General features: G+C 52.9%; 3 protein-coding genes and 2 pseudogenes across 3 annotated transcripts; 4 read left to right on the top strand and 1 right to left on the bottom strand.

Annotated features, from left to right (window-relative positions):
• The first annotated feature begins 791 nt into the window (after positions 1 to 791).
• On the top strand, positions 792 to 10,912 carry GLTP (glycolipid transfer protein). The gene is made up of 5 exons (XM_066609863.1): positions 792 to 957; positions 7,346 to 7,407; positions 8,077 to 8,210; positions 8,884 to 9,034; positions 9,975 to 10,912. Exons 1-5 carry the CDS (start codon positions 855 to 857, stop codon positions 10,155 to 10,157), a joined length of 633 nt encoding a protein of 210 aa, XP_066465960.1. The 5' UTR covers positions 792 to 854; the 3' UTR covers positions 10,158 to 10,912.
• Positions 10,913 to 23,034: 12,122 nt separating this feature from the next.
• Positions 23,035 to 39,141, top strand: TRPV4 (transient receptor potential cation channel subfamily V member 4). The gene is made up of 15 exons (XM_066609541.1): positions 23,035 to 23,411; positions 24,148 to 24,320; positions 24,484 to 24,636; positions 25,391 to 25,531; positions 26,267 to 26,565; positions 33,953 to 34,132; positions 34,220 to 34,378; positions 34,462 to 34,554; positions 34,827 to 34,900; positions 35,362 to 35,527; positions 35,870 to 35,936; positions 37,077 to 37,393; positions 37,506 to 37,633; positions 38,034 to 38,155; positions 38,441 to 39,141. Exons 1-15 carry the CDS (start codon positions 23,035 to 23,037, stop codon positions 38,596 to 38,598), a joined length of 2,607 nt encoding a protein of 868 aa, XP_066465638.1. The 3' UTR covers positions 38,599 to 39,141.
• Positions 39,142 to 51,417: 12,276 nt separating this feature from the next.
• On the bottom strand, positions 51,418 to 115,053 carry FAM222A (family with sequence similarity 222 member A). The gene is made up of 3 exons (XM_066609798.1): positions 114,348 to 115,053; positions 75,617 to 75,744; positions 51,418 to 54,550 (listed from the first exon to the last, which is right to left on the bottom strand). Exons 2-3 carry the CDS (start codon positions 75,696 to 75,698, stop codon positions 53,289 to 53,291), a joined length of 1,344 nt encoding a protein of 447 aa, XP_066465895.1. The 5' UTR covers positions 75,699 to 75,744; positions 114,348 to 115,053; the 3' UTR covers positions 51,418 to 53,288.
• On the top strand, positions 79,247 to 79,368 carry LOC136634609 (5S ribosomal RNA; annotated as a pseudogene).
• Positions 79,613 to 79,732, top strand: LOC136634559 (5S ribosomal RNA; annotated as a pseudogene).
• Positions 115,054 to 141,159: the final 26,106 nt, after the last annotated feature.

Here is a 141,159-nt window from a genome sequence, read left to right on the forward strand (position 1 = left end):
GGCAAGACATTTTCCATGCATGCAGAGAGGCATTTATTCTATGCCAATTATTGTCACCTGGCTTGACAGCTAATGATGCATCTCTCTCAAAAAAACCCACTTTACTTTTTCTTCCTGAAATTTGGGGGAGTTTGGGTCTTTGCTGTTTCTCCAGACTTATCCTTTCATTTGCCCACCAGTAGAGATACCCGACATCATTGCCTCCCTTGAAAAAAGTCGCCCCCCCACCTCTAGAATCCTGGCTGCGGGCTTGTGTCTAGCCTGGATTTACTTCCCCGTAGTAGGGAGGACAGGCTGCATTGTAGGAGGCTACACTGTAGACTCTTCAGCCCCTACAGTCTCCAGACCGCTCCGATACAATGTAGTTCCCTTCGCTGCGACTGGCTCAGCAGGGGCAGCCCCGGTGCCTGCCCCGAGGGGTCTGCAAACCCCAATCTCTTGGTCTTGTCTGAAGAGCCGCGCTTCCTCCGAAGCCCCATGCTCAAGCCTACCCACGCTTTCCAGGGAGTAAGCTCCATTGACTCTAACGGGACTTACTTCTGAGTAGACCTGCCTGGGATTGGACTTTCCTGGGCGCAAGCCCCACTGAACGTCATGGGACTTCCTCTGGAGTAGACCCTCTTGGGACTGGGCTGCGAGCGCCGCTGCTCAGGCACGTCTCCTCCCTTGCTGGGCGCTCTGCACATGCTCGGCGGAGGCGCTGCCCGCTGGCTGCGGGGCGGGCGAGCTCCGCCCGGCTGCCCGCCTCCGGGGGCGGCGATGGGGCGAGCCCCGCCCCGGGAAGCGACTCGGTTCCGCAGCCCCGCCGGCTCCGGCTGCTGCTCCTGCCCGCCCGCCCGCCCGCCCGGCCGGCCATGGCGCTGCTGCTGGAGACCGAGTTCAAGGCGCTGCCGGCCGACAAGCAGATCGAGACGGAGCCCTTCCTGGACACGGTGGCCCACCTGCCGCCCTTCTTCGGTGAGCCGCGGGGTCGCCTGCCTGGCTCGCTCCGGGGGCCCTGCAAGCTTCCCCAGCCTCCTCGGGAGTAAGGGCCGCTTCACTGCGGAGCAGTGCCCCTCTGCATGGGGAGACTTGCACAGCACTGGGCTTTGAGGCTGCCAGTCTGTCCGCACTCACCCGGGAGTAAGCCCCATTGACTACCGTGGGACTTGCTTCTGAGCAGACACGCGCAGGATTGGGCCCTAAGAGCGACTCCTGCCTTGCATGGCAAGACCTGGTCGGAATCCCTACAACAGCCCTGCAAGGCAGGCGATGTTGTCACTGGCACCTTGCAGGAGGGGGTGGGATTGGAGGCGGAGGGAGAACGACTCGTTTAAGGCCCCCCCCAAGGCATCTGTGGCAGAAGAAGTGAAAGATCGGTGGGGGGGCTTCTGATTCCCCCCCCCTTCACTCCTGTGTGGGACAAGCAGGGTGGGAGGCAAAAGCCTGCCCCGGAAAATGGGTTGCTGGGGCTTAAAGACTTCTAGTGGAACTTCCCTGTTTCAAGGCAGTCTGCCTTTGAAGATGGATAGGTGAGGGGGCACCTGCTTGGCCACTGCTGAGAAGGGGGGGGAGCTCTCCCCCCCCCCCCGCACCCTCATAACTTCTCTAGTTCGTGTTAGGGATTGCATGAACGAAGAGTGGAAGGTGGGACCAATTCCCACAGCCTCCCGTGCGGGGAAGAGGATCAGGGGTTTGGAGACAGTGAGGAGAGCTCTGGCACCCTTGGCCCAGCAGTTCCTGGACTTTTCCCAGGGTGAGGAGTTGCAGCCCTGCCTTGACGTGTCTCCGGCTGCAGGCAGGAGATCCCTACAGGAAGACAGGCCCTCAGCTGGGTTGACCAACCACCAGCCTAGCCCTTCCCCCAGGAAGGTGTGCTCTTGGGACGGGTGCAGCTTTCCTCCCAAACTGGAAGTGCATATCTAGCTCCTCAATGCTGCGTGGACCAGGAGTCCCAGCCTCTTATTTTACCAAACAGAAAAACAACTGGAGGAGTGCAGCGGTGAAATCCTGCTGTGTTTCTTGATCTCCCAGTTGGGGAGGGGCTGTATTTCCTTGGAAACATGGCATTCCCTGTAACCCGGGGACAGAGGGTATCTCCTGCAGCCTGAATCGCCTCATGTGACCCCACCAACGCTTTCCCTCTTAGAGGTTTAAATCTTCTGCCGCTCCTTAAGGGACTGTATTGGCCTTCGGGAGATGCCAAAGTCCTTTGATGGCTGTTTGTCTAAGGAAAATGCCCGTGGCCCAGACCTGCAGTAAGCTGAGACTTTGAGCAAATGTTTGCCAAGGAAGGAGCCGGTCCTTTGTCCTGCCCGGCTATATTTCTTGCGACGAGCGATTGAAATACAGTATATAAGAAACGAGATCGCTGTTTTGTTAAATAAGGAGCCTGCTTTTTATAATGGATGTAACTGAAGCTCTGTTCTCTCCTGGGCTGATTATGTTTATGCCCTGCCTTCGCACTGTGCCAGCCTTGGGGGGCATCTGAGAAGCCGCACTGTCTAGCTGTCTTTTCCCCCCCTCTCTTTCTTACAGAATAAATTTGAAAATGTATCTGTAAGTTATTGGGAACCAAAACCAATACTCTTTTAGTTGGACTTCAGTTAACCAGCGATCCATGTTGAGAGGCTTCGTGCAAAGGGGGAAGGCTGTTCGCTGGGGATGCCTGGTTGGCTGTGGTAGCAAACAGACTAGATGCTGTGATTCAACACTGTGTAAAAGCATTAGATAAATCATTTCATGGTGGAGAGGTCTCTGCACCTATTAGCCAAGTTGGAAAAGAGTAGAACCTCCATGTATAGGTGCAGTGCACACTGAAAACCAGGTGCTGTGGACAGCCAGAGGAGCCGCATTTGCCTTCATGCCCTCTTTGCGAGCTTCCTGAAGGTATCTGGCTGTCCCCTGGCAAAAACAGGATGCTGGGCTAGATAAGACCTTGATTTCTCCGAACAAGGCAATTTTCCTGTCAACTTTTCTCGTTCTCGGGGCTGGGATGTCTGTCTGCATCTTGTCGAGCTGTGATCAAGGGCAAGAGTCTGGAGTGTGAAGCTGTCATCTTTGACCCCCTCCCCCTCACACCTTTAGTGGTGGATCTGCTTTGGTGGGCTTGGTCCCCTGGGCTGCCAGCACTGACTGGTGGCAACTCTTCAAGTTGAAGGGAGCTTTAGCTCCTCTGCCTGAACCTGGGAAGTGCTCTTCCCCAGCTAGGGCCTGTCCTGGCTCAAACCTAGGTGTGGCCCAGGGAGTCCTCTTCCTTAATAGGCAAGAGTGTCTGCAGTCCTGCTGCACCTCTGAAAATGAGAGGCGCATCTGTTTGCTTCCTGGCTGCTCAGCCGCTGAGTGGGCTTGTTCCCTTGGAACCCTGTCAGAACCTGAACTGCTTCCCCAGGTTGAGATTAAGGCCTGTCCGTTTTGGCTACATTCGTATTGCTACGCTTGCTTCTGGATGCGTGATCTGTGCAGTAACCCTGAGAGGTAGGAAAGTCCCATTTATATAGACGGAGAACTTAAACTGGACTTAAAAGCCATTTCTGCCCAACCTTGCATATATGCTACAGGGACCAAATGTGTACACCTGGGCAAAAATGGGTGAACTAGAGGAGGCCCTCTGGCGTGCTCAACTGTTGTGTCCATAGAAACATGAGTTGCTGGCAGTCGGGACTTAGACCAGATATTTCCACGCTGTTTGCACTCTGCCCTGGTGCTGAAAGGGGGGCACCTTCTCCCTTTTCCCCCATAAAAAGGATTATGTTCATTCACATGATGTGAAGCTGCTCTGCTTGCAGTGAAGAAACTCTAAATAGATGCAAAGTAAAATTTTATATGTGCATTTGAATCCCTAGTTTGTAAAGAGCAAAAATCTGCAGCAATTTAAGGCATAAACTCCAAGGGAGTGTGGTGTTCTGAGGTCCCAGGAAAAGGTGAAAAGGGACCCTCTGAACTCTGCTCCCCACGGAGTCGAGCTGGGACTTTCTGCACATGCTCACGCCAGTGCCATTCCTAGTGGGCTGCTCTCCTCCGCCACAGCCCTGTGCCTCTCAACAATGGGGAACGTGGAATAATTGGGCAGGCCCAGCTTGTTCCATTAGATCAGTTTGTCCCCTTGGGTGACTCCTCTGGCAAGAGGCTGGGTTGCCTCACTCCAGTGATTTAATCAGCTGGAGGTTAAATCAGTCCCGCCAGCTTGACAGACGAGCTGTTCGGATCCAGGCCTGTTTCCGACACGTTTGCATCTGTGGGCGGAACTTGGCCAGCCAAGTTCAGGTCTGGGACGTTCCCGTTGGCCCAACTGGCTGGCGGCTGATGCATTTGCCTGCTTCCTGAGTGGCATCGAATGTGATCTGCTGCTCGAGACAGTGAAGGCTGCAGTCCTGTGCACGCTTACCTGGGGATGAGAACTGGGTCAGGGACTTGCTTCGGAGTCACTGTGCCTAGGAGTGTGCTGTTGTCTCTGCAAGTGTCTCTTTATATGCGTGGCTCACTGGTTTGGATTGTAGCCATCATTGCTGTTGCGTGGCTGGCCCTCCGTCACCTCCAGTTGCCATAGTCTTTCTGTGGGGCCTGTAATGGATCTCCTTACACCTGCCACTGTTAACACAATGTTAGCTCTCTGGTCTCTCTGCCAGTTCACCCTTAAAGCCCCCAACACTTTAGCCCGGTAGCCCTGTGGAGAAGGCACCCCATGCCAGCCTTTTTTGCACCAGAGAAGATGCCTAAAGTAGGACTTCCTGGCTGAGCACTTCTTCAGGCTGGAGCAGTCCCCCCACCTGTTGCATCACCCAGGAAGTGAAACAGGCTGACTTTGACCCCTGCAGTCCCTGGCTGCTGTGGGACGGGATGTGTCACCCTTTTACTTCTGCGTGTGGAGAGGACAGGTGTCCTTGCTTGGCATGTGCATACTGGAGCAGGCCAAGCTGGTGGAATGGAGGGGGAGGCCCCAACCACCCCTGGCCAACTTTCAGACCTGCTTCAGACCTTGTGCGGCTTGACGGGGGAGACCATGAGTTGCAACCAACCAGCCTGGACTAGAAAAACAGGAATGTGTGGTTTCTTCTGGCATCTGGCTGGGGGAATGTGTCCATTGGGAAAGCAGCTTCAGAAAGTGGAAGGCTGTGCCTCCTTGTTAGTCTCACCTGCTGTTGGCGTCTCCACTTGGTTCTTGGAGTGACAGAAGCAGCACCAGCCTTTCCCTGCAGCAACAGACCTGTGAATCAGCTGCTCTTTAAATTATTCCCGTTTTACAGGTACAGGAACCAAGCCTGAAAGGCAGGTCTGAGTTCAGGTATGCTGGATCTTACTGGGACAAGATCCCAGAGATCTACTAACCAAAGCCAGGTGCAAAATAGTGGCTGGGGGCAGAATGAGATGCAAACTATCAGCTCAGTGGCCTCCTGCAGCCCCCGTATGGTTTTTATGTTTAAATAAAAACAGATGCAGTGGAAATGACGTTAATTATACCGCTGAAAAGTCAAATGGTTCAACCCCCGGTGATGGTTGTCAAAGACCGTGAACATTTTTCAATACACCTGACAGTTTGCTCCTTGAAATAACGTTTCTGGAAGTGTGTCTGTTTTGTTGACAAAGCAAATATCCCTGATCTCTTTGAACCAGCCTTTTTATTGGTGGCACAATCAATTTTTTTTTTTGCCACCATGTTCTCAGGGACATTTAGCTGCTGAGAAAAGGATGCAGTACTAGGCTAAATCAATACCTTCCTCTCTCAAGTTAAATAGCAGGAGTGCAGGGCTCCTAAGGACTGTTATATCCAATCACCTATTTAAGAAACAAGCCCAACTTGCAGATAAGACAGGACCAGAAAATGCAAAAAAATGCATTAAGGCTGTTGCATCTTCAACAGATGCTGTGTTAGAACACCTTTTATGCAGCTTGCAGGGAGTTGCACCAGGACGCAGGTTGTGTCTGTTGTCTTGTGTGCTCCCTGGGGCATTTGGTGGGCCACTGTGAGATACAGGAAGCTGGACTAGATGGGCCTTTGGCCTGATCCAGTGGGGCTGTTCTTATGTTCTTAAACTACAATTCCCAGAATGCCTTGCAGGTCTCTTGTTATCTGGTGTGCTCCCTGGGGCATTTGGTGGGCCACTGTGAGATACAGGAAGCTGGACTAGATGGGCCTTTGGCCTGATCCAGTGCGGCTGTTCTTATGTTCTTAAACTACAATTCCCAGAATGCCTTGCAGGTCTCTTGTTATCTGGTGTGCTCCCTGGGGCATTTGGTGGGCCACTGTGAGATACAGGAAGCTGGACTAGATGGGCCTTTGGCCTGATCCAGCGGGGCTTTGCTTATGTTCTTATGAGTTGAGCATCACTGGTGAAATTTTGTGTGTTTAAAAATCCCTCCCTCTTAAATGAGTGGAGATTAATCTGGTTACAATATGAACACCCACCGCTGCTCTTCTGCAGCCACAGCAGTTTGCAGATGTTGGGATGTTGGTTGAGGAATGGATGTCCCATTTGGTGCCCTCCCCCACTTCAGTTCTCCATCCCTTGTGCTGCTTGGAGAGACATCCCTCTCTGACCCAGGGCCGCTTGTGGCAGACAATAGCCAGGCTGTTCTGCTCCAGCCCTCACAATATCAGCTGTTGTGTTAGGAATTGCAGGATAAAGGCTCTCTTTCCCCACCTCAACTCCTGCCCCAAGCCACCGTCGCAGGGATGATACAAAGGGTTGCTTTGAAAACCTAGAGTAGGACTGCTTCTTGTGAGTGAGCCTGCAAGCTGGTGGCATTCTCACAACACGTTTCTCTTTAAAGCTATTCTGGAAGTACCTGACATTTGCTGCAGCACTGCAGAGGAGACTTGGGGATGAGGAACTGTGGAATTTGCAACTGGAGACTTGCCAAAGTCCAAGCTGAAGCATTTTCCTGAAGCGCCAGGGTCATCCCTTTGGGCCCAGCATTGACTTGAACAAGTGTAGAGAGATTTTTGGGGGGTATGCAGTACAGATACTTTGATCACCCAGCATCACCTTGCATTTCAAATATTTATCCTGTTTGTATCACTGAACACAGATGTCTGAGACGGAGCTGCAAGTCCTGAGTTTCCTGGCTCTGGTCTCCACTCTACCAGGAATTCTCACTAGGTGGCCTCAGGCAAGCCATTTCCTCTCCTTCCCTTCTCCCTCATCTGCAAAATGAGGATAATAATACTGACTCCTCTTACAGTGTTTTGCAAGGATAGCATTGCAATAATTTATGGGGTTCCGTACCAGCCCTCACGTCTCCCCTCCCAGGGAGACTCTTCCATAGAAATGGTTCAGTCCATCCCTGCAGAGCTTTAACAGGGAAGCAGATATTTTCCTTGAGGTCAGCTCAGGCCATACTGATTGGTCTTCTTTTTTTCCCCTAGATTGCCTGGGGGCAGCCATTGTATATGCACCAATCAAAGCCGATCTAACTGGGAACATCAAGGTAAGGGTTCTCCATTCTGCACACACAGGATGGGCTGTAATGTTGTCACAGAGAATTTGCATAGTGCTCAGTTCTCTCAGGATCCCATGTGCAGTCTTTGGCATCTCCAGATAGCAGGTGGCAATTTGATATCCTGGTTTGTGGGGAGCTCTCAGACCACAGTTTCCCAATTCAGATAGCATGGGATAGCTGTGGTTGTACAAACCATGTTTCCCATTTAGCTGGACGAGAGGGGAGGAAGGGAGGAGCATTCAGGCTTGCTTGGTCCAGCAAACAGTGGTTTAGTGGATTGTCTGAACTGAGCCATTATAAGAATATGCGAAAACAGAAATAGCAATTAATTGTGTACATACCAAGACAATAAAAAATGTTGAATGGATTTATAGGCATCTTAAAAAAAATTATTAGCAGTTATGTATATGGGATGGACAACTGTGGTTTTTTAATTACTACAGTACATTGTCATTTTGATTATTTAAAAAATTGCAGCAAAGAGACCAAGTGAGATGGAAACAGAAGATGGTTGTAGTGGAGAAGAAAGGAACTTGGAGCAGATCCTTCTAGAGTAGAGCTTTCTGAAGGCTTTTGTCCTACATTATGTTGGCCAGATCTGTTAGCGTCTAACAAATTGATCTAGACCAGACTCTCTCTTAACTGTTCCCATTTCAGAAGATACGAGCCGTTTACGAATCCAACCCAACCAAGTTCAAAACGCTGCAGAACATCTTGGAGGTGGAGAAGGAGATGCATGGGTCAGCTTGGCCCAAAATCGGGGCCACTTTGGCCCTTATGTGGCTGAAAAGGTGGGGAGAAATCTGGGTTTGTCTTTTTCTGTGGGATGGTGGTGGTTTTGAGTTGTCCTGGATGACTTTGGGATACCAGCCAGTAGATACAATGCTGGATCACTGGGGAGGTTCCTGGGGGACAAGTCAGCCCGATGGAAACAGTCAGGGCCTCTATGCAGTCTTGGAATGGAGTGCGCGTCTGTCCACTTAAAGAGAAAGGAGGTGCCCAACGAGAGTCAATGATGTGTGTTTTATCTGCCTTGTGCTGTCTTTGCTGCACCTGTAACGCTCTCAGGATCCAGGTTTCTCTAGAGGTGGTAAAATGTGTTGTGAGAATAATAATTATGGCTCAAGAACTGCATCAACCCCCACACAGCGCAGACAATTATCCCTGTTTAGCGTTCCTCACATACATGGCACTTGACAAGAATGAGGGGACCAGCTCCGCCCTGAGGCGCTCTCAGTGCAGATGTTGACACAGGGGGAGGCAGGATCCTACTTCTGTTCCGCTCCCCCATGTTTTCCTAGCATAAGGGAGCCCTGAGAGGAGCTAGACTCAGGAGGACAAGGCGAGAGAGCTGCATGCCTGGCACTGGGGCAGGTTCTCTCAATGCCTGCAACTGCCCAGCTTGGTTTTCTCAACGGCTGGTGCTCTTTTCTTCTTCTCGCTAACCTGCCGCCTTTCCTGCAGGGGCCTGAAGTTCATACAAGTCCTCCTGCAGAGCCTTTGTGATGGAGAGAGGGACGAGGAGAACCCAAACCTCATCCGGGTCAACGCCGCCAAAGCCTATGAGATAGCTCTGAAGAAGTACCACGGCTGGGTGCTTCAGAAGCTTTTCCTGGTGAGCACAAACTCCTTGAGATCCGCCACACTGAGTCAGACCAAGCTGGTCCACCAAGTGCAGTGCCTCCTGAGAGCCAGCTGGCTGGCCGGGCTGTGCCCCTCCCTTAGCTGACCTGCCTCGGTCTTTGGAATTCTGTGTTCAGCTCTGGCTGCCTTGTCTCAAAAAGGACACCATAGGGCTGGAAAAGGTGCAGGACAGGGCAACCAAAATGATTGGGGAGGGGGCCGGAGGGACTTCCCTGCAAGGAAAGGCCGAAGCATTTGAGACCTTTTATGCAGCAAAGTGACAATAGCAGTTTCTGTTATCATGCATGATTTGAAAAGAGAGAGCATTTTTCACCCTCTTGTACGACAGCTTGGGGTGATTTGTGGTCTTTGCATCCATGAGGGCTAGAAACTTGTTAGTATTTAAAAAAATACTCAGATTTTCAGAGTGCTGCATCGTATGCCACTGTTAATTTATGTGCAGTTGCAGGTAAGCATGTGACCCACTTCAGTGGCAGTGAGTTCCACAGGTTTACTGAAGTAGTAATTCTCTCTCCCATACACAATTAAGACTCTGCCTGCTAGTTTCAGTGGATGATAATCAAGAATAAGCCAGCGTTCTCTGTCACAGTCCACCGCCGCCACCCCGCCAACCTGCCATGCAGTGCTTTTAGACAAAGTATCTGTATGAAGTTCTGTAGCATCTTCCAGGGTCTGACCCTGTGTGGGCACATTCACAAGACCATTTTTTCTAGGTGAAGTGAGGGCAGCACCGTGAGTCGGCCTTCAGAAAGAACAAACTGGGGGCCTTGTTAGTGACGCCGAAGTAACCCGATCCTAACGATGTGAAACCAGAGACTGATTAGTTGTGCTCAGCTTTAGTCAGGAGTGAGAGAGGCACAGTGTTGTGTGCGTGGCACACGGGCCCCTAACCAGCTTTCCTCTCCAACCAGGGCTCCGGCTACGCTCTCCCATACAGATCGGATCTGTTCAGAGCCCTCGAAAAGGGCCAGGAGGTGAAAGAGGAGGAGACGCTGGAAAAGATCCACCAGTTCCTAGTGAAAGCCACCCCGATCCTGGACGCCATTTATGAAATGTACATAAAAATGAACGCCGAACTCAACTACAAAGCTTGACCAACCTCCTCCCCACAGCACCCCCACCTTCCTTCAGTAAGAAACCCCATCACTGTGAGCCCTGCAGCTGTGCTGGAATCTCTCGGGGCTGCCGAGATCTCGGAGGGCTTTTCTACCAAAGTGAAAGCAATATTGCATCCACGCCGCCTCCCCGTGGCTTCGTGGAACTCTTGTCCTGCTGTTCCTTCAAGAGCTGGGGCTTTAAAAACTCCTTTTCATGACCTTCCCTTGGTGGATTTATTTCAACCTGGGCTCAGGAAGCGAGGGGTGAATGGCTGCAGTGCTTAGCTAACTGGGAAAAGTGTTCTTAATATTTATTTCTGGGACGGATGCGTCTTCCTTTAACTTCTGTATATCTTGGATTGCCTATATAGTTAGACGCCAGGAAGCAACAGGTACATCCTGGTGGTACGTGGTTGCCACCTTGGGTGCGCAGCTGGTGAGCGAGTGGCCTTCTCTCCACGTTGAGCACAGCAGAGTGTGTGTATTTTGTACAAAGCTACAGCCTTCAGTGACCTTACCTGAGTTATGTTTTTAACCTCGTGGGACTCAAACTGATCTCTTCAGGGATAACTGACTCCGACTTAGAACTGCTGCCCGTCGTGTTGACCTCTTGTTCTTGTTTTGAAGATGTGCTGGTTTCTGATACACAGAGTCACCTTAGGCCTTAAGCAGTTTACTGCACATCCAAGCCTTCTTGTGGTCTCTCTCTCTCACACACACACAGACAGGAAAACCAAAAAATAAAGTCTGATTTAGGAGAGACGCATGGCTGTGTCCTGGTATTTCTTTGGACTCCATGTCTGTCTTGCAGTCACCGGAGGGAGGGGGCTTGCACATTCCTGCGCTACGTACAATTATGGCAAAAGGAAGGATTTCTTTGCATAGCATACTGTTAACTGTTGGGACTCATCCCCACAAGATATAGCGATTACTTGAAAAGGGGATTAGATAAGATAATTTCATGGATGATGGGTCTACTAATGGCTACGTGCTACCCCCAGGAGCAGAGGCACCGACCCTTTGAATACCGGTGGTGGGGGGAGAGAGACCTTTCTCTCCTACTCATGGGTAACCCAGAGGCAACTTGTGGGCCCCTGTAGGTAGCAGGAGGTGAGATTTGGATGGGCCTCATGCAGCAGGGTGGTTCTTTTGTTCTATATTGCACCCTGCAAAATACGCTTCTGCATCCCAGTCTCGTTTTTCTGGAAGGCTATGTTATGCTGCAATTCTGTGGGGGCAGAGAAAAGTGGCAGAATGTGGTCTTGGGTGCAGAATCTTGGCTTTAAGATCAGGTTGAGCAACTGGTAGTGCTGGAATTGAATCTGCCTTTCCCCTCGCGGTGCCATCTGGCTTCCCAAAGGCCAGCCCTGGGAGTAAAAGAGTTTGCAGCACCGAAAGCACCTCTCTTACAACATTAGGACTTGAGATCACCTGAAGGACCAACAAGGAGCAGATTCAGGATGGGCCCGAGAAGCCGTCTTCTTTGTGCAACACGTATTTAACTTGTGGAACTCACTGTCCCGAGATGTGATGGCTTTTGAAAGGATTCACGAATATTGCCTGTGATGGCTAAAAGTGGAAGCCACGTGTCCAGGGACAGTCTGCCTCTGAATGTCAGTTGTGTGGGGAATAATAGGAGGGCCATTGCCTCCATACGCTTTGTGGGTTTCCCAGGAGGCATCTGACTGTGGGCCTCCATGCTGGTTTTGCTGGGTGGAGCCAGCAGGGCTGTTCTGGTGTGTGTGTTTGTATCTGGTGCCGTTGGTGTATATATTACGCTTTTACATCGGGTGAGGAGATTGGTCTCTTCCCCGAAGGGTTTGCCATCCAGATATTGACCCAAGGCTGAAAACAGAGGAGGAAAGGGATGGACGAGCAGGTTGGTGGCAGAGGGGCATTAATGGTGGAAGGAAGGGGGAGAATGGGACCTGGGCTCTTTGCTCCCCACTTCCTTCGTAAAGAGTTACCTTTACGGAGCCTGAATTTCCTGCGTTCCACCAGCAGGTGTCGCTGCCTGCCACATGCACAAGTTCTTTCCCTCTCTAAATTACCTTTTCTGCTTCTGGGGTTTGTGTGTTTCAATCATGTATTTTCAGTCTCTTTCTTGCTTTGCCAGAGATTAGCGCTTGGCGTGACAAGGCCACGCGCCAGCTTAATCGCCTCGCCTTTGCGGTTCTGTCCTATTTCTGCTGGTAGCTTTAGCAGGGTCCTGCTTGGGGCTGCATGCCAGAGCCTCAGTGCAATTCTGGGGTGTTTGGGTCTGCTTATTCTACAGCCAGAGGGCTTTTCTGCTCCAAAGCTACTGCCTGTCTCTCCTTTGCATGTTCTCACTGGCTGGGCTTACTCTGAGCCAGGACTTGGAAAGACTTGGCTGTGCCACCATTTATTCTGGAGATGTTGGAAGGGGTGTCTTCTGAGCATGTGCAAAGCACCTACTGCTGGCTCACATGCACCAGGGATTAGGGGGCAATGAGGGCATCGCTTCCTGCAGTCATATGACTCTGTCTCTCTCCTTGTAACAATGTGGTTGTGAATTTGGTTGTGTTTTCACATTTAGCTCCTTTCTACCCCCCACCCCCTCATGCTGTGGTTTTCTTTAATTGAGAAGTGATGTACATAAATAAAAATAAATTCAAGTGGGTGCTGGGGGATGAAAAGCATCCCTGATCTCCAGTCAACCAGTGGCCACAATCCAGCACATTGAGTCATGCTTCCTTCCCCTAGATTTCAACAGCCTTTTTAAGTGTGCCCCGCACTCCAGCTGCAAATATCTCTCCTGTATTTGGGGTTCTGTCATTTGTTGTGTTTACTGTACCACGGTCAGTGTGCAGGGTCCTTCAGAGGTCAAGAGGACAGGTCCCCTGACTGTCCCAAGAGGCTGAGAAAATGACATGAGTTTGCATTGTGGCATACGGCAGGTATTTGCAGCTGGCCAGTTTCAAGCTGTTGTCCTACACTTGGAAACCCTGTCCAGCTCCTACCTGCGGAGCTGCCCGCCGCGAAGGCTCAGATATAGTCAAAATCACAGCTGCTGAGCTGTGGAACCAGCTTGGAGAAGAGCTGATCTCTGCCGCTGCCTGAATATTCAGTGCGAGGCCAGGTGAAACACAGACTCCCACCCTGAACTTTCTTGGGGAGGGGGCAGGAGAAGGCTCATTCCTGAAAACCTGTTGCACAAGATTCATTGCTGCCCTCCAGGCTCCCTTCAGCCAGGCTCTGCAAGCAGAAACCTCGCACCAAGGCACTCTGTGGGACGGCTAAATCTATGCAGCCGCCAAAGATTAAAATAGTTTGACCTCATGCACACAGACGTTTGTCCAAGCCACTGCAGCAGAAACGTTCTTAAACCAAAGTTTATGTTTTTATTTAGAAGTTACCAAGTGTTCAAAAACCAAGAAGAATTTCCCAAAGTGGTTGCTTCTTGGCCATTTCTTCAGAGATCTGTCTGAAATGTAGCCGGAATGGGGCACTCTACATGCTACATGCTAAGCAGCTGGCACTTTGGACACACTGGTCTGGATTTGAGCCTTCGGGCCCTTCAAGGCTTGTCATGGCGGAGTGATAGGCAACCCCCCCTTGCAGAAGTTGCAGCAATTAGTGTTTTTGGTGAGTGAATTAGCGCCTGTTCAAAGGAGCAGCAAGATAACAGGGCTAGGGGCTGCACTGTCCTGTTTACCACCATCACTAAAGTGCTGCTCTGGCAGCAAATGGGAAAAAAAAAATCTCCTGCATCAGCTGATGACTGGAAGAAAAGCCCTGCCTGAGCAGGCAGGAGGGGCCCACCAGACCCACAAGCTCTTCTCTTGCCCTGTTGCTCGTCCGCAGCTGGTGTCTGGAGGCAGCCCGTGGCTGATCCCGGAGGCAGCGCAGGGCCAGATCCAGCCTAGTGCCCACAGATTGGCAGCTGGCCCTCCAGATTCTGTTGGGCTGCTTTGACGTGCCCCCTCGGTGGAGGGCCTTGGACTTGAATCCACCAGCAGTCAGCCGCGTCAGGTAGGCCCAACAGGCGCAGAGACGATTTGCAGAGCTTTGCCCCTGAGGCTGGGCGAAAGGCGCGTTGGTCTCGGTAGGAGATGGTGGCTTCTGCTGCAGGGCAAGGGGTGGGCAGGTCTTGGGCAGGTTCCTGCTCTGGTGGGCCAAGGTTGGCCTCCTAGAGGCAGAAGGGCCTCCTGTGCTGTCCCTGAGATCAGTAGGTGTGACTCATCCACACACACACACAGGCGGGGGCTTTTCCTAGCCATGGGTCCTGTGTGGGGCTTTCCGGAGCTGGGATTGCTTAGGAGGGCATGTGGGGCATGTCCACATGCCCTCAGACTTGGGCTGCTTTTCTCGGACTTGGCAGTGTGAATCCAAGCTGTCCCCCAAGAAGTGGTTGTTGAGGTCTAAGCAGATGTGCATAGGCAGTGGTGGGGGGCCCGGGGTGGAATGGCACAGACCACTCCTCGATTCTGGCTCCCCCACCTTCCGCTGCCGTCCGGCCTCCTCTCTGGCCCCAGCCTAGCCAGGCCTCGCTGCATTCCTGGGGGATTAACTCCCTGCCTTTTGCTCTCTGTAAGCAGGGAGGGGGCAGGGAGAGGCGACTCTGGCAGTGCGCAGCAGGGGCCTGCCTCGGAAGGGCAGTGGGGCTGCGCAAAAGGCAACACCATGGTTGCGACTGGGGGCTTCTTGTATGGAGCACCTTACTACAGGGGTCTGATCTGCACCCAGCTGGGCTCCAGGCCCAGTTCAAGGGGGCAGGAACCGCCTTGCAGACCCCACACAGCTTGGGGCCAGGAGGGCCGAAGAGCCTTCTGGTCCCTTTTGGCATCAGCGCTGCAGTTCAGCCAGCAGGTGCATGGAGCAGGGCCTCCTCTGCAGCTGCCCCTCCAGGAAGCCTGGGTGCCCTCGTCCCTGGTGCCCTTCTCCAAAGCAGCTGCACCCTTTTCTAGTGCCCCAGGCAGCTGTTTTATGGTGAGGGAGCCCTCCCTGAATGTTCTGCGTGATGCTCTGCCTGAGAAGTGACAGAGGGAGGCCCTGGAGGCGTGAGGCTGGGTCTGCTCGGTGTGGGCACCCAGGTGGAGTCGGCTCTTGTTCCCATAGCCCCCCAAGCGTGGCTGTGGCAGGCTTGCTCCCCACTTGTGGGGCAGGCCTACACCGCCAGCGTGGCACAGGGGTGAGGAGAAGCTGAGGCCAGGCGGGAGAGCCCAGTGCGCGTCTGGGCCAGCTCCCCCCTCGCCCTCCTCTGTTGGTGGTGGGGAGAGCAAGGGGGGCCGTGCCCCACAAGCCCGAAACGAATGCCAATCGTGCGCCCCAATGCCGCGGCCACGATCCGGCCCTGGCCACAGCACGAGCCCCCTTCCTTGCAGCTCGGGAGCCCCTTCTGCAGTGGGCGCGATCCTGGCATTCTTGGGGTGCTTTTCTGCCCCGCTGACCGTGGCTCTGCTGGGGGGGGGGGAGGCTGGTCCTGCACCGGGGGGGACGACGCTCCACAGCCCAGGCGTCCTGCGCCCCCCCCCCCGCGAGCCGGCTGGGCGCGGAGGAGGGGCTGCCTGTCCCGGGCCCTCCTCCACGCGTGGGGGCGGCGCCGGGGGGACGGGCTGGCCTGCCGGCCGCCGGGGAGCAGGCTGGAGGCGGCCGGGCTTCCAGGCTGCAGCAGGTACGGGCGGAGAGTTGGCGGGGCGTCTCCGGGGAGGGGAGGGGAGGAGAGGGAGGTCCCCCTGCTCGGCTGGGCTGCACTCTCTGCATGCTCAGAGGCACTGCTGCTGGCAAGGGAAGCCCCCGGACACTGGCGCGGCATCGGCGCCCCGGGGCTGGGGGCCTTGGAAGGGCGTCGGACGGGTGGGGGGATCCCGCCGACCACGCTGCCGGCCGGAGCCTGTGCTGGGCTGCAGCCCGGGGACTCTCAGCCCCATCCTAGGCATGTCTACGCAGAAGCAAGTCCCACTACAGTCCATGGGGCTTACTCCCATTGTAGCCTCAGGCCGCCTTCCTATCCACACTTTTCTGGGAGTAAACCCATTGACTAGAATGGGACTAACTTCTGGGTAGACATGCCTAGGATTGGGCTGGGGAGGGGATCGGAGGGACTGAGGGCCCGATCCTGGCCCACCTTCCAGCGCTGATGCAGCCCTGCCAATGGGGCACCGCCTGTCCCCTGAGCAGCTGCATTGGTGCTGGGAAGTGGGCCGGGATCGGGCCCCAAGTGACCCAAGAGAGAAGGTTCTAGGGTTAAAAATTAACACCTGGCTGGCCCCAGGCAGAGGATCCCCTCCCCCCCCCACCTGCAAGGAGTCAGATGCCACATTTCAGCTCTTGGCCCTCCAATACACAGCAGCCCCCCCCCCCCAGGAGCAGCTCCGCTTTGCTCCCACCGCCTGGAATGGCTCCCTGCAAAACTTAGTGCTCTGCCCCCCTCTAGCTACGCCACTGGCCCTACTGCTTTGGGAGGTGTCATGAGCCAGAGGGACGCCCTGCCCACCTCTCAGGGACCTCCCAAGTGTGGGTGGGAATCCTTGTGTCCTGGCTGTCACTGAGTCTGTCTGCGTGCTCTCACCTTTGCAGGTGGACCGCCATCTCCCACAAGTGGCTGCAGTGCGATTTAGGGAGCCTGGACCCTTCTGTTCCCTGGCACTTGTGTCTGGAGGACCTTTGATCCAGCAGTGCAGAGGAGTTAGCGGGAGGCTGGCCTGGCTGGTCGAGGAGTTGGCCTCATCCGTGAGGCACTTGGGGAAACTGAGGCCAAGCTGGCAATAGGCTTGGAGGAAAAATCTTGGTGGCATCTCCACCCGTTCTGAGGATGGACTTCAGGCCCTCAGGTGAGCCCAAGCGGCCTTCCTTGTGTCACGGCTGGGAGGACAGAGGAGTGCTGAGGTTTGGGGGGGGGCACCCAAGATTAAGTGCTGCCAGTCGAGTGTGCTTGTTGTGGAGCCTGGAGTGGGGTCAGGCGCATAGTTTGCATGCCAGAAGCCTCTGAGCTGGTCCAGGATCCTTACCTGTGGAATCCCAAGAAGCAGAGTGCAGGGGGAGCTGCATTCGAGTGTTCCTGCTCCTTCTTCAGTGACTTGACACACATGGACACTTCGGAGACTGGGCACAGCACGGCTCATTCACCACACAGTTCTCTCCTGTGCCAGGCTGCTGAACCTTTTGGCCTCTGATGTAGGTGTTGCCTTGGCATCCCTGGCAGAGCCTGTCTCTAATAGCCGGCTCCCGTTTCGCCGGGGGAGGCCCACCTTGTTTCCCTTGGTCTTCCAATTGCTGTCTCGGTCTGGAGAACAGAGGACACCTCTGTGTGGAGTCCTGGCTGGGCTTCAGGCTGTCCGTTGCCCCGTGAGCAGCTCTACTCCCCAGACCTGTGAAATTCTGCAAACTCCTTAAGAAAACAGGATGGCCAGTGGGGGGGGGGAGGCACTAAAGACACAGCCAAAAGCGAGTCAGTTGGCCACACGTCATCTCACCCGGCTGGCCCTTTTGCCTATAGGCTTCTGTCTGGGATGCTGCACTGATTGCAGGTCCTACCCCCCACTGACCAGACCCATGGGCGCATTGGTTGCTTCACCACGACGCTGCTTGCTGCCCTGTCCCGCCACTTACCTCACCAGTGGGATGAAAGAGGCTGGTGAGCTCAGCCTGGCTAGGACGGGGGAGTGAACACCCAGGCTCTGTGGGGCAGACATCACATCAGATCAGCTCAGCGGGTGAGTTCGGGAGTCGTCCCCCCCCCCCCAGAATGCATTGGTGACCTCTGTCAATCCACTGTTCTCACTGCTTCCCATCTACAACTTGGGGATAGCACAACCAGCCCATCTTGCAGGTTTGTTGTGAAGACTGTACAGATGGCATGCAAGCACATAACTTCTGGGCAGCTTCAGAATTATGAGCTGGGGCCCCGTCAGCCTGGAAACACGGGGAGTTTGGGCTTTGGCTGTGAAATGAATTTATCTGTGCTAGAAAAACGCAAGTTCCTTGCGAGGCAGAGGCTGACTGAGGAATGGTGGAGAGTCGTGGGGTGTCTGTGTTCTGGAAGTGAAAGTCCAAGCGTGTGCTCCGTAGAAAAGACACTTGAACAGGGTGCTCCTTTTCCATTTTTTATTTCCTCCCATATGTTTAATGGCAGTGTGACAGGCAGGGATTCAACTGGTGCAGCTTCTTCATTGGTGTAGCTCCATGCCAGGAAGAATGCCCTGCCTGTTGAATTTCTGCCTGCCGTGGAACTCATAAAGCAGGCTTGAAAACGGTCACTCGCCTTTGGAAAGCAATAAAAATAGCCTCCCGGTGAAGGAGTATGGTTTGCTTTTCTTAAACTGGTGGAGGTCGGTTTGGAGTTGAGATGACCTATCTGGATGTATTTGGAATTTGATGGAAGCTGAGAGTTTCAGGCTTGTTGGAGGCACTCCAGCAGAGGTCTTAGCACCAGTGTTGCCTGATGGGCTGGCGTGAGTTTTCTGAGCTTGGTCCTGACTGTTGACAAGAGAGCATAAGCCCTCTGGGCAGAGTCTGTGGAACAGGGACTCCCCAGCCCACAGATTGTGCCACTGTCGCTTCTGATCAGGTGACTGAGGGCTACACACCACAACACTTGCTCTGCTCTTTGTTGTAGCGCTTCTGGGACTCCGCACGCGGCTTTGGGCCCTGCGAGAGGGCGCTTCCTCTGTGCTGTTCTCACCCGTGTGCCTCCTACAACTTCTGGAGCAAGACTTGTGCCTTTCCCTTTCACAGGCCAGGTCCCGGCTTGCGATCACATACTGTGTTTGCCACATACATAGTGATTTACAGGGTAACTTCAGCAAAAGACGAACTTTTAGAAAGGATAATAGGTCTCTGCATCAAGGAGTCTTGACCGAGAGACTGCCATGAACTAGGGATGAGCCTGACCCAATGCATTTGTCAAATGGAGATGCCAGACTTTGTTTCCTTGTTTAAGGTGTTTGTTGAGGGTTTGCAGCACAATTTTCCAGTTGTGGGTCTGAGAGTTCTGCCCTGCCCTGCTTTTTAGCTGGTAGGGGGCTTTTGTACCTGCTGCAGTTCTAACTGAGCACAGGCCGCAGGAACACAGAGTAACGTGGCCACGGAAGCTCTGCTGTTTGCAACTGAGCCTCCACCCCGTGTTCCTGCAAAAAGCCGGCAAGAAACAGAGACAGATTGGAGGCGACTCCCTCCATCTGTGCTCAGCAGGGCAGACCCCCCCCCCTGACTGGGAGCAGTGAGGACCACATCAGAGGCAGACCAGTGGAGCCCTGTGGTCTGTACTGGCAGCGGATGCCTGCAGAGGGCCCAGCTCCATTTATTTGCAGCCTGGCACCGACCCAGCAGAGCTCCAGAAATTGCGGGGTTGAGCCACAGCAGAGGAAATCGCGCTCTGGGCTGCCTGGGAGGATTCTCTGCAGGCAGAATTGGCTGTCCCCAGCCTGGGGGAGAGTCAAGGTTTTGTAGGAAGCGAAAGAACTGATAAGGAAAGGGGGAAGTATTTGCAAGAGCTCCTGCCCCAGACGTGTCCCTCCACGCAACTTGTAACAACTGGGCTGGGAAGGAACTACTCATCTGCTGTCTTGGGAGAGAGGGGAGAGGCTGTGGAACCCTCAGCTCCTCAAAAACGTGGAATGTCTCTTTGCAGAGTGTCTGGCCCAACCTGGCTCCAGCCTTTGCTCTGTGCTCTGCCCCACAAAGCTCGGAAAGAGCCGTGGGAACTGTCTAAAGAAGACCCCTGCTGTAGCAGACTGACAGGGGTCCCTCTGACCCCATGGGGTCAGTTGGCAGAGCAGGGAGGCAGAGGGCCTCCTCCCTGGTTTGCAGCCGGTGTGGAGAGATGGACTGCCTCTGCGCACAGCCTGACAGGCCTCCCTTCCTCCTTCCCTGTGGTTGTGTCCGGTCCCTGCTGGAAGCCGTCTCAGCTTGTGGGGTTGTTGCCACATCTACAGCGTGGCCCTGTGGGAGGCAGTGCTGCTGGCTGCCCGGCCACAGCTTCCTCGGAGAAACTCTGCCAATGTGTTACAAGTAGCTGGTCCACAAGGAGTTCTTCTCGTCCTTCCAGGCTGCCTTTCAGCCTGAAAATACAAAAGACCCTCCTATGGTTCTTCGCTAGTGTGATGGGAAAGATGCTTCTCCACCAAGACCCGGCAGGGGAGCCAGTACTGGGGAGGCCTACCTGACTGCGGGGGGGGGGGGAGCTCTGTGTGTCCAGCCCCCTTTTGAGGCTCTTCTCTGCAGGCAGCGTGACTCATCCCAGAAGAGGCAGGGACAAGCCCGAGCAGGAACTTCCCACTACTCCGGGTCAGGGGACCGGTTCCTGATTCCCGTAACCTTTCCTGCCTCGCCAGGTTTCAAGTGCGGCTTCCTTGTTTTGCTGAAAGCCTTGACTGCTGCCCCCCCCACTGTTCCTTCTTGCCAACACCCTCAGGAGCTGGGACTGGGGCCTTGGGGCTGGGTCATTTTGGGAGGGTAGCTGGCAGGGCGTCACATCTCCGAGTAACAACGGGGGTGGCCAGAACACAAAGGGAACCCCCTCAGGGACCAATCTTCGGCCTCCCTCCCTGTCCTGCCTTTGTGTCTGAGCAGACAGGGGCTCCCTGGGGTGGTGACCCTGGGCGACCAGAACTGGCTGCTCCCCGGCAAAGTTTGAGATAGGCAGCCCCCCCCCACAACTCCACCAGGGCCTGCTTGTCTGGAGAACCTCCTGGTGGACCAGGGCACCGTTAATACGCCTGCTGTCTCCGTAGGAGGTTTTCCAATTGGGCCCCAAAGGACTGTGAGCTTGAGGTGGCGGGCAGGGCACAGAGTTTGGAGCCTGGTTTGCCCCGGGGGCTATTGGGTGTCAGTCTCCGTTCTCCCCCCCCCCCCGCCCCGAGTCCGCTTGTTCTGCTGCTTGTCTACAGCAGTGATGAGACTGCTTGGGCAGGGCAGAATGGCCTCCTCCTGTGCAGGCTGGAGAGCGCCACCTTCTTGCAGGCCCTCAACTAAACAACTCAGCTCCTGCTGTTGAATGAGCCGGGCGGCCTGGCTGCAGGGCATCCTGCCACCTCCGGCCCAGGCCTCTTCCAGTCAAGCCTGGCCAAACAGTGATGGGAAGGGAAATGACTGGTCATGTCAGGTGTGTCCGAGAGGCCCAGTGGACATCTCCTCCCGGAGGTTGTTGCCAGCAGGCCAGGGGGCAGCGGGGCCTGCAACAAGCCAGTCTCTGTGTGTATCCAGGCTGAGCTCACTGCCGCGTCCCTCCCTCGATTCCTGGGGTTGTGGTGGGCGCCTTCGTTGCATTGGGGAGTAAGAACAAGGCGCCTGTGATGCTTTTTTCAGTCGCAGTGAGAGAGAGAGAGAGAACTCCTCAAAGGTGCAGCTTCTCCTGCCGTTGTAGAGCTGTGAGGGGAGAAGCTGCACCTGCCTAAAGTTCTCTCCTGCAAAACGCTGGCGAGGCGGAAGGAAAGATCAGGGGTCTTTCCAGCCCCTCCTGGGTCAGGGATGGGGGTGCGGAAAGACCACAGTGCTGCTACCCACCCCACATGGCGCATTCCTTGCTCTGGCTTGGCCTGCTGCAGCTTCTCCTAATGACAGGCTCTTTGATTAGAGGCCCTGGAACCAGCCCTGTGGTCAGGCCGGGCCCACGCAGGGGCTTGCTGAACAAGGCCGTCGCCAAGTAGGACATGAGCAGGTTTCCCCAGCAATCACTGCTGCCCCGCCAGCTTCTCGCTTGCTGAGAGCCTGCGGGCGCGAACGAGAAAGAAGCCTCGTGCGCATGTGCAGAGCGTTCCCCCTTTGCCACCCTTGCCCCGACTGACTCTCCTTTCCGACACACAGACCACGTTCCTTTGGGGCTCAGCTGGGCCTCTCTCTCCATGGAGGGAACGGGGTTTTGGGTGGGGTTTTGGAAACGGGTGTTTCCAGGAGCAGTGAAAGCCAGGCTTGTTCCTGGCCCTGCAGCAACCACAGCTGGGTGTGAGGCAGGCCGGTCGCCAGGCTCCCCGTCCTCCTGAAAGGCGCTCTGTCAGGCAGCAGGGCGGGCAGGAGCTGCAGACCAGCCGGTGACACCAAAGGAAACCGTCTTGCTGCTCCCCCTCCCAGGCACTCTCCTGGACAGCACCGTCTGGGAGTTCTTGGCCCGAACCGCTCTACGCCTGGGAGACCGAGCGAGGCCAGTGCTCAGCCCACCTAACAGCAGAGGTGGGTGGTGTTTGGGGACGGGGGGGTCTGCGGTCCTGGGATGGCTGGCCACCTGCTCCACCTTCCAGACCCTTTCTGTGCCGTTGTGTTTCAAGCAAACCAGCCCAGTGCAGCAAGTCACTGGGGCTGGAGAGGTGAGGGGTGCCGGCTGAGACCGGCAGGCCGTGGTCCACACCTGTGGCTCAGTGAGCACTGAAGCCGCTCCTGACTTTCATTGTCTTGGCCACCGAGCGTGCAGGTTTAGGGTGGTGGACAAGCCTTTGGCGCTTTTGAAAATATTCCTTGAATGAAATGCTGTTCAGCTGTGGCAGCATTTTTTTAATAGTAGAGAAATAAAACTTGCCTTTTGCCTGCGACTGTTTTGGGTTGAGAGCCTCCCCACCCTTAGAACTTCAGCACAAACGATGCCAGGCTTTTGGGGCTGAACAGTTAACCCCACCCACGCAGTGGTGTGCCAGAACCTGCCCCCTAAGGTGGGGGGGCTCCCCTTGCCATTCTCCTTTCTACACCACCACATTTCTGGCCTATCTGGGACCAGCCAGTAAGGAGATTTAAAAATGGTGTTGAGGGGAGTCCCTGAGCATGTGCAGAGCCTCTCTCCTTAACCAGCCGGTCTCCACAATTAGCCCCCAGGCGCTTGGAGCCTTTCGGCCCCCTCAATCCCAGCACTTCTCTCTTGCCAATGAAACCCTCTGCTCGCTTCCTTTTTTCTCCGCCAGACTAGCTGCGACCCGCCACCGCTGCAATGGCGGACCCCGAGGAAACGCCTCACCCCAGCCCCGGGGAAGCCAGCGAGGGCCCCGGCGACGATGCCTCCCCCCAGAACGATGCCTTCCCGCTCTCATCGCTGGCCAACCTCTTTGAGAACGAGGACGGCTCCTCCCCGGCGGAGGCCCAGCGCAGCCTGCCGGGCGCAGGTGACGGCAAGCAGAACCTGAGGATGAAGTTCCAGGGGGCCTTTCGGAAGGGCGTCCCTAACCCCATGGACCTGCTGGAGTCCACCATCTACGAGTCGTCTGTTGTGCCAGGGCCCAAGAAGGCCCCCATGGACTCCCTCTTTGACTACGGCACCTACCGCCATCACCCGACCGACAACAAGCGCCGGCGCAAGAAGGTCCCAGAGTGAGTGTGGAGGCAGGGAGGAGAGGCTGTGAGGACCAGCAGCTCGGGGTGTCCCAGGCCCGTCCTGTCCTGGCAGACCAAGCGTCTGAAGACTCTTTTGGCCGTGTGAAAAACCCTTTCAGGGGATCTGACAAGAAGGGCTTTCGTCCCCTCCTGACGCTGAAAGTCCACTCTCTGTTGTGACTGGCAACGGAGCTCAACACAGTTTGCTTTCAGTATTGCTGCCGCCCGTACAATATGCTGGGGTGCGCTTGAGCATGTGAAGAGTGCCCTTCTGTTGCCTCCGACCTCCTGTGTCTGCTTCCTGGAGCAGAGGCTGTGATGTGCAAGTTCTGCTCTGTGAATCAGGCCTGGGCTCACCGTGACCGAAGGGTCATGGCCACCCGCTCCACTTAAGGAGAAGGCCTCGTACTGGCGTGCTGGGCTGGTGCCAGACTCTTTCACCCTCACGCCCCTTCAAAAGAGCTCCTTGTCTTGTCATCCTGTCCTGGCCCTTGACTCAGAGGCTGGCTGGCTGGGCTCCTGGGGGTTGGGAGAAGGAGGTGTGTGCACAGGAATGAATGGGCTGCTTGAGGAATGTTCCCAGTTGTGGCGGGAAGTTCTGATGGGCGCAAAACCCTCCACTTCCATGTGGGGGATCAGACCCCTCCCAACCCAGGACGCAGACTGAGCAGGCTTGGTCCTCTTGTCCCAGGTGGTCTCTGGAGCTTCTCAGCCATGTTTTTCTTCTCCCCAGTAAGAAGCGGCCCAGCACGAAGGGTCCTGCCCCCAACCCGCCCCCCATTCTCAAGGTGTTCAACCGGCCCATCCTCTTTGATATTGTCTCCCGGGGCTCCACCAGCGACCTGGACGGGCTCCTCCCTTTCCTTCTGACCCACAAGAAGCGCCTGACAGATGAGGAGTTTCGAGGTGGGTGATGGGAGTGCTTGTGTCCCCAGATGGTGCCGGAACTCAGGGTCCTGCCTCAGAACAAGGGGGTGCCAGTGGAGGAGGGCTGCCCTGGGCAGAGGGGTGTGTGTCTCGCTGCCCTCCTCTTCTACTGGGCTCTGACCTCCCCTCTCCTGCCCCACAGAGCCCTCCACTGGAAAGACCTGCCTCCCTAAGGCTCTGCTGAACCTCAGCAATGGCAGGAACGACACCATCCCACTCTTGCTGGACATTGCCGAGAAGACGGGCAACATGCGCGAGTTCATCAACTCGCCCTTCCGGGACGTCTACTATAGAGGTAGGAGGAAGGCTTTGGCTGGCTGGGGGCTCACCTGGTTCCAAGGCAAAGTGGACTGGGGCTGGGGCAAAGTGGATCGCCTACTCCCGTATAATCCGGCCCATCCTCTTAGGTCATCAGAGAAGACCTTTTTGCAAGTGCCGCCGCCTAGGGAGGTACGTGGGGCGGCGGCAAGAAACAGGGCCTTCTCAGTAGTGGCACCAACGCTATGGAACTCCCTTCCCCTTGACTTAAGAATGGCTCCCTCTCTTGAGACTTTTCGGCGAGGCCTGAAGACCCTTCTGTTTAAACAGGCCTTCTGAGTTCTCAGCCTTTTTAACATCTTTTAATATTTTTTACAGGCCTGATTCTTTTATGATTTGCTGCTGCTCTATGCTCTTTTTACCTGACTATTTTTTATCTGACTGCTGTTTTTATGATATGTGTTGTTTTTATGATACATATTGTTTTTTTATTTGTTTTAAATTATGTTTTTAATCTGTTTTAACCAGTTGTAAGCCGCCCTGAGTCCCTTCGGGGAGAAAGGCGGGGTAAAATTATTATTATTGCACATATATACACATACATATATGTGTGTGTGTGTGTGTGTGTGTGTATAAGTACATATGTGTGAGTGTATATATACACCCACAAGGGACCAGTCCCAAAGAAACATGCTGGGGCAGAGAGCCTGGCAGCCGCTGGGCATGGTGGAGACGTGAGAGGGTGGCTGGGGCAGAGTGTCACGGCTGGTGTGGCCTCTGTGCCCCTGCAGGCCAGACTGCGCTACACATTGCCATTGAGAGACGCTGCAAGCACTACGTGGAGCTGCTGGTGGAGAAGGGGGCCGACGTCCATGCCCAAGCACGGGGCCGCTTCTTCCAGCCCAAGGACGAGGGCGGCTACTTCTACTTCGGTGAGTGCAGGTCGTACGCCGGTGGTCACAGCCCTCCCAGCTGTGCAGTCACAATGAGTGTCACAACCTGTGGAGCACCTTTAATTTCGCTGCATCTCAAAAAAGACATAGTGGAAATGGAAAAGGTGCAAAAGAGAGCGACTGAGATGATTATGGGGCTGGGGCACCTTCCTTATGAGGAAAGGCTACGGCGTTTGGGCCTCTTCAGCCTAGAAAAGAGACGCCTGAGGGGGGACATAATTGAGACATACAAAATTATGCAGGGGATGGAGAGTGGATAGGGAGATGCTCTTTACACTCTCACATAACACCAGAACCAGGGGACATCCACTAAAATTGAGTGTTGGGCGGGTTAGGACAGACAAAAGAAAATATTTCTTTACTCAGCGTGTGGTCGGTCTGTGGAACTCTTTGCCACAGGATGTGGTGATGGCGACTGGCCTGGACGCCTTTAAAAGGGGATTGGACAAGTTTCTGGAGGAAAAATCCCTTACGGGGTACAAATCATGATGCGTATGCGCAATCTCCTGATTTTAGAAATGGGCTATGTCAGAAGGCCAGATGCAGGGGAGGGCACCAGGATGAGGTCTCTTGTTACCAGGTGTGCTCCCTGGGGCATTTGGTGGGTTGCTGTGAGATGCAGGAAGCTGGACTAGATGGGCCTGTGGCCTGATCCAGTGGGGCTGTTCTTATGTTCTTATCCCTGGTCCTTCCTTCCCTCCCTCCCCTGTCCAGGTGAGCTGCCCCTCTCTCTGGCAGCCTGCACCAACCAACCACACATCGTCCACTACCTGACAGAGAATGCGCACAAGCAGGCTGACCTGCGGCGCCAGGACTCCCGCGGCAACACAGTGCTCCACGCCCTGGTGGCCATCGCCGACAACACCCGTGAGAACACCAAGTTTGTCACCAAGATGTACGACCTGCTACTCATCAAGTGTGCCAAGCTCTTCCCCAGCACCAACCTGGAAGCCCTGCTCAACAATGATGGCCTCTCGCCCCTCATGATGGCTGCCAAGACGGGCAAGATTGGGGTGAGAACTGGCTCCTGGGAGCAGGGGGGCAAGGCAGGTTGTGGTTCAGAGAAACAGCAGCTGCCCCTTGGGGTGGGGCTTGCTCCGTGGTGTGCCTGGTGGCTCCCAGTCCAACACTGACCCAAGGGAGAAATGGGGAAGGGAGAGGAAGCATCTCATAGGAGTCTCTGCAGGGATTTCCAGCCTGTGGCTCCGGGCACTGACACCTCCCTGAAGCTTGGAGGAGGGATGCTGGTGACAGAGGAGATGTAGTGGGAGGACTGCAGGTCTCAAACTACAAGGACCCAGGTTCAGATTCTTGATCAGGCTGACCTTGGACCTGCCTTCCGGAGTGGTTGTGATAACAAGAGGGGGACTCAGTTGGCTGCCCTGAGCTCCTGGAGCAGGGCAGTGAAAAGGAAGGGTGGATAAGAAAAACTGATAGAAGGTCTCCACCTGGTGGTCACTGGTGGATCCCAGCAGCTGTCTTCCTTGTCTGGTGCACTGGCCAAGGTCTTTTGGGGCGGGTCTGCTGCAGGCCCATAGCCAGGATTCTAGAGGTGGGGGGGGGCGACTATTTTTTCAAGGGGGGCAATAATGTCGGGTATCTCTACTGGTGGCCAAAATGAAAGGATAAGTCTGGAGAAACATCAAAGACCCCAAATTTCAGGAAGAGAAAATAATGTGGGTTTTTTTTTTAGAGAGAGCCATTAGCTGTCAAGCCAGGTGACAATAATTTGCATAGAATAAATGCATCTCTGCATGCATGGAAAATGTATTGCCTACATAGAAACAATATGCAACATATCCTTCCATTTACACACCAGTGCAATACACAGGCCTGCAACCCTGCAAAAGTAAAACATAGCACTGTGATGCAGGTAGTATCTACTTGTATTGAAAGTGCCTATTTAACACCTATATAGCACCTATCTAGCACCTTTCTAGCACCCATATAGCACCTATATAACACCTATATAGGTGCTATAGAGGTATTAAACGGGCTAGATAGGCGCTATATAGGCGTTGTATAGGTGCTATATGGGTGCTAGAAAGGTGCAGATACACCTAGAAAGTTAGACAACTTTTGGCTGGTCTCGAATATGCCGTTTCTGGGCAAGGTGACTGAGCGGGTGGTGTCATCCCAGCTTCAGAGGGTACTGGAGGAAACGGATTATCTGGACCCATTCCAATCTGGCTTCACGCCGGGGTTCGGGATGGAGACTGCCTTGGTCGCCTTGGTGGATGACCTTCGCCGGGGAATGGACAGGGGGAGTGCGTCCCTGTTGGTCCTGCTGGACCTCCCAGCGGCCTTCGACACCATCGACCATGGTGTCCTTCTGGGCCGGCTGGCCGAGTTGGGGCTTGGAGGCACTGTTTTGAAGTGGTTCCACTCCTTCCTGGCTGGTAGATCCCAGAAGGTGGTGCTGGGGGACACCTGTTCAGCACTCCGACCTCTTAGGTTTGGGGTGCCGCAGGGTTCCATCTTATCCCCCATGCTTTTTAACATCTACATGAAGCCGCTGGGAGAGGTCATCCTGGGGTTTGGAGCGGGTTGCCATCAGTATGCTGATGACACCCAGCTTTATCTCTCCTTTCCCCCTGATTCTGAGGAGGCGGTTGGGGTCCTGGATCGCTGTCTGGAGGCGGTTAGGGGCTGGATGTGGGCGAACAAGCTGAAATTAAATCCGGATAAGACAGAGGTGCTCCTGGTTCGGAAATCCACAGCTCGGGTGCTGGACTATCGTCCTGCTCTGAATGGGGTTGCACTCCCTCTGAAGGAGCAGGTCTGCAGCTTGGGGGTTCTCCTGGATCCACAGCTGCTCCTGGAGTCCCAGGTGGCAGCAGTGGCCAGGGGAGCCTTTGCTCAGCTTTGGCTGATTCGCCAGCTGCGACCGTACATGAGCTGCGCAGATCTGGCCACATTAACCCATGCCCTAGTGACATCTAGATTAGATTATTGCAATGCGCTCTACGTGGGGCTGCCTTTGAAGACAGTCCGGAAATTACAACTAGTACAGAACGCGGCTGCTCGTGTGGTTGCTGGGGCACGTCAGTTTGACTCTGTTGAGCCATTGCTCTGGCGGCTACACTGGCTGCCGGTTCTGTTCCGGGCCGAATTCAAGGTGCTAGTTTTGACTTTTAAAGCCCTTTACGGCTCGGGTCCGGGGTATTTGAGGGACCGCCTCCTTCCTTACAATCCTGCCCGGGCTCTTAGATCATCTGGGGGGGGCCCTTTTGACTGTGCTGCCACCAAGAGAGGTGAGAGGGGCGGCGGGCAGGAAGAGGGCCTTCTCGGTGGTGGCCCCTGAACTTTGGAATACCCTCCCCTTAGAATTGAGAACTGCTCCCTCTTTGCTAACATTTCGGCGTGGACTGAAGACGTTTTTATTTCAAAAAGCTTTTAATTGTTGACAGGCTGGCTGGCTTTCTTGCTTTTTATATGAGGATCCACGGGGTTTGTTGTTTAGCTTTTTAATTATTGCTAAATTGTTTTAATTATTGTTTTTAATGTTGTATTTTTAATTGTTGTAAGCCGCCTTGTGTGCCCTTTGGGCATAAAGACGGAATATAAATTAATAAAATAATAATAATAGATAGGTGCTAGAAAGGCTCTGTAGCTAAGTGCTAGACAGGCGCTAGATAGGTGTTAGATAGGCACTATATAGATGCTAGATAGATGTTGCATAGGCACTAGATAGGTGTTATATAGGTGTTAGATTGGCATTATATAGGTGCTATAAAGGCGCTAGGCACTAGATAGTTAGATAGGTGCTAAATAGGCATTAGATAGGTGTTAGATAGGTGCTATATAGGTGCTAGACATATTGCATAGGTGCTAGATAGGTGTTAGATAGGTGCAAGATTGGCATTAGACAGGTGATAGGTGCTATATAAGTGCTAGATAGATGTTGCATATGCACTAAATAGGCGCTATATAGGCGATAGGTGGTAGGTAGGTATTAGACAGGTGGTAGATAGGTGTTAGATAGATGCTGCATAGGCAATAGGTAGGTGCTACATGGGTGTTATATAGATATTAGGCGCTATATAGATGCAAGATAGATATTGCAGCTGCAGTAGATAGGCGTTATATAGGCATTTGGTGCTAGATAGGCACTAGATAGGTGCTAGGAAGATAGGCGCTATATAGGTGCTAGATGTTGCATGTGCACTAGATAGGTGTTATATAGGTGCTACATAGGCGCTAGATAGGCAGTAGGTAGGCGCTAGATAGGTGCTAGGTAGATGGTAGGTAGATGCTAGATAGGCGCTAGATAAATGGTAGATAGGTGTTAGGCGGTAGGTTGACGTTTGATAGGCGGTATATAGGTGCTAAGTAGGTGCTAGATAGGCGGTATGTAGGTGCTTAGGCGCTAGATAGGCGGTAAGTAGGCGCTAGATAGGCGGTGAGTAGGCGCTAGATAGGCGGTAAGTAGGCACTAAGTAGGTGCTAGATAGGCAGTAAGTAGGTGCTAGATAGGCAGTATGTAGGTGCTAAGTAGGCGCTAGATAGGTGCTAAGTAGGCGCTAGATAGGCAGTATGTAGGTGCTAAGTAGGTGCTAGATAGGCAGTAAGTAGGCGCTAGATAGGCGCTAAGTAGGCACTGAGTAGGCGCTAGATAGGTAGTATGTAGGTGCTAAGTAGGCGCTAGATAGGCAGTCAGTAGGTGCTAAGTAGGTGCTAGATAGGCGGTATGTGGGTGCTAAGTAGGCGCTAGGTAGGCGGTATGTGGGTGCTAAGTAGGCGCTAGGTAGGCGGTAAGTAGGCGCTAGCTAGGCGGTAAGTAGGTGCTAAGTAGGCGCTAGATAGGCTTTAGATAGGCGGTATGTAGGCGCTAGATAGGCGATAGGCGGTATGTAGGTGCTAAGTAGGCGCTAGATAGGCTTTAGATAGGCGGTATGTAGGCGCTAGATAGGCGATAGGTGGTATGTAGGTGCTAAGTAGGCGCTAGATAGGCAATAGATAGGTGGTATGTAGGTGCTAAATAGGCAGTAGGTAGGCGCTAGCTAGATGCTGCATATGTACTAGATAGATGCTAGATAGGCAGTAGGTAGGTGGTAGATAGGTACTAGATATGTGCTAGAATGATGTAGCTGATGCACTAGATGTTATATAGGTACTATATGTGTTATATAGGTGCTAGATAGGCAGTATGTAGGTGCTAAGTAGGCGCTAGATAGGCGGTATGCAGGAGCTTAGGCGCTAAGTAGGTGCTAGATAGGCGGTATGTAGGTGCTAAGTAGGCGCTAGATAGGCGGTATGTAGGTGCTAAGCAGGCGCTAGATAGGCGCTAAGTAGGTGCTGAGTAGGCGCTAGATAGGCAGTATGTAGATGCTAAGTAGGCACTAGATAGGCGGTAAGTAGGTGCTAAGTAGGCGCTAGATAGGCGGTAAGTAGGCGCTAGATAGGCAGTATGTAGGTGCTAAGTAGGCACTAGATAGGCGGAAAGTAGGCGCTAAGTACGCGCTAGATAGGCAGTAAGTAGGTGCTAAGTAGGTGCTAGATAAGCGGTAAGTAGGTGCTAAGTAGTTGCTAGATAGGCGGTATGCAGGTGCTTAGGCGCTAAGTAGGTGCTAGATAGGCAGTATGTAGGTGCTAAGTAGGCGCTAGATAGGCGGTATGTAGGTGCTAAGCAGGTGCTAGATAGGCGCCAAGTAGGTGCTGAGTAGGCGCTGGATAGGCAGTATGTAGGTGCTAAGTAGGCGCTAGATAGGCGGTAAGTAGGCACTAAGTAGGCGCTAGATACGGGGTAAGTAGGCGCTAAGTAGGCGCTAGATAGGCGGTAAGTAGGCGCTAGATAGGCGCTGAGTAGGCGCTGGATAGGCAGTATGTAGGTGCTAAGTAGGCGCTAGATAGGCAGTAAGTAGGTGCTAAGCAGGCGCTAGATAGGCGGTAAGTAGGTGCTAAGTTGACGCTAGATAGGCGGTAGATAGGCAGTATGTAGGTGCTAAGTAGGAGCTAGATAGGCGGTATGTAGGTGCTAAGTAGGCGCTAGATAGGCAGTCAGTAGGTGCTAAGTAGGCGCTAGATAGGTGGTAAGTAGGTGCTAGATAGGTGGTATGTAGGTGCTAAGTAGGCACTAGATAGGCAGTAAGTAGGCGCTAGATAGGCGCTGAGTTGGCGCTAGATTGGCAGTAAGTAGGCGCTAGATAGGCGGTAAGTAGGCGCTAAGTAGGTGCTAGATAGGTGGTAAGTAGGTGCTAAGTAGGTGCTAGATAGGCGGTATGTAGGTGCTTAGGCGCTAGATAGGTGGTATGGAGGTGCTAAGTAGGCGCTAGATAGGCGGTAGGTAGGTGATAAGTAGGCGCTAGATAGGCGGTATGTAGGTGCTAAGTAGGCGCTAGATAGGCAGTAAGTAGGCGCTAGATAGGTGCTAAGTAGGCACTGAGTAGGCGCTAGATAGGTAGTATGTAGGTGCTAAGTAAGCGCTAGATAGGCAGTCAGTAGGTGCTAAGTAGGTGCTAGATAGGCGGTATGTAGCTGCTAAGTAGGCAGTAAGTAGGCGCTAGATAGGCGCTAAGTAGGCGCTGAGTAGGTGCTAGATAGGCAGTATGTAGGTTCTAAGTAGGCGCTAGATAGGCGGTATGTAAGTGCTAAGTAGGCACAAGATAGGCGGTATGTAGGTGCTAAGTAGGTGCTAGATCGGCGTTAAGTAGGTGCTAAGTAGGCGCTAGATTGGCATTAAGTAGGTGCTAAGTAGGTGTTAGATAGGCAATATATTGGCGTTAAGTAGGTGCTAAGTAGGCGCTAGAAAGGCAATAGATAGGCGGTATGTAGGTGCTAATTAGGCGCTAGATAGGCAATAGATAGGTGGTATGTAGGTGCTAAATAGGCAGTAGGTAGGCGCTAGCTAGATGTTGCATATGCACTAGATAGATGCTAGATAGGCAGTAGGTAGGTGGTAGATAGGCACTAGATATGCGCTAGAATGATGTAGCAGATGCACTAGATGTTATATAGATACTATAAGTGTTATATAGGTGCTAGATAGGCAGTATGTAGGTGCTAAGTAGGTGCTAGATAGGCGGTATGTAGGTGCTAAGTAGGTGCTATATAGGCGGTAAGTAGGCGCTAGATAGGCACTAAGTAGGCGCTAGATAGGCAGTATGTAGGTGCTAAGTAGGTGCTAGATAGGTGGTATGTAAGTGCTAAGTAGGCACAACATAGGCGGTATGTAGGTGCTAAGTAGGTGCAAGATAGGGGGTAAGTAGGTGCTAAGTAGGTGCTAGATAGGCGGTATGTAGGTGCTAAGTAGGCGCTAGATAGGCGGTAAGTAGGCGCTAGATAGGCGGAGTAGGCGCTAGATAGGCGGTAAGTAGGTGCTAAGTAGGTGCTAGATAGGCAGTATGTAGGTTCTAAGTAGGCGCTAGGTAGGCAGTAAGTAGGCGCTAGATAGGCGCTAAGTAGGCGCTGAGTAGGCACTAGATAGGTAGTATGTAGGTGCTAAGTAGGCGATAGATAGGCAATCAGTAGGTGCTAGATAGGCGGTATGTAGGTGCTAAGTAGGTGCTAGATAGGCAGTAAGTAGGCACTAGATAGGCGCTAAGTAGCCACTGAGTAGGCGCTAGATAGGCAGTATGTAGGTGCTAAGTAGGCGCTAGATAGGTGCTAGGCAGTATGTAGGTGCTAGGTAGGCACTAGATAGGCGGTATGTAAGTGCTAAGTAGGCACAAGATAGGCGGTATGTAGGTGCTAAGTAGGCGGTAGATAGGTGGTAAGTAGGTGCTAAGTAGGCGCTAGATAGGCGGTATGTAGGTGCTAAGTAGGCGCTAGATAGGCGTTAGATAGGCGGTGTGTAGGTGCTAAGTAGGCGCTAGATAGGCGTTAGATAGGCGGTGTGTAGGTGCTAAGTAGGCGCTAGATAGGCAGTAAATAGGTGGTATATATGTACTAAGTAGGCAGTAGGTGTGTGCTAGGTAGGGGCTGGATAGGTGGTAGATAGGCATTAGCTAGATGCTGGATATGCACTAAATTGGTGCTGTATAGGTGGTTGGTAGGCTCTAGATAGGCGGTAGGTAGGTGCTAGATAGGCGGTATGTAGGTGCTAAGTAGGCGGTAGATAGGTGCTAGATAGGTGGTAGGTAGGCGCTAGGTAGGCACTAGAATAATGCATGTGCACTAGATAGGTGTTATATAGGTGCTATAGAGGCACTAGCTAGGCAGTAGGTAGGCGCTAGATAATGTTGCATATGCCCTAGATAGGTGTTATATAGGTGCTATATAGGCAGTTGGTAGGCAGTAGGTAGGTACTAGATAGGCACTAGGTAGGCGGTAGATATTTGCATATCTCTCTGGCTCCTCCCTTTGGGCTGTCCTCCAGTCTCTTCCCACCACATCTTGTCCTTGGGGCTGGTCCCCCGTGCTGCGGCCTTCCTGATGCCCTTGTCCTTCCCTCCCTGGCAGATCTTCCAGCACATCATCCGTCGGGAGATCAAGGACGAGGACGCCCGCCACCTCTCCCGCAAGTTCAAGGACTGGGCCTATGGCCCCGTCTACTCCTCCCTGTATGACCTTTCCTCCCTGGACACGTGTGGCGAGGAAGTGTCTGTGCTGGAGATCCTTGTTTACAACAGCAAGATTGAGGTGAGGGTTGGGGGGGAGGCCGTGGTGAGCAGGAGTGCCTCCTGCCAGTCAGGTGGACTCCTGCAGTATCCTTGTCCTGCTCCCCAGAACCGCCACGAGATGCTGGCTGTGGAGCCCATCAACGAACTGCTGCGGGACAAGTGGCGGAAATTTGGTGCAGTCTCCTTCTACATCAGCGTCGTCTCCTACCTCTGCGCAATGGTCATCTTCACCCTGGTGGCCTACTACCGCCCCCTGCAGGGCATCGTGAGTACTGCGGCTCTCGGCTCTTTTCTGCCAGCCAGACTTCCCATGGGGCGGCTTCACAGCGCTGTCTCTCTCCCCTCCAGCCCCCGCACCCCTACACCACCACCACGGACTACCTGCGCCTGGCTGGGGAGATCATCACGCTGTTCACGGGGGTCCTCTTCTTCTTCACCAACGTAAGTGGGGCTCTGCTTGCACTGGGTTCCCCCTTTGCACCTGGGCTGTCTGCTGCACAGAGGCTTCCCTTCCTCTCCCCAACAAGCAATAAACTGTCCTCCCTGCCCTTCACAGGCAGAGCTGCTTTGCCTCTGGAGACACTGCAAACCTGCAGCCTGGAAGTGCCCGTTCTGAGAGAAGCTTCCAGGGTTTGGACTCTGGCCTGGAGTCTCTTGCAGGGCTGCTTTGCCATCGTCCCAGCCTTGACTTTGCACTCCCTTCTCCTCCCCAGATCAAAGACCTGTTTATGAAGAAGTGTCCGGGCGTGAACTCCTTCTTCATAGACGGCTCCTTTCAGCTACTCTAGTGAGTAAAGGGGATCCCCGGGCAGCTCCTTGGTGGGTGCTGCAGAGTCAGACCCCCCACAGGCTTGAGGACTGGTTGGCAGGCATGGTGCAGCTGCAGCTTTTGTGGGCGGTTCCAGGCTGTTGGGTGGAAACTTGGATCACTCCAACCAGCCTGGTGCTCAGATCTTGCAGTATTGTCTAACGATATCTCCCGATCTAACGATCTATCTCCCGATCTCGTCTGATCTCGGAAGCTAAGCAGGGTCAGGCCTGGTTAGTACTTGGATGGGAGACCACCTGGGAATACCGGGTGCTGTAGGCTTATACCACAGTCTTTTGAGACTGAAGGTTGCCAACCAACCATTTCTCAGTGTGAGGTAGCAGAGCAGCTCTGCTTGGAAACTGTGCTGGGTGTGAGGGACCTTTTGGCTGCAGCCAACCCTGACAGCGCCCTGCTCTCTTGGCCTACCTGTTCTCCAGCTTCATCTACTCAGTCCTGGTGCTGGTAGCCGCAGCCTTGTACCTGGCAGGCATCGAAGCCTACCTGGCCGTCATGGTCTTTGCACTGGTGCTGGGCTGGATGAACGCGCTCTACTTCACCCGCGGCCTCAAGCTGACAGGGACCTACAGCATCATGATCCAGAAGGTGAGGGGGCCCAGGGAGAAAGGAGGCACCGCTGTGTCCCCAAACAGATAGCTAGTGGGGCCCACAACTTCCTTAAAGCCACTGTGACTGAGGTGGCAGACTTTCCCCAGAGAAAGCACTCTGCACATGCTTTTTTATTAGTGGTCAACATTGCTAGGCCCCAGGAGGCTGTGTAAGGTCGCACCTAGAAGTGATGGTGGGGGCCCAGCCTGGGGAGTGCAGGTGTGGTTTGTCTCGCTAGGCAGGGAGGCTCCCCCCCCCAGAAGCAGCTGCCTTTCCAAGTGGCTCCATGACTTCCCCGAACAAGGGCTCTGACTCGCCCTCCCTCTCCCCACTTTACAGATTCTCTTCAAAGATCTTTTCCGGTTCCTGCTTGTCTACGTGCTTTTCATGATTGGCTACGCCTCAGGTGAGACCAGTGGTGGGAGGGGGGCAGGCAGAGCCTTCCAGTTCGGCCGACCAAGATTCATGCAGCCCCTGCATTCCCTTAATTCTGTTCCCTGTGCAAATAATCGCAACAGCCTGTTTTCAAATATACATATTTTGAGGTTTTAAAAAAAAACATCCAGGCTATGAAATATTGAATCCAGCAGTTCCCGCATCATGTTATCGCTTCTGAACGATGATCAACAAGGCTTAAAATGAAGCCACACAGTGACAGAAACATTAAAACAGCTCCATCTGAGAAATTAAAACCTCTCCATCTGTGGGTCAGGACCCACTGGGTGGTCTCACAGCATCTAGCTCCGCCACCACTGAAAACGCAGAACTGAAAATGCAGGGCACAGAGCTGGTGGGCTCCCGGTGGGAGAGAGGCCTGGTTCTTTGCCCTGAGTAGGTGAGAAGGTGGGTCAGGACCCACTGGGTGGTCTCACAGCATCTAGCTCAGCTGCCACTGAAAATGCAGGGCACAGAGCCAGTGGGCTCCCGGTGGGAGAGGGGCCTGGTTCTTTGCCCTGAGTAGGTGAGAAGATGGGATGTTGGAAAGGGGGAGGGCTGTGTAGAGAAGGGCCGAAGTCTGCTTTGACTTCCAGGCTGGAATGTTTGGCTTCCAAGCTCTGCAAAGTTACCAGTAGGAGCACACTGCGTGACCCATGAGCGCAACGGGACCTCCGGCTGCTCCCAGCTGAGGCTTGAAGCCTAAACTGATGACATCACTTACCCATTAATGACACCCCTTCCGGCAGGTTCCCAACACATCCTAACTCTAAAACTGGGGTCCCAGCACTCCAGAGCAGATCCTGCTCCCTGTCAGTGTTGCCTCCAAAAAGGGGGGGGGGAGAGCCGTGACAGAGGGGCCATGACCCAACGTTAATTTTTAGAGTCCTAATTAGTTGCATTTTTGAAAGATAAACATCTTGCAGTGATAATGCGATGCAGGAACTTGCTGGGTTCCATATTTTAACCTCTTTCCGAAGACGTCTAAATCCAGTGGCCTGTCAGGAGAACGGCTGCTTGCAGTTTAGGAGGGTGAGGCCTTGAGGAAGGAAAAGGGCAGCCTTGCTCATTGTAGAGCTTCATGGTCCTGCCCCCCCATTCTGCTTTGCAGCTCTGGTCTCCCTGCTGAACCCCTGCCCCAGCACAGGGTCCTGCAGCGAGGACGGCTCCAACTGCACGGCCCCCGCCTACCCGTCCTGCCGCAACAGCGCCACTTTCAGCACGTTCCTCCTGGACCTCTTCAAGCTGACCATCGGCATGGGGGACCTGGAGATGATCGAGAACGCCAAGTACCCTGGGGTCTTCGTCATCCTCCTCGTCACCTACATCATCCTCACCTTCGTCCTCCTGCTGAACATGTTGATTGCCCTCATGGGAGAGACGGTGGGCCAGGTCTCCAAGAAGAGCAAGCAGATCTGGAAGCTGCAGGTGCGTGCAACACACACAACCGCCCTGCTAGGCAGACTTTGGGAAGGCTTTCTTCAGAGATGTCACGCGTGCGCCTGGGTGTTGACCTCTCCCTTGCCTCCTTCCCCGACAGTGGGCGACCACCATCCTGGACATCGAGAGGTCCTTCCCTGTCTTTGTGCGGAAAGCCTTCCGTTCAGGAGAGATGGTCACTGTTGGAAGGTCCTTGGATGGGACGCCTGACCGGCGGTGGTGCTTCAGGTAAGTCTGCACAGACTGTGCTGGTGGGGAAGGAGGGGCTGGCAAAAGCTGCGGTTTGGGGAGTAGGCCTGGAGCTAGTGACCTGCCGGAAATCAGGAAAGTGAAATTCTGGAGCCTGAATACAATTAAGCTCATTTTTAAAAAAATGAGCTTGTATAAACTGGCTGGTTCTGCAAGTCTCCCCCTCATTGGAGGAAGTGCCTCTTCTATCCTTAAGCTCGGGGCAGGTGAGTTTGGTTTTAAAGGAGTCTTTGAAGCTCCTGCACGACCCCTTCAAGGGGAAGAAGCAGCAGTTTCCCCTTTAATACAGGATGCGGCCATGTGAACGGTTGCCCTTCTGCTTCTCCAGGGGAACCCAAGTTTCCTCTCCACTGCCACTTCTCTGTTTCTTTCTTTGCAGGGTGGATGAGGTGAACTGGTCTCACTGGAACCAGAACCTGGGCATCATTAATGAGGATCCTGGCAAAAATGAGACCTACCAGTACTACGGTTTCTCCCACACAGTGGGCCGACTGCGAAGGGGTGAGTAGCCAGACCCACTCAAGATAAGAGGGCACACGTGCCCTGGGAGCTGACTCTGTGTGTGTGTGAGAGAGAGAGAGCGAGAGAGAGAGCGTTTGCGCACAAAGCAGGGAGCTGAGCCTTTACAGAGCCTTATGCTTGGCTACAACACATCGTGAGGATTAAAGTATATGTGGCAGGGGGGAAACTAAGCAGCAGATATGCAGGACTGGGTGGGGGGGGGCTGATTTTCCCTCTGTCTGAACAACCAGAATATTTTCTCCGCGTTGCTGTCTCTGAGTGCAGATCGCTGGTCAACGGTGGTGCCGCGGGTGGTGGAGCTGAACAAGAATTCCCACCCCGAGGAGGTGGTGGTCCCACTTGACAGCATGGACTCCTCTGCGGTGAATGAGCGCAAGCTGAGCTACCCCCAGAACTGGAGAAAGGAGGACTCCCATATCTAGGTGCTGGGAAGGACTGTTGCTGGGCCAGTCTCCAGCCTAGGAATGCTCAGTGCCTTACTGCAGCCAGGTCTCTCCTGCCCCCGGCCTCGGACAACAGTAGCCCTTGGATCAACTATGGATGGTGCTTCCTGTACTTCTTACACCTGGGAGGAGCTCTAACCTGCCCAAAGCCAACATGCAGGGGACAAGCAAGTTCCAGGCTTTCAAGTGGACCAGAACCTGCCTGTTTTCCAGCTTTCCTGCATAGCCTTTAGGGCTAGAAACTTGCTTTAAGAGCAAAACACTACAGTTCTCAGAATGCCAAATTCTGTACCAAAGCACAAATGTCCAGAAGCCATAAAAAAAACTTTGCCCTGCGAGAGTGGGATGCGAGGCCAGGATGTTGCCACAGTGGGTGCTGCCAAACCAAGAAGCTGCTCCCCTCTCCGCTCTCTCAGGCTTTGTCTTTTCAGAAAAGGGTGCTCCAAATTCTGAGTGCATTTATGGAGTGGTGTGCCAGGGACCGAGGGGCGTTAGAAGTCCATTCTGCCAAGGGTTGCGGCCTCTTATGACACACGGTTTTTATTTTGCACAAAAGGTTTTCTCCAAATCTATTTATTTAGTAATAAAAGCAAGCGCACCTCACCTGTCTCCTGTCCTGTCTTCAGCATGTGAGATCAGCTGCTTGAGGTCCTGTGGGGAATGCCTGGCTTGGGAGTGTTGCTCAGTTCATCTCCATCAGCACGGCAGGCTTAGAGCTTAGCTTTCTAACGAGAAACCTGCAGTCCGTTGCTGAACGGTGGCATCGGGTACAGAGCCAATTGGTCTGTGGAACTCCTTGCCACAGGATGTGGTGACGGCATCTGGCCTGGACCCCTTTAAAAGGGGATTGGACAAGTTTCTGGAGGAAAAATCCATTACGGGCTACAAGCCATGATGTGTATGTGCAACCTCCTGATTTTAGAAATGGGCTACGTCAGATGCTAGGGTGGGCACCAGGATGCAGGTCTCTTGTTATCTGGTGTGCTCCCTGGGGCGTTTGGTGGGCTGCTGTGAGATACAGGAAGCTGGACTAGATGGGTCTATGGCCTGATCCAGTGGGGCTGTTCTTATGTTCTTAACTACAATTCCCAGGAAGCCTTGCAGGTCTCTTGTTATCTGGTGTGCTCCCTGGGGCATTTGGTGGGCCGCTGTGAGATACAGGAAGCTGGACTAGATGGGCCTATGGCCTGATCCAGTCGGGCTGTTCTTACGTTCTTAAACACCTCCTGAGCCCCCAAGCCAGATACTGGAGGAACCTGCAGATACAAACACACACAGTAGAGTCATTGGCTGGGAAAGTTACACAAAGATCTGGACCCAGGCAGAGGTGTCACTAGGGTTTGACTCACCTGGTGGGAGAGCTCATCCCATCACCCCCCCCCCCCACAGTGGACCACTTCCTGTACCAGACCCTATAGAATAAATTACAGTCTCATACACACAGCCTAAATGCACTGGCTTCACCAGGGTTGGTGTCAACCCCACTCACTTATACATCGCCCAACAAATCAGTAACCAACCATACTCCAGTGGCCGACCTGGCGACACACAAGTTCTAGTATTAGCTCTGATACAAGGGAATGAGAGCTGACTCCTACCAACACCTTATTGGTTCACTGCTATCTCACAACACCACCTCATTTGCTCTCAGAGCAATCAGTCTCACAGGTCGGTTTTATGTTAAGAAAACCCCCTTTTTTGTTGCGTAAGGCAGTTGTTGTGTTTCTGGTTATTTGGCTATGTATAAGCTGGAGGGGGCTGTTGGAATAGGGGGCGGTATACTGGTTAGTTTATACCATGCCGACACTTTCACACAGCGAAGTGTCACATTCCTGCTGTGCGCGGGGAAACAGGACTTACTCACCACAAGAGGGCAGCCCAGACCAGAGGGTGATGCAAAGGCCGGCTCTCCGGGGCTGAAAGGGCAGCAGACAACTGATGTCTTCCTTGTTTCTGAACCTCCACTGTCACATCATCTGGTGCTGTGCAAAGTACACAGCTCTGCCCCGAGGAGCTTCCAGTCGACCAGCAGCCACAGGAGAGGTAGAGAAGGAAGAGGCAGCAGGGGCTAGAGACGCAACTGCCTCAGTGGCACGGCCTTGGGCTCAGTTGCCCCAAGTCGAGTTTGGAGGAAGAACCAGAGGCAGTAAGAGAGGTGGCACCACACATGTGTTTTCAGAGAGAGTTTCAGGCCGGAAGGGCAGCAGGGGAAGAGGGTGAAGGCGTTTGAGGGAGCTCCTTTGTAGCCAGGCATCGCCTAACCGTGCCACAGACAGGGCTGGCTTCCTCCCACCAAGAGACCAGCGCAATTAAGAGGAGTAACTGGGGAATCATTCAGGTGCATGCCCTAAAAAAACAACCCTTCTGCGCACATGCAGTACACCTTTCCCTTCCAGCAACAGAAGGACCACCTGCCCCTGACTGCACACCCTGTGACTCCTGCCTGATTAAAAAAGGAAGACGCAGAGACCATCCTGGCTTCCAGGGTGCTGTTCTGGGCACAGGACTGGAGGAAGACAGTCTGGCCAGGGTGCTCCCCTAGCCCCGGACAGGGGACTGTTCCTCCTGGGTGCAAGCAAACAGTGGGTGACGAAGGTGGGGAGGAGGGAACCACCTCCCTTGGGCTGCCCAGTCGCTTTCTACGGCAGGGAAAGTCAATTACAGCAGGGGTCATTATAGTGCTTTGTCACACTGAAGCATGACAGGCGCATGGGCGATGATGGAGCACAGCATAAATTGCATGCGTCACCGGAGTCTGCTGGCAAAGGCTAAGCAAGCGATGTGAAATTGCAGAGTAAATATTCCAAGGAAGTCTCTCTCCCCCACCCCCACAGGCACTTAACCAGCCCACAGTAAAGCAGAGGGAAAACTCCAGGCCTGCATCTATCACTCAGGGATTACTCTAATTTTTGACTCTGGTGAGGCCTTTTCCCCACTGCTCCCTGCAAGAACATGTCCATCTCTTTCTACAGAAGCCACGACACAGCTTGCATGTGGCAGGTACGTGGACAGTGACCCTGACATGAGCGACAAAGGCAGAGTCCTCCTGCGGGCTGACATATCCTTGCACATCCCTCTACCGACCCAGGTGCTGCAATAAGCACGTGCCACACACTTGCTTGCACACTCACCTTCTCCCACCCCTGCCCTGGGTCAGCTTCTGCTCTTGCAGAATAGAAATGGCTTAAAAGCATCTGAGCTGGTGGCCATCCACATTATATCTTGTGGCAATAAGTTCCATGAGCTAATGATGCATCATATAAGAGGCCTCCACGTGGAGAGCGCTCAGGTGTGACCTCAAGGTGGGTTCCAGCTCACTTGCTACAAATAAAACCTGGAGTGGGAGAGATTCAAGGACTGGACCTCGACTGCTTCTCCCAGAACCAGAGGCTTCTACCTCTACAGACCTTCTAGCCAACGGCCTTTAAAAACCTAATTCTTATTTAAAGCAAGCAAGGCACCTATAAATCTCCATTTAAGCCAGGGAGATTTACTGCTCAGGGGGAGAAAATCTAATAGGATCCTCCTGCTAAGGAAGGTCATCGGGGGTCGTGTGCTGCTTTGCTATGGATTTAGCATCTCTGACTTGTCTCTCGCAAGCACCCTCCTCCCTGGGCCACTCTCTGCCACAGGGGGCTGCTGCTCCTTCCCACCTCCCCGTCTGAGCCCAAATTAGCCGGCATGCAACAGAACCGGATAGGAGCCATGCCCCAGGCTGGGGGGGGGGGGGAAAGTTCTAGTGGGACCAATGGCAAATTGTCATGATTCTCCCTGGCCGCCGCCACAGCCATGTCACTTCTCAGCCCAAGACAGCAAAGTATATAAAACTAAATAGCAGCCACCAACTTTAAATATTTCCCTTCTCCCATCACCTCTTCCTACTCTGAAAACTGTATTCCGTTTAAAGATCTAACTTGCTAGATCAAAAACTCTTGGAGTGGGTTAGAAGAAATGCACTATATTGTAAAAACTGAGTTTAAAAAATATTGCAAATAAATGTTGAGGGAATAGAGCAGGAGCTGCTGCACATTGACTCAGAGTCCGGTTCCTCAGGCCGCACTTGAGGTGCCTGGACACGCCCAGGTTGATGCAAACGGAGCACTTCACAGTCTCTCAGACAGTCCTCGGGAAAGACAAGGGTCTGCTCTAGAAATTGACACAAGCTCCTAGGCGTAGACCTGCCCAGTCCGTGCCCCTTCGGGGTGAGAAGCTGCCAGGTGTCACACATGCACAGCGTAGGACTGCAGCCCAGGAGGCTGCGCTCATGTGTCTGGGGGACCCCCACTGGCAGCATTTTCAACCCCTGAGCATCTCTGGTGGGTGATGGTGTCCATTATCTGCAAACTGGGGAGGGGGTTACCAGCAAACAGAGCGGACTGCATTTGGGAGAGGCTTTTTTTTTTTTTTAAATTGATTTTCTGGCACTCATCTTAAAACAATAACAGCTGACAATGAGCGTGGCGCTAATGAACTCTTCAGGAGGAGAGGTAATTGTTCAATTAAGATTAACACATTACCCAGCCGCCCGACTCCCTCTCCTGCTCTCCCCCCCTCAGCTCTTCTCTGAAGGCAAAATGGTTTCAAAAGGGGGAGTTGACACCCCCCCACCCCTTCCCTGCCAAGGCTCCAACACAATTCTGAAAGATCTTCCTCCAAATACATCTCCCTGCCCAGCATTACTAAGCAAGGAGAGGCGCGGATCCAGGGAGGCAGAAGGGGGAAGAAGGGGGGGGTTCTTAATTCCCTTGCCCCTGCTCTTTTGCCCCTTCACAAATACCAGCAGACCGGGGAGCAGAGAAGACACCGTGTGTCCCGGGGCTGCAGCATAGGGGCCGAGGGCGAAACTCGCCTCCCGCAGCCCTATAGCTGCAAAATGCATTGGATCCTTCATGGTTGTTTTTGGTCAAAGGGGAAGAAACCAAACAAACATTTGGCGCCATTCACTCCCAGGAAAAAAGACTGGTTAAAATGGGGAGGAGGGTAAGAGTCATTAAGGCACTAATTTATACTTTGAACAAGCTGCAGTACATCAGCGACCCCTTGAATTGCAGAGCAAAGCACTCTCAGAAGGTGGAGAACTGCGCTCTGTGCATGTTCAGCCACCTTGTTCCTATTTAGCCCAGTAATTACCTCACACGTGATCAGAGTCCTTGAACTGGGCACTAAAATGGAGTTTGAGGGCTAAGCCCCACAGTCCACACTGGTGCATGTGGACCAAGGCCTGGCCCGGCCTGGAGGTTTGGTAGGCAGGGGACGCGTGGCTTGGTGGCAGCCATCTTGGAGACAGCACCCCCAGGGCTGCCGCAGTGACACCGTGGCTCACGATGGCTTGTCGAGGCCTCCGTCCCCGTTTCTGCCAAGTGAAAGGAGCGCTGCCCTCTGCGAAAAGCCCTTTCCAGCCAGCAGTCAATATTACGTCCATTACCCCTGAAGCCAGAAGCGCAGCGTGACACTAACAGTTTCGGGGCGTGAACAAGTATTGACATCTTTTACGGGCAGTGCTGAAGCAAAAGGACCTCTGCTGCTCCCGTGGGCTGAAACAAAGCAAAATACACGGCGTGGATGCAGAAGCCAAATGCGAAGCCGCTGGCCTCCTGCCTCTGAACGTGCAAAATGGGAGCGAACCACTGCCCCCGCCTATGTTCTCTCCCATACACATATCATGCGCAACCTCCTGATTTTAGAAATGGGCTACGTCAGAATGCCAGATGCAAGGGAGGGCACCAGGATGAGGTCTCCGGTGTGCTCCCTGGGGCATTTGGTGGGCTGCTGTGAGATGCAGGGAGCTGGACTCGATGGGCCTATGGCCTGATCCAGTGGGGCTGTTCTTATGTTCTAATGCTACAGATGTGCCAACTCCATCAGAACATCCCTGCCGGATCAGGGCCCGCTAGTCAAGCACCCTGTCACTGGCTCGCAACTGCTGGTTCAATGCCTCCAGGGAGCAAGTCTGCAGAGTGACAGACATCCTCTGTTGCTTCTGTCCAGGGTTCAGAGGTAGGCCGCGCCTGCACAGTCTCTCTAGCCACATCTCATGGCTGATTTGACACAGGCAGACCAAGCCACCAACGAATGGGTCTCTGCTCTTTCTAGTGCCATCCACATGCCACAGATCAGCATTTTTAAAAGGGTCTCTCGGCTGTGCCAGGACTCCAGTGGGGCCGTTTTAGCTGCAAGAAAAAACACCAAGAGGGGGCTGCAGTTCTTGCTGACTTCCTGCGCACCTCAGTACAGAGGGCCAGCAGCGCACCAGCACAGCCTCCAGGCTCTCCCACGGGCACCACCAATCACCTGGGGTCCCTTTCCCAGCCCCTGTTGGTCCTGCCCTCTGCAACCCATCTTAAAGACCTGCAAAGAACCCCAGCCAAACAGACCTGCCTCCCCCCAAACCAAGAAGAGCGAGCAAATTTGTGCAGCGAACGCCAGGCTCAGCGGCAAATGTATTTTTAGATAAATCTGAAGGTTAATTTTGGAAGCGAACGTTCAATCAAAGTGAAGGATCAGCTGAGAGTTTCTTCAAGCCGTCTTTTCTGAGCCGCAAAGCTGCCTCTTCACAGCCCACCAGCATTTAATATCCTCACCAGGTGCTCTTTCCCTCCACATTATCTTCAGTATGCCTGTATTTTAATCAGGCAGGCTTGGCAGGACAAAAATGCTATTTATCCCCTGCCCCACAGCTCAGTTTTAAGCCACACAGCCTGCCTGCTGGTCAGGGACCACTTCCAATAGAGGGGTGCTGGGGGTCAACTCTTTCAACCCAAAACATGGCGGCCAGATGGGTCACTACATGGGGAGAGGCAACCCTTGTGGCAGTCCAGCGCTCACCACCCCACTTAAGTGCCAGCCAGCTAGTCACAGAACACGGTTGTGGCTGCTATTGCTGCAATGCACCTGTTGGACTTCGGCCTGCTGGGCAGCTTTTAAAGCATAGCTCCCCTAGAAAGATACAGAGCAAAAGCCTGGGATTCAGCACTCTGCTGCCTTGCTGGGGTCTGAGCAGGACAAGGGCAATGGCTAGGAGAGAGTTCTCCCCTGGCAGGGGCAGCCCCTCCGCTGAGCTGCTCCAAGAAGTAGGGCAGCTGCCGGCAAAGTTCACCCGAGTCAGCAAATCCAGGCAGGAAAAGGCCTAATGCAGCTAATGAGATTTCTGGGCATGCAACAGAGCCTCAAGGCCTGCGACCGGCAGAGAAGCCAACCCCGATGCATAAGCACAGAGCAGAGTTCCCAACACAGGTGTCCCCACGGCCAGGAGCAAGGGCAGAGCTCCTGCACCACTGACAACCGGAGTAGCAGCACCTGGGGAGAGCTCCAACACCACATGGCAACAGCCCCAAAGATCACCCATAGTCTTATCCTGTGATTTGGGGCTGCCGTCCAAAGACGCAGGACCATCTCAGGGCTTGGGCTGAGCTGCCCCACAGGGAAGGGACCTCAGATCGGCCACCTGAGCCAGTTCCACTCTCCTAATGGGATTTGCAGCATAATGTGCTTAGAGAGGAGAGTTTGCTTGCTTGACTTGGAGGGAATGAATAACCCACTTCTTTGATGGAAAATGCGCGCCTGGGAGGTTTCGACATCTGCAGGACACCTGCAAACCCCCACCCCTTACAAAATGACTGCCTATACATATCGGAGAGATGCGCTAAGCTGGGGCTTCAGCACCCATCTCAGGTCCATGTGCTGTCCAGATTCACTGGCTGTCACTCCTACAGAGCAGGGGTGGGACCCCTGAGCTCAACCACAGAAACATCTCATCTTCTCCTGAAACTGCAGTTTGTGGGAGAAGCTGCTGATCGGGTCACCGCACCCTGCCACCCTACCTGGGATCCCTCATCTGTCGCCTTGCAGGCTCCTAGTATTAGGGCCTCTCACCTCCCCTCCCAGCCTCCACTGCCGAAGCATTATATCCCTCTCCCCCTCATGCTCCTCTGCCCCTGGAGGGCACGGCAAACCCCACACCAGCCCTTTTTCGTGCAACAGCCACTCTGTTCACTCACTTTTGACAGTGCGTCCCGATGACATCATCAGATTGTTGCAGCCCAGCGACTTCTGCATCCTTCTCCTGTGTTTTTTTTTTCAGACCTGCTTGGGGGCAAATTCTCTCTAGGGGATGGGGAAACAAGAGTTAACTGCAGCTCCAGCCTCTCCAGTATGGACCAAGCAGGATGACATCATTTCAGGGTTACTGCGCCTTTAAACAACCACACAGCCCGCAGTTCTGTTCTTCACCACCGCACTAATTTGGCACTGGGTTACGCACCTTGTGTGAGGAACCTGTGTTTTAATTCCACTTCCAGATGGTGCAGAGAACCAACGAACTGCAGCCCCACAGCACTCGGGCATGCATCATGCAGACACGTCCGGCATGTTTCAAAACAGATCTCCATTCTCATTCACCTTTATGAGCGATACACTTGATCGGTGAGGTTTAAGCCCATATTTGCCCACAAGTGTACGCAAGCAACGTACAGTTGCCGCCTGTAGGACATGTGGGCAGAAATGGGTTAAAAACCAGACACCCAAAACTTGTTTTATTTTAAAGGCAAATAGAGGGTGACGGGTGATGGGTGGCCGGTGACAGCCTGGAAGCAGGTGACGCTGCTTCTGCAGACTGACACACAGTCCGAGGGCAAGACCTTATGCGGATGCTCAGGTTTCCCACCATCCAGCCACAGCCGCCCGATCAAGGCCTGGGCTCCCTTAACTGGCTCATTAACTCAACTTCGCTGGGTGGCTGAAGCACAGCACCAGCTGGATGGATCGGGTCAGCGGAGAGCTTCATCATACCTGAGCTGCTCCATGAGAGAGATTCATTACGCCGTCGTCCTCCTCCTGCCCCCAGGGTGCCCTTCGGGAGCGAGTCCGGAGAAGCCAGGGGAAGTGACCTGGCTGGGATGCTGCTGCCCCAGTAAATCAGGTGTCACCTTGCAAGTAATTGGAGAAAACTGTTTGCTTCTGTCTCTTTCCCACAACGCTTGGCAGGGGACGCTGAAAGGCTGGTCTTTCCTCCGCTGGGAGGTCTGCCTTCCACCTGCCAAAGGACACAGGCCACCACAACAGGAAGCTGGCTTAGTCCAGAGCCCAGCAAACCACAAGCTACTTGCCTGGCTTCTCTCTTTGAGCAGACAGCAGAACGGGACATTCTGCTCTGGCTATGAGTACAGGTGGCCAAGATCAACCAGTCTGACACTTGCACATGCTTGCCCCTTCCCTCACCACGGTCCCCTGAAATGCAGCAGAGAGCGTGACGCAACACTTCTGCAATCTGGAGCACTGCGTCCAGTTCTGGTCACCACATCTCACAAAGGACATAGAGGAACTGGAGAAGGTGCAGAAGAAAGGGACCAGAATCATTACTGGGCCGGGGCAACTCCCTTATGAGGAAAGGCTAGCGTTTGGGGCTCTTCAGTCTAGAACAGGGCTGTCCAAAGTTTTTGGCAGGAGGGCCACATCATCTCTCTGACACTGTGTTGGGGGCCGGGTGGGGGGAAGAATTAATTTACATTTAAAATTTGAATAAAATTACATAAGTTTACATAAATGAGTAAAGATGAACTTATATGAATGAATGAAGGTCTTGCAATAGCTCAAGGCCAATAAAAGGCCTTGCACAAAGCAAGGCTGGCCTTTCCTTTGCTGCTGCTACTGCATCACAGACGTGAAACAACAAGCAGTGGAGGGAGCCCTCATCCCACAGCTAACGTGAGAGGTCAAACAGTTGCCCTCACTCTGAGAGCAGTTGCGTCAGGCCAGTGTGGGCTCCGACGAAGTTCCAGAGACTCATTGGAGACTGGGGGCTCTCTGAGGGCCGCATTGAGAGGCCTTGAGGGCCGCAAGTGGCCCCAGGGCCAGGGTTTGGGCACCCCTGGTCTAGAAAGAACGCATCTGAGAGGGGACATGATTTGGACATATAAAGTTATGCAGGGGATGGATAGAGGGATGGCAATAAATCTGTGGAACTCCTCACCATAGGATGTGGTGATGGCACCTGAAGGCTCTGATGTCTTTGAAAGGGGTTTGGACAGATTGGTAAAGAAAAAGTCCATCTCAGGTTACAAACGGGCCAGACTGGGTACAGATGCAACCTCCTGGTTATAGAAGTAGCCTATCTGAGCATGTCAGCTGCAAGGGCATGGAAACAGGATGCAGGTATCTTGTTGTCCTGTGTCCTCAACTGGTGGGCCCCTGTGAGATGCTGGAGGCTCACTAGGTGGGCCTTTGGCCTGAACCTGCAGGGCTCTTATATTCTTAACAGCGAAACCGTCTTTATAGCAGAGCAGCTGCATTTCCCCCCTTGCTTCCTCCGCACCACGTGGCGCCTTCATCATTTCTTCCCCCCTCTTCTCTCTCTCTCTCTTTTTGATTAACAAAGGTCTAAGCAAATATTTTCCCTGCAGACAATTTAATTTGCGTGTGCCACAAGGCAGCCAGGTCTCTGGAGCAGATTTCTCTCCCCCTCCTCCTTCCCTCAAAGTAGTATTAGCCTCTGTGAAATTCTCCTTTTGTGCCAATTCCTCTGTGTTCCCTTGATGGGCTGTCATTGCGGCTACACAGCGCCAGCGAGTGACTGAGGGCTCCCCTCCTTGCGCGCCATAAATATCCAGACATACAGGACTGGAGTCACAGGCGCAAGCGACGCCACAGATCTGCCTTACCCTTCACGACGGACCTGGAGCCTCCCATGTCCTGCCAGCGCAGCCTGTTGGATTCTGGCCCTTCTCCCTGCCAGCACATCTGATGCTCTCCTCCTGACCTTCTCCTGAAAACCCAGCACTGCACCCCATCAATCAAGAGGCACAGCAGAGACCTCTGGAAACGTCCAACTGGGGAATCGCACACAAAACATTCCCAGTTCCTTCACATGCCATGTCACCTGCAGCAGCGGCGCTGGATCCTTCAACTCTGCACATGCACAGAGACATCATTGAGTTTCTGTGTTGGCTGCAGAACTCCTGCAAAATTAAGTTGTTGTTTCATTTGATGGATTAGCAAGACTCTAAAGCTTATGGACAGGTGCAAGGGCTGTTGGTAGCTCAGAAGCCAAAGAAGTGATTCTGGAAGGCTTCCAGCAGCCGGGGGAAGAAGGGCGGTCGATGCTCTACGCAGGCTCATTTCCCCTCCCAAAGACGAACAGAAAAATGCAGATTACAGGGGTAAAAATGGCAGCTCAATCACATAATGGCCACAGAATTGCTTGCCATGGTGCAGAATTTTTTAACTTACATTTTTAACCATGGACTAATTTGTTCATTTAACCCGAGATGCTCATCACACCCTTCTTCCAAGGAATTCAGTGTAGCGTATGCACTCCCCCCCCCCACAACAACTTTATGAGGTAGGCCAGGCCAGAAGAGAGTCACCCTGGACATCACTGGTCTGGCCCAATACTCTCTAACCAAACCTTGCCCTGTGGGAAGCTGCCAAAGATTAAGGTTATCTGGATGCAGAATGCCCAGACTAGGAAAAGCCTTCCATCAGCAGACAAGGCAGTTGACCCCTCAGGCTGGTTTTTTCATATGATGCTGCCTTTTGCCAGGCCAGACCTTTGACATGCCTGGCTCAGTACAGTCTGGACACTGAAAGGCAGCGTCTTCCCAGGGTTTCAGGCAGAGAAGAGGAACCTCTCTGGGGATGCCACTAGAGACTGAGCCCTTCAGCACGCAAAGCACTAATTCTGCCACTGAGCTTTTCCTAGAGTTCCTCACGCTAAGCATTTAACAAGCAAAAACCAACAGGACAGGAGCTCCAGTGAGTGAAACCAGCTCCATGACGACCCCCCGTCCCCCGTCCCAAGCGAGCCAGCCTGGCAGACTGGGGGGAGCAGGAGCAATGCACGCAGGCCGGCCCGGTGACCATGGAGAAAACAGCCTCTTCCTCTTGCGTGCTGTCTCCTAACCAGTAGGGTGGTGTTTCTCAGTCGGTCATGAGCCAATTTCAGGTGGGTCCCCATTCATTTCAATGTGTATTTTAGTTTTTAGTAGATTAGTCTTGATATGCGACTGCATTTGGGGAAATGTTATAGATCTGTACTTTTAACAGGCTACTCAGTATGTGCTTTTAACGACAGTTAAAGGATCTTACTCCCAGGTAAGTGTGGATAGGAGTGCAGCCTTTGGGATGCTGGGCGCAATGGGGGCAAGGCGGCAGCGAAAAAGAAGCCGCTTGGCCTCCTCAAGTGTTGCGGGATGGGGGAAAGGGGAACATTTGCTCTGCTGCCGAGAAGGTGCACCAGTGGCCAGAGCCTCCCCAGTAAGGTGGACTGTCTTCCCCGGCATCTAAGGCATGATGCTAGAGACCTCTGCTCCAGCAGGAGGGGAAGAAACACCACCGGGGGGCTTCTCAGTGGCAGCCCCTGCGCCAAGCAACCTCGTGGGGTCCACCTGGCCCCTCATTTTGTCCAGCATCTCCATCTCCCGCCCCTGTCCTCCCTCCCCTGTTTCAAGTGTTTGTGCTCAACTGTGCAAACTGGCTTCAGGTTTGCGTTTCTCTCCTGTGGTGCAGGTGGCTGTTTGCCGGTCAGCTGCCCTAGACAAACCTGGAGGGCTGATCAGGTAGGGTCTTATTTCCCAGAAGCACAAAAGACAGTGTGGCACAGCCATGGAGCTCCTGCACCCCCCACTTAACCAGCAGAAGAGACTTCATGGGTAGGGTGACTCTTCGAGGTCCCTGGAACTCGAGGGTGCCTCTCAGGCAGGGACAGGGCAGGCAGAAAGCAACAGGCAAGTCCCAAACCAGACAGTCCCGGAAGACCCAAGAGGAGGGGAAGAAAAAAAGACAGATAACAGCCAGAGACACCATTTGCTTTTTTTTTCTCCTCTTTTTTGCTTTTCTCTCATTTTTAAAACAATATAGTGCAGCCCGCACTTCTCACAGTAGAATATAATGGTCGCTTTTTTCATATAAAAAAACACATTCTCAGATTTGTAAATGCACTTAGTGCTGGAACACAGTAAGGTTAAGGACACAGTACCTCTAGACGCTGAGCACCAGGGCTCAGAGGCGGGGTGGCTCGCAGTTCCTGGGTTGTGTTTTTAAACAGCAGGGAGAACACAAAATCTTTTTTTGTCCTTTCTGCAACGCAGACACCCCTTGAAGAAAACCTATGACACGTGTAGTAAGAGATCACATCTGTTGGACGACGGGGAGGAAGGAGTACCTTTTGGAGTGGAATTATTGTTGGTTTGGAAAGAGCAAGAAATAGGCAAATTTTAGATCTGGGGACGGGACCTAAATGCATCCAAGGGGACTCAACGCACCTCACCTTTCTCTAGAGTTGGACAGACACACAACGGACAGCAAAATTCACTTCTGTGTCAAGGACCCCGAATGAGCCCCTGTGACTTGATCCAGGAAGATGAGATGGGGAGGCATGATGGACAACTGATAGCTAGACAGTGCTCATCCCCTCCTCACCTCCTGGTCATTTTTTTTTACAAGATCTCCTTAGCTCCAGATCCTTTTCCAGGTGTTTGACCCGAATTGCATCTGGGCCCAGCCAAATGTGAAGCATTACCAGTCACAAACAGAAGCCTGTGTGTGTGTGGGGAGGGACAGGTGGGAGGAAAATCTAAGATAGGATGGGGGGGTGTCAATGGGTGGGAACAGGCCCGACTCCAAAGGGGACAGGCTTCTGCTTAGGACACCTCAGAGGTAACTGGGTGCTCTCCCTCGCTCTCTGTCTGACCTCTCAACACCAGTCATCCACTTAGCCAGGTGGCACAAAGATGGACTCAGAGGGGGAAAAGACCATGAGAAAAAAAACAGGAGGGGCAACACAAATGGGGGGACGACGACAACTCCTTCCAAGACAGCCTTGGCCGTTTGCTCTCTCGCTCTCAAGCAGAACTCCTCTCCGGCTTCCTTGCTGAACACACACTGGCCCCGAGACACACACACAGGCAATGGAACATCGCCTCTTAAAATAATAATAATAATAATAATAGCAATAATAATTATTAATAATAAAATGTAAGTCTCTTTAAAAATTCAAAAAACGACGACAGCAACCTAGGACTAGGCCGGCGCAGGGAGGGGGGAACGGGAAACCCGTCGGTAGCAGCCAAACGCAGAAAAAACGTACCGCGGAGTCCGCAATAGCGTCAAGTCTTCGAGGGCCTCCTTGTCCTCCTTCACAAGCCTCCAGACCTCCCCACCCCAACGCTCCCAACTACCAGCCTTCATTGGAAACAGTGCAAGTTACAGACTTCAACCAGAAAGGAAGGGGGGGTTGCGCTGCCAAGCCCGTGGGAGGCCGCCTCGGGGGGGTGGGGGCTGCGGTGCATTTTCAGAACTCCCACCTAAGCAGCACAGGACAGAGAACCTCTTTCTGGAAGAAGGAAGGCCCCCTCCCCACAGACACATGCAGATCCAACCAGTCGCGCACCCACGCACCCCGTCCTCACACACACACACACACCCCCCCCCACCCCGACCAAAGCCTCCTCTCCCTGGATTAGCAGCAACATTGGACAGAACCCCCCTCTTCACATTCTTAGACAGAACCGCCACTTCTGAGTCGCACAGACAAGGGCTTCCTCCGTCCCGGGACCGCCAGTTGCGGGGCCTGAGTTCTGAAACGCCAGTGTCTCTCCGACGGTGCCGGAGACGGTCAGGGGCGAGGGGGCCAGCAGTCGAGGCGATCTGCCCCCCAGTCCCGCGTCCAGCAGCCCTTATCTGTAGACGGGGAGGCGGATGTGGGCGTGCTGGTGGTCCAGGAGCCGCGGCACCGAGACGGTCTCGTACCCCTTGCCCAGCATCTGCTCTTTGATACAAGGTGGGTGGATGTCGTTGATGAGATACTCCAGCGACTGGAGGCTGCTGCTGAGGATGGAGGCGTTGCAAAGGGTTTTGCTGGGCAAGCTGGGGAGCCCGTCCGAGGGGTGCACGCCCAGCTCGCGGTGCCCGTTTGCCAGCTCCGGGGGGTTGTAGCAGTCGCTGTTCGGGGTGACCAGGATGCTGTTCCAGGGGGGCGCAAAGTACTGCCCCACTGAGAAGTTCCCGTGCATGCCCACGCAGTTCAAGGGCGAAGAGCTCACCTTGTCGGCAGCGCCCGTCACGGGGTAGGCACGCAAAAGCCCGGCACACACCTCCGGCGACTTGCTGACCGCGCCCCCGCCGCCGCTGCCCGCGCTGTACATCCGCAGCTGCTGCTGCTGCTTCTGCTGCCAGAGAAGGTAATCCATGCTGTCTGGGTAGAGGCCTGGCTTCGGGCCCACCAGCCCCCCGCTCGGGTTGGAGCTCGCCACCAGCTCGGCCCCCTTGCGGCAGTCGGGCAGCACAGCGCCTGCGTAGGCAACCGCAGCACCCACCGCGGCCATGCCGGCAAAGCCGTTGGCGGTGCCGTGCTTGGCCGGACTGGGGTTTGCCACCAGCACCCCCTGGCACACCGGCTGGCTGTTCTGGGCCTGGCATTGCTGATTGATCTGGAATATAATGTTCTGGATGGAGGGCAGGTTGGACTGGGGCAGGGCCAGGCTCCTGCCCGTGTGCGGGACCACCGAGGCGGCCACCGTGATGTTGGGTGGCACCGGGGCCTCCATCTGCTTCTGGCCGCCGTGGTAGCTCAGCTGGCCGGCACAGGAAGGGCCTGGCACTAAAGTGCTTGTCGCCGGGTAGGGCGCCACAGCCACGTGGACGGGAGACATTTTAGTCCGCTTGCCCTCTGCGCTCTTCACCACGCCTTTGCTGGAGGAGGCCTTCACGATCGCCAGCAAGCCCTGGTAGCCGCTCGCCTGCACAGGGTAGGGGCTGTAGCGCTGCCCCGTCGTGTCGTACCCGTTCACGGTCCGGTTAAGGTGCTTGTGCTGCGGAACCCTGATGTTGGTGGGGAAGATCTTGATGGTGAGGGGGTGATTAGCCACTTTCTGCGCGTAGGCGTCCAGCTCAGCCGGGCTGGGGTATCGCGGGGAGTGCGTGGGCGCCATGGCTTCACCTAGGAGACACAGAAAGGCAGGGTGTTAAGCGGGTGGGATTCTCTCGCTCAACGCAAGTTCCGTGAAACTCAAAAGGCTGCTGCTGCCCACCTAGCGAGACGTGCAGCGGCAGCGTCTGAACTGCGTCAGACACCGCGGGCTGCGCACAACACATCACAAGTTAGTCTGTTTGCATAATCATTAGGCAAAGTTGGATTTCTGTGGCTGGTCACTAGAGCACAGCCTTTTGTTCAACATGGGTGTAATTTGGTATGCCATGTCCAAGATCATCAAGCCGCAATGCTTGTAGTCTCCTCTAGACGTCATTAAAGGGCTCTCTGAACCCCCCGCCCCCCAGAAAAAAAACCAGAACAACCCCATCAGGAATACCAAAAAGAGAAACAAAACCATTTAGAGCTTTGATCATTTAAACATATCCATGAATTCCTAAACGACTCCACAGATTTATCTTTCCTGCCTCTAAGGCACTGAGGTTCCTTACTTCAGGGAGACTATCGCACAACTTCAGATACCCAAGAACCACACTCCGCTTTTCGGGGGAGCAGCAGGTCCAAAATCCATTTCTGAAGCATGGTGCAGTCAGAGGACGAGGCCCAGCTAATGCAGTACTGCCTGCTCTCCAGGGACCGACCTTCTTCTGCTCCCTAAACTCAAGCACGGAACCTGCCTGGGAAGTACGTGTTCCAACACTGAGCGGTGGACTCTGCCACCTTGGGGAGCAGCAGCTGTTCAAGGGAATCCAGAATCACTCACCCTAAATCAGCTTCTTGCAGTCTTGGCCATAAATGTCCCCTGGCACAAGTTTTGGGGCCACCTGTCTTGCCCTGAAAGCGTTCGTTAACCCAAGAGCCTGCCGAGACGAAGGAAGCCCAGATTCTGTTTCCAGCAGTGGTCAGATATGAGCTTCTGGGCAGCCCACAAGCAAACCGGAAGGCAACAAGCCCTCTCAAATTGTTCATCCCCAGCATGAGGTCCTTAGGTAAGACTGCTCCTGAGCCTGGAGGCTCCATGCCAGCATCTTGGTTCATCTCTCTCCTCCCTCAACTGTCTCAAACTTTTGAGCACCACGACCCACCTTGTGTTCTGCCGTGGGCCACAGTGCAATGCTCAGAAGCCTTACTTGGGAGTCCCTGGACGCTGCTTGTAGGTCGCGTCAGCCCGTGACCCACTCGCTTGGCTCTGCAGGCCTCGGAATGCCTCCTGGACACCAGGAAGTCACAGAAGCAAAACTGGAAATAGCTTCTGTGACCCAGAAGTCTCTCCCAGGAGGCGTGGGATGGACTGGCCTGAACCTTCTGCTCTCATCTTTATTGAAACTCATTAAAAATGAGGCCATGCGGACCAGCAGCCCTTTCTCAGTTCCGGGAACAAAAGACTCTCCAAAAGTGGCCCAAATAAACTCGGTTCGGAGAATGGAAATGTCTCTTTACCCAAGGGGGGGGGGTTAGAATATCTCCTGGATTTCAACTACATTATACAGGCAATTTCATGGGTACTTTACACCACGACGAGAGCTGCACGACGAGAAGAAAAAAAAAAGGCTGGGAAAGAATTCCATTTGCCAGCTATAAATCAGCACTTCTTATAATGAGCACCAAAAATGTCACTTTTATGCAATTTTACAGATGAACAAAACCGGCGAAATTAACTGTGGTAACCTTCTGTAGTCAGCAAAAGGCAGTGCCAAGGGGAGGGGGGGCGCAGAGGGGGGAGGAGAGAAATTATATGTATTTTTGCCCCTCTCCAACTCCTTTCTCGAGCAAGTTTCTGCTATTTCTGGTGCGAAAACTCATTTGTCGTTCCCATTATGCTTTCATTTGGAGTTTATCTTGAGTATCCAATGAGCCACCAACTGTGAAAATGATTAAATCTACAAAATCTATCTAATAGATGGAATAAATTAGGTGTTTGAAAAACGGAGCCTCTGAGAGGCAGGCAGGAGACGGCCTGCCCCAGAGTCTTTTTTAAAATCTGCAGGTTCAGGGAGCCGCTCTGTCTCCAGGAAAAAGCACCACCATCCTTGGGACAGAAGAGCAGAGCTCTCCTGGGATGCAGCCAAAAGCCCTGGGGTGGCCTCACAGACAGAGCTGAGCATCCAGGCTCCATGGTTCAGGTCTCCCTCTTCTCCTCCAGCAGCTGTCTGAGTCAGCACTCCCCCCCCCTTGGGTCTTCCCCATCTGGAAAATGGGGGCAGTGCCGCCTTCCAGGAGGTTGCCCTTGTCCGTGAGCCACTTGTCACACCCTAAGTGCAACTGACCAGGAGCAGAGGCAAAACTGTCCCTTCTGCAGACAGTGAAAGGGCAGCACTGCAGAGAGCTCCATTCAGTCTGTTTTCAAATCACACTGCTGGAGGAGGGGGAGAAGTGGGGCACAGGAACCCCCCCCCCAAGCCTCATGGAGGTATCCCAAGACTGTGTCATGTACTTGACCTATTCCAGGGGGCATATCATGGCCCCCCCCGGGGGGAATGGCTTTTTCAGCTCTCAGAGGAAGAAGAAACCTCCTTGGAAACCTACCTCTTTGGAAAGCAGAGGCAAAAGATTCACCCCTTTCGCCAGGCTGCCCCCCCCAGGATGCTTTTCAGGTTCCTGCAGGAAAGCAGCCCCCCCCACTGCCCCCAGCCTCTCCTCCCTCCCTCTCCACTCTCATCTCTCCCAGTGGCTACATTAAATCCAGCTCAGAGGACCAGATTTTAATTGACTTAATAGACTCATTAATAACAATGTCTATTTAAGACACCTGTAAAAAGCCCATCACATTAGCGTAATGGGGAAATGGCCGGTGAAGCCGCCTGCCCGCCTCGCTACTCCAGCGCTTAATGGATTTGGGGACGAGGGAGGCCTCTGCTCAAAGGAACCAGAGCTGCACAAACACCCACCTGGTGGGGGGACCACGCTGCACCCCAGCATTCGAGGACGAGGTCAATGCCCCCCCCCGTCTCACCACAGGGAAGGCTCCTTAGAAATAAGGGCAGCTACAGAGCGTGAGGCCACTAATTTTTTTTCCAAGAACATATTTCTGTTCGGAGATTCCCTTAAAAGGTTGCAAAACTTTTGACGTTGCACAAGTGCATCTATGGTAGTAAATGGTGTCTCCATTAACCCCATGAATCAGCTCTAAGGCCTACCACCACGGTTCTAGATCAAAGCAAGAGGGCCTGTCTCAAAGAGGCTCCCAAGCAGGATGAGGTCTCTTGTTGTGCTCCCTGGGGCATTTGGTGGGCCGCTGTGAGATACAGGAAGCTGGACTAGATGGGCCTATGGCCTGATCCAGTGGGGCTGTTCTTATGTTCTTAACTACAATTCCCAGGAAGCCTTGCAGGTCTCTTGTTATCCGGTGTGCTCCCTGGGGCATTTGGTGGGCCGCTGTGAGATCCAGGAAGCTGGACTAGATGGGCCTATGGCCTGATCCAGTGGGGCTGTTTTTATGTTCTTAACTACAATTCCCAGGAAGCCTTGCAGGTCTCTTGTCATCTGGTGTGCTCCCTGGGGCATTTGGTGGGCTGCTGTGAGATACAAGAAGCTGGGCTAAATGGGCCTTTGGCCTGATCCAGGGGGGCTGTTCTTATGAGACATGGGCACCCTTCCTCCCGCCACTGCTTCTCTGCAGCTGGTATTTGGAAGCTGAACCTGGAGGCAGCGCAGAGCTGTCCTGACCTGACCACCAGCCTTTAATCCCCACCTAATCTCTCAAGTCCCCTCTGAAAGCCACCGAAGCCAACAGCTGCCGCCATATCTTGGGGCCACAAATGCCACAGCCCAATTAGGTCCTGCATGTCCAACCTGAATCTTCCACTCATTTGCTTCATGACTCCAGTCCTGTGAGAGAGGGAGAAAATGACCCCTGACACACTTTGGGCATCTCTTAATAAGCCTCCACCACCATCCCTTTTGCCCCAGCGAAAAAGCCCCCAATGCGGCTGCCGCTTCCCAGGAGGAAGTTTCCCTCCAGCCTCTCATATTGGTTGCCCTCTTTTCCCTTTGCCCCCTTCCCAGCTCTCCAGGATCCTCCTTGAGGTGTGGTGGCCAGAAGCCACCTGTGGGCTTCCTGGAGGCCCTCGGCCAGCCACCACAGGAGGCTAGGCATAGTTTTGATTGCTAGCTCCTCAGGGCAGGGACCTGCTGCCTTGCAAATGAACAGCGCTAAACTGAATCATGCAACACACTAGCCAGGAACATGTGGCTCCTGAAGATCCCCTTTTCCGACGCCTGAACGCCTCTATCACGTAACCTCTCTGGTTTCTCCAACGTCGGCCAGCGTTGCTCATGGACTTTCCAACATATTTCTGCCACTGTAAGCACTGAAAACCTGCCCATTTTTAAAGAGCAAGCCCAGGCGGTGAAATTCAGCCACACCTCCAAGTTCCATGCTTTCCTGGTACACGCGTGAAATCCTGGCAAGAACAAAGCCCCACCTGCAGATCTCAGGGGCACACGTAACACCGAGGCCTCGTTCCACACAGCGCCCAAGGCAGACACACACTGTGAGCACTGCAACTGAGGGTGCCTGCCTGCTGCTCGCCTTCCTGAGAGTCAGCGGGGGGGGGGGGCTTCCTTCCAGTGATTATGGAATGACTTCTGCTGCCACTGCGTCCCCCAGGGCCGACCTGTCACACTGCGGGCTTACCGGGGCAACGCATGGGTGGGAAGGATGCCCTGCTGGGCAGCTGCCAAGACTCTGCGGGTGCAGGGAGTTCAGTGGCTGCTCGGATCCCCCCCTCCGCGTGCGCCGGAAGCCGACAGGCCGTGATGAGGAATGGCACATCTGCATTCCCCTTCATGCTAGCGCCGTTGTCCTTGGAGGTGGCAGCCTTGCAAATACTCAATTAACATGACACTAATTAGCCAGTGACACTCATAGAATCCCTAATGAAAATGGCTCCCAGCAAGAGGGGCGGTGGGAAAGGCTCGGGGGGGGACGGGACACAAGTCAAAATAGGCAAGACACAAGAGGGGGATCCTGGAGGTGGAGCCCCATTATGTGTCAGGGGTGCCCCCCTGTGATGCTCCAGAATGATGGGACAGGAAGCACATGCTACTGACACTCCTGGCTGCGCTGTCATTACGTCTTGGATGGGGCAGGATCTGTGCTGCCGGCATGGCAACTTTCCCATGCTGACACTCAGGAGCCTCCAGTGCTGTGCAATACCCGGTTTCCCCTTGTCAATAAAATGGAGACCACCCCCCGAAAGGTGTCTGCTCTAGAGAGACCAATCCGACGCTCATCAGCTCCACGTTTATGGCACCCACCAGCGCACACTGGACCAGGAAGGCCACTGTGCTCTCAGCTCTGCTGAACAAGGCAGTCCTGCACACAGGCGCATTCTCATCAACTGCAATGGGAATTCACGCAGTGGCACCCGCCACGCTAAACAAGGATTGAGAGCCCAAACCTACCCTTCCCCCTCCCAGGTGAGTGTCTGCAGGGTTGCAAATTCTGACTGGCCAAATATTTCACCCCAACCACAGGACCAGAAACCTGCGTTTCATTTCCAAAGCAAACTCTGCAATTCTCAGGAGGCTCCAGCCTGCCTTTGCAAAACTGGGGCATGGACTTCAATGCCTTGGCTTCATCCGCACCGGCCTGTGACCTACAAAGGCCAGCGCAGGTCAAGCACGGAGGCCAGCCAGACAGGCGGCAAACACGCCCTGGAACATCACTCGGGGATCAAGAGCGTGTCACTCACTGCCTGAGCGCCAGCAGGGCTGGATATGACAAGCTGCAAATTCCATGTGTTGTCACATCTCAGGATGACGCAGTGAACCCCCACCAGGAAAATTACAGAGCTACCAATTTCCGAGAGGATTCCTGGCGTGCGTTTGCGCTCTACTGGCAAGGGCTTTTTCCCTCCCTGCAGTAATTACTGCTTTCTAACGGGCCGTAATTACTCTCCCCAATCACCCCGTCACCCGTCAGGCAGAGGCAGCCTTGCCTTGACACCCAGCCAGTTGCCAGGCCCGGCCTGGCCTCTCCTTCACCCCTCCCATTTGCAACCTGAGCCATCAGTGCTCGACAGCAGAGCCCTTTTGCTCTGGGCCCGCGCACCAGGTGGAGCCTGGGCAGCTGTCCAGGTGGAGGAATGGCAGGAGCCCCGAGTCACTTCTGCACCCACGAAGAGGTGGCCAGTCCACCCTCTCAAGCAAAATCTATCAGCATCAAGAACAGCTGGAACCCACCACCCTCGTAAATCACACAAACCAAACATATCTGTGTGAGTCCTCCTTCCCACAACCAAAGATGCAGAGCCAGGAACTCAATGCCACATGATGGAGAGTTTGGCCAGCAACTTAAAATGCCTTCAAAAAGGGTACTGAACACATTTGTGGAGGACAAGAACCTAGCAGTGGCTGAAGAGAGCCTCCCTGCGCAGAGGCAGAAGCCGGAGCCCAGAAACTGGGGTAGGGGGGCACTGCTGCTTATATGCCCTGCTGCTGATGGGCTCCCTGCAGCCATCTGTTTGGCCCTGTGAGAAAGCAGGCGGCCGGACTCCATGGAGGTATCTGGAAACGCAATACGTTTTACTTCTGCTATTTATTGACCGATTTGCATTTTTGGGCTGCAGTTTATGCAAACTAAAAATACAATTAAACCCAGGCACCAGAACGACACCGCAAAGCAGGCAAGGACGAGCAGGTCTTGCCTGCCCAAAAGCACCCACATCAAAACCGCACGCTGGAAGATAAATTGTCCAAGCGCTCCCCAAATGGCAGGTGCAGGTGAACAGCCCCTTCCTCCCACAGGAAGCAAAGTGGTCAGGGCCTGATTCTTGGCCACCGCTGTGTGGGTCCAGCGCCGAAAAGGTCCGATCTCTTCTACCCACAAATGCAGCAAGAGTCAAAACCAAGAGACCTGGCCCCACAACAGCACTGGGCAAAGAAACCAGGACACAAACCCCCCAAGCCCCTGCTGCGCTGGAGAGCCACAGAAGGACAGAACAGGTTCCAGGATTTGTATCTCAGTGCTCAGTCCCAAGCCATGAGGAGGAGGAACGACCCCTGGAAACACAAGCTGTGACTTCAGGAAGGCAGGTCGGCAATCCTGAGCACATTTACTTGCAAGTAAGCACTGCTAAATTCACTGGAACTTGCTTACCCAGAATGGCAAAGACACGAGATTCCTGGAAAAATCTGTATAAGTTTTTAAAAAAATTCCAATGCTCTATAAAACTGGAATCTGAACCAGGACATGTCTATACCTTGTGTGTAGTCACTGGAGGGCAAGACTGAACCAGGGCCATTCTCATGGCCGGTGCCAGCTCTGCCCACTGAGCTCCAGGCCATCCCTTGTAAGAAAGCAGGTGTCACACTGGGCATCCATAAGAACAGCCCCACTGGATCAGGCCATAGGTCCATCTAGTCCAGCTTCCTGTATCTCACAGCGGCCCCCCAAATGCCCCAGGGAGCACACCAGATAACAAGAGACCTGCAAGGCCTTCTGGGAATTGTAGTTAAGAACATAAGAACAGCCCCGCTGGATCAGGCCACAGGCCCATCTAGTCCAGCTTCCTGCATCTCACAGCAGCCCACCAAATGCCCCAGGAAGCACACCAGGTAACAAGAGACCTGCAAGGCCTCCTGGGAATTGTAGTTAAGAACATAAGAACAGCCCCACTGGATCAGGCCATAGGCCCATCTAGTCCAGCTTCCTGTATCTCACAGCGGCCCACCAAATGCCCCAGGGAGCACACCAGGTAACAAGAGACCTGCAAGGCCTCCTGGGAATTGTAGTTAAGAACATAAGAACAGCCCCACTGGATCAGGCCAGAGGCCCATCTAGTCCAGCTTCCTGTATCCCACAGCGGCCCACCAAATGCCCCAGGGAGCACACCAGATAACAAGAGACCTGCAAGGCCTCCTGGGAATTGTAGTTAAGAACATAAGAACAGCCCCACTGGATCAGGCCAGAGGCCCATCTAGTCCAGCTTCCTGTATCTCACAGCGGCCCACCAAATGCCCCAGGGAGCACACCAGGTAACAAGAGACCTGCAAGGCCTCCTGGGAATTGTAGTTAAGAACATAAGAACAGCCCCACTGGATCAGGCCACAGGCCCATCTAGTCCAGCTTCCTGTATCCCACAGCGGCCCACCAAATGCCCCAGGGAGCACACCCTCCCAGAAACCTCACCCAATCACTGCCACAACGGCTGGCCAAGGGCTCTTTCTCCGCCGCCACCCCCCTTTTTCACCGGGTGGAAGAGAAAAAGGACGCACTGAGAACGACAATTTTTCTCCCCCTTTCCTCCCCCTCACCCACCAACCATGACCTGTTCCTTTTCCCCAGCTTTGCATTCAATAACAGCTAAATAATTGAATCATCTCAGCTGCTGAAGATTTGGCTTTGAATTCTATTGGAATTTTAAATTGTTTTGTTTCTTCAGTATTTTATTACTGTAAATGGAAAAACGCATCACCCGCAGTAATAATCCAATGGCTTTGGATATTAGTCTGAGCTCTTGCTTGGAGCGAGCCAGCGATGGGGACAAGAAGCCATTAGGACCGCTGGAGAGGCTTATCAGATTACGCCCAGGGCGAAACAACTTTTTCCTTCCACAAATTGGCCAACAGGCTGGCTCCGAGGCAGACTGAGGCGGACGCTGTGGTGGGAAATAAATCTTGGGTCTTGATTGGGAGTGACGGAGGCGGCAGGGTCGGGGGTGGACGACGCTGGCCGGAGATGCAGCCAACCAGAGCTCATCAAACATCAAATTTGGCATCTCTGGTCTGGGTGACAACAGGAAACAAGCAGTGGGGCTTGCCATGGATTGCAAGTGCATTTAAAAATAACTGCAGGCAGGAAGGTCAACGTGCAGAAAAGCCAGCACGAAATCCTATCTGGAAGGCCCCAAAGTGAGGGGGCGAGGGAGGGCGCCAGGATACAGGTCTCTTGTGGTCTTGTGTGCTCGCTGGGGCATTTGGTGGGCCACTGTGAGATACAGGAAGCTGGACTAGATGGGCCTATGGCCTGAGCCAGTGGGGCTGTTCTTATGTTCTTAACTACAATTCCCAGGAGGCCTTGCAGGTCTCTTGTTATCTGGTGTGCTCCCTGGGGCATTTGGTGGGCCGCTGTGAGATACAGGAAGCTGGACTAGACGGGCCTGTGGCCTGATCCAACAGGGCTGTTCTTACGGCAAAGGCAGGGAATGCTCCAACAGCCCTATCCAGCAATGGCCTGGACCCAGTTCCAAAGTGGCTGTGGCCACCGACCTGAGAGCTCTCCAAGGCCTGCCTTATGACACAAGAACCGCTCAGCACCAGGAGAGGATTTTTGCATCTGTGCCCTGACTGTGGGCTTCCTGGATGCACCCAGCTAACCACTGCTGGAGACAGGACACTGGGCTAGATGCTCTGAACCAGAAAGACAACAAGATGGCCCTTGGGAGCCCGCAAATCCTATCCATATTATCTTAAGAACCTGGACACCACATGACAAGAGCTAGACAATACAAGCCCAAGGCGCCTCCCCCCCCCCATCTGTCTACAGCAATGCTACTGTTCCTGCAATCGTTCAACCAAGTGCCAAAGTACCAATAAACCCAGCAGCAGTGGTGCTATCTGGGCAGGGTTTGGGAATGCAACACTTTTCACAAACTTTTTTTTAGCAGTGCTGGAAAGCACCCAGCCCCCACCCTGACCAACCATGTTCCTGGGATCATTCTCCTCCTCAGAACTTGCCCTTGCACCTGTGATACTTGCAAGAGCCAAATCTGACTGGCATCGTGTCAGTGGTTGGCAACCTGCAGAAAGACTATGGTAGAAGCCTACAGCACCCGGTATTCCCAGGCGGTCTCCCATCCAAGTACTAACCAGGCCTGACCCTGCTTAGCTTCCGAGGTCAGACAAGATCAGGCATCTGCAGGGTAACATTACGTCCTTAAAAAGCTGCAATATAAACTCTAGCAGGTTATTTCGAGTCAAGAACTCCTTGCCTCTCATTCCGTGACTGGTCCTTTCCCTCCAGCAAAGGTCATCCAAGCAGGGCCCTCTGACAAAAGCAGAGGAAGCATTCTGTGACATCACAGCAGCCTGCGGCAAATGGGCATTGCTCCCAGGCTACCACCAGATTATTGTCCATTGTGCATAGATAAAAAAGCAGAGGGGGAAGTATCCCGTGGTGGGCTCAAGAAACATCCTTATTAATGAGAAGGGGGGGAAATCACTAATTGAGAAGCCGCCTAGACCTGTGTGAGGCGGTGGCTGGCCGGCCAGAGTCTCAACAGTTGCCAATTAAAGCAGCCTGCAATGAGAAATTAGTTCCGGTTACATTCAGCCACACACAATAGCCTTTGCCGAGGCCCAGCTGCCAGCACTCCTAATTAACCTCGAATTTTAACTGTACACTTCTTGAAATGTGCCAAAAAGCAGGAACAAAGTGGAGAACAAGGCAGGGTTAATCACAGAGCTCCTTCAAGCACAAACCGCCGGGCGGGGGGGGGGGGGTGAAGGAAGGAGAAAGGGGGAGTCAAGGACCCCACTGGAATAATGAAACTGTCCACACTGCTCAGTTGTCAGACCATCCCACAAACGGCCCCCCCCGAGGAGCTTGACCACAGGCAAGGGACAGCAGTGCACCCGGAGTCCGACAACCAGAGGCCATCAAGTCCAGCCTCCTGTACCTCACAGCGGCCCACCAAATGTCCCAGGGAGCACACCAGATAACAAGAGACCTGCAAGGCATTCTGGGAATTGTAGTTAAGAACATAAGAACAGCCCCACTGGATCAGGCCAGAGGCCCATCTAGTCCAACTTCCTGCATCTCACAGCGGCCCACCAAATGTCCCAGGGAGCACACAAGACAACAAGAGACCTGCATCCTGGTGCCCGCCCTTGCATCTGACACAGCCCATTTCTAAAATCAGGAGGTTGTACATACACATCATGGCTTGTAACCCATAATGGATTTTTCCTCTAGAAACTTGTCTAATTCCCTTTTAAAGGCACCCAGGCCAGATGCCGTCACCACATCCTGTGGCAAGGAGTTCCACAGACCAACCACACGCTGGGTAAAGAAATATTTTCTTTTGTCTGTTCTAACTCTCCCAACACTCAATTTCAGTGGATGTCCCCTGGTTCTGGTGTTATGTGAGAGTGTAAAGAGCATCTCCCTATCCACTCTGTCCATCCCCTGCATAATTTTGTATGTCTCAATCATGTCCCCCTCAGGCGCCTCTTTTCTAGGCTGAAGAGGCCCAAACACCGTAGCCTTTCCTCATAAGGAAGGTGCCCCAGCCCCGTAATCATCTTAGTCGCTCTCTTTTGCACCTTTTCCATTTCCACTATGTCCTTTTTGAGATGTGGCGACCAAAACTGGACACAACACTCCAGGTGTGGCCTTACCATCGATTTGTACAATGGCATTATGTTAGCCACCCAATGAAGACACCCAACTGCGACTTGGGTTTAACTTGGGCCACTTCACTAAACAAAAGTGATCAATTTTTAAAGCATGTGGTAGAGGCATCACAGTACACCTTTTTTCCCAGAGCTGGTGGAAGTGCGCCCTGCCAGGTTAACTGAGGATAAAGCTTTGTTTGCAACCGTCTGGGCCTATGGAAAAAGATAACGCTTTGTTTGCACCGTGCCAAATAGGAGAGATACTGCCCTATTTGGGAATGCGCCCAATGAGTGGGTGGATGGGAGGCAACCACAAACTCTCCCAATTTTGCCAGCACCTAGATTAAAGGACATTATCACACTGCATAGGTTCCTTAGCCTTGTTCTAGACTCAGCACACTTGAGACTCTGCCTCCAAGCCAAACACATTCTACCGCCTGCCGCTAGTGGTTAAGGAAGAGCATGACATTTCTGCCACCCTGCGAGGCACCTGATTCTCAGCCACAGGGATGGGGTCCCAGAGAAGACTGGCCTGGCTGGACTCACCACATGCAAGCTGGTAGACGTGGCCAGACGGATTGGAGCCCTGCTTCAACCACGCGGCAGACTCCGCCTGCCACCGCCCTCCCAAGACAATTTCACTGTGCCTCTCCTGATAAGACAGGGCAGATCTTATTTCCATACGCACAAATTGAAAACATAATCTCTGCTCTTAATCTTTGCGCTGCGGATGCTGCTGCAGGAGGGAAAGCACGTGAGGCTCCGCACTACCTGGCTTCATCCCGATTACTTCCAAGCCTCCTTTGTTTGCAAACAGGAGCAGCTTTTGGTTACAAGGGAAGAGGAGAAAGGCGTGAAAACAAACACACAAGAGGAATAAAAGCAACCCAAGTGGAAATGTCTCTCCTGCAGCTCCAGAGTTTTAGCTGAACCAGGAAGGTCAGGAAAACTGGGTCAGCACTTCCCACCCAAGCCTGGCAAAGGCAGGCAAGACACCTGGGACGAAGCTGGATCTGGCCTCAGGTCCCCTCGTTGCTAACCCTTAACCCAGGCAAACCAGAACACGGTGGATCCAAAGGAGGACATCAGCGGTGCTTGGAGAGCAAATAATGGGCAGGCTTTGGGAGAGCTCAGCGGTGCACTCTGCATACTTTCAGAAACAGTCTCATCACTCACAATTTTGCAGGCTTCATATCTGAGCAGCAGTGAAATGAAGTTCTAGTTAAGCCAGCCTTGGCCTGGCCAGTGATGCCAGCTCAGAGGTGCCAAGAAGGCAAGAGAAGTCTTGCAGGATCTGGCACTGGCAGAGCCTGAAGGCAACAGCCCTGGCAAGTGGTGTACTGCCACTTGCTGTGGATGTTCCACAGAGGCAGCATGGCAAACAGCCCTCCACAGAGCTCCTTCCACCTCTGAAGTGTCTGTGCCCCCCCCCAAGTCCGTTGACACCACTATGGACAGAGAATGCCTCGCACTGATTCTGCAATCTGAATGCAGCCCTGCCTTGGTCTGCCTGGAGTCTCAGGGCAATCCCTGAGCAACCCCTCCCCACCTCCCAGTTCTAGTATTATGGAAGCACAAGGAAAACCTCCAGCCTGCAGGAAACTGCAACTGCACTGGCAGGGCCTGAGACCCAGGACTGGCTGCCACTCACTCTCCCAGCACAAGAGGCTGCCTCGGCAGAGACGTTAATTTGCAGGCAGAGCGGGTACAGAGGAGTGTGAGTGCATGCAGGGAAGGATGCTGTAAGGCAGCATGGGGGGGGGGAGCCCATTTGGGCACCTAAGCAGCAGGAGTGGGCACTAGCAAGACCAGCCCCAGACCAGACCGGACCGCTCTCCCCTGCACTGATCTAAGCGGCCAGACAGCGATGATTGCCTAGTGACTATCACGTCCTGATCGGTAGCGGAACCAAAGGCCCCGCCACTGCAGCCACACAGCTCACCCAGGTGTCTGCACTGCTAGATCCCAGTGCCGGGGGGGGGAGAGAGAAAAGAGCCAGGGCATTACAGACAAAGCTGGCCCTGTACCCGCTGGTCTTCTGCGAACAATGCCAGTCGCAAGTCTCCAAGGCTTGCACCCCACTTCGGGAAGCCTTGTCATGTGTGTTTCACCCATGGATATATTTGCATCCAATTGTTAAACATTCATCCATAGGAATCATGTTTACAATAACCATCATTATCGCACCATCACCATGCATGACACATTCCAGAAAGTGGGAGGACAGACCTCACCCCGTGGAGGTTACAACAGAACCTTCAGAAAGCAGGGTCCTCACTGCTCTGAACGGCATTTCTGAAATGCGCAGCCGGACTTTCTGCACAGCGTCCTCTTAAGAAAATGAAAGGACGGCCTCTCCAAGCCTGTGCAGGTCTCCAGCGATCGCTTCTGCCTGCACCATCACCACCCTGATGTGCCCAGAGAAGGCGCCGCCCCTCAAAGAACAACAAGGCACACGGAACGGAAGGAAGGGGGACTCGGTCGTCCCGGGAGGCTCCTCCATTAACACGTCTGCCTCGCATGCCGCCAACATGTCAGCAGCTCTCTCTTCTCCAGGGCGGCCGACGGCGCGAGAGGCTTTTTGGAGGCGGCGGCTGGATCCGCTCACCCCAGGGCAAACTGCTCATTATCGGGAGTCCAGGCGTCACTGCAGATCGCCCTCGAGACAGCCGTGCACGTCACCTCGCATTTGTCTCCTCCCGAGGAGTCGGTGCCGGGCACAGAGCTGTCGCCGATACAAGCAGCTCCACCGGGAGTCAGCAAAAACACACATGTCACTGAGGAGAGAGGAGGGGACGGGAAGGAGCCTTTTCTCCACCGCCGCGGCACCACAGAGCCGACACCGGGGATTCTCTACCACAGGAAGTGGCAATGGCCAGAGAGAGTCTCCCAAGAGAAAACGGGCTCAGAAGGGCAGTTATTCACGACAGCAACATTGAACCTCCAGCTTTAGAGCCAGTCTACCTCTGGATATGCGTTTCTGTGGGCTTCAGCTTATGGGCTTCCTGGAGGCACTTGGATGGCTACCTGAGGGGAACGAGGATGGGGGACTAGATCTGAAGCTTTGCACAGATCCAACAAGTCCACTCCCACAAGCAAAGTGCCGCAGCCTCAACCTCCCACCAGAGACCCTGGAGGGGCTGTCCGCTGCCAGGGCCAGCACGCCGAGGAGGCTTCTGTCTCAGAATGGATGATCATGCCAGAATCGGCCAAAGCGTTATGAGTGTCCAAGCCCACCCCCAGCCCTCAGAAGGGGGGTGTCACCCTCCATAATTCAGCAAGATCCGGAAAGAGGACACTTCAGTCCACTCAGCCTCACAACAGCCCTTCAAAGTGGGCTACGTTATTCCTGCAGTACAGGGAGAGGACCCACTCAGTTAAACCTCGACCTCTGCCATGGGCCTGCTTTGGAGAGAGGCAGAGGGCCGGACCCCAAGAGGAGGCCAGCTAGCCCTCCGCCACAGTGCTGCAGAGGATTGGAAAAGCCACATATCCGAGGGAGAGCTGCAAAAAGAGCCCAACCCCCCAGACCGCCACAGGCCCCACCCCCCCTGACCGTCACAGCCGCAACACAAAAGGGGCTCTGTCACCAGCATGAGATGCTGTGGCAGAGAGACAAGGGGTCAGCAGCTGTCAGAACGCCAGGATTGCTGCACGGAGGATGGCGGCTAAACGAAGGCGAAGGGCCCCGCAGCTCGCCTGAGGCGCTTCCCGGCCTCTCTGTTCTGTCATTTAAGCAACATCCTTCTTGAATGACTGCCGATTAATATTTGATTCACTGGGAGGGAGGCAGGCAGGAAGGCGCTTCTCACACCGACAGCCCCCGCTGGTCAAGCACGGCCGCGGCACATCCCGGCTCAACTCCCTCCCTCGCACACAGCCATGGTGTGGCTGCAGCTGTGCGGGGAAGCACGTCCGAGTGGGGTGTTCGCCAAGCTGCAACCAGAGGCTGCTCTTGCTTGCTTGCGAGGAGAAGGGAAACGCCAGTCGCCAGGGATGGTTCATGAGCACACCAAGGGGAAGCTCCGGGACACGAGACAGCCAGCGACTGCATCAGCATCACGAACACAGGAAGCTCCCTTATGACAAGCAAAAGTGCTGGCCCACCTCGCCAGGCAGTCGCGGGGAGTTGGACCCATGGTCCATCCAGGCCCAGATCGCCAAGCGGCTCTGCGTGGCTTCCTAGCCCCACCCGGGAAAGCGGTGAGGGATGGAACCCGGGATTCTCTGTGGGCCAAGAAAGGGACCCCCCTTGCACCTGAGATGCCCCCCTGGACTGCACAGCCCCAGGCCCCTTTTGGCCCAAGACAAGCCACCCCCAGGTGCTGAGCGTGTCCAAGGCAGGCGACACACTCCGGAGGTCAGGTCCCCGTTGAGCCCCAGCAAGTTGGCTCCCACCCTGGGGACGAGGGCCAGGGAGAGCGAGGACGCTGGGGCAAAGGGAGGGCAAGGACAGCAAAACGTTTTATAGCTGAGAATATGAGCCTGTAAGCGAGGGAAGCAAATGAGGGCAGGCAACCCGCTGAACAGCCCCGTAAACATTCCAAGCCTGTTTGCTTTTGCGAGCGCTTTGCCTGCAGGGATGGCTGCCCACGTCTTTCCCGGGAGCAGGGCCAGGAGGCCACTTCAGGACTCTGCGGCAGAGCCCTGTAATGCACGCAGAAGGTTCTGGGTTCAAATCCTGGCAGCATTTCCAGGCAGGGCTGGGCAAGTTCTCCTCTGCCTCAAACCCCGGACAGCTGTGGCCAGTCAGGCAGCCCAGTGATTTTCAACAGGTGTGTTGTGGATGGTCCACAGGTCTCCTGTGGGACTTTGGGGAAGGGCTACTGTGGGGCGCGAGCCTCCTCTCAGCAGCATGGCGTGCCTTCGCAACTGTCAGAAAACAGATGGTGCACCTTTACAATTTTAGTGCCTAATTGGTGTGCTGCGAGATGGAAAAAAGGTTGAAATTCACTGGTGTAGACGGGGCAGCTTCCTGTGCACAAAATGGGTGCACCGCTGTGGGGAGCCCAGACCCCCTTCAGTGAACCCAAACAGAGACTTGCTGCAGCTGAATGCTGTCTCTTGAATCCCCTTCTGCCCCACCAGCCTGCCATAATCGACACATTCCCCACCCGTTCCCCAGTTACTGAACAGTGCCACAAACAGAGAGAAGCCACAATTTTAGACGGTCCGGTAACTGGCCAATGAAACCTGGAGATGAGAGTCCTTGCAAGCTCCACAAATGGGGTCCAACCAGACCTGGAGGTATAAGCAAAGTCCTGTTGCACCAAGAAGTTCTTCTACCGGGTGCCCAATTCCATGCCAGCCAGCATCCCAGCTAGGGCAGGGTGTCAATTCGGGTAGCAGGAGATGCTCCTAGTGGAACGTGTGCATTCCATACACAAGATAACTTGGGCATGGATGCAGCTGAATAGAAACTGACCCCCCAGCAAAAGAGTCGAGTCGTCCGTCCCCCCAAAAAACCCTTTTTGGAAGCTTAAAACGAGCAAATCCATCTCCCCAGCTTGTGTGGAAATTAAGGTGATATTTTATGGAAGCACAAACAAGGAAAGAGCTTCACTGCAGCCACTTTGACGAAAAGCTGTCGGAATTAGCAGGAGTGTGTAACGAGGAGCCATTAAGTGCAGATTTCTTGTTTCTTTTCTTTTTTAAAATGCCAGATGCAATTAAAGCTGTTTTATCACTCACCAGAGAGAATTTCCACAAGAGCTGCAGCAGGGAAAGAACACAGGGCGCCACCACTACCCCGCCGGCAGCAGTGGCGGTTCCTGGAAAGCCCTCTGGAAGCGGCGCTCCTCTGCCCCACAAGCCCCCCATGACTCACCCACAGCACCACACACAAAAGCTGCCTGCCGGCTTGTGCAGACAGGAAGCACCAGGAAGGCTGCCCGGGGTTCAGGGTTCATTGTAATCCACCCATTACTGGGTGGCCTGATATGGGAACAGCGGAGCTCTTTCAGGCTCAGGAGGGGACCCCGGTCAGATGTCATTTTTCAGGCTAGAAGCTGTTTCAGTTTGCTCCTCTTTTTCCAAAGCAATGGGGCGGGCGGACAAAGCAACACGCACAGGCCAAGGCCTCTCTCCTGACCCAGTGCTATCCAAAAGGCAGCTGCAGCTAGGTGGGACCAAGTCCATCTCCGCCTGTTCAAGTGGGTGCCACTCACTGGAAAGCCCCAGAGATGCCCACTGTGCCTCTGACACGGGCCAAAGGGCTTTTGAGGAGGATCTGGAGATGGGGATAGACAGAGCACCACCTCCAGGGGACCAGGAGAAGAGGGCGGCATCTTGGCAACTCCTGGGCCGCTAAGCCTGCTCTCAGGTCGAGGGTGGCAGGGCTGGACTATCGGGTGACTCTCAGGTGCACTTCATACCTTCAACAGGCACTCAAGCGGGGGGGGGGAAGCCAGTTACTCCCCCCCACCACATGCCAGAAGGAGGGGATAAGTCTGCCACGTTCAAACAGCCTTCTGCTGTCCAGCAGGCTGCGTCTTTAATGCTCTCTCAGCTGGTGCGTCCACCATCAACCACAGACCAATCGCAAAAGAACTGGGGGAGAAGCCCACTCCCCAAGCAGGCCAACTGCACTAGAACAGCATTTTTTTTGCTTGCAGACACTCTCCGATGGCTTCTTGCCTGCATCATTGGGGGGGGGGTAGGTAGAGAGAGAGTTTGCCCTCTTCCAAAGTCACAGGAGCATAAAGTGCTTTGTCTACACACTGGTGGGCGGAGCGGATAGTGCTGTGTTTGCACCCTGCTGGAGGTGAGAAGATGGCAGGATGTTTGCCCCACAATGGGATTTACTGCATCCTGCCCGCAGGGAGACACTAGAGAATGGGCATAGGCTCAGCTAAATTTTCAGATCTAAACACCCTAAATCACAGTACGGTTGTGCTCCACAGGAGGCCTTCTCTAGGAACATCTATGCGCGCTGTGGAAGAATGCAGAGGGTGTTCCCCAGCCTGGAAAATGGAGCGTTTCACACACACGCTTTGGGACATCTGGACCCGCCGCAGGCTCTCAGAGTTGGACTGCGGACTCCCCAATCAGCGGGAGCGGCAACAACAAAAGAGACCTCAAAAGGAGCGTTGAACCTGCAGCTCCAGCATTTCAGACAAGAGCTGAAAAGCCTCCGCAGATAAGCTGCCGAAACCCTTTCAGGGGAACACAAAAGGACATTGTGTGGCGGATGGGGCCTTGCAAGGAGATTTCTGAAAAGTCTTATCAGAGTTAATGTGCTATCATCATTTCCTGGTCCCCTTTCCACCCACACTCCCCGTTCACTGGGGCCAGGAGCAGCTCTGTCTCTCATCCCCTGGAGCAGCCTGAAAGCAAAGAATCATGGAGCCCGGGGATCAGACACCATCAAAGGGTGGAGGGGAGAGAAAGAGGAGAAGAGACAGGATGACATTATCTTTCAATGGGGAGAAGGAGCAGCAGGTGTGTGTGCGTGGGGGGGGGGGAATCCAACATTCGTAAGATGCTGCACAGAAAAAGAACAGGGGAGAAGACGTCAGGCTGATTTACTGGGGGGGGGAGCAAAACTGGGGCGATACCCATGCAAGAGAGACGATGATCTGGGGGATCCTGGCAGGAAGACCCCACCACTCTCCTGCTCGGGGGAGAGGCACAGTCAATGGCCAGCTGAAATGCGTGGACCCTGCTTTCATCTGTGAAGCTCTTTCCAGTGTGAGCAACAGGTAGCTCCAGGCCACAGAGCTCAGGCTGCCACAAGCAGCCAAGGGCCCAAAGGGAGAACTGTAATAACCCAAAATGTGCAGGAGAGGGTGGGGCGTGCCTGAGGGCAGAAAACAAATTTGGGGGCAGGAGGATGAGGGGGAGGGGAGGAAAGGGACCGGAGATGTGTCAGCATCTCATGCCCTTCCCAGCACAGGCAGGAGGGCAGCTATTTGCAGGCTCAGCTTTGCTGCAAAATTAATACAAAAAGTAATCAGCTGCACAGGCAGTTAGAACACGGGCTTGCCGGGGTGGCAGGCCAGGCTGTCAAAGCCACCACCCCATGAACCACACTCATTTCACACGAGAGGACCAACACCAGAGGACAAGGACGGGGACCCATAAAGACAATTGCTGAGGTGTGTTGGCAACCTTCAGTCTTGAGAGCGCCCTACAGGTAGACCACAGCTGCGCTACAAGGACATCTGCAAGAGGGATCTGAAGGCCTTAGGAGTGGACCTCAACAGGTGGGAAACCCTGGCCTCTGAGCGGCCCGCTTGGAGGCAGGCTGTGCAGCATGGCCTTTCCCAGTTTGAAGAGACACTTGGCCAACAGTCTAAGGCTAAGAGGCAAAGAAGGAAGGCCCATAGCCAGGGAGACAGACCAGGGACAGACTGCACTTGCTCCCAGTGTGAAAGGGATTGTCGCTCCCGGATTGGCCTTTTCAGCCACACTAGACGCTGTTCCAGAACCACCTTTCAGAGCGCGATACCATAGTCTTTCCAGACTGAAGGTTGCCAACAACAACAGATTGTAGATGAGGAAGACAGGCTGAGAAGGAGCGGCCTACCTACGGCCACCAACTGAATTTACAGCGGAGCTGAGATTTGCACCAAGGAAGTCCCATTCACAGCCCGGTGAAGTCCACTATGCTACAGCGGCTCAATCTTCCCCAACCCCTTTGCAAGGTGACCTTAACAAGCCATGATTAGTCCTTAGTCTCCTGGAACATTTCAAAGGCCTGAAAACCAGGTTGGGAGGAGGTCACACACAACAGGAAGGGGAAAGGGGATGGGGTGGCCAAAGCCCCCCCCTCCTGTTTGCGCACACACACATTCATAACTCGTGAAGCTTTTTCGCCAGCCAGGGAGGTCAGTGCCGCCCGCCCAGCCGGGCTCATTAAATATACATTTAATCATCGCTTTGGGCTGCGAGACAAAGCCGGTACGCGGAACAGGTGCCGCGGCGGAGTGACCTTTCGGGGCCTATTCTAATGTGACTCATTTGCGGCTTATCTGAAAGGCCACCTCATCAGGCACCGCAGAGCCGGAGCCAAAAGCAGGAGACGTGATTACAGGGGCCCGAGGAAGCATTCAAAAGAGGGAGAAGGGGGAGAGGAATTGGGGGAACAGGGCTGACCATGCCTTGGAGACAGCCGAGCGGGGCCCTGGCACCATGACGCAGCGGGCCAGGCACTCATTTGGTTTGGCACTTTCCAGCCCCAGCAAGCCTGACGTAAAATGCACCTCTTTCTGCTTCTCTTCCATCCGTCCCACCTGCAGCTTCCCTTCTGGTTGTTCTTTCCAACTCTGAGCTAAAACCAAAGAGATCTCCTGAGCAAAACAGGCCAGCTGGACAGGAGGAGGAAATGTGGGCCCTTCAGGTCAGAACCCTCCTCGTGCTGTACATCAGAGCCGAATCCCCCAACACTCTTGCCCACATGAACCTCTCAGTCCCTTGGGCCCTGCTAGAGGGTCGCAAAGCACACTGCCAAAGCCTCTCAGCGCCAAGCCTTCACCACCTCTCCAGCCACGGGAGACAAACTCACGGCTAGGACGCTGGGCAGCCACCTGCTCGAGGCCTGAGGGCTCACCTGCGCATCAAGCAGTGCAATGGCACGTCGCCATCCTTCCCACACCTCTGCCCGGCCTTCAGACAGAGACCACCTGCAGAATCACCCCAAGTAAAACCACAGAGCCCGCCACCACCCAGTCCCGTTTGCGCGAATGCGACCGCGGATCGGGTCAGCGCAGCAGGGAGGCAACCGGAAGTACTCACGCTTGCGCGGCTCCGGGGCTTGCTTTGGGCAGGGCAGGTGCTGGCTCGGGGGGTTCTGCGTCCTCTGCAGGCAGGCCAACATGACTGGCGTCGTCGGGAGGGCCCAGGAGGCGTCACTCCGGAACGTGCTGCACGGAGACCCCAAAGAGAGAAGGAGCGTCAGTCACGGAACACAGCAGGGCCGCCGTCCAACAGCACAGGCAGGAGCCACACGGCACCTGCTCCCACTGGGCTTGGAGAGGCACAGCCCAGGCAGGACTGCGGGAGACTCACAGAAGAGGGCATGGGATGTGGAGCTCTTCTTGTGACTGGGGCACCTGTGGCCGCCCCCCACCAACACCAGAATGGACAACGTGCCCTTGGCCAACTCAGATCCCTCCTCCCCAGCTTGCGGCATTCAGCTCCTTCCTCTTGGTGCCTGGCAGACTGCTGGCAGCCACAGCCCAGGGCACGCTGGAAGCCGCACCAAAGACACTTATCCTGCTATGGTTCTTAGCAGCACTTCTGGGGGGGGGGGAACAGACAATAAATCCGCGACACAACAATGACTGTTTCCTCTCTGCCTTTTAGAAGACTTCTAGGTTGCCTTTCGGCCAAGGCAGTTATTAACGAAGCTCTCCAGCTCAGCAACTTTGTAGCCAGTCACTTGACAGCAAAACGGATTTAAAAATTCGCAGCAGCAGCAAAGGCAAGAGCTAGAAACCGAATCAAGAGCATCGTTGGCCGGGCAAGAAAACAGAAGAAATGGAATTGCCCCTCAAAAGCCCCGGGGAACTAAGACTTCAGCCGGCACCAAAGGGACAGCAGTGCCAGCTGGCCACTGACCGCATTTGGCCATCAAAGCACCACCCCTGGGAAGGCCCTACTCCAGCACCTCTGGGGGCAGCACCCTCTGTGACGGCCTCTGCTTCGGGTGCAGAAGCTTCCACGTTCCATCCCTGGCAGCATCTCTAAGCATTGGTGGGAAAGAGTTCTCTCCTCCTGAAGCTCTGGAGAACTGATGCCAGTCGGCGACTCAGTCAGGGGGCAGCTTCTCCAACGGAGATGCTAAGGCACAGGCAGGTCCCCACAGGAGAAGGCATCTGTTGGGGCAGTGACACAAGACTCCTGGATCCGCCCTGACCTGAGAGCCCTCCCCACATGGCACGGTTTCATCAGCCACATCTGACCAAGGATTCCGATTCCGTCCAGGTCTTCACAAACAGAACAGGTGGACAAGAAGCAGCCCTCCGCAAGAAGGGCAAGGCAGTGGCCAATATCCCAGCCCAGCACAGACACCTGCTTTGGCCAGAGGGAAGGTGGCAGAAAAACCACATGGGCTATGTCAGAATGCCAGGTGCAAGGGAGGGCACCAGGATGAGGTTTCTTGTTATCTGGTGTGCTCCCTGGGGCATTTGGTGGGCCGCTGTGAGAGACAGGAAGCTGGACTAGGTGGGCCTGTGGCCTGATCCAGTGGGGCTGTTCTTATGTTCTTAACTACAATTCCCAGGAAGCCTTGCAGGTCTCTTGGTATCTGGTGTGCTCCCTGGGGCATTTGGTGGGCCGCTGTGGGATACAGGAAGCTGGACTAGATGGGCCTGTGGCCTGATCCAGTGGGGCTGTTCTTATGTTCTTATGTAAAATCTCAACAACAAAAGCCAGGAGGCCAAAGTCTCCAATCGCTCCTCTGAAGCTACAGCACAGCTTGATCCTTTGGGAACCGCAGTGTACCGCATAAGACTCTGTACTCTCCCCTGCCTTGAGTGACTTCCGGAACAGTCTCGCCATCACAACCAGGCAGGGAGGAAAAGGTTGACTAGGAAGGTGCGAGAACCAGACTGCGGCCTTCCGGTCAGAGCCATCCCTGCTGCTTTGCTCCTGTGATGAAATCCACTGTTGGCTGCTGGTCAGGACGGGTATTGATCACATCACACAGAGCTCTACTGCTGGGGAAAGACAAGACTGCCCAGGGAAAGGGGAGGGAAAAAGGGGCACTGCTAGTCTGCCTATGCTCAGACACACACTCCCCGCCCCCCCACATGCTTCAGGTGGAGCAATTCTGACATCGTAGATCAATTGTTTCTAGATTTTCGATTCATATATTCATGCGACAAGCAGGCGACGCGTGGCTGTTGTAAAAACCTGCTACGCAAAGGGTCTGGATGTGACCTGGAAATGGCTCCCAATCTCTGCTCAGGTGGGTCTTGCACTGCAGAAGCTGCACCTGCTTAAAGGAGCAGACCAGAAGCCAAGGACTCCTCTTGGGCTCTGCCTCCACACCTGCCAAGGATGCTCAGGGGCATTGAAGGCCAAGCAATCGGAGCTCAAGGCTGGCAGTCAACAGGGCACTCCAACCTCTGCCTGCCACCCAGTACATTAAAAAATGCAGTACCCCCCCCCCCCTCGCAGCATGGAGTTATACAACCCCAACAGGGCTATCTGGTGCAGCTATTGCGACTGGGTGCAACAGTATCATGCCCCAGGCAGAAACTATGCCCTGCAGTGGAACAGTGCGCAACGATTCCAACCTTCCCAGCCCCGATTCCCAGTGCTCCAGGGTTCCTTGCCCACTCACAGGGCAGGTGCAAAGCTCTATGTCTCAATTCCGGAACATCAAATGTTGCAGCAGAGAGAGCTGCAGAAAGATGCAAATGATTTCTGCCCTCCTGGCCCTACCCCACTGCTTTCAAAGCACTTACCCTGCCTACCTTTTTGGAACTAATAAGTGGGTGCGAAAGTCAGAGAGACATGGGAAAAGGCACAGGACAAGGGAGCATGCCCAGAGAGCAGTTGCAGGACCTGCAGCCACTCCACCACCTTCTTCCACCCAATCACGGTCACCTCCCCTGACAGCCAGCCATTCTGACCCTGCCAAGGGGAGCAGGCAGCCTCACCCCCAGAGCAACATGCCAGAGGTCTCCAGCTCCTGGCACAGCACCACCAGTGCACCCCCTGCAGCCCATCCCTCTCCAACAATGTGCCTGCTGCCTTGTGGCGGCCACGCTGGAGAAACCCCACTCCTTGAGAACAAGAGGGCAAGTGGTCCAGAGAGAGGGCAAAACTGGGCCACGCGTGAACAGAAACAGCCGTTTACAGAGGGCTGGAGCAGAAGGACATCCTGGAAAACTCAGGGGCTGCAGAGTGTGCGCGTGTGTGTGGAAAGGGGGACAAGCCACAGGGCTGTCACCGCACCCAAATTCACAGTTGTGGACATGATGAGATGGCAGGAAGGAAACGGGCCTCTAGGAGTACCAAATGGAGTACCAAAGCTACAGTCCACTCCGAACACGCCCAGCCACAGGTGAGACTCCACGATTCAGAAGTCACGATTCAGAAGTCTGCACACACCCCCACAGACTGGTTTGTCACTCATTACGAAGAGTGAGACTAAAGGCAGGCTAACATGGTGGGATCTTCAGCAGGTGGGCCAGCACCTGGCAGCTCTCCCTATGCAGGGGGGGGGGTCAGTTGCAGCCTCAGCCTTGGCTGTCAAAAGCACTTCATCAACACCTCCTCTCCAACAAAGACCCCAAAGGTTTGCCAAACATCAGCTCCCTGCCCCAAGGGTTTTGGGCAACTGAGCTGGCGAGTGTCACCGCAGCAGGGAAGCCAGGGACCCAGGACACCCGACACCTCACCAAATCAACACCCACCAACATTTAGACTGTTACCCTACACGTGCCCGATCTCGTCTGATCTCGGAAGCTAAGCAAGGTCAGGCCTGGTTAGTACTTGGATGGGAGACCACCTGGGAATACCGGGCGCTGTAGGCTTATACCATGATCTCGGAAGCTAAGCAGGGTCAGGCCTGGTTAGTACTTGGATGGGAGACCGCCTGGGAATACCGGGTGCTGTAGGCTTATACCACAGTCTTTCGAGACTGAAGGTTGCCAACCAAGCTGGGGGGGGGGGCAGGTATCAACAAACAGAAACAAATAAGTAGAAGCAACAGAAATAAATATTTCTAAACAAGTGATTCTCAAACATCCCTATCCCCCTACCCAATCTCCATGTGCTATTAGCAGCGACTGTTACCCTGCACATGCCTGATCTCATCAGATCTTGGAAGCTAAGCAGGGTCAGGCCTGGTTAGTACTTGGATGGGAGACCGCCTGGGAATACCGGGTGCTGTAGGCTTATGCCATAGCCTTTCGAGACTGAAGGTTGCCAACCAACCAACATTACTTTTGAACTTGCAAGAAAACCTATTTCAAAACAGCAAGCAGGACAACTAGAGAGTAGATTACTTCTACATGGCCATCAACATACTGTCACTTTCCAGAGTCATTTTTGCCAAAAGGAGGGAGGTCTCTGCCTCACAGAGCTTACGATCCAAATGTCATTGGCAGTGGAACAGGAAGAACAAGAATGTCAGAATGAATGTGAGCAAATGAAGCTCTGGGTGGAGAAACAGGACAGGACAAAGCAGAGAGACAGCGTGGTGCAGTGGTTAGCATGTCGGACACAGCCTGGAGAAGACCTGGGACCAAACACCTACTCCACCATGACCTTGGGAGAGCAGCTCACCCTCAGTCTCAGGGCTGCTGTAAAGATAACTGGGGCGGGGGAAATACTACCTTGGGATGCAGCTGCATGATGTAAACATATCACTGACTAAGTTCCATTTACACAAAAGGCTAATCTGAAATGGAAAGAAACCAGGGACAGCCCAGCCAGAGACAGTCCTCCACTGAAAGGCTGGCTGGGTCAAAATGAATGCTCCCAGCTGGTCCTGATGGAAGACAGGAGGGCTATGAAGAGCAATGCCGCACCACAGGGGGGGGGGGCTTTCTGGTTGGCATGCAAACAAAATGGAGTGCCCTCAAAGAGCAGACAGTGGCCCGCCCCCTGCCCGGAAGCACACGGGAGAGGAAAAAGTTCCCCCTCCTGCTCTGGCTTCAGCTGCGAGAGGATTTTTCGCACCTGCCCCCAGGGACTCCTTCCCATCACTGCTAATAAAGTCGGCTGCTCGCCTGCGACTGTAGTGAACTGGTTAATGGTTGTGTCAGCGCGATTTAGCCAAACGTCCTTCCCCCTGAACGCCACGGACAGACAGGGGCGGAAATTGCTCACCCTCCTCTCCCAGTTGATAAATGAGTGTGGACACACGCGGACTGTTCACTCCCAGCCAAGCCGCCTTCTCTCCCAAAGACAGGCCTGCTGATGTTCAACCTCGTGCCCCCCCCCCATGTTGAACAGGGAAAAGCCACCACGGGGCAGCAGGGAGGGGGCTCTTCCGCCTCCAAGCGAGCACCACCCCAAGCAGAGGGGTCAGCTCCACCCTGCTTCCCAGCCATGGGCCTTTCCAACTGGAAACAGCCTGGCAGAGTTGCACTGGAGACCGAAGCACGTGGCTGCACACAGACCACTGTCCAGGGAGACAGCTGAGGCCAAGGGGGCAGCAGCTTTGCACAACACACTGAGGAAAGCCACTGCTCTCTGACCTGGCAGTGGGCAACACCCAAGGCCAGTGCACGGCCCAGTGCAAGACCCGGCAGTCAGGGAACAGACCAATGCAACTCATCTTTCAGCACCACAAGCCTGCGAGAAGGCCTCCACTCCTGCACGGACACCGGTCTTCTGGGCCTTGCTTGCAAGGAGAGGCAGGCCTCGCTTGGCATGTCTGCCCAAGGACTTGGGAGCCAAGTCTCCTGAGGATCACCCACTTTGCAAGGACAGGCGACGACGCTACAACAACAGCCTCACCGACAACATCAGCTATACTAATGATGACAATTAGCTCAACCAGATTTCAGGCCTCCTGACGAAAGCCCTCCTTCCCTTCACTCCTGGTTTAACACCCCATAAATGCCACCACCCTACCAACGTCTTTCCTCTAAGCTCACCCAGACCATGTGCGTTCAACCGCCCATCAACAAGATACATCAGTCCCCTGCTCCATATCCGTTTAACAGTCCCGCCTTCTTTACCCAGTTCAGGGGCTACTGCAACATGTGGGGCCAGCACACGTCTCCCCCCATTCTACATTCCTGCAACTTGGCTGTGAAAGTCTCCAACCTTCTGCAACAAAAGAACCACCAGATAAATGGCAACTTGGTCACCAGCTGTCACCCTGCCTTGGATCACCAAGCGTCCCAAGGACATCAGAAGGGCTTTGCTATAACCATGGCCACGAAGGCTGTACTCATCTGCTTCCAGCAGCCAGCCAGAAAAACCCCTCCAGAAGTCCACAAGCAAGGCATGAATTTGCTGCTGCCCCCCCAGACCCCTTTGAAAACAAGAAGCCCAGCAAGTGTCACTCTCAAAGGCTCCCGAAGACCAGGAGGATCCATTTCCACAATACGCCTCTCTCTGCTGGAAAGTTCAGCAAAACACAATCCACTTCCAAGGAAGAAGGTGCACCAAGAGAAAGAGTTATTTAATCTCAAGCAGGTGCCTGGAGTTACCAAATTGGTCCACTTTCCTTCCCCTAATGAAGCATTCAGGAATAAAAGCCCTTTCGCCACTATTTTTCTTAAGATGCTAATTTCACAACAAGAGTTCGTTACCATGCAATTATTCCCGCCTTGTCTTTCCCATCTGTCCCAGCCCCTCTCGCTCTAAAAACCGAAAGACAATCACGCAACCACCTTTCATCACTGACTATTTTACTTTCAGCAAAGGTACCTTGAAAGAAGTGATTTTCCCTGAAAGGGAGTTTTATTCCATTTCAAAACCAATTTTCTCCTATTACTGCCTTTAAGAAAAGAGAGAGAGAAACAGACACACACAGAGGGGGAGAGAGAGAGAGAGAGAACGAAAGGAGCCCTGCTACATCTCCCTTGTTAGTGCAGCTTGCTGTAAAAAAGCAGCAGTATCCATTTTCTGGCTTTGATTTCGGGTAATTTTAAAAATATGCTATCACAACCAGTCAGAAATTATGCAGTCAGAAAATAAAGGAGACAGAATAGAGCCAGGCTTCTTTACGAACCGAACACAGCGGAGCGATAAGAGAAAAGAAAATATTTCTTCATCCAGCGTGTAATTAGCCTGTGGAACTCCTTGCCACCGGATGTGGTGATGGTGTCTGGCCTAGTGGCCTTTCAAATGGGGCTGGACAGATTGAGGAAAAACCCATCAAAGGTTAAAGGCCATGATGGGTGTGTGCAACTGCCTGGTTCTAGAAGTAGGCGGTCTCTGAATGCCAGCTGCAAGGGAGGGCACCAGGATGCAGGGCTCTTGCTGTCCTGGGAGCTCCCCAAGGCATCTGGAGGGCACTATGAGAGGCAGGAAGATGGACTACATAGGCCCTTTTGGCCTAATCCAGCAGGGCTCTTCTTAAGTTCTTATGCGCTTCAGCTGCCCGCCTGCTTGATGCTGGGACCACAACAGAGGCCTCATCTCAGAAGAGGGCTGTGAAATAGTAACAGCCCTGGGAAACTACAACAGAAACCACAAAGTGCCCAAGGAGAGGCAGAGTTGTGACGGTGTGCAGGGTTTGCAATCGCTGGCTTAGAAGAGCAACCCTGGTTTTATCTCACTGTGTGAAGACGCCGAGCCTCAGTCATTTCCTACTCGTAAACATGCACAGATGCCCTTTCCCAGCTACTTCAGCACCCTGTTTCCAAGAGTGCCAGTTTGATGTTGCCGGGAAAGCCACAAGCAGCGCACGGAGGCAACTGCCCTCTCCATTTGCGGCTCAGGAATTGGTCATTCAAAGGTAGAATATCTTTGAACGTGGAGGTTCAGTTTAGTTACCACGGCCAATAGCCACTGAAAGGCCTCTCTTCCTGTTTCTCATTGCCTTTTCAAGCCTTCTGTGCCCACGATCATCACAACAGCATGTGGCAGTGAGTTCCATCTAGTCATGTGCTCTGGGAGGAAATTCTCTTTCTTCTGCCCTAGACCTGCTGCTCCTTGGTTCTGTGGGCTGACCCCAAACCTCCAACATCACGAGGAAGAGAAAACCTCCCTTCAGTTTCTCTGCATTGCACGTCATTTTAAAAACTCCCCTCACGTCTTCCCAGCAAGTCATCTTTGTCTACGGTACAGTATATGATCCAACAGACTCTACTGTACATAGAAGCAACAGTTTTGAGTCTACCAAAGTAACTGCGCACAGCACAGCTCTCAAAGGCCAAATTCCCCTGCCAGACCTCCAGAGCCCCTGCAATCCAAGGGGTCTGCCCCCACAGGGCACGCACCGCCCTCCAATCCCTCTTGCCCTTCTCCACTTTCCACACGCTCAAGCTCTCAGCTCTGCAAAATCTTTCCTTTATGCACCTTGCTTGCGGCACAGCTCCAGCCTCAAGCCCTTCTCCCCGCCATAAGGCTCCTTCCACCTGCTGTCTTCTCTGACTCTTTGGTGACCAGCCAACAGGTCTTTGCCATCTGGGTCCCCTGCTTCTAGCTTCTTCTGGCTGCAGCTTTACACTAATATCCCGGGCAAATCCAGCCCTCCCCTCCAAAGCTTACCCTGGAGAACAGTTTCCGGCATTTTTGATGGCCTGCCACCCACACAAGCCGGGAGGGGAGCCACCTGCCCAGGCCTACGAGATTGGGGGGCAAGAGAAGGGGGAACACAGTAAGGGAACTATTTCCTATGCACAAGAACCCCTCCAGTCCCTGGAAACAGAAGGCTCTTGGAATTGCACACTTCCCATTTTTCTTGCCACAAAAGGAGCGCATTACAGACGCAATCCCAGGCTCTCCACAACTAAATGCCCCTGGAAATACGACAGCACAGGTGTTAAAACTGAACCAGCTTTATCGGATACATACAAAACTAGGGGGAAACTGGCTTTTCACCTGCCTGCCAAGCCTCCCCAGCAATTATGACACTGAACATTCAAACATGGCGAATTCACATGATTCTGTCAGCAAGGAAATGGACATCAAACAGTGCAGGAGGAACAGGGGTCCCACTGAGCGAGACAAAAAACCTGGCAGGGGACCCAAAGGCAGGAGATGTGCTGTGGACAGAAGTGACCCAGGTGCTGAGTAGGCAGGGAAGTTGATCTGGAACTAACGGGAAGTAGGCACAGCTGGACAGAAGAGGCACAGGCCTGGAGGAAGGGGGTCGAGGAAGAAGCAGGTGGAGAAATTGAGCAGGAGAGAACAGAAAGGTGAGCAATGGAGAGAAAAACATCCCTTACTGGTCCTAAAGGGGGGTTGCCCAAGAGGTCTGGAGATTATGGACCATGGATGAGAGCCAAAAAGACCGGCCAGGCAGCCAGGGGGCTGATCCCCAACATGTTTTCCGATCTAATGGACCAAATCTTCACCTGAAGGTACTGGCTTTGTCTACTTGGTTGAATTCAATGAGCGTGTCACATCCTGCCCCCCTGATGCTCCCCACTGAAGTCTCCTAGCTGGAAACAGAAACTTCTCCAGCACAAAACAAAAAGGACCAGACCCGCTCCAGGTCCCACCTGCTAACTAGGGCAAGAGGCACTTTTTCACCTGGTGCTGCTCTTGTATTTCACAGGGGGAGAGAATCTGTCCCTCCTCAAGCCAGCACAGGGTCTTTTCTAGCAGCTGTTTGCTGGTGAATCTTTCTGCATCTTTTTAGACTGTGGGCCCTTTCGGGACGGGGAGCCATTTAGTTATTCAGTTTTCTCTGTAAAACATTTTGTGAAAGTTTTTTTGTGGTTGAAAAATGGTATATAAATGATGATGATGAAGGGAGGAAGGAGAAATTACATGTCCAAAAGAACCACCTCTCCCCCCCTCCGCCCAGATTGTGCAGGGACCTGGCCTGCTGGACCAGATGGAGTCCAACAAGAGCAGGACCACATTCCAGACAGAATGGGGAGACATATTTGTACTTTGTGACGGAAGACTTGGGGGGGGACTGCTCTCGCTCGCCTGGCCATCCTGCAATCCGACGCTGACCTCCTACCAGGGCCCCAAAACCAGGACCACTTTGTGTCCCCAAGTGACCCTGCCTCCTCCCACACAGGCACTCTAATCCTGCAAAACTGCAGCCCTAATTTCTGGGAGGGAGGCTCTGCCCCCACTGTTCCGGCAAGGGCAGAGGCCGGGTCCCAGCACACAAAAGCCACCTGTTCATCAGGGCAGCAGCATTTAGTGGGGGTGGGGGTGGCAGGGAATCAGCTGATGGGAATTGGACACTGAGCTGCTCAGATGCTTAACATTAGCCTCCTCTGCATTAGCTCCATCTGCATTTGAACTAATTCCCAATCGCCCTGGGATTTAGTATCAAGCTGGTTCTGGCCAGGAAAGAGGGAGAGGCAGGCAGGGCACAGCAGTTTGCCCTTCCTGCCAGCACATGGACATCAGAGGGGCCTCTCCACCACCGCTACCCTCACCCAGAGTGGAAACCCTAGAAGGCCTGAACGACAAGGAGCAAGCAAGGAAGGGGCGTGCTGCTTGCCTAGCAAGCTGCTGGCACCCAGAAAAGCACAAGAATCCTCTGAGCAATCCTGGCAAACCCGTGTAGGAAGACCTCATCCTTACTTTGTCATGCCAGCAGCCCATTCTGCATCTGGGGGCAGGGAACTCCAGCAGGCTCCTCACACACGTGACAAGGCTTCTCTTCTCCCTCCTTCCCATTCTTAGCATCCCTGCCACGGCCACTACCTCTTCCCAGCTCAAGCATTGCAAGAGGCAGAGGAAAACGCTCCCCTTATCAGACACAGTTTGACAAGCCCTTATCCGGACATCCGAAATCCAGACATTTTGGGGGGCCGTGACTTTTGGCAGACCTGGCCAGCATAGCACCGCTGCTCACCAACCGAGGAAGCTGGTAGGGCAGAACACCGAGGGCTGCAGAAGAAGCACCCAAGAAGTCTGAACCCCACGTGAACACAAGGAGCACTTGCGAAGCACTTTCTGAAGCATGAACACACCCAAGTCCCATCCCCAGATATCTCATCGTATTTATGCAAATATTCCAAAACCCAGAAAAATCCACACACTGAACCCCTGCCCATCCCAAGCAGTCCAGATAAGGGATACTCAACCTGTGCACTTCTTGTTCCGCAGAGGGAGAAAAGTTCCTGCAAATTCCTCCCTTTCCCAGTGCCAAGACTTATTCACGCTGCATCATTACCAGATACCTCTGCGGGGTCAAACGCTTTCTGTGACATCGAGGTTAGATTACTGTAACGCGCTCTATGTGGGGCTGCCCCTGAAGACGGTTCGGAAACTACAATTAGTACAGAATGCGGCGGCCCGTGTGGTCACCGGAGCCAAGCGGTTTGACTCTGTCAGCCCGCTTCTCCGGGGGCTACATAGGCTGCCCATTCGTTTCCGGGCAGCCGGAACTCCCTTCCCCTTGACTTGAGAATGGCTCCCTCTCTTGAGAGTTTTCGGCGAGGCCTGAAAACACTGTTGTTTAAACAAGCCTTCTGATTTCTGGCCTTCTTAACTTTTTTATACATCTTTTAGTTTTACAGGCTTGATTCCTCGGTGATCTGCTCTTTTACTCTTTTAATCTGACTACTGTTTTTATGGCCTCTGTAGTGTGTTTTTAAATGTTTTTATCTGCTTGTATTAATGTTTTTAAAATCTGTTTTTTTAAATATGTTGTTAGCCACCCTGGGTCCCGTTAGGGAGAAGGGCGGGATAAAAATAAAAGTTTTATTATTATTATTATTCTGTTCTTATTTGAAGCAAAGGTGGGGCAGAATCCCTGAATAAGAAAAAATGGAGGACTCTGCCTTTAAGGGCAGGACTCTGCGATGCTTCTGCCAAGCCAATATTAGCATCTTGTTTGTTTTTATTTGCCTGTTTGATCTGCATGGCTTTTAACTGGCTGTGTATTGCTCTTTATTTATCACCACTTTTTGGGTTTTTAGACTTGCCACATCATTTACATGGTTGGTTCTTAAATTGTTAAATGCTTTTCAATGTTGTTCTTTCTGGATTTTAAACTGGATCTTATCTGGGTTGTCTGGGGGCCGCCTTGGGCTTCTGGAAAGGTGGGATAAAAATGTCTTAAATGAATAAACAGGGCCTTTTAAAAAACATACGAGTATTTACATAAATTGTAGTAATTACATAAATAGTAATTTTTATGTATTTACATAAATTGGCTCCCCAAGTCAGGGGTTACCCCTGGGGGCTGGGGATAAGAACAGGCCCTCAGTTTGGCTGTACTTGTCGTAAGAGGCGACTAAACAGCCACCGGGTAGATGGGACTCGTCTGCCTGGAAAGGCAGCTCATCCGAGAGAAGGAAAACTCTGATCCCAAATCTCCACTGCCTTGTGGCTACATCCAGTTATGGAAAAGGTTTCAGGAATCAACCTCGAGGCAAAACCCGGAGCCGGAGTCCCTGAGGCAGTTCATGGCCGAACACAGTCACGTTCTGGCAACTCCTGCGACGCCGCTGGAACCAACCGTATTGGCCTCTGCCTTTCCATTGGACCATTTCAGTGACGTGGAGCGGGGGGATTTGCTGCATGGGTAACAGCCTATCCTCCATACCTGCTTTACCCAGGCTTCACGCACTGGAGAGGACACTCTGTTCCAGAATCACTATTCAGAGTGTGACACCATAGTCTTCCGAGACTGAAGGATGCCAACAGATAAGTCAGGGGTGTCCAAGTATAGACTGCTCTTGCACAGTCACGAAAGCACTGGGCTGGCCACAGCCAGAAGTCTCAAGCTATGCACTTGTCCCATTCTGTACAGACCTCCAGAACCAAACTGGTACATGCTCAGGGGACCGGGGCACTACTTAAAGCCTTTTGCTTCCACAGCTCCATGAACCTTAGTGCAACAACCCTTCCAAGTAGCCCGGCATAATTATCCCCACATTACAGGTTGGAGGGATTCAAGCAAAGGACTGGGCGCACTACTGTATCTTGGGCCCCACTGGCCTGTAACTCATTTCACGCCAGCGCTCCGTTTTGGCCCCAGGTGACGTGCAACGACAAAGTGGCGCTGAGCACCTATGAAGCCAGGTTGCCCCCTGCCAGCCTCCTCCTACCTAATGGCACGTGGCCACTGGGGGGATACATCACAACTCCCTTCAGGCCTCATCTCTCTGCAGGCCCCTCCAGGCACTGCTCTCCCAACGGAAGGAAGTGTGGAGGGAAACAGCAAGGTTTCCTCTGCCAGACACCAGAACCAGCTTTGTGGGTCCCAGTGAAGAGGCTGCCAGCACCTGCATCATCCGCCTGCCCCCCACCAACCCCAGCAACGACGGATGTTGCTCGAGAAAGGTCACGTCACTCCCAATTAGCCACAGAGCCCCTGCCCACCTGCACCCAGAGTGATGGTTTGATGCCACCTGTCTCCCGGGGCATTTTCAAGCCATTCCCAGAAGAGAGGCGAGGGGTTTCAGAGGGACAGTGCTGGTTTCCCCCTGCAGTTCCAGTTCAGACAGGGCACGCTTGCTGGTCTTCAACTGGGCTGTGTCCCAGCCCGAAGTAGGTCCTACCAACCACAGCATCACCATCCCCTCTTCTCCCCCCTGTAATCAGAGATTCGGGGAAAGGCTGAGAAGTTTGAGGACAGCTGGGTGGGCTCTGCAGTCTTCCTGGACAGGCAACACCGTCTTGCCATGCAAGAATGGACGTGAAACACTTGTGCTCACTTGCGACAGGGACCCACGAGGGGCCTCCGGGGAGTCCACAGTCCGGTGGTGCCCGTCTCCTGTGGGTCCCCAGCAACGGTAATTCACGAGGCTCCATTAGACGTCATGACCAACAGCCGCTGACAGGCTGCTGCTCCTCCACTGCCATAAATGCACCTAAATCTCCCTAAGAGCCCCACAGACCAGTGGCCATCGCTGCACCTTGGGGCAGCCAAGTCCATCACCGAACCCTTTCCTAGTCTGAAAAATGGTTGGCAACCTTCAGTCTCAAAAGACTATGGTATAATCCTAAAGCACCCAGTATTCCCAAGCAGTCTCCCATCCAAGTACTAACCAGGCCTGACCCTGCTTCGCTTCAGAGGTCAGACGAGATCGGGAGATAGTGTTCAGTATAGGGAGATGGTTGGCAACCTTCAGTCTCGAAAGACTATGGTAGAAGCCTACAGCACCCGGTGTTCCCAGGCGGTCTCCCATCCAAGTACTAACCAGGCCGGACCCTGCTTAGCTTCCAAGATCAGACAAGATCGGGAGATAGTGTTCAGTATAGGGAGATGGTTGGCAACCTTCAGTCTCAAAAGACTATGGTCTAAGCGTACAGCACCCAGTATTCCCAGGCGGTCTCCCATCCAAGTACTAATCAGGCCTGACCCTGCTTAGCTTCCGAGATGTGAAGCAGCCCTTGCATGTCTGTCCGGGATTTAGCACACCTCTGCCGGAACAGAGAGGTGGGTTGTTGCACCAGGGCGAAGGAGCAGCTTGCCGCTGGTGGTCGGCCGGCCAGGGAGGCAAAGTTCATGCAGTGACCCAAATCAAGAGGTCTGAATTTTTGGCCTGGAAGTTTCCTGTGTGGAAGAGGAAACAGGCAATGTCTGTCACTCTCCAGGTTCTCAAAAACAACTCCTCTGCAAAGTCACACCAGCCCTTCCCCAAAACTCCGTTTCACAGCATTTCTCCAACACCTGCTAATTTTGAAATCCTCTCCTGAAAACTGCGCTATTTATACGCCAAGGTCTTTAATCACGTTTTTCTCTTTAAAAAACCAACCCCACCCACCTCCCCCATGTCTAAAGCGCCAGTGATAGAACACTTTGGCACCTTCTCTGACATCAGCGGCCGATAAGACGGGCCTTATCTCCGGCGCGAGCCTCTACGAAGGTCCCTTTGGCGAGATAAGTGCCGCGCAGCTGTCGATAGGGGCTTTTCATAGGCAAGGCTGAGAGATAAAAGGGGCTGGAGCTGCAGAGGAAAGCGGGGAAGGGGATGAATTAGAATGGGGTGGGGGGTAAGGAGGAAGACGCAGGCAACTTTCAGAGGCTCCCACTGCACGGAGAGGCCTGCTGGGAGAGGCAAAGAAGCCGGGCTTCTTAGTCAAGGAAGATTTGCAACCCGGATGGGACGAGTGCTGACTGGGGATTTTCAACAACCTGAACAGAAAGGCCAGAAGACGTTAAAGGAAAAGGGTCAGGCTGTTGGATTTGGAAGAAACGAATCTCCTGCTTTGGGTGGGCCACCCAGCTCTGGGGACTGCAGGGTCAGCACTCTGCACATGCTCAGAGGCACTCTCATTTCCTCTCACATTCCACAGCCGAGCCCAGAGCACCCGGAACGGGTTGCCAAGGAGGGGTTCCTTCCACGGCTCCCCCGGAAACAACCGAGCAATTTACGCTCAACCTTGAGAGGGAGAATAAGAGCAGCCAGTCAATTAGCAAAGCTGACAGTTTTGGTGGCGGAATGAGTTAATCTGGGGAAAGGTCACCCCTCTGTAAATTATGGGGAAATATAAAATAAAAACCCAAAGAGAAAAGTTCAACCGCACTTTGCCAACGGCTTGCAATAAAGCACATGCGCTCGGTGGGAGGGGGCTCCAGTGACCTTCCTCGCTGCCACCACCTCCACTGGCAAATGTCTCCATCAGACCTGCCTGATACGTGCTGGAAAAAAGCCCAATCTTCCCCCCCCCACCCTGCGCACAAGCCCCAGGCCTGCCAGAGAGAGAGAGAGAGAGAGAGAGAGAGAGAGAGCCCTGTTAATAATTAAATGTTAATCTAAAAAGCAATTTTAGCTGCAGTCCTGAAGATGTGGTTAGAGATTATATTAGCATGTAAGAGTCAAGGGTAATTTTCCTTTAACCCCTCTTGGTGAACTTTAAAAGCCCAACCATCTTAAAGTGACACGGCCTCTGCTGATTAAGGACACACACACGGACACAGCCATGCTCAAGAGCCAGGCTGAGACTCCCTGACCTGTTCTGCATTTTCAAAATTTATCTTTTCACTTGCTTACCTGTGCTTATAAAGCCCCCTCACCCCACCCCATGCCTTTTGTCTCTTCCTTGCTTCCCAACAATTCAATCCCTGGAGCCACACAAGGTCGTCCCCACTCACTTGCCCCAGGCCCTCTCTTTTTATTATAAGAACACCAGAAGAGCCCCACTGGATCAGGCCAAAGGCCCATCTGGTCCAGCTTCCTGTATCTCACAGCGGCCCCCACCAAATGCCCCAGGGAGCAGACCAGTAACAAGACACCTGCATCCTGGTGTCCTCTCTTACACCTGGCATTCTCAGGCATTAGCCTTGCCTAGCCCCGTCTTCACCTCTGCCCCCCCCAGTTCAAACTGCAGTCTTCTGGGGTGCCCCCCTTCATTAACTCCTCTCCAACCACCATACACAGCTGGAGTCTCCCCTTCCTCTTTGACAGCCAAACTGGCCTTTCAGCTCTCTCACAACTGTCGTGGTGTTCAACAAGGTCCTGTAACTGGCCCTTCCCTCCCACCACCGCAGTCTGGGAACTGCCAAAGCTTACACTTGATACATGTCTGATGTCCATGCAACACCACACATACACACACACACACACACACACACACACACACACACACACACACACACACACACCCAAGGGGTGGGGGAGAAGAGAAATCTAAAAACAGATCCAAGAGCAATTCAGCACCTCTGGCAAACTGGGGGGGCTCCATGCAGTGTGTGTCTGCTGCCCCTCTACCCCTCTGCTATTTGAGGCAAGCCATTAGTGCGCTAATTTTAGACACAGGCAGGAATGGCTCCCTCATGGGCCAAGAGATGCTTCCAGCGCTGCTGTAACGTCTGCAAAACCAGAAGTTATCCAGAAGTCACTTTCAGAGGCATTTTGAGACCTCTGGAGGCCATCCTGCGCCCAGCGCAACAAGGGAGCAGAGGCGGGTCACAACCTGGAAGTGGCCTTCAGTTGTGTGTCTTTTTGACTCCAATCTGGAGCCAGACGGAGGCAGGTGGGTGGGCCGAACTCGTGACCCACCAAGTGGGTTGCAACCCACAGTTTGAGAGACACTGCTGCACATCACTGCGAGAGTCCCAGCATACCAGCTGGAGGAGCAACAGATAAATTTCATAAACAGACAAATTAGCAGAGCTTATCTAAGGGGCAAAGAAGGGAAACTTCCAGACTCAACAGCACTTCAATTCTTGCTGGTAGACCTGACGGAGACCCCATTTCCCTATGCAGAAAAAAGTGTTTTAATTTTGTGCATGGAGTACACACATAGCCCAGGCTGTATGTCTGCATTGGGGATGGGGGGGAAAGAGCAAGAGTGCTCGTGCTGGACCCAATGGTGACAGACGCCAAGGATCTATCTAAGCCGGAGAGGAACGTCACCCCACACTCCTGGAGCACAGCCAGTTGAGTAAAGTTGCACAGATCTGTGTTGACTCACAAAGAAACCGAGACAGATGTCTGATGGAAAATTACAAATGGAATTATAAATTACACCACTGTCAGCAGCCCTATTGATTGGGCTGCAAGAGTCACTTTTTTTTCCTTAAGGAAAAAAAGAGAGAAGAAAAAGCAGAATTAGCACTATAAATAATCCAATCAAGGCAGCACCGGCCCAGAGCTTAGCTAGATGAACAAGGGAGGGGGCTTTGAGCACAGCCACTCCTGGGGAAAAGCACACCAGCCCCACACTGCTTGAACAGGGACACATTCGCCCTGGCTGTCCACGTCCCCAGACCTCAACTGAGAAAACCAAGGATTCTGGGGTGGTGTGGGACATCATCAGAAAACACTCGCCGAGCATCTTTGTGCATTGATCAGCACATGGAACAGATAACCAGGAGGCCAAGGTGACACCGGCAGACCAAGGACAGATTAGACAGGGCAGCTTATCTTGTGCTGTGCCCAAGTAGCACAGAAGATGTTTCCAGAGTCTCCCAAGGGGTTGCCTGCCAGATATGCTAAGGCCAATGGAGGGATTGGGTTGGAGGGGGGGTGAGAACAGATCAAGACAGTCGTCATAAAGGGACAAAGGGGGAAGCCCGAGCGGCAGAATCCCACTGCAGATCAAGAGGTGCCTCAACGGAAATGTTTCTGCTTCAGGGCCAGTGACTCTAAATCACATCGCAAGGCATTGTCAAGCAGTCCCTTAGCTGAAGCAAGACATTACTAGACTGCCCGGGCAACCAGGACAGGGCAGCTTTGAAATGAGGGTCCCTTTTCCCTTTCCAGTGGTTACCAGGCAGCAAAATGACCAGCTGTGCGGGCAGTGCCATCAACATATGCACGGCCCACTACAAAGCGCAAGGCCGCAGCTTCTGCTCAGAGACACTTGCCCGAGAGCAAGAAGGGGGCCGAAATAGAGCTGGGGCACCCGGACAGGAGGACAAGGGATGACCGCTGTTAGCACAGGAAGGTGTGAGAATGAGCGGGTTGCGCAAAGGCTTCAGAGAGGTCGCCCGAGCGGAAGGGGCAGAGCTTCTGGACATCTCTGCGAGGCTGATCAGAGGAAGAGTCCCGACAAAGGACTTGACGGCATGAAGGGAGGCGATCTGAAGAATCACAAAAGGAGATCCAGGGGTGAGTCTCCACACCCACTTAAAGACTGAAATAAAAGACATTCTCTAAGTGGCAGATAATTAACAGGAAGGAAGGAAGGGCTTTCCAGGAGCCTGTCCCAAATTAGGTGCACCTAGAATTCTCAGAAAGGAGCGCATTGGTGGGCCACGCAAGCCCCAGAGAGGAATGGACTGGAAGGAACAGACAAGCAGCACTGGTGCAAGTTTTTGAGTTGCACAGAATGCGTCCTGGGGAACAGCAGCACCCAAGGGGAGGCGGGACCACGGCCAGCACTTCACGAGAGCCACATACACCCTAAAAACCTGCCCTGTCATTCTTCATTCAATGACGTCGGGTAGCTTAGTAGCAGCAAGGCAAATTCATGGCAGAGAAGTAGAGGTCTCCCGATCAACGGCTGGCAGACGTGATGGTGAGATGAAGCCTCCAAGCTCAGAAGCAGCACACTGATGAATTCCAGCCACAGAGGAGCAAAAGCCTTCATGTGGCCCACAGGCTACTGTTGGGCGTGAACAGGAGACTGGGTGACCTTCGCTCGATCCGCCAGGACTCACAAACGCCTCCACGAGACTTGCCTGGAAACCGCCCACCCTGCGCAGTGGAGTGTCACGGTCTGCTTCCCCGCCTGAAGCACTCGCAGCCTGCCTCCTCGACCCCTTGCCCCGGGAGCGATGCTCAAAGGCAGCTGTCTGTGCTGAACAGAGATGCCCATTTTTCACCCGGGTTGTCTGGGATGCCTGGGACTCCCCCCCCCCGCCTCCCCCGCGTGGGACACACAGGCACAAAAGGACCCCGGAGGGCAACCACTGCCTGGCAGGCCTGTCGGCGCAGCCTTGGAACACCTCGCTCTTGCACGGGGCCGAGGAGCAGGGCTCTTTTGAAGGCCACCCCATTATCCACAGCACGCAGGGAGAGAAGAAAAGGATTTACCAGTCGACAGATGGGGCTCCCATTCAGGGCTCCCGGGGAGGACTGTCTCTCCAGCGACATCCGCAGCCGCCCTCCTTGCCTAATCGGGTTACGGTCAGGTCGGACGTCCATCACGCAGGCACTGTTTTGCAACACAAAGGTCTGCCGTGGTTGGAGCCTTCCTCGCCCAGAGGAATGGAAACAGGCTTTTTGTGCTTCCTCAAGAAGCCAGTTCAGCGGGGAGGGGGGGGCAGGCGCTGGCGAGCACTGCAGACTTTCTGGTGCGCAGCTGAACAGCACCACTAAGCAGTCCAGACTCTTTGCTCCGGCCAGGAAGTGGGAAGAACCGCTCCAAGCAAAGTGGCTGGATCCAGCAGGGACCCCCACGCTGTTCACTGCGCTCAAGGCAAAAGATGCCAAGAAAGGAAGTCGGAAAAGGCTAGGGCTGGAGACACCATGTGGGGCAACTAAGGTGACAGGTTCTACACAGGGAAGAAGTGGGGAAATTTTCAGTGATGGTGGAAGGATGTGAGGTCCCCACTCCAGGCAGAGAAATCCAAGGCTTACTTCACTTGGACAACCCCGGAAGGGGAAGCAAGGCACCCGCCAGGAGACTGAATTCCCTCCTGTCTCCATGCACTCCTTGGCAAGGGGCAGGTGGAGAAACGCAACAGGGCTAGAGGCACCAACTCAGGGAGCCGTGCCAAGCCTTCACCCAGGAAAAAACCGCAGCGCCATTTCCTACCCACTCCCCCCTCCCCCGCACAGATGCACCCGTCCTCGTCCCCATCCCCCCCTTTTATGTTTATAGCAATTGTATGAAAATGTACAACAAGGAACAGCAACAGCTGACAAATGAGATCAAACAGTCGCGATTTCAAGTTGGCTCCTTCCCGGTTCCTGATTGGCATTAATTGTGAGCGTTTGCAAAGCAGAACAGAGAGAGGCTGACATTAGCTTCAAGCGAACATTTCCCTTCTAATAGTTTTAATGATTACAACGGGAGCCCTGATCAGCACTGCGCATTAATAACACAGGAGCAGCTGGGCGGGCAGGCGGGCAGCAGGGGAAGGCTGTTGCCGGGACGCGGCCCCCTCCCTCGTGGGTGGGTGAGGGTGTGTGGGGAGGGGTGTGTACACACATACCATTGTCTCCTGCTGGAAGGATGCAAGAATATACACTGTGTTAAGGAGAACACAGTGGAGAGTCAGGGAGACAGACACCTTTCTTCCCTGGAGGACCAGGTGGGGCCACCAGGCCAAGGGAGTCCCAGGTCACCCAAAGGAAGCGTAACATAGGCCTCTTTCTGCCAAGGCAAGGGAAGAGGTCTCTGGTCACTCACGTATCAAACATTTGTGTTCTTCCCCAGTCCTGCCTCGCTTCTTCTCTCTCCCTCCAGCCTGGACAGACACACCTGCCATCAGTCCCTCCTGCCATGTCGGCTTTACCGATGGCGACTTGCCTGGAAGTCCATGACAAGTGAATGCTGTTGTCCAGGCAAGGCTCAACGCTTACACCTTCCCTTGCTACTGCAAAGGTAACTGGCCCAGCGCACAGCCTCCAATGATGCAGACCTGATGGACACTCAGTCCTCACAATCTGCCTTGACCACACTTCCTCCATCAGCTCTGTTCTTGGCCTAGAACAGCGATTTTCAAACTTCATCTCACGGCACACTGAGAAGGCGCTAAAACGGTCAAGACGCACCATCGGCTCCTGGACAACTGACAAGCCACACCACGTTGCTGGTGGAGGCTCACATCCCCCAACTAATAAATGACCCTCCCCAAACTTCCGCGGCACACCTGATTGAAAATTGCTGGCCTAGAAGGTCACCCCAGAGGAAGCTTTTCACTTGGGGCTTGAGACCAAACCAGAAACGGAAGGAGGTTCTCCCCAAAGCGATGCGGAGTTGTGTACATCAGTGTTGGCATTCTTCAGTCTTGGAAGACTCTGGTATCGCGCTCTGAATGGTGGTTCTGGAACAGAGTGTCCTCTCCAGTGCGCGAAGCCTGGGTCAAGTAGGTATGAAGGATAGACTGTTTCCCATGCATGAAATCCCCCCTCTCCACGTCGCTGAAATGGTCCAGTGGAAAGGCAGAAGCCAGTACGGTTGGTTCTGCGGCATCGCAGGAGTTGCCAGAATGTGACTGTGTTCAGCCATGAACTGCCTCGGGGACTCCTGCTCCAGATTTTGCCTTGAAGTTGACTCCTGAAGCCTTTTCCATAACTGGATGTAGCCACAAGGCAGTGGAGGTTTGGGATCAGAGTTTTCCTTCTCTCAGATGAGCTGCCTTCCCAGGCTGACGAGTCCCATCTACCCGGTGGCTGTTTAGTCGCCTCTTACAACAAGTACAGCCAAACTGAGGGCCTATTCTTATCCCCAGCCCCCAGGGGTTGTACATGACATGTGTATATCATGTCATGGTGAAAGAAATGATGCATGCACTGCACATCACTTGGGAGCGTGTACCCACATTCAGCACACCAAATGCCTCTAAATACACATCAGTCTGCAGCTGCCATCCCAGACTGACAGACAACGCTGCCTTAAAGGAGCCAGGCGGCTGTTTCACCAAGGTCAGTACTGCCTCCTCTGACCAGTGTCTTGGACAGAGGTCTTTCCCCATCACCTGCTACTTGACCTTCTACCTGGAGATACTGCTGCAAGGATACGTGGAACGTGGGTCTCGGCTCAAGCGCCAAGCTACAGCCCCTCCCCCCAGGCCTGCACCAGGAATCCGAGGGAGGGCATTGCACCTGGAACCTGCTTGCAGAAGGCTGTAGCAGCCTTCCTTCCAGGGACATCTGCTGTCCCCACCGGCAACCTATGACAGAAACCCCCCATGCGAGACTCCAGCTCCATCTCACTTCATCGCTCTCCTGAAAATGCAGTCCATGAGTGGAGAAGAGAGAGACAGGTGGCATATGCTTGGGCAACGCTGCCAGCGAAAATCAGGAGAGCCAAGAAAATGTGCCAGCCAACCAAGCTCCCTGCCAGCCAACCCAGCAGAGCCGCCCACAGCTCATGGCCAGGAAACAGGCCCGGCAGAGCCATCTCCTCCCAGCATTGCATTTGCCCTGCACAGAAGTGACACTGGTGTCTGTGAAGCTGCAGGAAATGTTGCCCTGCCTGCGCCTGAGGACCTGGAACCACAAGGCACCTCTCTCCCCCATTCACCCAACCAAGTGATTCAGATATTAGCAGGGACGGGCGATCGACTCAGGTTGACTCGATTTGAGTCATGCTAAGCAGCTGTTTTTGATGACTCAAGTTGTAGGTGTCACTGACCCCGATTCGACTTGGGACCAGTGACTTGGGAAAAAAGTCTGGACTCGAAATGGGTCCCAGTCTCTTTAACATGTGTGTGTTCCTGCTGACTTACAGACCCCACAACCAACTTCCTTTTTTCTATGCATTTCTGCTCAAGAGCCCATGACTTGAAATGACTCGGGTTTGTGACTCAAATGACTTGAAATTTTTCAAGTTGGGACAGGTGCGCGCTACGACTTATGAGCTGCGTCACAGGGTTGGTGTCATTTCATGAAGCTTTGGGGCACCACCCCTATAAGTCCTCTAGACCACAACCAAGTACCTGTCACTGAAATAAACGCAGGCTATTCTTTTTTACTCTGGCCTCTATCATCCACTCCTTCCACTTCTGTCACCTGTGTTGAATTACAGACTGTAAGTATCTTGGGGAAGAGCCCACTTCCTCTTACACCCTGCAAAGCATTATTCATACTGAGGTGTCATATTAAATAAGACACAGTGAGCAGATTGTCCATGAGAACCACAATGCAGACCAGCTCATTTTGTTAAAATAACTGCACCCCCCCTCCTTTCCCCTCCCGACAGGGAGGCGCTCAACTGATGCTCTCATTCTCTTCCTCCCCATGGCAGGCACATCAGAAAAACAAGGGCAAAAGGAAAGGGAAAAAAATTATGGCACAGATACAGAAAAAACAGGGAGTGGATAACCTACATCTATCCAGCACAGAAGCAATTAAACCGACTTGCACAATCTGAGGCTCCCAGGGAGAACTTTATCTCTCTGACACCCTTTAACAACCTCCTGGCTTTACTGCACTAACAAATTTCACAGTCACAGCAGCAGAGCGATGTGGGGGTTGCTCAGTGGCCCACAACTAGCTTGGATGGGGCTGAGGAGAGGCAAGCAAAGAGGGAGTACCTCTTTGCAGATGAAAAAGGACATAGGAGCCCTTTTGACACAGCTGCTTTTCTGGAGAAATGGCGTCTCGGTCTGAACGATGGAGACTCCCAAAAGGGCCCAAGCCCAGAATGACCTTCGTAGGACTGGGACCCAAGTCCTCCCTTTCTTTGCAAAATGCCTGGCATGTGGATGGCTGGATAGCAACAACCCAGTCCCTGCATTACTGCTGCCAGCTTTATTATGTTTCAGGTCTGCTGTTTGGTTAAAGGAGTGAGGAGGAGGAATCTACAGCTGAAGGATGCAAAATAAAAACAGAGAAACCACCCCCAGGCAGCCTTGAGTGGCTCAGATTTGCCCACGATCCAGGACTGTGAATCAGAGGCTATGGAGTGGGAATTTCCCCACTCTTAGGGGGGGAGGGGGCATGCCCCAGGACCTCATAGGTTTGACACCCAAAAGCAAACACACTGATCTGTCCCAGGGACACTGCCAGGTTTTGTCTGAGGTGGGCATGCACAGGGGAGAGAATTTTTCTCCCTCCCTCACACTACTAGCAAAAAGATGGCGCGGACTTTGGGGAAGGGGGACATGACTGAGGCCGATACATGACGCACAGTGAGAGAAAGATTTTCACCCCTCCCTTGCAGTGCTACGAACCAGGCTGGGCAGCCGATGAAACTGACCAGCAGGAGATTCAGGGCCTCCCCAAAGGCTATATAGGCCCTCTTATACCTGATCCAGCAGCCAGGCTCTTATGTTCCCACCACAATTCAGGCTCATCAGATTAGCGGGCAACAGATTCAGGGTAGAGAAAAACAAGCCTCTCTCCACACAAAGCAGAACCGAACGCAAGGAATCAAACGTTATAGTGATTCACGTCTAGTATATCGCTAATAAATGCCTAGTGATATAGACACAGTGCCTTACATATAATACATAAAATAGGACTAGGTAAATTCACAGACAAGAGGTCTACCAAGAGCCATCCCAGCTTGAGATATCGGCTTGAGACAGTTGGAGCTTGAGGTCTGCGGCCGACTGATGTAGCTATTTAGTCTATATGGCTGCTGCCAGTCAGGGTAGACGAGTCAGAGCTGAACGGCCCGACTTGGGGGATTAAGGGGTCTGAAAAACAGCACACTCACATAGGCAACACAGCAGCAGAAGGCTAAGCGTTGAGCTGTTCTGCTCTGACCTTGACATACGAACTCCCAGATGTGAAACCAGCAAGGAAGACTCCTGCAGAGGTGTGCCCAGGAGGTCTTCCCGGTTGCCAGGATGCCACATCTAGGCATGGCTTGGGAGGAAAAGATTAATCACCCCTGCGGGCACCTTCGCAAGACTGCTCCACTGAGCCAGATCACTGGTCCCCTTCTTCCAGGGGCTCTCCAGGGTCCCAGGCAGGATCTTTTCCAGGCCTACCAGAAGCTGCTGCCAGAAATGGAAGCTGGAAATGGAATCTGCTCTGTCCCTGAGCTACCTCTCCGGCCTTCACCAAACAGCTGTGCTGTGCACTTCAGTGAATGACAGCAATTCTTCCCGGGTTCAATGGGGCTTACTCCCCAAAAAGTACACCCAGGACTGCAGCCTTAGGGAACAAGATGGATGCCCTGGTCACACAGGAAGAGGCACCCTTGTCACAGGACAACCACAAACCTGTCCAAAGGAAAAGCCTGTTCTCTACCCTCAGGACCATTTCTTGGGGAACTGCAGAGATCCTTGCTTACAGGAATGTGTTTTTTTCTAAGAAAAAGAAAAACCAGAAGATGCAGAGACAGTCTAATACCATGCACATCTTTCCAACTTGATTTGTTGGGAGGGAACATGGGAGATTATTCCCCCCCCCAATTCCTATTGCATATGGCAGCACAGATGGGAGCACAATCCATAAAGACTGTTTGCAATTAAACTCCCACTTTGCATGACGCCATTTGTCAGTTATCCAAAATGAGACGGCTCAGCTCAGACGCCGACGAGGCAAAAGGGCCGCAATAGACGATGCTCAGAAAGGCACAGGACTAACTGGACTGCCCACAGAGGCACCCTTCCCCTGGCACTGCTGGAAAGGCTCCAGAGCAGAGGTGGTGATCACCCCCAAAAGTTCCTGGGGTGGGGGCTGGGTTGGAGAGGGGCTTGGCTCCAACCAGGATAAAGTGAAGTCTGGAAGACACCCATTCCTCCCACCTGAAGCACAGGACCAGGCTGGGGCCCTGGACAGCAGTACCCAAACCCAGGCCTGGACTGCAAACTACCCAACTCAAGCTGCTCCTCCGCTGCTGTGGCTAGTCCTCCAGGGCAAGAGGACTTATAACTAAGCTTGGCTCACCCCAAGACATCACACTGCCAGCCAACCTCAGGGGCCGATACTGAAGAGGACTTCCGAAGTGTGGAAGCTCCAAGCAGCTGACTAGATTAGGCCACATCCAGATTCTGAAGTTCCTGGTTCAAAGCTCACAGCTGCCAACATTCCTGGCCACTGCCTGGGCCAACACATGATCTGCCTGGGCCCGGCTTCTGTTTCTGTATTCAGGTCTTGGGCAAAGCAAAATCCGCTGATTCAGGCATATCAGAGAAATCATGGTTGGCCAAGAAACCAGCACCTCACCGCATCAGGCAGGGCAAGCAATAGGAGGGAAAAGGGAACACCTAACCATGGTTTGGCCCAACGCTTGAGGCATCCCTGCAAACCTGAGCCTTGACTGATACAAACTCAAAGCCATTCACCGTTGGAATGATGGTCACTGAAGGGTCGCACTTCAACACTCAGCATTCGTATCACGCTTACCAAGTGTGCAAAGGAAAGGGCTGCCTTGATGCTGCTCTGACACCACCACGGTAAGGCAGAGCTTCCCAAACTTACCTCACTGGTGACGCCCCCTCCAAGCTCCATACCTGGGAGTGCCAACGACGCACGGCGTTCTGACATCATCAGCACTTACTTCCAGGTTTGTGCCTTGAAAATGAGCTCAAAAATACACAAAATTGGCCAGCGAGGGCAGGTGGGCTGTTGTGGGGTTCTGCAGACAACCCGGTCAGCTGCTCCAGACCTTTCCAAAGTGCTTTAGCACATCATGTCGGACTTATGCTGCTGAGCGGCTTTGCCGGTGTGGGTCCTGCAATGAACCAGAGCACTGCAACACCCGGTTTGAAAACCTCTGCAAGTATTACTACCCCCTTACTGCAGACAGGGAAGACCGAGACCAGGAGGGTCCAAGACCCTCCCCAGTAGGTGCGTGGCAGAGACGACACACCTGGTGTCCTCCCTGGGGCATTTGGTGGGCCGCTGTGAGATACAGGAAGCTGGACTAGAAGGGCCTATGGCCTGATCCAGTGCGGCTGTTCTTATGTTCTTAACTACAATTCCCAGGAGGCCTTGCAGGTCTCTTGTTATCTGGTGTGCTCCCTGGGGCATTTAGTGGGCCACTGTGAGATACAGGAAGCTGGACTAGAAGGGCCTATGGCCTGATCCAGTGGGGCTGTTCTTATGTTCTTAAACTACAATTCCCAGAATACCTTGCAGGTCTCTTGTTATCTGGTGTGCTCCCTGGGGCATTTGGTGGGCCGCTGTGGGATACAGGAAGCTGGACTAGATGGGCCTATGGCCTGATCCAGTGGGGCTGTTCTTATGAAGCTCAATCCAAACCAGGGAAGATTAAAATCACAGCTCAGATGTGTGGTTGTAGTTTCCATAAACCAAATGAGGGCATTTTGGCCTGATCCAGCAAGGAACTTCTTCAATCTCACAGCATCACCCACCCCAACAGTCTCTGTTGAACCCAGAAGCCTTGTCATCAATCGCACCTTGCTGTGCGGAAGACCTCAAATCTCTAAGAGCACCTTCTCCAGCACTGAGGAAATGGATGCCCCACACGAGTCCCCTCTCCACAGGCACACGGAGTATATCCCCACATTTTCCCCTCTTGTACCACAGAAACGGCCTCTTATCTCGCCCATTGAGGCACTGCTGGGATGTAACCGCTAATTGGGTATAACAGCCTTGTCTTGTTCAGCTCTAGGAAGCTAAATCAAGGAAGCACGGCTGCCTGCAAACTAATTATATCTCCGGATTGCAGACTCAGGCTTGTCTTTCCTGTGATTGAGTTAGAGAAATGGCCACTAGCCTTAATCTTTAATATCTCTTCCCCCCCCCCCCCATGCAACCAGAGCTGCTCTCCCAGTGAGCTGGGATACGGACTGCAGGGACTGTCATGAGGGGGTGTGTGTGTGACCGACTCCACATACTGCAAAAGCTCCAAGCCCACCCACTGCTACCAGCCACACAACTCTGTACTTTACCTGCCCCTAATCCCACGGCAGGTGGACAAAGGTGAGTAGCTCAGGGAATCCTCCCAACACTTTGCACTGCCAGAAAGAACCTTACCCAGATCAGAGAGCAAGACAAGGACACGGCTCACCACTGCGTCCAATCCATTCATTACAACTATCACCGCTGCAGCCTATTTTATTGCTTCATTGCAATCTGACTGGACCTTCCTTGAATCCTCTGCAAAAATCAAGCTACATTTCGCTTTAAAGTTTTTATAAATTTTAGTTTTAGATCTCCAGGCCTATCAGTTAATTAGGGGAGGCCGCTACAAGGACCTATCACATAACGACCATAAATCAAACACACATTTGATCAGAGTGCTCTCCATATTCAAGAAATGCAAACTGACAGCGGACAAAATTATTGTGCTGTTCTCTGACTTCTTTTGCTTTCACTGGTTAACTTGGATATCACTCTAATTTATTTCCCTGCTCGGAAACTGAGAGGATTAAGAGCATTTTCCATTAACAGGCAGCACACAATGTGTTCTTGCAGCTACAAGCACCGCTGATACCACCTCTTGAAATTTAACTGGAATATTGTGTAAACAGAAAAGCAACACAAACAGATTGATCTCAAATTAATTAGACTTGAATTATTTCTCCTGATGTGACTTTATAAGTCACCATATTCTCAGTGCCATTCAGCCCAAAAGCAGCTTCAACATATTTTAGTTGAAATATTTGTCTTCATCTGCTAACTGAAGCTTAGGGCAACTTAACACTATGCTGTACTTCAGGTATACTAAATATAGAACTGGGTTGGACCTCGCAGCCGCTTGGTGGGCAGCACATCCTCCCCCAGGTTGCCACTGATCTCTCCTACAGATGGACAGCTGCAACACATGATGCTGACCCAGTTCCGAATCAGAAGACCAGCTTGGTCCCTGCAGTTCCTGCACTCTCCGAGGCTTCAGGCTGAGGATAGCCTTTCCCAGTAGATGCTGCCAAGGATGGACCAGGAGCCTCTGCTTGCCACTCATTCCACCATGCACCCCTTGTAGAGCAGAGCAGGCCTGGGCAAAAGCTTCCGCTTCTCCCACCCCTGTAAGGGCAGAGCAAACATTTCAACCCTTTCATCTGCCATGTGCGGAACCTCCAGTTTTGCAGGCCATTGCCAGGGGGGTGCACTTCCCTGCACCAGTGATTTTCAGCACACTGATGTGCTGCAAATGATTCTCAAGTGTGTTGCAGGAGTTTGGGGGGGAGGGTCATATTGGTAGGGACTTTGGGGGATGTGAGCCAATGGACAGCACAGCGTACCCTGTCAAAAACCTAATAGTGCGCCTAGACAATTTCAGCACCTTCTCTCTGCACACTGCTGCCCCTGCACATTGAAAAATAAAATAAAGACCACAGCTCTGCATCTCGGCAGGAAACTAAGACTTGCCAAAATCCTCCAGCAACACAACTTTGCCCAATTCATTCTGCTCTTGCACAAAAGTGCTAGGAGAGCACCAAAACTCCTCCCGAAATACACCCCCCTGACACATGATATTTCACAGGCTCGTCTTTGTTGCCATGAGGAGTAGAACCCCCCTTTTTGTTTTGGGTGGTCATATAGTCTCAGGATAAGAACTGGAACCCCAAACATTCGCTTGGATCATGACTCAGGCAGGGCATTAAAGGGAGGGCAGTTACCTGAGAGAAGGAGCTGCATGTTTTGCCTGCAGCGCTGCAGGCAAGAGACAAATAAAGGGAGCCTGGATGTACAAAGAGAGCTAAACCCCAGCAGGGCAAGGTATTAAAGCTTTATTAGCGTTTGGTTACCAACAACAAAGCCCAGCTCACTTCTAGCTCAGGGGCATTATTCTCTTTGTAAAACCATCTACAGAAGGCACATGGGCTAAGACAAAAGGGTGTTAAGACCCAGAAGGCTGGATCCCTGCACAGGCAAGAAAAAACAAGGCCAGTGATTTTCAACCTTTTACATCTCACGGCACACTGACAAGGCACGAAAACGGTCAAGGCCACCACCAGGTTTTTGACAACTGACAAGGCACACCATGCTGCCAGTGGGGGCTCACATCTCCCATTGGCCCTATTCATAAATGGCCTTCCCCCAATTTCCTGTGGCACACCTGTGGACCACTCGCGGCACACCAGTGTGCCACGGCACAGTGGTTGAAATTGGTTGAACAAGGCCTTTTCCAGACTCCACAGGAGAACATGGAGAAACTCCTCTGCCACAGTTCAAGGGGGTACACAGCTGAATGAAGAGGACCCTTTCATTCATCAGGTGTCAGGTTCATTTGGGATGCTCGGCTACACAGGCCTGTCTCATTTCTGACCCCATAAAGACAGCCCTGCAAGATAGGGCAGGTTGAAAGGCTACTTAGGAAGCAAGGTCTTGCTTGTCCAACCCCACATGCAACCCATGATGTCCTGGAGGGGAGAGCAGTTAGGGAAAAACCTTGATTTCTGCCGCCCCCCCAAACTGTCACGAGTGAGAAAGCAGGAGCGGGCACTAATCTTGAGGCAGCCAAATAGATGGTGGAGGCTCAGTGGAGACCTCCCTCTTATCACCTGCCTCAACTTGGTGCTTGGATGGGTGGGGGGAGACGGAGGCAGCAGCGCTTCGCCTTTGAGGGTTAAAGCACTGATATTGTCTCTCTTCGGCAAGAGGTGTCTGGAGGGCGATAAAAAAATTCCCAGCAGGCTCTTGTCAGTTTCAGATCATTAACTCGTTTTTATTGGATGCCTTGTTTACAGGCAGCCATAAATAGATGCATTTGTGGGCCCCTCCAGCAAAAAGCCACAGCCAGACCCTGAGAGGAGGAAAGGGGGAGAGGCGAGGAGGGGGAAGGAGTGAGTCCAGTGGCACAGCCGGGAGGGGGGCAGAGAGAGCAGCGTTCATGATTTCCGGCCTCAAGATATCACCTCTGGCACAGCCGGGCCAAATGCTCACAGGCCTCTTGCCCTTCAGGAGGGCTGTGCCTCCACCCTGCCCCATTTAAGAACATAAGAACAGCCCCACTGGATCAGGCCATAGGCCCTTCTAGTCCAGCTTCCTGTATCTCACAGTGGCCCACCAAATGCCCCAGGGAGCACACCAGATAACAAGAGACCTGCAAGGCATTCTGGGAATTGTAGTTAAGAACATAAGAACAGCCCCACTGGATCAGGCCATAGGCCCATCTAGTCCAGCTTCCTGGATCTCACAGCGGCCCACCAAATGCCCCAGGGAGCACACCAGATAACAAGAGACCTGCAAGGCATTCTGGGAATTGTAGTTAAGAACATAAGAACAGCCCCGCTGGATCAGGCCATAGGCCCATCTAGTCCAGCTTCCTGAATCTCACAGCATTTGCAAGCACCTCTGGGCTACGTGCTGGAGAAAAATAAATCCCAAACACACAAAACTTCCTTGCCTGGTCTCCACCGCACAGCCCTTCAAGTTAAACTGAAGCAGAGTCCGGGCGACACCATCCTGCAGGCAAAAAGTGCAAAACAGTCCAGAATGGGTCTGCTCCTTGTAGACTACTCCTGATAAGCACAGCATGCCTGGGCAGACTAGCTCATATAAACCACTGTGGACTAGCAGCTTGAGTGGATTTATTTGCAAGGCTGGCTTTAAGCACCCCATTCACTGAAAATGAAGCTACATTAGCCTTCCGGGATGTGGGCGTCTAACCTTCCGCAGTCAAGGGGCTACTCCTCACACCAATTCTATGCACAAAATGTTGGTGCCGCTTTTCTGCAAAGGACTCTGTGCAACACACAAAACAATGACAAAATCACACAGGCCAGACTCTAGACCTGGAAACAGACGAGGCAGGGGCGGGAGGGATAACTCCGGCAAGTCACACTGCACATGCTCAAGAGGCGGTGCACTCATTGCAAAGGCTTCAGGGTTGGATCTGGCACTGGAAACCCCACAGAGAGCTTCAAGCTGGAACAGGGAGATGCACCAGACAAACCAACATGCTAAACTAGAACCTGAATAATTTAAGTTGCTGGAAAATTCTCCAGAAAAGATTTTTGAGGATGTGTTCCTATTCAGAGTTTCTGACCACACTCTGCTGAGACAACCAGAGTGACCCTTTTGCAAAGGCAAGAAAAATCTGCCCCGGTTCGAAACAGCACAGCTGCCTCCACAGTGCCGGCTGTCTCGGATCAGGGTTTGGGATGCAGCAGGAAGAGCTCACCTCCTGTACCCTCCCCACCTCAACTTGTTTCTCAGGTTGTTTGCTAAATAAGGTTCTGGTTTGGGTACAACTGCTAAGCAGGTCATTCACTTTCAGCCAAAGTGGTTTCAGAGACCGCAACTAGAATGCACACAGGGGCACGACAAACAGCCTAGAAAAAACCAGATTCCTTAGGGCCATGTCAACAGAGCGCAGACTCCAACAGGTCTCTCTATCAGAGGGTCTTCCAAACCTAAGGGCTGAAGTGTCTGCTTCCCATATGGCCCCATGTCCATTCTTTCAATTTCATACTCCCCCCCCCCCATGGGTCAACACCTAGATTGCCTCCCTGGGGCATATGGTGGGCCGCTGTGAGATACAGGAAGCTGGATTAGATGGGCCTATGGCCTGATCCAGTGGGGCTGTTCTTATGTTCTTAGATAGGTCCCTGCCCTGAGGGGCTCACATCTGTCCACCCTTTATAATGAGCCATGCACTTGGATGATACCAAACAAAAGTGAGGAAGCCACATTTTGGCCTGAAAAGATAAACCTGTACTGGGGCAGGCCTAGCCCGCCTGCTCTCTGAGGAGTCCACCCACATGCTCCTGTGAGAGTGGCCGTTCCGGGTGCACCTCCTACAAGGGCCAGACGAAGGAGCAAGAAAGGAAGGGGCAGGATACCTGCCTGGCATCCAGGTCCCAGGCAGAGCCAAGGGGGATCAACTTGACCCCACTAGACTTTCTGCTAAATTCTCAAAACTGACCCCCTTTTCTGTAAGTAAAAATGCCATAACCTGCACGAGAGGGTGCCAGGTTCCACCTCTAGTTATTAAAGGAGGATCTAGCTGAGCGGAGACAGGCTCTCTCTGCCCAAGGCCTTGCAGAGCTGTTCCAAGCTCGACTTGCTAGTGGCCTGGCTCATTAGAGGACAGCTTCCTTCCTGGGGACGTATGCTGCAGAAATCTCTGTGTCACCCGGCATTTCAAACCCATGCAGACCGCAACCAAAGCAGAACTAACATCTTCCCCCCCCTTCCCTCCATGCAGATATATATTTTTAAACATTGTTCGGCAGCTCTCAAAGGATGTCAGCGGGCGGATAATTATGGAGGGCGTCTCCTTGGGAGATGAGCAATTACTGGGGAGACAAGTCACTTAGCAACCGCGCCGTGCCCCCGGAGCGCCAGGCGCTGACCGGCCAGCCATCTTCTCCCTCGCCCTTGGCTTCGCAAACACCAACAGAGGCCGGGCGGCACAATGGCTCTTGCAAACAGGTTAACATAATTAAACCAGCTTTAGCTTGACGAAGAGGAGAGCAATTGCCCTGCGAGCAGGAGGCAATAAAGTGGGGCTTTTGTGTGCCTCCGTAGCCGCCTTCACCAACAGAAATCACTGTTTGATTGAATTACCCCGCGCGAATATTAGCTTTTTCCCCGAAGAATGTAACAGGCAGGAGAGAGAGAGAGAAGCAGCAGCCTCCCCCTGTTCTCTCTCCCTTTTATTTTTGGTTTGGTCTTCATGAAAAGTCCTCCCCCCTGTGCAATTTGTCATCTATATTCAACAGAGCAGGTTGTCCAGAGAGAGAACGAGGGAGACAGACGTTCATCTTCTGAAGGCATAACCAACAAACAGATTGGCACTCCCTTCAAAAGGATAAGGATCTGCCCGCCTGGGATGCCCTTTAATTACCTCTTATCAGGGAAAACCAACTGTGGTTATTCAGAAGAGGGCACTCCTTGCATGCACAGGAGAACAAGTTTCTGTGTGCAAAGGCAAGATGTGCAAAGCCCTGATAAGCCCTGCCTAAAATCTGATAAAAGCTGATCAAGAGTGGAATTTGGACTTTGTGTGTGTCTGTCTGTCTGTCCAATCTTCATCTCTTCAACAATGAATGCAGGTCTCCTTAAAAATCAAAAAGATAGATTCTAATGTTCGAGGAAGGAACCGGAAGGGCATTCAAGCAGCCCAAGGTCCACCCAGCATTGCTTTAAAGGTCACAACAGGGGGTCTAATTGTCTGTTGCTGTCCTCCACACTGGCAAACAAAAAAGGCAGGGCCTGGGAGGTAAACCTGAACAAAGACAACCAATCTTTAGGCACATACCCCTTTTCTCAGTCTACCCCACAAGACCATGCTGGCTCTCCAGCAGGGCACTAGCCCAACAGCTACGGCCCAGTTCAGAGAAACAAAATCTGTTTACCCAAAGCACAGGATCGCTTGGTGGGGCAGGATCCATCCTTGCCCTCTCCAAAATTTAACCTGGCAAGCGCGTAATCTCTGGAGTCCCAAGAGGCAAAGATTCCACGCCTGGAATCAGCAGGGCCAGCCCAGCATGGCACTCCAGGTCACTCTCTGGGCAGACATGAGGGAAGTAACAAAAGCAAGGGGGAAGCCTGCCCGCCTGCCACCTCTCCTTTCCCAGCATGGAACACCAAAGCATGTCTTCAAGGTGAACAGTTCTCACTAGCCCCACAGCCTGACCCAGCACAGCACAATCAGGTAGAGAAGACTCAACTATCTGCCTGAACTCTGAACTGGGAAATCCTAGATCTGCTGTTTCTGCTTCACTCTCCCCCCCCCCCGGGTGGGGGCATGCACACAACTGGGATGCTGCCAGGGGCACAAATGCCACTGGCATTGGCACCACCTGGGAAAGGTCCCAGGTCTCTTTAAACCAAGTGCCTGGAAGCCCCCAACAAGGCCGAAACACCCAATAGCACCTGCAAAGGTCACCCAGCAGGGAGCTTACCACGCACTCTTTCCGGCACACCAGTCCAAAGCCAGAGAAGCTGCCCCCGCCGTAAAGCCACAAGCCACTAAAACACATCTCCTTGGTTCTATTTTGAGTAATCCAGCCAATCTGTCCTTGTGAAGCTCTCCTCCCGGCCCTGGGTTCCTCTTCCGTGGCTTAGAGGCTTGCATTTTTAATGGGCCACTCTCCTTAGGCCTGAAATATCTCGCAGCCTGAAACCGAGAAGGGAACTGGGAAGAGAGTTTTATTGACTTGTGCAGACCACTAATGGATATTAATGCAGGGGGAAAGAAGCACTCCCAAGTCTGGGGGACTTTGAGAAGTGCAGAAGCGTCCAGGAAAAGAAAGACCGTGTTGGGTTCCAAAACTTTTCCCCCGGCCCCTCAAATACAATCATCGCAGCCCAGGGTCTGTGGTCACCGCCTCAAGCTCAACAGCAGACGAAAGCTGTATGGAGTTTTCCTACAGGTTCATGTACTAGCAAGATTTAGAGAGTGTACTACCATTGATGATTATATATATACACATACACACATGTAACTTGACCCTTGCCCAGATAGCTACAATCTCAGAAGCCACTGTGCAACCTACATTTCTTTACATCCCACGACAGCCTTTTAAACTCTCCAAGCCCCTGTGTAGTGGGCTGCTCACTTTTCACCTAAGACCATCCACTGAACTGCCAGCAAACTGAGCAAGACTTTCACCTGAGCTCAGCGCTGAAGGGGGCCCGCTCCGCTTATCCTTTCTGTGTATCTTATGTTGGTACAGGGGTATGCAAGCTTCCAGGATACACAGGAATCTCACCCAGAAAAGCAGCACGCTTCCTGCTTTTTCCCCTCTGCAAATGTTTTCAGCCATTGGTAGCCTGGCTGCTGAAGGTCTGTACCTGAAATGTTGCTGTTTCTACATCCTGCCCAAGAGAGAGAGCTCCGCAGAGTTGGAATATTTGCAAGCTTCTGTGTTAAAGGCAGTCCAAAACCACAAAAAAGAAAGAGATAATGTTTTAATGACTTGGCACAGGCTGCCCTAAGTTAAGCAGTTAACCTATGGCTGGGAAAATCCAGGCACCCTGAAACCCAAGGCTCCTTCTTAAAGAAGGCAAAGGTTTTCCAGGCTTGGAAATCATCCACTGTTGAACAATGAATGGAGGTCTTTGGGCACACTGACAAGCCAAAGGGATTACTTATAACTGGCGCAAAAGGCACACCCACCAAAGAGCTATCAGTTCAGGGAGGAAAGGCCCATGGAACCAGGCTCCACCCACACAGGTGCACCACTCAGGTGCATCGTGTGAGCAGCAGTGCCTCTCCTTGCTCCACATGAGGACCAGCCCCAGCTCAACCCCTGGGGGTAGGGCTGGGAAAGATTCCTGGAAAGCAGGCACCAGCAGGTGCAACATGGAGGGCGAGAGAGCCAAGTTCCCACTCGGGAGAAGGCAGCTCCCTGAACATCATACACAGGAAGGCAAGGTAAAAAAAGCTACAGGTGGATGCTGAGGACCTTCTAAGGTGTTGCAAGGTTTACCCCTCTAGTTGGGACACACACCCCCCCCTCCGAAAGAACCCCTGCCTGCCTCCAAACCTCCCCTCACCAACAGCCATTCCCAATTCTGTGCCACCATTAGCCACAGATGGGCAACAGAGAGGGGATGCAACACACCTGGGACTTTGGGGGACTAGAGAATGCGCTAGCACTCAAGGTGACACCCTGGGCCCACCAGGCTCCTTTTCCCATCTCTGGGCTGTTATCCCACAGCAGAAGGACCCCCCATCCCTGCTTGGACTGCCAGACAGACAGTCCTGGCCATGGCCCCTTTAAGACCTCTGGCCCAAGTTCCACTGCATTCACCAGATGCCTCCAACCTCAGGATTAGAGGATGCTCTTCCGGTGAACAGCTTCTTTGTACGAGACACTAAAGCAGCTTCTTCTCCTTCTGCTGCTCAGCCAGAAAGAGAGGGGCCAGCGGGCTCATCCTCGGTCATGTGAAAAGAAGGGAGATCAGCTTAAGGGGAAAGGGAGGCAGCCAGCCACCCAGGCACGTTAACTCTTCCGCAGCCTCGCCTCTTAAGAGCCAGGGCCGCAATCCGAGTTGGCGTGTTGCACCAATTTCACTTAATTTCCCCCCCCCCCATTTTCAGTGCGCACGTTTCATTTCATTTGGCATGCTCGCCGAAGGCAGCCAGCGGCAAGAGGTAGGGTGCGGGGAGGACTCATTTCGGCTCCTCTGCATTTGTGCCTGCTTTCTCTGCCTCAGCCCTTCGGAGGGATTCATCCACTCCTACCTCTCAGCGCTTCCCACAAAAAACACACCAAGCCCCCCCCCCCGCCGCGAAGCCTCTGGATCACAGGTTCAAGAACAGGCAGTCCTTAGAGAAAAATTAATGTTGCGATCACTCCTGCAGTGGGCCAAAGCAGGCAGACACAAGCACAGCCTGGGCAAAGGTCACTTGCCCCAACACTCAGTCTCTCTCTTGATACTTGCACAGGCCCATGACACCAGACTAGCGTTGCTGGCTACTATTGGGTCCCAATGCCCAACCAGGTGCCTCAGAGAACCCCACAAGCAGGCCAAGGACAGCACGATTTCTCCATGATTGCAACTCAGCAACAGAGGTAGACTGCCTCTGGAAACAGGGGCTCCACCCAGACCTCATGGCTATCAAGCCATGAATTTATCTACTATCTGGACAGGTTGAAAATGGGGTTATAAGATTCGCAAAAGAGACCTCCTGAAGGCTGCACAGATACCTCTCAGTGCCGGCTGCTGGGGAGCAGGAATGGAAGAGAAGCATAGCTTTCGTGCCCCACTAGAGGGTTCCCAAAGGCAAGTGGCTGGTCAGGGTGCAAGGCAGGACCAGCAGAGGTTCAGGGGCCACCCAGCTGCCTCCAGGAATCCCTTAAGGAAGGCGAGGAAGATGATGACAGCCTTCTCCTGTTCCTTCACCCCCAGCGCCTGGTATTCAAAGGTTCACCCTACCCTGTACGCAGAAGTTCCTTCCTGCCTCAAGAAGCAAATCACGTCCTCTCCACACACTGTCCAAAACTCAGTCTGTTTTGGGACCTCAAGCTCCCACCCCATTGCCCAGCTCCAAAACCCAACACTTAGTAACGCCAAATACTCCAACTGTATCCCCCCAAAATTCAGTCCCTAGGAGTGCAGCCACACAGAGGCTTCCACTGGCACCGCCACCCCCGTTTCCAGGAAAAGCATTCATGCTTCTTAGGACTGAGCAAACAGCAGACACAACCCTCTCCTGCCTCCGCACCTGCTCCGATGAGGACGAAGACAATCTTCCTCTGGCTGCGACAGAGGCCTCGGCTCCAGGCAGTCAGCATTATCCAGAGGGGGGTTTTCCAGCACACAGACAGCCCTTGCCGAACGCGATCAGAGAACTCATGCTTTGCAAGTCAACCAGGCAGCAGCACACCTCAGACCGGCCGGAAACTATGACACCTCCTCAGTCCTGCCGCATTGTGAAGACTGGGGGGGGGGGGGATGTCATGATCTACATTAAGGTCTCTTCCTTTGCACCAAAGAGGAGCTTTCATGGCACCAGTGAGAGGTGGGGGGGGGAGAGAACCTGATGGCGAGTGGCACACACCACAACTGCAGTAGCCCAGGATACCGAACCCAACAGGGCAGCGGAGGCTAGGCCAAGATGGAAACCTCACACACAGCCCTTCTGCTCCCAGCACCTGGCCCCCAAGCCCAGGCAGGCAGGTGCGGGGGGGGGGGGGTTTGAAAAGATGGGGTCCCCTTGGTGCAAGGGCCAACCCCAAACCCCACCTGGACATGGCTGGCCACTCAGTATCTCCCAGAATGGGGCGACACTGGGATGATCCCCTTTGCGCCCCCCATCTGTGGGGGGAGAAGACAGTCACCAGCTCCCAGACATCATCATCATCATGGGACACATTTCCAGAGTCAAAAAAAAGCCCCAGAGACCCGCATGTTTCCACCCCTGGGAAGCCGGCCGGGGGTTCTCCAAAGGGGGGCACCTGCAACGGGCCAGGGGAGCTGCAGGCGGAGGAAAGGGAAAGAGCCCCGCAGGCCCGCCCCAGAGGCCGGGGAAAGTGGCGGGGCGCGGCCCCCCTCCCGCGCCCCGCATTTACCATCCAGGCGCTGCTGCTGCGGTCCTCTGCGCGGCCTGCTCAGGGCGCCTCCAGCCAGCCGGTCCCGGGCGCCATGCAGGAGAGCAGGTGCCCGGCAGGAGGAGAGGTCCGGGCCGCGGGCAGGAGCGGGGCTTGCGGGAGGGCGCCGGCAGGCTCTGCGGGGCATCCGGGGCGCCGGCGGCCCCTCCTGCCGGGGCTTCCGCGGGCGCCGAGCCCTGCAGCCCGCCGGGGCTCTGCAGGCTCGCCGGGGCTGCTCACATCCTGCCAGCCCGGGCGGCAGGCGAGGCGCGGAGCGGAGCGGGAGGGGGAGCGGGCGGGCGGCTCTTTGTGTGCTGCTGCCAGCCGAGGAGCAGCGGCCGGCCGGCCGGCCCCGGAGCGGCTGATGGGGGCTGCGAAGAAAGCCCACGAGGCGGGGAAGGCGCCGCTCCTGCCCGCCTCCGAGGCGCTCCGGGCCGTGCAGAGGCTGATCCGCGCAGGGCTGCTGGGCCGGGGGCGCAGGTGCGGGGGGGCTCCCGGCCCTTCTCCTTCCCCGGAGCGGTGCACACGAAGCCCCCGGAGAGGGCGCTCAGGTCCGGTGCATGCGGCACAGCAGCAGCCGCTCCTCCCTCCTCGCCCGGGCGGGCGGCTGCCGCTGCTTCCGACGCCCAGCCCGAGCGGCGGCCCCAGCACTGCTCCCGCTGCGCCCTCCGCGGCGGCTCCGGCGACACTGAGCCCTCGGCGGCGCTGCAACGCCGGCTGGCTGCCGGGCGCGCGCGCACCGCCTCGCTCTCCTCCCTCCCCGGGAGCACGCGGCGGGCCACGCCCCCCATTATCCCCGGGCCGCGGTTGCCGGGGCGACGCCACGAAGCGTCTCCGGCCTCTCTCTCGCGCTCCCCAGCCCGCACGAAAGTGGGCGGGGCCTCGCCAGCCATGCGGAGCCTTCGCGGCAACGTTCGAAAAGGGCAGAAGCGCAAGGCGGGAACTACGAGGCCCGTCATGCGCCGCGCCGCGCCGGGCCACATGGGAGTTGCAGTCCAGGTTTGTGAGAAGTCCATGCGGCTTGCAGGAGTGTTCTGGAGGTGGTCGTGCTTGTGGCTGTTATTAATGATAATAAAATATTATTTAATAATAATAGCATTAAGTTTCACGAACACGCTATTTATTATCCTATTAATAAATATAATAATGATAATATAAATAATAAACAATTTATTATTATTATTTAGTGTTTTAATTAAAAATAATAAGTTGCATTAATGCAGTATATACTAAAAATAAATGTCATATTAATATTGATAAATAAATATTATTTAATAATAGTATTAACAGCCCAATCCTATCCACACTTTCCTGGAAGTAAGCCCCATTGACTCTAATGGGACTTGCTTCTGAGTAGACATGCATAGGATTGGGCTGCGAGTTGCATAAAAACAGTATTTACTATCCTAATAAGAAATATCATAATAATATTAATAATGAATAATATTTGATGATAAAATGCAATTTAATATTTTAGCGTATTTTTATATTCTAGTTATATTTTTTATATTTTTAGTATATAAATTTCTAAAATAAATAAAATAAGTAAATACATTTTGATGCTGCTGCTGATTAAGTTGCATTAATACAGTATTTATTATCGTTTTAGTATTCCGTCTGTGGTGCTTTGTTGAAAGAGTGGGCTGTCCTCTTCTAAAGCTTACTTTATCATAGTTCTGGCAGCTCTTAATGGTGCCACAAGGCCCTTTGGTTTGCATTACAGTTTATTCTATTTTTTAAGACTTCACTTGTAATAAGATTTTAGTAATAGGATTGCTGGCTGGATGTCCAAGAGACACAGTCCAACCCACACAGTTCACAAGAATGAAAAAGCCACAGAAAAAGTAAACTAGAAAAACCAGTTCAAAATGTAAATCCAGACAGGAGGGAGTTGAAGCCCCAGTCAAGTATCCTATCATGTCCATGTAATTGTTCTTGTTTTCTTTTCCATCTGTTTATTTGTAGGATTCTGCTGTGTATGCTTAGAAGGGCGTATGAACACCAACTGGAAAACTCTGACAGCACAGTCCTATGCATATCTACTTAGAAGTAAATGCCCTTGTGTTCAATGGGGCTTACTCTCGGGAAAATGTGGCTAGGATAGCAACTTGATTGCCTTTGTGGTGCCAGGCGTCCAGGCATCCTCCATTCCAAAGCTGTGCTCATCCGACTTTCATTATTTCTAACAGGACAGAAGGATCCTGTGTCTACTCTCCCTACATCGCCCTGTTTGTGTGTCTTTTTTCCCAGAACGCTTGGTCTGCAATGGTTTCCTGGGGATTAAAAAAAGGTGGCCTTCCTCCTCCTGCCTCTGTGCTTTCACAGCCCTTTCAGCGCCGGCTCCTTTTGTCCAAAGTTATTGACTTATCAAGGTTAAAATACATTTGGCGCAGTCCAAGGAAACAGGGAGAACTCGGCATTAGGCTGTCATCCAGAGATCTGGTTTCATGGCAACTGCGATCCTTTTCTGCACATTAAACAGTTGAGTTGTGCAAAGTTCAGACATTACATAAACAGAGGTAACAACAACAACAAAAATCAATGTGCGCACAGGCATGGAAAAAGGAGATAGCATTGATTTGCCTCGCCATCAATATGTGGGGATCATTGCTTCTTGCCCTCTGCAAAACCCTCCCCATGCTGGCAGGGGAAACAAAAGGCTGAAGGACATGCCACAAATAAACACGTCTCCCCATCGCAACCTGTCCTTCCAGCGCTTGGATTTTAATTAATAGCCTCTCTTTGTTGTCCGCTGCTGCGGCTGGACCGAATTCACAAATCTTCTTGGTATTTTAACTGTTTCACACATGCAGACCCAGCTCTCTTTATTCCTGCATGTGAGGCATGTGTGCAGTGGGAACACACTGGGTTTTACAAAGCCTGAAGTCTGCAGAACCCAACCTGCAATGGACTCTTAATGTCCACAAATGGCAAAGAGAGGGGAGAAAAGGCAGGAGGGGAAGAAGTGAAGGTGACCGTGGATGACTAACCCAGCACTCTCACCTTGTTCCTCTCCAGTGGCTTCCACACTGTGGCCCTCCAGAACACCTCCTGCATTCCCTTTCCGCAAACTGCTGGGAGCAGAATTGAAACAGAGGTTAAGCGAGTCCCTTAATATTGCACTGTAGTGTATTATCTAGCAATAATACCAGATCCTGCTATTTAGTTGGCAACCTTCAGTCTCGAAAGACTATGGTATCGCGCTCTGAAAGGTGGTTCTGGAACAGCGTCTAGTGTGGCTGAAAAGGCCGATTCGGGAGTGACAATCCCTTCCACACTGGGAGCAAGTGTAGTGTGTCCCTGGTCTGTCTCTCTGGCTATGGGCCTTCCTTCTTTGCCTCTTAGCCTCAGACTGTTGGCAAAGTGTCTCTTCAAACTGGGAAAGGCCATGTTGCACAGCCCGCCTCCAAGCGGGCTGCTCAGAGGCCAGGGTTTCCCACTTGTTGAGGTCCACTCCTAAGGCCTTCAGATCCCTCTTGCAGATGTCCTTGTATCGCAGCTGTGGTCTACCTGTAGGGCGCTTTCCTTGCACGAGTTCTCCATAGAGGAGATCCTTTGGGATCCGGCCATCATCCATTCTCACGACATGACCAAGCCAACGCAGGCGTCTCTGTTTCAGTAGTGCATACATGCTAGGGATTCCAGCACGTTCCAGGACTGTGTTGTTAGGAACTTTGTCCTGCCAGGTGATGCCGAGAATACGTCGGAGGCAGCGCATGTGGAAAGCATTCAGTTTCCTCTCCTGTTGTGAGTGAAGAGTCCATGACTCGCTGCAGTACAGAAGTGTACTCAGGACGCAAGCTCTGTAGACCTGGATCTTGGTATGTTCCGTCAGCTTCTTGTTGGACCAGACTCTCTTTGTGAGTCTGGAAAATGTGGTAGCTGCTTTACCGATGCGCTTGTTTAGCTTGGTATCGAGAGAAAGAGTGTCGGAGATCGTTGAGCCAAGGTACACAAAGTCATGGACAACCTCCAGTTCATGTGCAGAGATTGTAATGCAGGGAGGTGAGTCCACATCCTGAACCATGACCTGTGTTTTCTTCAGGCTGATTGTCAGCCTGAAGATATAGATCCTGCTATAGCATTTACTCATAAGTAAGTCATATTCAACAAAAATCCCCCACAGGCCTTGCCCCTTTTATGGATTCCTGTCCAGAATGTCTGGGGGATCAGTGCTGAATTGCCCCTTAATTGCTCCCTATGGTGAGAAGGTGTCAAATGACTGGTTTATTTTCATTTTGTTTGCTTCTTTTGTAGTTAAATAGCACTTTTTTGCTATACAAGAAAGAAAAGGGGGGAAAAAATGAAAGAACATAAGTAACTCCCATACTTTACAGGAAGATTAATAAAGGACTAATTTATCACTAATCTTCCAACCAATGGGAAGTAATAAGAAGGGCAGATGCTGCAAAAACTTTTGCAGGAAACTTTTAAGTAAAAGTATAGTAGTCCTTCAGAGCCTTCACAATACTTTATGAGTCTGCCCTGGACTAGTTGGGGCGTGAAAATTAATTAATTGGGTGTGAAAATACATCAAAGGAAACATCAAGCTGCAACAGTGCCCCCCCCACACACAATGACCATAGAACAGTCCACTACCCTGTAAGGAGGAGAAGGTGGAAGCACTGAAGGGCAGGGTACAAATGCTTCTTAAAAAAAAAAAATCAGCTTACTTCTGCATCTCTCACCCTTTTCTTCCCTTTGACCACCATCCCGCTCTATAGTGCAAGATCCCCAGTGCAGAATCCCCAGGAGTATTTGCCTGTGTTAGTTTGTCAATTGCATGTACGTTTGAGATTCTGTGTTAAAAGAACCATAACTAGCACTGCCAAGTGTGGGGCAGCCTCTCTTATCCTAAGGAGGAAGGAAGGGCTACCACTGAGAGTACTCAAGAGTGAAAGGCCAGGGGGGCGTTTAAAGTAGAACGACCACATCAGTGCAGAGGCTCTATGCAGCTGCAATGCATTCACGCCACGCCAGGCTGCGTTTAGGGTCAGTTCCCGTAGGCAGTGGCGAGGTCAAGAGGTCAGCTGCTGCTTTTCTGCGTTGATTGCACTTCTCTCCCCCCCCCCGCATTTATTTATAGTCTCCAAAGAGTTATTCAGCTGCAACAAATCTCCGTTACAGTCAAATCCTGGGGCAAGAGGCAGCCTGTGTTGCTCTGCCCTCCTCCAGCCCACAGGCAGACGTTGGAAGAGCACCGTTTATGGGGAGGGACAGCTGAGGTTGCAGGTTCCTGGAGTATGCAGCTCCAAGAGGGCTGGCATCTGGGGGTGCAAGGCAACTGCCCTCCCCCCCAGCACAAGGATTCTGGCTCAGGGTAGCAGAACTGGTGGACACTGGTCAGAGGCAAGGCCTTCCTAGTTGCTGGATGGACGCATCTTGTCCTCAGCACTGGTTTTGTTCCTTCTGGGCAGGTGTTGCTCACTTTGGGACTCTGCAGCTGGACAACCATCCAGCACAAAACTTTGGGACCCTCTTGGTGGGCTTCGCGAGAGGTGCCTTGGCTCTCTCAGATCCATTGCCCAGCAGGAGGTACCTGCTTTGCGTTCCACAGGTCCTGGGTTCAATCTGCGGCATCTCCAGATAGGGCTGGGAAAGACCTTCTGATACTTTACAGACAAAAGTAGGGACTAGAGATAATCTCCTTCACACCCAGAGATTTCACTTCTAGATACCTGCTGGGGGTGGGGGGAGGCCAAAACTGGCAGAATCATATCTATAGCAACATGAACTGGTCATGCTCTCATCCTTCCAGTTTGCACAAGCTTTTCTGAGCGTGCAAAGCCCCGTGTGGTGTGTAATTTTGATGCAATCCTCATAACGACCTGGCAAGGCAAGTAACTAATTACCCCCATTCGGCAGATGCAGAAGACTGAGGCCAAGACGGAAGGGCCACCAACTCAGTTCATCTGAACAAGAGAGGTCCTGGTTAGTCATAACACTATGCCTTTGAAAAAAAGGTGTCTCCCAAATGTCCCCAGGTAAGAAATGGAGGTGAAATGGGGACACTGATTTCCGAGGGAGAGGAACCCCCACAAGCAGGGCTGCTTGGAGCACGTGTCTCCCCTTCAGGCCCCAAGCCTGCCAGGACGTGCCTCAGGCTGCCAGGTTGGTGAGCTGCCCACAGGCCGGAGCTGGCCACGACGCCCTTCACAGCCCGAGATGTCCCCCGCTCCTCATTTCTCTTTTGCACATGATGAGATCAGAACTGGCTGCGGCATCTTCTTTCATTATTTTTATTTCCCCACGAATCCTTAAATAACTGTCAGGGGGAGAAAAAGGAACAAGGTGGTGGTGGGGGGGGAGCGCGTCAATCTGAGCCAGCCGCACGCTCGCCGCTCCGGCTCGCCACGCGCCTTTTGATGCCGCAAGAGATACGGGGACAGCTGATGGGTGAATGTGGCTTATCTCACTTGGATACGTTTCATATCCGGCAGAGGCCCCGTTCGAAGGGGTTCTTTGTTGCCAGGCATCTTCGGAGCTATATCCAGTTCCGCTGGAAGGAAACACAATGGGGCCAAAGGGGGGGGGGGTGCTGCTTCCCTGCCTGCAAGATTAAACTATGGCTGCTAGCAGAGTGGGGGTCGGAGTGGAAGGCCAGCTAAAGGCCTCCTTTCCTCCTCACAGCTTCCATTGTCGAAAGATACGCTGTGTAAGATTCTGGGGGCAGAGACCTAGACTTTTTCCTTTCTTTTTTGGCTTGAGATCTGCTAAGGACAAGTCCTTTATGTCCTGCTGTGGATTGTCAGAGACAGTAGGCAGCCAAGAGCGAGGGACTGAGCTGGGGGTCTGGGCCAAGGATCACACTGAGACACCCCCGAGTCAGGAAGATGGATGCACTTCCAGCCAGCGTCAAACCCATTGCAGTTCCGCAAATAGATCCCAGCTTTGCTTTTGCCGTCCCATTTTCTCGTTATTAATAATTATGACTCTGCCATATGCAAGACTCCCTTTAGGCAAAGGAGTAATTGCCCTTTCAGAGTGGGGCATGCTGGGAGTCTGCAGCATCATTTAGAGCCTGGTCTCATTGCGGGAAGGGGCCCAGTCTAGCAGAAGGACCTATCGGAAGTGACGTGGCCCATAGGTCAGCTGGAGGGTAGGCTGTGCGGCTGGCGGGTCATCGGGGCTCTTCCCGTCTTGTTTCTTCTGATTACTGATCAAACCAAGGCGGATTCTGGTGACTTGCGAGGAGATCTCCCCCCTCCCCCCAAGTCCAGCAACGGGCTATCAGCCCAATCCTATCCACATTTTTTTGGGAGTAAGTGCCACTGATTCTAATGAGACTTACTTCTGAGTAGACATGCATAGGCTTGGGCTCTAAGATTTCCTGGACATTAAAAGAGTTGAAGACACCCAACTCTGCAAACCGGTTTAATCTCTCCAGAATTTCTGGATTTTCTTGTGGCTAGGAACCTGCACCCCTTCCATGCACATTCTGTGGGAACGAGCACACGATGAGGCTTTGCCCAGCTCATTCATTCAGGGGATAGGCCACAGAAGGTGGGGCCGCAGGAAGCCACCTTCCACTGAGTTCAGCCCACAGCTTGGCTGGCCGCAGCTCTTAAGGACTTTGGGCCAAGAAGCGTCTTTCCCAGCCCTCCCTGGAGATGCTGCCAGAGATTGAGCCCAGGGCCTTCTGCCTGGAAAGCAGGGGGGCTCTGCCACTGATCCATGGCCCCTCCCCAAAGTTCTTGCATTCCCATGCCTGAGAATACTCTTCTATATCAAAAATGCTCCCCTTCGTTCCAGAGATAGCAGAAAGAAGCCACAGGATCTCTATCTTGAACTGGCTGCAAGAAGAGGCACATCTAATCCCCAAACCCCACTCCCCCCCCATATTTTTCTCTCTTGGCAGCATGTGTTTTTGCTGTAATAGATACAAATGGGTGCAGCGTCCCTTCCTCATCAGGAGTGCAGGGTTCCATATCCAAGGAATGGTCCCCAGCGACCTGAAACACCCCAGGAAGATTAATGAAGACACATCCAGGACAGGAATGAACGGTTGCCGTGATGGCATGATGGAGCCTGCACTTGGCCATAAATCCTCCCCCAGAAGACGGGATGCACGACCAAGGGTGGGCCAGTCTTGTTGCCTAATACAGGAAAGGTCAGTGGATGGAAGAAGGCGAGCTGGCAGGCGCAGTGGAGATGGATTCCATTCAATTCACAGCCAGTTGGTTTCTGAATCTTTCCTCTATCATGTTGATGATACAGTTTTGATGGCCAAACCAGGTGGTGGCACTGGGGAAGACTTGTTTGCGCTTATCTTGCTTGGAGCCCCAAGTCTCCAATCTCAGTGCTATTTCATGTCCCGTTCACACCCTTATAAACTGGCCTGAGGTTGCTCTGAAATATAACAGGATATCAGACAGGCTGGCCTCTTTGCCAAATATGTTGTGAGCTGCAAAAACAGACCAGTCCTAAGTTTGGACTGCATACCTGCTTCTGGCCCACTTGGGTGGACAGCCAGTTTCCCCTGGTCTGGGAACTCAGCTGCCTGGTACCTGGCCCCTCACAGAGAGCTAGTTAACAACTGCAGCATTGAACCTTAGCAGCTGTTCAAGACCCTGCACCAGGCCAGGTTTTGCTTGAAATGAAATGTTTGGTTGGCATCCTTCAGTATCGAAAGACTATGGTATAAGCCTACAGCACCCAGTATTCCCAAGCGGTCTCCCATCCAAGTACTAACCAGGCCTGACCCTGCTTAGCTTCCGAGATCAGACAAGATCGAGCATGTGCATGTAACAGTTGCAGGAGCAGTACAGACAGGATGTGGGAAAATGAAGCAAAATCTCCAACCCACATCAACAGCAAGGCCTTGCTTGCCCAGATGCAATGTTATCATTCAATATCAAAGCAGAAGGTGAGTTTGGAGCTGCAAGGACTGAAGGCCCAGCGTTTTCCAAGATGCCAGCCCAGTGGCAGGCTGGCTTTTCCAGAGTCTGGAACTCTTTTAAGGTCTCCTGTCCTAGGATCCAAAGCTGTCCTTCCAGCCTTCACAGACCAGCATCTTGTCTTAGCATAGCCCCTGGAAAGAAGGTGGAGCGTGACGAAAAGGTGCCGAATGGCTCTGAAACAGACAGAGAAAACTCTTCAGGTTTATGATCCTGGTCATTAAAAGCACCATCCTGGGAGCGGAACTTGCGGGGGGGGGGGCAAGGCCTTTGAACTGCAGGCTCCAGGACGACCTGCTTCTGGTCCATTGCTCACTGTCGGATGTTGTCCAGCGGCAATTTCCTTTGCTTCCCCTTAGATCTCTCCAAATGGCCTCTGTTTGTCCAAGAAGGGGGGCCCTCCCCAAAGGTGTCTGGGTTTCTGCCTTTCCTGGCCTCCCTCAAGCACCAGCCCTTCCCTCCTCCAGTCCTGCACCTTCACCAAACCATCACTCCACAGTCCTTGTGACTGATTTCTCTCCACCTATTGCCTTTTCCTTCTTGCATTCAGTTTGCGTTTCTGCTGCCTGCCTGCAAGCATTTTAAAATATTGTCTAGAGTCATTGTGCCTCATATGTGTTCTCATTCATTCTATAACTCTTGGCCACCTGGCCTAAACAAGTAGCTGTCTAGCAATTGATTCTCTAATGCAGGGGTGCCCAAACCCTGGCCCTGGGGCCGTATGCAGCCCTCAAGGCCTCTCAATGTGGCCCTTAGGGAGCCTCCAGTCTCCAATGAATCTCTGGCCCTCTGGAGGTTTGTTGGAGCCTGCACCGGCCTGACGCAACTGCTCTCAGCGTGAGGGCAACTGTTTGACCTCTTGCGTGAGCTGTGGGATGAGAGCTTCCTCCACTGCTTGCTGTTTCACATTTGTGATGCAGCAGCAGCAGCAAAGGAAAGGCCAGCCTTGCTTTGCGCAAGGCCTTTTATAGGCCTTGAGCTATTGCAAGACCTTCATTCATTCATATAAGTTCCACCTCTAGTATATTAATTTATGTAAACTTATGTAAATTTATTCAAATTTTAAATGTAAATTAATTCTTTTTCCCCCCCGGCCCCCAACGCAGTGTCAGAGAGATGATGTGGCCCTCCTGCCAAAAACTTTGGACACCCATGCTCTAATGGTTGACTAGCTTTTTCTCTAATTCTTCTCTATTATCCCACAAATGGACTGAGCCGTACAATCAGGATAAAAAAAAAGTCCTCCATATAGTGCAGTAGTAACTTATGGAACAAATTGCCCCCCCCCCCAAATGGCTCTAGAAGCAGGTTGGAAAAATTCATAGCGGAGGAGAGATCTATGAATAGCTGTTGGTCAAGATGGCTTGGGAGCGTCTGGGTTCACTCTGAATATCCATTGCTGGGAACCGAGAGCAGGAGTGACTTTCTGCCTTCATGTCCTGCTCAGTAGCTTAGAGCAGCTTCAGGGTGGGGTTTGAATTGGGGCTATAGCTTGGCTATGCCCTGGTCCCCATCCAAACCCTATCTCATACACAGTTGCACATGAGAAGACATGGGAGGTTTCAGTTGCAACTCTCCCAGTCGCCGCAGCCAGTTTGGCCCAAAGGTCTTTTAGCACTGGGGGACAGCACCACGTCTTGCTGTTAAGGCTCAATCAGCTGTTAAGGCTTTTAAACAAAAGATTTAAATTGTGGCTTTAAATTGCCGGTGGGTGGTGTGTGCGCCAAACCTGCAGAAAACACTGCCGGCCCATTTTCAGACTTCTTCACCAAAATCTTGATGGCCATGAACTTCACAAAAGTTGGTATCTCCCACCCCACCCCGAGGGGTAGTGAACTGAGTAGGGCTCCGTCTCCTTGAGAACACTCAAAAACCATCCAACTTGCCATCTTTTCCTGGGGAAAAAAAATTGGGGCATGTGGAAACTTGAATGGGGGATAATTGATCTGGGAAGCTGGCAATGGCACTGCAGATCTCCTTGCGGTGCCCAATTATCTCCCTGTGCCAAGCGCAATGCCCTTGTGCACAGTCCCAATTAAACTTTGCCTTGAAAACAATTTAGACACCCTTACAGCATTTCCATTTAGGATTGTGTTATCTGCATTTATTACCCAGGGACTGATTTTCATCAGGTCGGGCCTCAGTAATTAGGCAGAGATGCATCCCCAGTGTTCCTGGTGCAAGGTTACAGAGAGACACACATTTAGCCGTGAAGCAGCTTAATTCTCACTCCATTTGTGGCCTTTTAAGTTCTTGGGCGAGCAAAATCACACCCTGGCTTAAATTCACACAATGACCTCTCATGCAGGAGCCTAAACAGCCAGGCGCACATTAAAAAACCATATTCTGGATCTGTGGCATGGAATCTCCGAAACTGGGAACCAGGAGTCATGATGGGTTTGTGCAGCCTCCTGATTTTAGGCTACCTCAGAAGGCCTGATGCAAGGGAGTGCACCAGGATGCAGGTCTCTTGTTGTCATGTGTGCCCCCTGAGACAGCATCTGGTGGGCCACTGAAAGATACAGGAAGCTCGACTAGATGGGGTCCTTTTGGCCTGATCCAGTGGGGCTCTTCTGATGTTCTTATGATGACTTCAACACAGCCTAGGCAGGTATGCTGGACTGGTTGTGTTCTGCAATTCAGGAACTACCCAAGATCTTAGGAATGAATGAATCAGTAGTATTATTAAGGATCTGAGCTGGCAGAGTTGGGAAAGACCCTCTGCCTGAGACCCTGGTGGGCCTCTGTCAGTCAAAACAAGCCATAAATCCCTGTGTTGAAATGAGTTCTATTTGTCAGCCCTTCTGTTACAAGCTAGGGCGGCCAAACAGCCCTGGTTTTATTGCTTCCTTTTCACAGGATCTCTCCAAGCACCTCAAGAGTCATTTGCTCAGGTGTGACTTTGATCCTTGCTATAAAGACTGATGGCCACAATATACTTGGAATGCTGTTTGGCCTGGAGGGGAGCCGGAAGAACAGGCAGCTTTGAAGTCCTGGCTGATGGGCAAGAGGGGAGGTGTTGCAGCCAGGCTTTGATGCACATTTGGGACACTGAACATTTGGGGCCCCTGCATATGTGGGTCACCCAATGAGTGGATGTGTTGAATCCCATAAGATTAGTGCCACTGAGGGACACTGACATTTTTAACCAGCTTAATCATACTCAAACCAAGGAAGGTAAGAGACAGACCAGGAGAACTGGTTGCAACCTTTTCCAAACTCTGCCAGTGCCACATATATTCTCAAACAAGTGCCTCAGGTTGTTGTGCTCAAATAACAACAAAATCTGCAATTACAGATATAATTCCTTAAGTGTGTGGATCAATCAGTTGCAGTTGCAGTCTGACATAAAAGAAACATAAGTGACTGTATCCTTTTCAGGTGCCAGCCAACCCTAGAAGGGGCAACAGCTCGGTGGCAGAGCACATTTCTTGTGAAGCTGCAGAGCAAAAGGAACGGCCATTTGGGCACACTCCACTGCCACGCAAGCACAGAACCCCTGACAGCCCGGCAGTAGCCAAGATGCCTCGGAGCTGGCCCTGAGACAGCAATGTGAGTTGGCGCCACTCTTGGCCTCCATTCCTGTTGCTTGGGAAACCAGCTTCCCAGGTGGCCACATCTCCAGATCATCTCACTCGCTCCTCTTGGCTCTCCAGAGGAAAGAGCACTACAAAAAAAAAGCCAGAGAAAGACAGGCTCATTTCCACAAAGGACACTAAGAGGGTCTCCACCACGTAACATCTTCAAAAACTGCTGTTTGCAATGAGTCCGCTGGGGAGGTTTTAATCTCACTTTTTCCCCTCTGAGAGAAGCCACTGAAGGCAAAGTTTCAAAACGTTCCTTTACAGAGTTCCTTAAAAACATGCCCTTCAAGAGTGAATTATGAGTTATGTGGCCCAGGCTGGTCAAGCAGTGGAAGGAAACAAATCAGATGCTTGGAGGTGTTGGGGGAGAAAGAGTGGGGGAAACCAAACAGCAGGACTGGTGACGCCAGGGGAACTGGTGGTATAATGGCCTTCAAGTAAGGGGATGGCCTTTTCTCTAGGCTGCTCCTCAGCCTGTAACTCAAGACACTTCCTTGGTGAACATGGATGGACTTTGATACCCACTGGTTGCTAGCTATTTGGCATACCCTACCTGCTTGCATTGAGGTGAGGCACTCTATGTACAAGTTGTGTGTGGGGGTGGGTGGGGGGTTCACAACCCCCAATGGCCCTACTAACAATTGACCCTTCCCCAAACTCGCCATCACTCAGTGAATGCAAAAGGTCCCAGGCTCAGTTCACGGCAGCCAAAAGGATCTCCGTTAGGCTGGGGAAACCCTCTCTGTCAGCAGAACGGACAACACTGGGCTAGGAGGGCAGCAATTTGACTCGTAGAAGGCAGCTTCCACCCCCTCCCCACACACACCCTCCTCTGAGGCTCCTTATTCCCCACACGCCCGCCTGACCCACATATCACTAATGCCATTCTCGTGTTGTTCCTGTGGCATTTTGCTCTTGCAATTGAATATTTATACGGATCAGGAAAGCCATGTATATTTTAACACGAGCACCACTGGGGTGGCTGATGGAGATTTCTCCTTCCTGGGGAAGGCACCTTCACAGTGGGAGACCAAGACAAAAGGAACGGCCGCGCAAGAGGCCCTGCCTGGCTGCGTTCCCACTGGGGATTCAGCCCGTTGCTGTAACAGCCGCATTGCCGCCGGAATTCCAGATGGAACCTGAAAAATGTTGGCAGTTCTGAAAAAGCTGATTTTTGGAAGCAGAGTAAATAAGGCTAAACAGTCAGCAAATGACGGTGGCGTTCTGGGTTTCCTTGGCACAGAGCGGCAGATATTTATCTATTTGGGGCTGAAAATGAACAGTTTTGACAAGCGCTTTCCAATGAGGCTGGCCTCAGCTGCCCCGAACAGCTCCACTTATTATGTCTGCCTGCCCCTTGTGCATGGAACCTCCATGGTGCCACCTCTCTCTCTCTCTCTCTCTCTCTCTCTCTCTCTCTCTCTCTCTCCCTCCCTCCAGACTCCTCTTCCTGGGAAGGCTTGGCGGATGTCCTAAGGCCCAGCCAGAGATATGCATACAGGTAAGGGCATCCCATTTCCGCCCAACTGCGGTGCGTCTGGGGAGCTGTCCACCAGTTCAGCAACAAAGGCTTCCTAGGAGCAGGGGAGCTGTCCAGCAAGCAGCCTCTAGGAGCCAAGCAGGCCAAGTCTTGCACCAGCACCTGCTAGCTTCAAACCGAAGCTCAGCAAAGCCCCGTCCCCTGCAGCCAACCCCCGAAGGGCCTGATCCGGAGCACGTGTTGTTTCTGACGTCTTCTTCCCAAGCAGGGCTCAGAGAAAGGACGCTTTGTGCTGTCCGACGGGCACCGGGCTTTCCATCTGGACTTGTGGGACAAACTTAGTGCCCGCTTTGCTCCAAGATTCCAGGGCTGGGAATTGGGACCAGTCAGGCTGCTCCATGTCCCCCACAGCTCAGTGGTAGCGCTTCTGCTTTGCATGCAATCCCTGGCAGCAATTCCAAGGGTTCAATCCCTCACAGCATTTCCAAGTAGGGTTGGGGAAGACCCTTCTCTGCCTGGAGCCTTGGAGAGCAACTGCCAGTTCAGAAGTGACAGTCCTGACCTCAACAGGCTCCCCCAGAAGCTGCAGCTTGCTTGAGGGCCCCTCTTTCTAGGTGGTACCTTCCCTTGACTGCTGGTGCCCAGCTGGCAGTGGTGTTCATTGTGCTCTGGACTGGTCCTGCCAGAAAAGTGGAATGCCATCATGGCAATTAGTGACTTTCTTCCAATCATTCTTGGTTTTGTTTCAAATGAAAATCAAAACTGCAGTTTGCAGTTTTGATTGGTGGAGGAGTGAAAGTTAAGTTCTGCTCACCCCTTTCTTCACAAGTTAATTTATGACTCAGGGTCATCTCCTAAGCTTCACCCACACAGGTGAAGAGGGAGGGGTCCCACCACCCTTTCCTGAGGGGCAGTGGTGACGGCATTTAGTCCTTAAGAAAACAAGACACAAGGACCCCTTGTGCCCAGGGGACAGTTGATGCCCCAGGCATATCACTTGGACTCGTAGCCATTTCTGTCACCCATAAGAGCCAGGCAGGGTGTGCTAGAGGGGACTAGAGTGTCAGACCAGAACCGTGCAGACTGAGGATGAAATCCCCACTCGCTCAGCCATAAAAAGCTCAGCGTGTGACCTTGGTTCATAAGAACATAAGAACAGCCCCACTGGATCATGCCATAGGCCCATCTAGTCCAGCTTCCTGTCTCTCACAGCGGCCCACCAAATGCCCCAGGGAGCACACCAGATAACAAGAGACCTGCAAGGCATTCTGGGAATTGTACTTAAGAACATCAGAACTGCCCCACTGGATCAGGCCATAGGCCCATCTAGTCCAGCTTCCTGGATCTCACAGCGGCCCACCAAATGCCCCAGGGAGCACACCAGATAACAAGAGACCTCATCCTGGTGCCCTCCCTTGCACCTGGCATTCTGACATAACCCATTTCTAAAATCAGGAGGTTGCGCATACACATCATGGCTTGTACCCCATAGTGAAAGTTCACTCTTGTACCCAAGAGTGAAAGGTTCACTCGCTTTCCTTCAGGCCCACCCACCCCACAGGGTCACTGGGAGGAGAAAGTGGGGAGAAGGGACAGAAGGATGGTGTGCAATTGCTCTGAGTTCCCTGGAAGAAGGAGAGGATTAAGATGTAAGAGAATGTAAGAACGGCAAAGCCTCCCTCCAAAAATGTGCTGCTTTGCTGTGGAGAACAAGTTGACAAATGGGAAAAGTGCCTCTGGAAGCCAGAGATCTTGCTTCATCCACCTGGACCGGAGCATCATGACTTGCCCAGCTCCAGCTACCCCCTGCTTCCCCCCCATCACAGCTCTCATCTCACATGTCTGTGTTTCAAGGGGGGAAGCCGGCATTCAAGAGAGGGCAAAATATTTAGCCGCTAAACCTCCTCAACGCGTTACAGGTGAAAAGGGAAAGGGGGCAGTTCAGCCCCCTCCCATCTCCAAGCCTATGATTAGCTTGATTATAGTTATTAACGCCATCCCAAATTCCCCCCCCCCCACACACTTTTATCTCTTGCTTCAAGCAAGCAAGCACAGAGGATTGTGGGATTCCTGCTCCCCCTCCCTCTATTTCATACCCCCCCCATTAGACACTTACAAGTATGTATAAATTCTGGACAGGGAGAGAAGTGCAATTAGCAGCCTATGGTCACGGCTGCAGTTTGCTGTATTGCATCCCCCCAAACAGAAAAAAAAAATATCTATTTTCAGTTATCAATTCTAGGAAATGAAAAGCTGGGAGCTCTTTTCGCTCTCGCTCTTCCTGAAGCATCCATTATCCACAGCTGCTTAATTGAAGAGTGTCGCCTGCTTGGGCTGCCGGAGCTAAAGTGGCCTAAAAGCGCGGGCACATGGGAAGCCTCTGCTTTCCAAATTGATTCACCAGGAGGGAGGCCTTCATGACAGAGTCTTCTGCAGGCACTGGCTTGATGGCCCCCAGACCAGGATATGGGCAATTCTGCCTCCCAACGTGTTGATGGGGATCCACTTTATGTCCCCCGAGTGCATTAAAGAGGCCCTGGGAAGCTGTTAATGTTGCAGAGACATGCACATTTGAGGAGAGAGAGAGAGAGAGAGAGAGAGAGAGAGATGGGAGGTAAGCATCAACGATGACCTTGGGTTGGAGACTGCCTTGGTGGGTTATCCCCAGGTGTGTGGGGGTAACCTCCTGGATTTCACCAGGAAGCAGGGGACAGGATGAGGAGAGGGGAATGTGGAGCAGACAGAAGCGGTGTACTACAGCACCTCCAAGTACTCTTCATCCCCCTCTTTTTTCAAATCGAAGGTGCAGGAAGACAAGAGGGTGTAGTGGAGGTGGGTGGGTGGACAGAGTCTCCAGTCCTCCACCTCAGTCAGCCTCGGGGACAAACCAGTACTGGGGAAAGATACTCTTCAGATGCTCAGAGGAACTCTCCATTTGTTTCAACCATTCCCAGATGAACGTACACTTGTCACACCCTTGTTCTCATATCAAGGACTGCTGCTCCAAATCCTTCCGGTTCTACACTGCTGAAAGCTCTACTCCATCTGCTGTGTGTTGCATGTTCATCCTTTACTGTGCAGTCACCACCACTGATTTCAAAGTCAGATGAATGCATATTCTGCTGGCTAAAGAAGTACAAGATAAACCTAATCACCCTACAACAGGTTGCCAATAGTTCATAATGGAAGTGGTAGCTGCCAAGTGTGGGCCCCGCACAGCATCTTAGTGTTCGTGTGCACGCACTGAGACTACAGACAATGCATTCCCTTCTAGAGATCTGGAGGGGGAGGAGGGTGACAAGAAAATTGATGGTTCCCAAAAGCACTGGGCTTCTTTTATTACATTTTGGAAAAATAATTCAGTGCACATGTTTTTCTGTTATAAATTTGTGTACGCATTATGTATGGTTCAAACTATTTTTATTTTCTGCCTTCTTCATTAATGCATTGTATAATTATCTTAATCATAATTTTAAAAAGATAAAGATATATTAGAAAAAAATTTAATTGTCCTACTACAATATAATCTCAACTGTTCCAAACAGATCCCAACAGCTGCAAAGTGAACATTGCTGCCTTAGTTTCCATGTGCAGCATGCACTGATTCTAGAGGCTTTCTGGGCTGTGATTTAACTTCTTCAGACTTTAGGGAAGTCGTCAACCTGAAGACCTGCAGCTCAGAGTAAAAGATTCAGGGCCCAGTCCTATCCAACTTTCCAGCTCCAGTGCAGCCACAATGCAGCCCTGAGACAAGGGAAGAAATGCTCCCTTATCTTGAGGAGGCCTCTGTGACTGCCTCCCCACCACAGGATGCAGTGCCTACCCTATTGGCATGGCTGCACCGGCACTGGAAAATTGGATAGGATTGGGCCCTCAAAAGGCATTCCCCCACCTGCAAGGGATTGTCCTGTTTTGGGTCAGTTTTGTAAGTTCCTGGGGTTTCTAACTACAAACAAGTAGATGGATAAGATCTTGGACTTTGCTGCTTGGCTAATTAACACAATATTAAATAGCATAAATTAACAAAAGTATCCACAGTGGAGGAAAAAAAAAAAAAAAGGCAGGCATCTAATACTTTTGCTAGCAGTTTATCCTTTTTCACCAAGCAATGTAATCGTTGATAGATATGCAATTGTGTTTCAGTCTGATATGAAAAAGAAGTGTCGTGTGTGTGCGGCCACACTTTCCTAGTGGATTTTTAACTCAAAGAACAAACCAACACCAACCTGGCTTTGCAATCTGTAGGAGTGTTGCTGCAGAGTAAAGGAACACAATATTCAGCAGATGGAATCAGAGGTGACACCACAGGTGGGCCAGGATGAGTATGTAACAAAGGCACTTACTCCTACTGAAGGGGGCCTTGCCTCTTGCCCTGGCACTCTCCACCTGGCCCCGTGGACAGCTCAAGACCTCCTGGCACCAAAAGACCCCCCACTGCCATGCCTTGAAATCAATGTAGGAGGAAGGTACTATAATTAAAACACAAGACAGCAAATGGAGCAGAGCCACACACTCTGCTATGTGAAATTAGGTGCATGGCTTGGAGAAAGCATCCTTTGGCATGAGACAAGAGGGGGTCCTTCTTTTCACCTTGAAATGTTGGAGCAGATGAATCCCTGCTATAAATATGCTCACATTGTCCTTCTCAAATCAACCCAGCTTTGATGAGGTACTCAGGAAACAGACTGAGCTGGAGAGTGTGCGGGAGAGAGAGAGCAAAGCGCATGTGTCACGATGACGAAGATCCTGCTTTGCACATTTCAGTCCTGAGTGCTGGGGAAAGCATCCCTCACCCCCAAGGCCATCACCTCACCCTGACCAGGCTCCAGGTCCCCTCCAATGTCAAATCTTTCCCCCTTGTGACTTTACGGGGCCAGCGGCGTGTCTGCTCCGAACACAGCACCACCTCTGAATCACTCCGGTGAATCAATTTGTCAGCATGCAGCTCCTCAATTAGCATCAGCTGGTATGATTACTCATCTTCACCGTGCAAACTTCTGGGAATTAATCAAGGTGGCAGTGGGCAGGGGGGCCCGAGACTGCTGGGCAGCCCCAGAAGATGGGGGGAGCCTCTGCCATAGAAAAATCAGTGCTGCTTCCCTTACCCAGGGCTCAGGCAGAGGAAAGAGCTGTGGATCTTGTTTTCTTAAGTCCTGGAAGTGCTGCTTCCCATGCTGGATTTCTAGGCCCCATGTTCTATTCTGGAGCTGTCCAGTAGGTCAACGGTGAGAGGGTCCAGTGCTCAGCAAGGAGTGGAGGAAGAACCAGGGGCTTTCAGGGAGCTGTTGCCCCAAAGCAGTGTCCAAAGCAGACACCAGAGCAGGGGTGCCCAAACCCAGGCCCTGGGGCCACATGCGGCCCTCGAGGCCACTCAATGCGGCCCTCAGGGAGCACCCAGTCTCCAATGAGCCTCTGGCCCTCCGGAGATTTGTTGGAGCCCTCACTGGCCCGACGCAACTGCTCTCAGCGTGAGGGCGACCGTTTGACCTCTCGCGTGAGCTGTAGGATGAGGGCTCCCTCCACTGCTTGCTGTTTCACGTCTGTGATGCAGCAGCGGCAGCAAAGGAAAGGCCAGCCTTGCTTTGTACAAGGCCTTTTATAGGCCTTGAACTGTTGCAAGACCTTCATTCATTCATATAAGTTGCATCTCTAATAAATTCATTTATGTAAATTTATTCAAATTTTAAAAGTAAATTAATTCTTCCCCCCCCCGGCCTCCGACGCAGTGTCAGAGAGATGATGTGGCCCTCCTGCCAAAAACTTTGGACACCCCTGCACTAGAGGTTTACATTGCCAACCTTCGTGGCCTGCTAGCGCAATCCTGACCTGGCCAGGGAGGTTGGCAGCTCTGGTTCTGGCAGCTTCAGGGCTGCGTGCCAGAACCCCCGGCCTCAGTCCTTCACAGGTCGCTTTCCACTTGGACACACTCGGCATGTCAGTTGAGGGAGGGGAAGGAGCTGCAGCAGTGATGGAGCTGGATGTGCAGGTGGAGGTGGGCTTCTCCTGCCCATCTGCCACCTGAGATGACCACCTCGGTCAGCATCATGGCTGGGGCAGCCCTGCCTTGTGCTGTGACACCACAATATGGTTCTGTGGAAGCCAAGTGCAACTGCTGCTCCAGGGAGAAGAGGCTGGCGGTTCACTGACAAACAGCCTGCGTGAGCAAGCAAGAGCATCCCTGATGAAAGCAGCCCTGCTTTGGATATACTGTACACGGTGCCTGTGGCCTTCTCCAACACGTGGAAAGGGGAGAGGGAGGGAGAGAGAGAGACCCATCCTGGAAAGGCAGTTGATGGCTAATCAATTTCCCGGAGTCAGAAAGAGACGAACTGTCCAAACGCATCAGCTTTAAACACCACCTTCCCTAATGCAATTTTACAATTTCCTATAATTGAGTTGCTGTGTAACTTCCTCATGGTCTCTCCCTGGTAATTACATGGAACAAGATCAACTCTGCTCAGAACCAGGCTGGGAGCTCCTGCCAGAGAGAAGCCTGCCACAAACACAAAGGATTCCAGCTCCCCCCCCAAATCTCTGCCCCCCCCCAGGGCTCACTCTCACCTAAACAATGCTGGCTACACTTAAAACAGCTTGGTTCCTGAAGGGGGAGTCCCTTGTCCTCCGTGAGCATCAAAATTGGTGCCAAGCACAAGCAATGGCTGGCCCCTGGAATTCTGACCCGGGCACCCCTCCTTTAGGGCTCCCAAAGAAAGATGCTCACCTTCCCCAGCTGGGGGACACCACAGTCCTGTCCTAATTGATGCTGCCTGGATCAGCATTCCCAGACTCCAGCTGCTGAGAATCAACACTGCCATTTGGGTTGGTCAAAGAGGGCTGTGCCTGCCTTTCTGGACACAAAATCAGTCCACGGTCTCCTAACACCTTGGCTGACACTTGTCGTGGTGATTAACGTTTTCCCTCCAGATCTTCCCCTCATTTTATTCCTTGCTTTCTTCTCCATTCCACCTTGTATAAAAACTGCAGGAAAAAGGCAATTCAAGTCCAAAGTGAGACTGAGATGTAAAGAGATGTAAAGAGAAGCAAAAGCTCTGAATGCAGGGGTAGATGGCAGACTCAAGTGTCTTTTACTAAAATCTTTGCGATAAATCTTTTCGTTTTGGAAAGCGAAACTGAGCTGCACGTGTGAGTAGGGTGCCTCAGGACACTTCAAAGGGCAGGCTGAGAGGAACGCAGCACCACTGGAACGGTCCAATTCGATGAATGCAGGTGCCAAAAAAACTCTCAAGAAAGAAGTCCCCCTCTCCAAGCTGACAAGGAGAATGTATTGGGCCCTACAGAAAGTGAAACTGAGCCACATGGGCATTTACTCATGAGTAGGTGAATGTGGCTTGGCTTTTATCGAAGGCCAGGTGAAAGGGAATGCAAAGTGGTCCCAATCTGATGCACCTGCTCCACAAACACTTCAGAAGGTGCCCCTCCCACCATAGTAAAAAGATTTTAAAAAGAGGCTTGAGCAGCTGGTAAAGTGAAATGGTTTTAGGCTCCTAAAGTGCGGTGGGTCCTGATAGAGTGTCATTTCACAAACTGGGTCCCGGTGCTAAACTGGTTAAACTGGTTCTGATTCTGCTCTGGTGGGAGGAGCCCCTGCGCTTGCCACCAGAGTCAGCGCACCAGGCTGGCAGATGGCTTGTGTGGATCACGGCACCGCAGTACCTGATCTTCAAGGGATTTGCTTACCCATTTAGAATTCAGCCTGTTGTTCTGCTGCTGCATTGATGGGATGCAGGGAGGGATATAAATCAAGCCACAGGACTATAGGAGTGGGGGGGGGGACAGGAAGAGGAGGAGAAAAAATTAGGGAAGATGCTCTCCGTTTGTGAGAGATGCTACAGAACTGCTTGGCTGCAGTGGGTCAGATAGTGGTCTCAGGAGAGGGGCAGACAGACAGTGTTGCATGTATTTTGTGGGATTTTCTTTGCAGCATCTTGAGATTTATAGCTCATTAAAAACAAAACAACACAAGCAAGTTTCTAGTCCTTAATGGATTCTCTGGAAAACACACGCAGTTTGTGCGTGTTGAAAATCTGAGAGCTGAACTGGACCTTCCTTTACCTGAAGGAGCTACCCAAAGGATGCCATTAGGCTTTGGCCCAGCTCCCAGACAGGCAGCAGCTGGGGCTCCAATTTTGGCACAGCCAAATTCAGACTGAGGAATTGGGCCCAGCGCTGCAGTTATACAAAGGCTACAATCTTGGACTCACACTGAATTCAGTGAGACGTCCTTCTGAGTGGACAGGCAGAGAATTGCACTGACCATTCCAGCCTGGGGGGCACCTCAGTTGTACTTTCTGGATCTCTGGGTGCCCAGCGCAGGGCTGGGAAACCCCAGTTCATGTCTCCGTTCAGCCTTGATGGCCTCGGGCACATTACGCACTTTGGGTCTAACGCATCTCACCCAGTTACTGTAAGTCTCCCATTCTCAGTGATAAACAGCAAGTCCCAGATTCACTCCCTGGCACCACTTAAAGGCACCACTGAGATCCACTTAAAGGATCTCCGACTGGTCCAGATATTGGAGAGGTCAGCTGGAGTAGGAAATACTGGGATCAAAGCTGAAACTGGCATAAATCTACCTCCCACCTTTGTATGCTGTTCTGTGCTGCTTGGGAAGGTATAAATGTTTTAAATGGAAAAGCATTCTGGGCATGTTCAGAGGCACTTTCGTTATTCCACATAGGCCAAGACTCAGTCCTGCCGTTCAAAACAGTTTCCAACTTGAATTGAAGCCCTAGCTGGGCATCCTTCTCGCTCTTCTCTGAGACCCAGCTTGGCCACACTCCATAAAGGCAGGTGGATTCCTCAGAAGGAGTCCAGAGGTGCCCTGAGGTCCACCAGGCCATGCAAAGACATCTTCAGCAGCCTCCTTCCTGAGAAAGGCCTGTGTTACGTGGGTGGCGTGGCGAGTCTTCTCAAGGTTAGAGCTGGCAATTAAGGACTGGAATTTGCATGCAGCAAACGACTCCAGCTAATTACAGGTTGAAAAGGAAAATGATTTTAGATAGGATTGTTTGCAAAAATCAGGCCGCGAAAGGGGAGCTTTGCATTCAATTCAGACACCTGCTGGAATTAACCCTTTCGCTTCTCACATCTAAGCAATGGTGCTTGTCTCTTGCTGTGCCTGGAACAGAGATGCAGACCATCAAAATGTGCACAGGTCTGGGAGATGTTTGCACAAGATCCTGGCAGTGCAGGGGAATGTGTGTGTGTGTGTGTGTGTAAGGGAAGCTGGTGTGGAGTCCCACCAACATGTCTCAGAGACGGGGTTACCATAAGACTCAAGTCTAGATTATAATATACAGGTTTTGAGTGGCATGAAGGGGTCACCCCAGAGGCAGACCATCTTTTCAGGCAGCAACTAGGTGCCCTGCTGCATTGCCAGGTAAGGCTGGGAAAGACCCTTCTCCATCCGAAACCCTGCCAGGCAGTGTTGATCACAGGAAGCAAAGTGACCTCCAGGCCTGACTCGCATGGGTGGGCAACAGCCACCTGTCGCCTCTTCCAAAATGATCTTCGGCCTCCCTCCTCGTAACTGTCAGCGTGTGTTCTGGGCCAAGCTGGGCCTCTGCTCTGTGCACAGAATTCTCCTCTTTTCCAAACAAAAATCAAGCAGTCCTGCACCAGCCAAAACCCCCCTGTGCACCTGCACACACGATCCACATCTTGCCCCTTGTCTTCTGCACAGTTTTTCTGTCTCTGCTAATAGAGAGGTGGCTGAAAAAGCTGTGCGGGGCACGGATGTGGAGTCCCCCTGATCACTGGAAATCTGACAGCCACAGTTACCCCTGCTTTGGGAGCTTGCAGCAAACACTGCCTGCTCTTCCCAGCTCACCTTCACAGTCTCCAGGTACAGAAAATTGCTGTGTTTTTTTTTTCTCTCAGTAGCCTTCTCAAGATGCTAAGATATGCACCCAAAATGGCAGGTTTTTGGAATTCTTTTGAATCTCCGCACAGCCCTGCTTAGAAGTTTCAATGCATCCCCCCTTATCAGAGACAACCCCTATTTGTTGATCTTCTTGCTGTGATCTCATCTGATCTCGGAAGCTAAGCAGGGTCAGGCCTGGTTAGTACTTGGATGGGAGACCGCCTGGGAATACTGGGTGCTGTAGGCTTCTACCATAGTCTTTCCAGACTGAAGGTTGCCAACCATCTCCCTATACTGAACACTCTCTCCCAATCTTGTCTGATCTCGGAAGCTAAGCAGGGTCAGGCCTGGTTAGTACTTGGATGGGAGACTGCCTGGGAATCCCGGGTGCTATAGGCTTATACCATAGTCTCTCGAGACTGAAGGTTGCCAACCATCTCCCTATACTGAACACTATCTCCCGACCTTGTCTGATCTCGGAAGCTAAGCAGGGTCAGGCCTGGTTAGTACTTGGATGGGAGACTGCCTGGGAATACCGGGTGCTGTAGGCTTACACCATAGTCTTTCCAGACTGAGGGTTGCCAACCATGCTGAGTTGCTGTCATTCTGAGGAACTGACAAATGTAAGAAGATTCCAGCTGGAGGAGACAGACCAGAGCTTGCCCAGTCCAGCAAGCAGCCTGTCTGATGCTTTTCCACCAGTGGCCAGCCTCTGGGAGGCTCACAGCCCTCCCCTGGTATTCAATGGTGACCCTCAGGTTTCAACTACCTCCCAGAGCCTCTAGGAGTGAAATATCCAAGTGAAGGCAGTTTGTCTCTGCTGCGCATGGGAGAGAGTGCATACACATGAACACTAACGCACAGCACAGGACCAATTTCCAACTGCGTAAGTGACGTCCATTTTTCACTGCAGATAATGTACTAGAGGACAACGATGTCTTCTTAAGGTATCTGGGATCCAATCAGCCTCATAGCTGATTAAGCACCCAGGCAATTGCCCAGCGGCAGGTAGGAGTGGAGCCTCTGACAGTCTGAATCAGGGCATGGGAATCCTGGGTTGTGATCCCTGCTTGGGCCATGAAGCTCACTAGGTGACCTTGGAGGGTAGCTCTGGGGTAGCCGGAGCTCTTTGGAGCAAGAGTGGGAGAGTTATGTGGTCCTGATCCAAGTGGGCGCATGGCATTCCGTTTGCTGCCCAGGCTGGAAAGTCTCTCCCCTCCCTGATGCTCACAGGAACATCCCACGAACCCTTGGAGAGCCGATTTGTGGTTGCCAAGTTATTATCAAGGCACACGGGAGGGGGGGCCGGACGGCTTGGCTTAATTTGCTCTCCTCGTTTGATCGAGAGCAGGGTGACATTTGGCAAAAGTTGCTGATGAGGGATTGAATGATTAATCGTCATGGCAACCGTCCTGGGGGGGGTTTAATGATGGGGATGAGATGCTGCTGCCTGAACGTGAGACAAAAGCCCAGCCTTTGAAGGAGCAAAAGGGTTAATTATGGCCCCTGTCACTGTTGGTGCATTTGGCTGAGTGTGGATGGGGGGGGCGGCAGAAAGACCCCCGAGTCACAGAAAGTGGCCGCCCCCGTTTGGTAATGAGAGGTTAACAGAGTCCCCAAAGTAATTACAGCCAATTGAAGAGGTAGTTCGTAATTCAAGGATTAAGCTTAACGAGACTCACCTGCGGCGTTGCCATGCCAACAGTGTTTTAGAGGATTGGCAGGCGGAAAGAGGACAGGCCGTGCCGGGCGAAGAAGATGCGCTTTGTCCTTGCGCGAGAGTTTTCATGACCCAAACAAACACACATCCAGCTTGGAGGGTCTGGTTCTTGCCCACCCCCCAGCCCACAGGCCTTCTCCACCCTGCAACCAGTGGTTGACTGTTCCACTGGAGTCCATGTCCTTCTCAGTGGTATAGCCCCATCCCTGCAGACAACACTTTACGGCAGATGAGAGGACAGGTCCCTGCCCTGAGGACTATACGTGTCCTATCAGTTCTGCAGTTTCCTCCAGCCCCAGTTTTCCGTCCCCATAGCAGCTCCCTAGGAGTGTTCGATCCGACCCCCACGTTCAGAGTCTGGCAACTTCATGCCCACCTTCTTGGCATCTGACCATCTGAAAACAGGAAGCTGCACTACATGGGCTAAGCCCCAGCGCCTCTCTCTTCAGAAATCAAGCACAGCTCACCTCTCTCAGGCCAGCATTTAGGGACACAGTCCCCGACACTCCCTGAAAACAGTTAAACCTTATCACGTACGAGGGCAGGGTGCGGAATTGTTCCAGTGTCTGCACTTGGCCATAAATGCAGGGAAGCTGTCTTGGAGGTAGGAAAGGGTGGGCAGTCCAAGAGCAGTCCAGACTGTGCTGAGGGGCTCAAGATGATCAGCTGAATGGGGACAGGCGGAACCCAATGGGCCACCTTGAATCGCCAGACCCTTGCAAAACTGAAAGCTGCAATACTGCCCTCAGCCTTATGCAGTGGAGGTGCTGGAGAGCACTTGCACAATGTCACAGAGAGTTCAGTGTTTGGGCTCCTTGCCTGAGGTCCCAACCCCCCCACTTCAGTGGGGCTTGTGCTGGAGAACGTCCAGACTGATTGCCATGGGTCAGCACTGCTAACACCAAAGAAACGCCCCAGATAGGCGAAATGGATTCTGTTTTACTGACCCAGTTTGGATTCCACTGTGAATGCGACGTGCTGCCCGTCGATCGCAATTTACAGCACTCTGGAAAAAAAAGTATATCTGTAAAGCCTCCAAGTACAGTATCTTTAATTATTCCATCCATAAATGATAAGTACCGTTCATTTTGAGGCTCTCATTACAAATTTATATCGCTGTTTAATGTGTTCACTAACATCAGGCGTCCCATGGTTCTCCCTGAAATATTGAGCAAGACTTTCGGGGATGACGATGATCTCAACTTTTATTTTCAGAAAAAAAAAAATGGA

The sequence above is a fragment of the Tiliqua scincoides genome, chromosome 14, assembly GCF_035046505.1.
Source record: "Tiliqua scincoides isolate rTilSci1 chromosome 14, rTilSci1.hap2, whole genome shotgun sequence".
In the NCBI taxonomy this organism is placed as follows: Eukaryota; Metazoa; Chordata; class Lepidosauria; order Squamata; family Scincidae; genus Tiliqua; species Tiliqua scincoides.

Excerpts from the sequence above, each read along its gene's own strand:
- FAM222A (XM_066609798.1), bottom strand. The coding sequence starts at position 75,698 with ATGTTGGCCTGCCTGCAGAGGACGCAGAACCCCCCGAGCCAGCACCTG. Across the intron at positions 54,551-75,616 it reads AGCCCCGGAGCCGCGCAAGC|GTGAAGCCATGGCGCCCACG; the intron begins GTGAGTACTTCC and ends TGTGTCTCCTAG.
- TRPV4 (XM_066609541.1), top strand. The coding sequence starts at position 23,035 with ATGGCGGACCCCGAGGAAACGCCTCACCCCAGCCCCGGGGAAGCCAGC. Across the intron at positions 24,637-25,390 it reads CCGGGACGTCTACTATAGAG|GCCAGACTGCGCTACACATT; the intron begins GTAGGAGGAAGG and ends GTGCCCCTGCAG. Across the intron at positions 34,901-35,361 it reads GGCTCCTTTCAGCTACTCTA|CTTCATCTACTCAGTCCTGG; the intron begins GTGAGTAAAGGG and ends CCTGTTCTCCAG.
- GLTP (XM_066609863.1), top strand. The coding sequence starts at position 855 with ATGGCGCTGCTGCTGGAGACCGAGTTCAAGGCGCTGCCGGCCGACAAG. Across the intron at positions 958-7,345 it reads CCACCTGCCGCCCTTCTTCG|ATTGCCTGGGGGCAGCCATT; the intron begins GTGAGCCGCGGG and ends TTTTTCCCCTAG. Across the intron at positions 8,211-8,883 it reads GCCCTTATGTGGCTGAAAAG|GGGCCTGAAGTTCATACAAG; the intron begins GTGGGGAGAAAT and ends CCTTTCCTGCAG.